Source organism: Cucumis sativus, chromosome 4 (assembly GCF_000004075.3).
Source record: "Cucumis sativus cultivar 9930 chromosome 4, Cucumber_9930_V3, whole genome shotgun sequence".
NCBI lineage: Eukaryota > Viridiplantae > Streptophyta > Magnoliopsida > Cucurbitales > Cucurbitaceae > Cucumis > Cucumis sativus.
Genome location: NC_026658.2, coordinates 23,309,833 through 23,449,991, shown reverse-complemented (window position 1 = coordinate 23,449,991; position 140,159 = coordinate 23,309,833). Strand labels below are relative to the sequence as shown.

Genomic DNA, 140,159 nt, shown 5'->3' with positions numbered 1-140,159 from the left:
CAAAGTTCAATTTCTAGGAAAAAAATAATTAAAAATTAAATTCACAAGCTTTTAAAACTAAAATATATATAACTTTTAAAACATCGTTATTAAAGTAAAAATTAAATTCAAATCCTTTATATCAAAAGTATATAAATACCAAACATTGATATATGTATATTAAAACAAATATGGTTTAACTTAGTTCATATATGTCATCGACTAAAATGTTTTGCTGAATTCATTCATCTATCGCATACTAAAATATGACATCACACATCATTTTATTTATGTTATTTCAACCAAGGGAGAGAGATTGAATTTGAACTCAAACAGATTATTCCTTCTAATATTATTATTTAATGAATGAATGGTGGCAACTAATTAAAGTGTGACAACGAAATCTCTTTCATATTTTATTTATCATGAAAAGAATATTTTAAATATTAAGTCAAAAAATTTGAAACTCAGACCCATTTTTTTTCTTCTGAAAATTAGTCAAGAGAGAGAGTGAAAGAGAAGTTTTTGATGAGTTGGCAAAGCATCTTCTTACGTCAGATTCGAATATTCTTTCAAGTGAGAGCAATTTTTGGGACTTCCAAGTCAAACATGTCGTACAAAGCCACGTGTTTTATTTCTCTCAACCCTAAACGTTATGTCATTTGATTTGACTATTTTACCCCCTCTTTTTTTCCAAACTTTTCATACAAAATTACATTATTGTCCATCAAATTTTGATAAGTGCGCTTTCATGTATATATGCTTTTATAAGCACTTTTTCTTATTTACTTCCCAACTACATTTTCTTTCTCTTTTCATATATATATATATATAATTTATAATGTTAAAATATTACCATTTCTATTCATTTATAGTAAACGTTTGGTTACCTCCTAAACTTCTTAAATAAAATAAATTTGTCATCTATTCATGTCAACTCAAGCATAAGTTATCGATAATTCATATGTATTTGCGTATTTTTAAAGTTACATTGAAGATAAATCGTACCTTACTACTTGTATTTGAAAAAATCATGATTGAGATGGGAGATTTTATCTCTCACCTTACAATGATTGTATTATTAAACTAAAAAAATGTTAGTTAAATGTAAAGTAAGTATAATTCAAATTGTACGGGTCTTGATTTTTAAACATCGTTATCAACTCAATTCTTCGGACGTGACTACCAATATGTTAGTTTATGTCCGTCATCATCGTCAATTGTCACACCAAAATTTTTGGAGTTCAATCATAAGAAATTTGAGATCACTAATATTTAATAAGAAAATAATAAAGAATGAAAGTTTGTATGGTTGTTATTGGCCAAAAAAAAAAAATTTATGAGTTAAGGATTTAAATAAAAGCATGTGGGGGCAAATATTAAAAGAGAAAGTGATTTGGATTCAATGAACATGGTCTACATAATCAAATTCAACTAGCCCTTCCTCAACTTCTCTTGTGACACCTATGTTCCCATTTTTGTTTTTTTCATAGAAAAAGATATACATACTTTTTAAGAAAATACAGTGGTGGAGGAGGAGGAGAATAGAAGAAGATCACTTGCATACTCTTTCAAAATAGGAACCAAACCAAAACCAAAATTTGATCATATGAATTTTTAATTGTTAATGTTAGATGTTAATACTTTTACTATTAATTTCGAAATCAGATATACAATTCTTCCATTACTCTCTCTATATATATGCTAATGCAACTTTAGAAAATGCAATTAAAAAGCATAGTAGGAAAAGTAAATGCTTTGTTGTTACTTTTATTTCAAATCCAATCTAATCCATGCCTAAATTTAGTCAAAATTCACGAAAGGGGAAAGTTTATTTTTCGAAAGTAGGCGTAATTAGTGGCTGAATCATCATATACCATCCATAATTGTTTTCTTTATTCAAGTTGACTTCAAACACAATTATTGGCCTAATTAAGCATGCATACTATATATTTAAATATATGGATGAATAACATTTTAATACTTCATGCCTTATTAATTATAATACACAAAGTCTTCTACTCGACGTCCCAAGGTTCAAATTAATGAACAATTAATCATGCTACTAAAATTGAAATTGACAACCTCCCACGCGAAAACCTTAAATTGGCTATACAATATTGTAATAAATTATCTAATAGCATTTTAAAAAAAATAGATTAAATTGCACTATTGAAACCTTTTTCACCTATAAATATTCAGACGGTGGGTGTCATTTTCAAATTAGAAATAGAAAAAAAGATTGGAAGTCTCTTAATTTCGAAGTCTTGAAAGGGAAAAGAAAAGGATTCCAAATTCGTTTTTTGTTAGTTATTGTGTATAAATTTAGAATAACATAATGGGATTCTTATAGTTTTAAAAGAGGAAAGAAAATAAGTTTCCTTTTGATGGGTGTGATTAGGAATAAATGAAATATGCTTAAATTTTGGGAACTCCATTATATATAGCATATTCTCAAGCATATCCAATACCCTAAAGACTTTAGGTCTTGAAAACTGAAAATTGAGTATACCAAAACATTACTATTATTACTATTTGTAAAAATGTTATAAAGAACAATGATGAAAAAAAGTAAATGAATTTAGCTGATTTTAGAAAATAAGAAAAAAAAAAAAAAAACAACTTTTCTCTTTTTTTTTTTTTTCTTTTCTTTTACTTCAATGACGAAAGAAATATTAACATATACTTTTTCTTTGACTTTTATAATTAGTTTATTTAAGTAAATAATAATTTTTGTTACGGTTTTTTCTTAATAAAATTTGCCATTAAAAATCTAACCTTAGACTTTGAGGTAATTGATTTAAACTGATATTCATTTACATGACTTTTTTCGTATTATATTCCTCACTAAAGTGTAAATAAACCATTAAAATTCTCTATAGTTCTCTCCATCTTTATTACCTAACTCAAAGTCTATATATAATGATTGTGGAAGGCCAACTCGACAGCATCCTTTGAATAAACAAATTTGAAATCCACAAACTTTATTATATATTTAAAGAAAAGCACATTGAGATCCACAAATTTAAGAATTGAAAGGAGATTCTAAAGAAATCACATTATCCTTGGAATCTAATTCTCGAATTAGCGAGGGGACCCAAACATCAATAATCGTCTTTTAAGTTTTATTTCACTTTAATTCATATCAAGCATTAAATGTCCATATCCAACTTTTAATTTTATACACATACATTAACATATATTAATATAAAAATATCCATATCTACATAAATTTCGTATAAATCAAATAATTTATCAAAACTCTTTTTACCTTAAACTACTTTGGATCCAATATATCAATTAACAAATTGAATATTGCATACATTCTTCATTCTTACTTTGTATAAATCTTAAACATTACCATCAAATCCAAGAGTCGGTAGAGGAAGGCATGGGAGGCACAAGTGGCAATATTACGAGCCACCTTATTATACGAGCAACGAACGAAATATAAATCCATCGTTAACCAAATGAATCATCAAAGTTTAAAATTATTTTGTCAAAGCCTCACCATCAACTTTGAAGAAAATGAAAAACAATAAAAGAATGTAAAATCTTCCACAAAATCAAATGTGCCTTTTGATTTTGTTATAGACACAGTCAATATTTTGATGTTTTGTTATATTTATGAAAGTTAATCTAAACTAAATTGTATTAATATTTCATTTACAAAATTTTAAAATATGTTCATAGACTATCTTTTAGGACATTTTCAAATATAACACATAATCTAAAATATATATTTATTTATCAAATATAGCAAAATTTCATATTATATCGAAAACAAATACCGATAGACACTAATAGACTTCTATTAGTGTTTATCGGTGTATTGATAAACTGAGATAAGTTTATTAACGTCTATTAATGATAAAATTTGAAATTTTGCTACATTTTAAAATCTTTTTAACAATTTTGTCATTTACGATAGAAGCAATGAAATATAATTATCATTAATATTAGATTATCTATATATATAATTTATAAAACGATTCTTGACAGTTATGGAAAAAAAAAACTTAAAATTTAAATGTTATATATATAATTACAAATTTAGAAGAACAACAATAATAAATTTAAAGAGTCAAACAAACATCCCCAATTTTAATACAATTTTTTAGAAAGTAATTTTGTAATAGTGATATTCTTTTTCTTGAATAGAAAAGTTGAGAACTAATTTAAAAAGGCAGATTAAAAAGTGGAAAAAAAAAATAATGAAAAATGAGTCATAGAAATGCTTTTGGGGAAAGTCGTTGATAGGGACTTGTTGGGCGATGCTTCTTTCTTCGTTATTTTTTCAATTCATATTGGCATTTTATCATTGTCGAGAGCATTCAGTGTGAGCCTCATAGCTCTCTATATAAACCTCTCCAATCACTGCTTTTGGATCTAAGAATCTCTCCCAGTTACCCATTTTCTTCCTCTTTCATTCCCTCCCTCATACTCTTCCCATCTTTCTTATTTGTCTCTCTTCTTCAGGTACGCCTTTCTCCTTCTATCTCTTTTCCCCATTACCCATTTGGGTATTTGTTACTTTTCAAAATTTGGGTCTGTTTCCAGGTTCAAACTTGTGGTTTCTTTCCATTTACTCGTTTCTCGTACTGGGTTTTGGGTTTTGTTTCAGAATTCGTGTTTGTTTATGCTCCTTTTTTTTTTTTTTTTTTTTTTTTTTTGTCGATCGTCCTTCAAATGGATCAATTCTTCTGGGTTTTTTTGTCCCTTCCCTTCCCTTCCCCTGTTTTTTGGATTTATTTTGGGGTGGGGTATGTGATTTGTTTGTTTTGTGGGTGCCTAATGGGTTGTCTGTTTTGTTATTGTTTTTGTTTAGGGTGGTGATTTCAGAGGGAAATTTGGTGTGAAATATGGCTAACCGGAATCTGGAAAAGATGGCATCAATTGATGCGCAGCTTCGGCTTTTAGTACCAGCCAGAGTGAGTGAGGATGATAAATTGGTGGAGTACGATGCATTGTTACTGGATCGGTTCCTTGACATTCTCCAGGATTTGCATGGAGAGGATCTGAAGGAAACTGTAAGTTATAACTGGGAATTTGACTTTGATTTAGAAGGAAGGACGGACGATATTTTTTGTTTGTTTTACTCTCTTTGTGGATATAATAACCGTTTGGTGTGAATAAAAAAGTAGGAGAAAAGAAATGGATCCTTTTATTAATAGATATAGAGCAAGTGATGGTCATGACTTAAAACTTGATGTCATTCGATAGTTGTAAGATTGATAGGACACCCTAGAATTGAAGTTTAATGAGTCCCATTGTCATAATTTTGGTTTGCTTTCTTTATTGGGTGTGTAAATAGCCATATAGTATTGATACATTTACCAATTAGAACTTCTTTTTTCCTGTTTGATATTGCTGAAGTATGAATCAAGTACATCATCAGAAAGGAAAGATAACTCATGCTTCCAACTGCTTACTATTTGCATTCATATTGTTTGAATTTGGTCGTCTCAGTACTTCCATGGGATCAATAGCTAGTGACTGTTTGACTTTTTTTTTTTTGCATGATAGGTGCAAGAGTGTTATGAACTTTCTGCTGAATATGAAGGAAAGTTCAATCCAAAGAAACTCGAAGAGCTTGGAAATGTGCTGACTAGTTTAGATCCAGGGGACTCTATTGTCATTGCCAAATCTTTCTCGCATATGCTTAACTTGGCTAACTTGGCTGAGGAGGTTCAGATTGCTTATCGTCGAAGGATCAAACTGAAGAAGGGAGATTTTGCTGATGAAAACTCAGCAACCACCGAATCTGACATTGAGGAAACTCTGAAGAAGCTTGTGGGGGAACTGAAAAAGTCCCCTCAAGAAGTTTTTGATGCATTGAAGAACCAGACGGTTGATTTGGTTTTAACTGCTCATCCTACTCAATCAGTTCGTAGATCTTTGCTTCAAAAGCATGCAAGGTTGACTTATGAGCTACTGTGGATTATTTTTATGCTTATCTTTATATTTAATTTTCTAATGTCCTAACTGATCCGTTCTCTAACTATGCAGAATAAGGGATTGTTTAGTCCAGTTGTATGCCAAAGATATCACTCCTGATGACAAGCAAGAGCTTGATGAGGCACTTCAGAGAGAGGTAAAGTTTGCTCCCCTATTATCTGTCATATTCTGTTTTGCTTTTGTTTCCTAACTCAAATTATATTCAGAAAGAAATTCAACTGGCTGTGAGTTTGCAGACGGTTTTGTTTGCCTTTGAGATGGATGGCCACGCTCCATTTATTGTTTATTATCATGTGTTTTTTATTTTCCAATTCTTTCCATTTGTGAATATTAAGGTTAAGCCATACTTTATAAATGTATGTATCTGGAAAAATAACTGAAAGATGTATGCTGTTTGATATAATTAGTTGCAATGCGACATGTAGTACACTCAATTGAACTGGATGCAGACTTATATTATAGACATTATATTGCAGTCATGTGATTTTGACAACAATGGTTGCTTCCATTTATTTTTGTAGATTCAAGCTGCATTTCGTACTGATGAAATCCGTAGAACTCCTCCTACCCCACAAGATGAAATGAGGGCAGGAATGAGCTACTTCCATGAGACAATTTGGAAGGGTGTTCCTAAATTTCTGCGTCGTGTTGACACTGCTTTGAAAAACATAGGGATTGATGAACGTGTTCCTTATAATGCACCACTAATTCAGTTTTCATCTTGGATGGGTGGTGATCGTGATGGTATAAAATCCTCTTTTTTTTATGTCATAATGTAATTGCAAAACAATGAATTTAATTAGATTATGGAAGTGGAGTAATATATCCTCTCCACACGGACGCTACTTCAGGAAATTCTAACTGTCTTTAAAACTTTCAACTGTTGCTTTGATTGGTCTACAGGTAATCCTAGGGTGACACCTGAGGTTACAAGGGATGTCTGTCTTCTTGCTAGAATGATGGCTGCTAATCTTTACTACTCACAGATTGAGGATCTCATGTTTGAGGTATTTTTAGACCTTCAGCAAAATGCAAATTTTGGGGAACCGTTCTCATTTGATTTTTAGGCAATGTTTTTGCTATTTATCAACTAATTGAGGAACCATATTCGTTGTATTTGTCTGCAGTTGTCTATGTGGCGTTGCAGTAATGAGCTTCGTGAGCGTGCAGACGTGCTTCATAATTCATCGAGGAGGGATGCAAAACACTATATAGGTAATCAATCATGTCTTATGTTTTAAAGTAGAAAAACAGTTTTCAGATGCATTTGGTTTGCTGCGAAATTTATTTTATAGAGGAATTTTAAGTTTCATAATAATGAATTGAAATTTTTACTTCTGTTTGGATAGAGTTTTGGAAGCAAGTTCCTGCCAGTGAACCCTACCGAGTGATTCTTGGTGATGTAAGGGACAAGCTTTATCAGACGCGTGAACGTTCCCGCCATTTGTTAGCTAATGGATATTCTGACATCCCAGAGGATGCGACTTTTACAAATGTTGAGCAGGTTATCTCTCTGATTTTCAAAATGCTTTATTTATTTATTTGTGACATTAACGATCATTGCATTGGGAATATTTGATATGCTTACGGATGAACTGTTAAGTTAGATTACCGAGAAGTTCAACAATTGCCTTTGATAAAAATGGAGTCTGCTTACAAAACTATTTAGATAATAAATTTGGTTTTGAGACTAGTCAATCTACAAAGTCGTGAACATCTGACCCACAAACTCAATTTTGACAGCAATACTTCTTTGGACGACATATTTCATTTTTGCCAACAAGATAGGCCTCTGAATGAACTTGGCAACTTTATTACTTTAAAAATAGCTTCCTTTTGTTATTTTTTTAAAAGCCTCTGAGTGAAGAAAGTAAAGTGGGCAGCAATAAAGGAAAAAGATATTTTTGTTGTAAAAGTCTGTCTTGCTTTGCTAATGGAATTAATTTTAAAGAGAACTAGAAAGTTCATGTTACGATTAAGTTATTTTGCTAAATTATATTCCCTTTATTAGCTTTCAGTTAGACAAACTGTTTTGTTTATAATTAATTTCCCAACTTTTTGCAGTTCTTGGAGCCTCTTGAACTATGCTACAGATCCCTCTGTGCATGTGGTGACCGTGCAATTGCTGATGGCACCCTTCTTGATTTTTTGAGGCAAGTGTCCACTTTTGGCTTGTCACTTGTAAGACTTGACATCAGGCAAGAATCTGATCGTCACACCGACGTCTTGGATGCCATTACCCAGCATTTGGATATTGGTTCCTACAAAGAATGGTCTGAGGAACAGCGACAAGAATGGCTTTTATCTGAACTCAGTGGCAAACGTCCTCTTTTTGGTCCTGATCTTCCTACAACAGAAGAAATATCTGATGTTTTGAACACATTCCATGTCATAGCTGAACTTCCTTCTGATAACTTTGGTGCATATATCATTTCCATGGCCACTGCTCCATCTGATGTTTTGGCCGTTGAGCTCTTGCAGCGTGAGTGCCACGTTAGTCAACCATTAAGAGTTGTTCCCTTGTTTGAAAAGCTTGCAGATTTGGAGGCTGCACCCGCAGCCCTTGCTCGCCTCTTCTCGATAGATTGGTACAGAAATCGGATTAATGGAAAGCAAGAAGTCATGATTGGCTACTCTGATTCTGGCAAAGATGCTGGGCGGTTCTCTGCAGCATGGCAGTTGTACAAGGCTCAAGAGGAGCTTATAAAGGTTGCAAAACAATATGGTGTAAAACTAACTATGTTTCATGGTCGTGGTGGCACTGTTGGAAGAGGAGGTGGACCCACTCATCTTGCTATTTTGTCCCAACCACCCGAGACAGTTCACGGTTCACTCCGTGTAACAGTACAAGGGGAAGTTATTGAGCAGTCCTTTGGAGAGGAGCACTTGTGTTTTAGAACACTCCAACGTTTCACTGCTGCAACGCTTGAGCATGGTATGCACCCTCCAGTTTCACCAAAACCAGAATGGCGTGCACTGATGGATGAAATGGCTGTTGTTGCTACCGAAGAATACCGTTCCATTGTCTTCAAAGAACCACGATTTGTCGAATACTTCCGCCTGGTAGGATTTCTTTTGCCAACTCTCATAGTTACATTCTTGAAATCTGCACTGGCTGTGAGCTGTTTTAAACTCAATATTTTGTACATGTAATTTTAGGCAACACCAGAACTGGAATACGGTAGGATGAATATTGGAAGCCGTCCATCAAAGCGGAAGCCAAGTGGTGGTATCGAGTCACTCCGTGCAATCCCATGGATTTTTGCATGGACACAGACGAGATTCCATCTACCAGTTTGGTTAGGCTTTGGAGCAGCATTCAAGCATATTATTCAGAAGAATGTTAAGAACCTTCAAATGCTGCAGGAGATGTACAACGAATGGCCCTTCTTTAGGGTCACCATTGATTTGGTTGAAATGGTGTTCGCTAAAGGAGACCCTGGAATTGCTGCTTTGTACGACAAGCTCTTAGTCTCAGAAGACCTTTGGTCGTTCGGAGAGCGCTTGAGAGCCAACTATGAAGAAACAAAGAGCCTTTTGCTGAAGGTAAAATTTGGCCATTTCCCATTCAATCAAATACCATATAATGCTTCATTCAACCATAGTTTGAAACAATTTTTTGTCCTTGTACATTGTAGATTGCTGGACACAGTGATCTTCTTGAAGGGGATCCTTACTTGAAGCAAAGACTTCGTCTCCGTGATTCATACATCACAACTCTGAACGTGTGCCAAGCCTACACATTGAAACGAATTCGTGATCCAAACTACCACGTGAAAGTTCGACCACACATTTCAAAGGAAATAATGGAAGCAAGCAAACCAGCAGATGAACTCATTCATCTAAACCCACAAAGTGAATACGCACCTGGGCTAGAGGACACCCTGATCTTGACCATGAAGGGTATTGCTGCTGGAATGCAGAACACTGGTTAAACAGGAGAGAGCATTATATTATATAAGCAAAGCCTCCTTTTGTTGTTTGTTTTTGTTTGTTTGTCCCAGCATATATAAAATTGCGATTGCCAAGAAAGAAAAAGGCTCATAATTTATGCCATCAGAAGTGGATGTTGTTTAAGTAAATCCATCCTTTGGTGAGAAGAGATGTTGAGTGACTGACTTTACTGCTTTGCTGCATGATCAAAATCACTGTGCCCCAAATAGTAGAGTGGCCAGTGGATTATGTAGTTACCTTACGAGGCATTTGATTTTAAATAATTTGCATTAATGCTGAAACAGTCCTTTCTGTTATTATATCTTCTTCTTCTTCCTTTTTCTATTTTTTTCCAGAAACAACTCTTTTGTCTCTTAAAGGCTTTAAATGGTTGAAAGAAAAATTTTGAAGTTATAGTTGAGAAATGATTGCCTTGATTAGTCTAATAACATTTTGGACATATGGAATACCTAAAGATTTACTAAAATTTAGTTAATATGAAATACCCAAGGATTTACTAAAATTTAGTTAACATATGAAATATCCAGAGGTTACTAAAATTTAGTTAACAGTGTATAGCTCAACAACTAACTTCTCATATGGTTCAATCAACTAAGATCATTCGATCATTTTAGAGGTTCTGTTAAATTTTTTAATAAAAATAAAAAGATGTTAAATTATAAATTTGGCCTACATACTTTGTCCTTACTCCATACTTAATAAAACAAGGGAATCTGTGAAAATAGAAAATTTAAAAATATATTACTTTATGATTACCGTCTAATTATCTTCATATTTATCAAATAAGGTCCATTTTCTTGTAGTTAAAAGACCACTTAAAACCATAGAGATTAAATTCTAGTTTGTAATTACGAGACTTTAACCAATTTTTTTTATAACGTTTCCATTAAAATCAATCCATCAATAAAATATGATTAGGAAGACACAAATTTTGCAATTGAACATAAAATAAAATTGTTTTGGAGAGGGAAAGGGAAAGGGAAAGGGAAAAAAATGTTGTTAGAGAAGACTTCGATGGGAAGCAAAAGCACTCGACTTTTGAAACACCACAAGAACCGGTCTCTCTGATTTGCCTAAACACACACACACACCCATCGGAGAATAAGAAATGGCTCTAGCGATGCGGCAGAGACGCCCCTTCGCTTCCGACTCTCTGCCATCCACCACGGCTTCTTCTTCTTCCTACTCTAAATCCGATAAGCCTGGCCGATCAGCCACTGAAGGCGAAGACAAAGGACTTGGATGGTTCTTCCCACTCTTTGCTCTGGGGTTACTCAGGTACATGAGTGCCACATCCAACATCATTCACGATTGCGACGAAGTTTTCAATTACTGGGAGCCTCTCCATTTCCTTCTCTACAAATCTGGCTTCCAAACTTGGGAATACAGGTTCTTGCTCCAAATTCTCCCACATTCATGCTTGGCTTACATCCGAAATGTTAATATCTTTTTGTATGGTGGTTCATTTATGGGATGTTCTTGAGCTTGAAATCCCGTTTATTGTAGTTTTTGTCCTGCATCCCCCTGTTCTTGTGTTTACAGATATGGGGTTTGTTTGTTACTCCACTCGCTCTTAGTTTAAGCAAGTTATATACTATGTTGTTGGTTCCCGCTGCCTTGAGCTGGATAACGTACCATATAACACTACATTTTTCTCAATGGTTGCACCTAATTTAATATCCTACGGTTTCCTAGACACCCAAATGTTGGTAGGGTGAATTGGTTGTTGGATGAGATTAGTTGAGTGGCGTCTAAGCTGTCTTGACACTCATGAATATTAGAAAAAATAAAAAGCAATGATATGCTAATCAAGGTATAAGGCAAATATGACATGATTTGGTGGAGTAAGTGTGGTTCTAATTGTCTTGTAATGTAAAACCCTGACTAAATGTGTGAATTAGGTTACAATCCTTTTATGGGTATTCTATTTGCAAGACTTGAACACAGACATAATGCATATCATTTCCTATATAATCAAGTAGATCATTCATCAAATGAAGAATATATTGTTATCATTCTTGGCTTTCATTTGAAGACGGGTTTTACTTGGATTGAGCTTCTGTTTGGAGTTAGACATTAGACTTTAATGTACATAGAGAAAGAGTAGTCAGATTTACCATTTAAATGACGTTGATTACTTTCAACAGAATCTTGTTTAATTTTTATGTCCACTGAAACTGCACTCTCTTGCAGTTCCCAGTTTGCGCTCCGGTCATATTTGTACATTGTTCTCCATGAATTAGTGGGCAGACCAGCGGCGTGGCTGTTTTCTGAGGATAAAGTAAAAGGCTATTCTTTCTCAGTTGATATTGCTATTTTCTCACTAGCCAAAATGTAGATCCAGATATGTCTATGGTTTTAACCTCTCTTTATATTGCAGGTGAGAGTATTCTTTGCTGTGAGACTTTTCCTTGGTTTTCTATCTGTTGTTACAGAAACAGTTCTTGTTGTAGCCCTCTCTAGGAAGTTTGGGAAGCGCCTTGCCACTTATACTCTTGCGATGTTGTGCTTGACTAGCGGTTGTTTCTTTGCTAGCACCAGTGAGTGGCCTTTTTTCCCCCTGTATCCTACTTAAATGGTTAATTCTGTAACATTTACATGGAAGTCCATTGTTATATCTTTTTTTTAACTCGTTAAGTATTTTTTTTTTAACTCGTTAAGTATTTTTTATTTAATCTGGAATTATCTCAGTATTTGTCATTGTGTTGCCTCATTTTCCAGGTTTCTTGCCTAGCTCATTCTCCATGTATGCAGTATCTTTGTCATCTGGGTTATTTCTACTTGAGAAACCTGCTCCAGCGGTTGCTGTTGCTGCCTCTGGTGTAATTCTTGGCTGGCCATTTTCAGTCTTGGTTTTCCTTCCAGTCACACTTTACTCTTTACGAAGAAAATTTAAAGAGGCATTTCTTGCAGGGGCACTAGCATCTATAGCTCTCCTTGTATGTCTTCTGACTCTTCTCAAGTAATTTTATTGTGTTATTGACGATCTTTTGTTTAATGGAATCTTTTATTAAGAGCACGAGGGTAAGGTATTCTCTTTTTATGAAAGATTACTGAATGGAATTTTAACTCCAATGAGGAATTACCAAAGGATTGAACGAATAAAACTTCTTGATTTGATACTAGCTTTTTTCTAGTAAACTTATCTTCTAAATTTTCTTAAACTAAGACTCTGGCTAAAGATGGCAAAAATCCTTAAAAAATGTGGGGAATCCTCATTAAAGATAAAGATGAGGCTGGATACTGGGGAATTTTCATTCATTTTCAGGGATATAGAACAGAAATGCATTCCTCCTGGTCTCAATCCTACTTCTGTTTCAATTGGCAACATGGAGGATGGTGAGATGCCGGCTGATGTGGTTGACAAAATTTTGACCATAGTTGAAAAAACCTTTTACATTGTATTTTGAGGAAGGATTAAAACCCTTGCTTAGCTTAGCCTGATCTGGCCATCTCAAATTCTCGAGCCAAGTCAGTCCAAGCTAGCGTTGTAAAAGAAAACCTTGACCATTCTTGGACCCCAGATGAAATGTTTTCCCTCCATTCCTGAGTATGAATTTTTAGCTTGATGGTGTTCCCAAAGAAACACCGGAAGAAAATCTCCTTGCAAGAAGATAGGCTATAGAGCATTACGATACTGCTATTGGATCTCATTGATTTCTGGAGGATTTCTTTCATACCACTCGATCTTGATACAATTTTCTTCCTTTTAAAGAAAATAAAAATATTTGGCTTAAAAACTACTTTCCAATTATAATTTTCAATTTCTTTACTCCGAACTTTTCCATTAAGAATTCACTTTTACTATTGAAAATAAGTTTCTACTGTGAAAATAGAAATGAAATAAAAAGAAAACCCTCTTTTCTCCACCGCTTTTTAGTTCATATATAACGTGTCTTAACCTTGCTATGGTTTGGCTTGTAGGCCTTCTCGCTGCTTGTTGACTACTATTATTATAAAAGGTGGACATCATCTGTGTTAAATTTGCTGATATATAACGTCTTGGGAGGTGGTGAAAGCCATTTGTATGGAACCGAAGGACCACTTTTCTATCTCAGAAATGGATTTAACAACTTCAACGTTTGTTTCGTTCTTGCCTTACTTTTTGTGGGAATTTTACCAATTTCAAGAAAAAAGTATGTGCCAGACTTGCTTGTGGTGATCTCACCAATTTATATTTGGCTGGCATTCATGTCGTTGCAGCCTCACAAGGAGGAAAGGTTTGATACTTTAACAACACTGTCGTATATCTTCCCTGAAATCATAATTTTAAGAGAATTATTGTTAGTTCGTTATCTTACAATTTATAATGTATTGTGTCTGGGAACTCAAAATATAATTCTTTGTTGCTTGGAAGTTCTAGGTTGTTGAAGTTCTGTAAGGATTTGCCCTTTCGAATTTATATTTGTGATGATAAGATAAATGGTGCTAGCTGTTATGCTCGTGAATCTATAGAATTTGAAGGCTATCTAGCATTCCTTATCATCATTCTCTGTTGAAACATCCTCTGATATATGAAATTGCCGGTGGCAGTTTTTTCACCTGATATTATATATTTATTTTGATGCTGCAGATTCCTTTATCCAGTATATCCTCTTATTTGTGTTGCTGCTTCAGCAGTCATCGAGTGTTTTCCAGATTTTTTCAGAGACAGATACAATCCATATGATAATTCTGTACTTGTTATGGTGAGTATCGACCATCCCCCGTTTTCTGAATTTATTTCAATGATATTCTCCTCTATTTAGCTAGTTAATTTGCTTTGCAGATAGCCAAAGTTCTTAGACCCCTTGTTCTTGGCCTTATTCTTTGTGCATCCCATGCTCGTACATTTTCATTGATTAATGGCTACGCTGCTCCTCTGGAGGTTTACAAGGTCTTGGCTCACCATGAGGATATAGTAACAGGTTAGATGCATCGTTTTTTTTTTTTCAGCTTCTCTTTTGCTTGCAAACATATGCAAATATAGGAATTATTACTATAATCTCACATCACAGCTCAAGATTTATTGTCAATGGATAAAGATTTCTAATCATCTGTTCCTTTCTACACGAAATTTACTCTCCATAATATAACTTCTTTCAGATTCCACAATTTGTGTTGGAAGCGAGTGGCATCGTTTTCCATCATCATTTTTTGTTCCTGATTACATAAAAGAAGTAAGATGGATCGACGATGGGTTCCGAGGTCTTCTTCCTTTCCCATTTAATTCTACCTTGGGAGGAACTGCGGCCGCTCCACCATACTTCAACGACAAGAACAAAGCATCAGATGAGCAATATGTACTACCTCCAGTTCCTGAAAAATTTTCATTCTTATCATCCATGTTATTTTACTGATTCCCTTTTGTTTCCCTGATGATAAATAATATAATGAACTTTATAGCTCCGAGATCTCGATGCGTGCACTTACCTTGTCGAGCTTCAACTCCAAAGACCATATGCATCTCGTGGAAGTGACACGTCCAAGTGGGAGGTAAATCTTCGTTTTTCTCCTTCCAAGCTACTTTGAATGTAGGATTTTACCGAAATGTTTTTACTTGCAGGCAGTTGCAGCATGGCCTTACCTAGACAGAGAGATCTCACCGCCATTTTATCGATCATTTTTCATTCCGTACTTCTGGCAGAATAAGAATGTTTTTGGAACGTACAAGCTGCTTACGAGAATAACGAAGTAATTCACATCTTAGGAGCTTGGCCTTGCTCATTCTGTTACCACTTTGGAGACCAAATTAGCTTATAACTGAGTTTCCTGAGAATTTTTCCATCCTCATCTTTATCCCCAAAAATTAATTCTTCGGAATCGGGGAGGTAATTTGTTGAGCAGTAGAAATTTGAAATCCTTTTTCTGGGTTCGGCAACGTAGGTAGATATCGAACCTCTAACTTTTAATATAGATATATAATGTCTAGACTAGTTGAGTTATATACATAGATGAGTTAAAATCTTAGATCGTTTTGTTATGAGACTAATTTTCTTGGATAACTATAATGTGGCATAATCTTAAATCGTTTCATAACCATATCTATTATGGCATACTTTGTTTTTAGCCTTTAAAGTAGGCAAAAAATTACATTTTTTGTTTTAAAAAGTTGATAAGAACTTGTTATGTAAATTGATTTTCAATTTAGTTCACCACTTTTAGGGATCGTTAATCTCAATTGTATTAAATCAACGAGCAAATATCTGTAATGAAAAATAATGAGATAACAAAATAGCTATTTTACTATTGATTTTGTCAAAAGCTGATGAATATTGAGATTTTTTTTTTCTTTGTTACTATGTCTGTGTATCTCAACGTTCTTATGTTTTTCTTTTACTTAATATGGGAGAGAAGATATGGACACATTTTTAGTTGAAATTGAAATATGATAAGAATCTAAGTCCGTTTCGATGAACTTTTTTTTTTAGAATAAATAAAAGTCAACTATCCGAATCAAGTATAAGTTGTGGGTAAAATTTCAAAATTTTCTGTTTAATTAATGTGTAATTATATGTTGATATGAACATGAGTTTTAAAGGTGGACGAAGCAAACTATGTTGTAGATGTCAAGTGGATCAAAAAGTTTATATTAATGATCGCAAAGAAAACAAATTAGGGATTCTAAACCTTTTGAAATTTTCAAAGAGTAAAAAGAACGCTTTAATTTTCAAATCAATGTCAACAGCTAACTTTGATAGAAGTTTATAAAATTCTATTGTCTATATTGATAAAATTTAAAATTTACAATATTTTATAAATAAAACATTTTTAATAGTCATGTTATTTAATGAAATATAAATAAAATTAGAGAAAAGTTTAGAAACTAATGTGAAAATTTAGGATGTAAGCTTTTAATAATTTGAATACTTAAGAAAATCCATTTTACTTTCTCATAGCAAACAAATACCCACAAAGCTAATAGTAACTAAAAAACAAAATTTGTTAACTTAGAGAGAGAGACTTTTATTTGGTCTACAAATCTAAGAACTTAGAGAAGTTGTAGAGAGAGGAGAGCAGAAGAGAATATTTATTAGGATTAGCTGCATGGCGGAGCCTCGTCTTCAGACGTGACATCTTAATCATTAACAAGATCATTCTAAACACGACCATTATTAACAAACAAATTTGAATCTAGAAAAGCCCTTCTTGCAGGGATTGGCCATCTTCTAAACCTTAAACTTTCTGGGGAGTTTTGTTTTTCGCCACACGTATTCTTTACATTATCATGCAGAATGGTGTAGTTAGAGCTACTAATATTCCTTGAATAGCATTGTACATCATCGTGATATCTGTAGTCTTGCTGTGTACTTCCCAACCCACTTGTCACCAAATGACCTTTCACAACTATTAACCCCTGCCCATTTTGAACATTCTTTAAAGAGCTGATAACTTTTCCAAGTCCATCTGTCTTCTTCTCATTGAATCCCAATGTCAGGTTTGCTATAGATTGGTAACTTCCATTTTCTTCATCTTTGGTGTTTGAGTACATGTAAAGAGGAAAAGTTTTGAGAGATTTGACTGAATAAACATGAGAAGATTCCTTCTTGGCATAAACACTAGTATTGAATTGAATCTCCTGGTTCACAGTTTGACTGCTACCATTATTACCCATCGTCATTGAATTACTATAACTAAGATCTTGATTTGATAGAGTAGTGATGATTCCAAAAGAGGATTTCACCCATCCAGTTGATGATACAGATCTAGTTACCTTTGTCAAGAATGTTCCATCTGGACCTGTAAAGTTCAAATCCTGAGACATGGAAGGGGACGAGACGATATGATTCAAAAGCTTTGCTTCGGTTTTTACAGAGTTATCATCCAACCAAAGATGGAGATTTGCATTGATGAACCAAACATTTAAGGCATGGGTGACCCTAAACCCAAAGTTATGAACCTTTCCATCTAACAAATTGCCTAAAAATGGTGTGAGTTCTATGTCATAAGAGGGTAGATTGAAGGACCCAATTCCAGAAATTGGCCTCCAAAGAAGAGGATTCACACCACCTGTATAGATAACAGTAAAAGGCCAAACAGCACCAACAATCTCACCATCGAGATCAACTAAGACCTCCCTAAAAGGCCCATTTCCAGGTGTATCAGTAAGATTATTTGCAATAATATAATCATTTGGAAGGTTTGAATACCAAAACTCATCATTCTCATGAAAAGACACATAAACTTCCAACACAGCCCTGTAAACATTTTGGGGTATTTCAAATTCTTTGAACTCAACATCAGTTGAATTCTGAACTTCAAACCACAACCCATCATTCAATGGCAAATTCCGAGAAATGGGTAAAATTAAATCAGCCCTAGAATCAGAATCATAAGCAGACCCTAACTTTTGAGAATACACTCCATTACCACCAAAACCTTCCTCTTCAGGATAAAAGTGAATACGAATCTTAACATTGTATATCCCAGTATAGGTCTTATCAACAAGATTTCCCAAATAAACAGCCAGAGTTTGATTCTTCGAAAGCAACGAACTATACCTCGTAATATCCTTCTGAACCGTCCAAACAATCCCCGTAGCTCTAGGCTCCGCCGTGCAACTCCGAAGAATCTCAACGCCGCCAAGCCAAACGCCAAAGATACGATCGAATTGCCTCCCTCGACAAGTCGCCTTCCATTCAAGCACAATCTTGGAAAATTTAGTAAAGGAGCAATGAGAAGGAGGAGTATAATCCGCTAGAACGGGAGGCTTTCCATAAGTGAAGGCAAAATCGTGGTGAAGAAGGAGGAGAGAGCATGGTTTAGACTTGGGCGTAACAATGGGCTTGGATACTTCGAAGAAGACCGTAGGTGGAGTAGAGTGGTCGGCGGTTGTGGTGACGTCGGGCTCGGAGAAGAGATCCGATCGGCGGAGCCTGGTTTTGTGAAGATTGGCATTGGAGTGAAAGGGAAGGAGAAGAAGAAGAAGAAGAAGAAGAGAAATAAGAAGTAGAAATGAAGAAGCCATTAATGGGGGATCAGTGTGGGGATTGTGAGTGTTGTGGTTTGGGTAATGTTTATAAGGATGGTGAATTTGGAAGAAACACAGTGTATCCAACCAATGACTAAACTAATAGACTCCTTGACCTAACAACAATATGGCTAATTGCTATGAGTTGGTATTCATTTCACTTCCTATTTCATCCATTTATTCTCCCTAAGTAATTGAAACATTTATTGGGAAACCACAAAAACTTTAGCTCTTAAAACTTAAAACAGATCTAAATTTGTGTATAATAAACTAATTAACTCTTAGTTTCAACTAACTTCTTTTCTTTATCTCTCACCTTCTATATATACACACATTTTTTTACTTTATTTTGATAACTGTTTCAATTCTTTCTTTATGTCATTTTATTAACGAAACCTGTAGTCTTAGCTTAGCTTCATTCCTCACCATAAAAACCACATTTTCTTCTTTTGTTTATTATGCTATATTTAAAATTATTTTCACCATTTTTCCATTTATAATGTTATTTTATTGAAAAAAAACAAAAACAAAAACAAAAGTTTCTAAATACATTCTACCCTCTTTTATTGTTTGATTTTATTTTGTATAAAAAAGTATCTATGGCAATCAAAACTCGAGCCTTAACAGTTCTTTGAACTCGTATTCAATTATGATTGATAATTTTTTCTAAAAAAAGGTTTGTTAAGTTATATTACAACTTGAAAATTAATACAACTCTTAACCCGTTTATTATTATTATTGCATTTCGTAAACTTGTAAAATAATATATATCATAGTTTCACTTCTAAGGAATATTTTGCTGAGTTGCATAGTATAATAAATTTAAATTTCAAGATATCAAATTTTGTAATCTCATCAACCTCACCCCACATATTCATTTGCCTCGGTAAGTTTCAATTTATATATTCATTTATTAAAATAATGGAAAATTTTCATAATCATAAATATAACAAAATATCAAAATATTTACAACTAAAGCTTATAAAACCGATAATGTTCAAGATTGTGTCCAACATTAGATATTGGTATGGATTTAAATGATCAATTAATCGCGTGTTAACTAAAACATTTTTGGTATTTTTTTATCCTAAAATAATTGTAGTAAAAAATGATTGAGGTTTATCTCATTTAATCAAATAAATTACCCTTCCAAAACAAATTGCTACAATAAACTTTATAATAGACCTGACTTTTTGGTTTCTTTTCTTTTTTCCCCTCTTATTTGAGGAGAATAATAAACCTGATTTTTTTAAACATTTTTATTTTCATTAAAAATATTTTTGAACACTTGAGAAATCATTCCCAACAAATTTTTAGATCGGATCGGCTATAGATTAAATGAACAAATCAAAATTACGCTAGAGAAAGAGATACAGATCTTCAGCAGACCAAATGATATAATGCTTTATTTTTCACTATCAAGAAATGAGAAAATCATACAGTTTCAAAGTTGATCAAAGGGTTCGGTTTATAACACAAATCTGACCAGAATCTCCGTTTAATAAGAAAACTTCCAATGGAACATAAGGGGAATCCATGGACGATCCAAGCCTGAAGGAAGGTTGTAGTAGTTTGCTACCCTTTGTACATCGAATGGTTCGGAGACGACGCCCCGTTCTCATCTGCCATATCTGCCGCAGATCACAGAAATCATTTAACAAAATTCCACAGAGAAATGGTAACTAATATATACATGCAACTTTTGAACTTTTGCACTTTTGCTCTGTTGCTTGCATTCAATGCAGAATTATAAATAAAAAGATTATATTTTTTCTTCCTCAAGAGATCTTCCTAGGAAAGTTTCATATTTACTCTAGCGTGGTGGATCAACTCCTTGCATTGGTTGTTTTCATTTGCTATTAGCTAAGAGTAACCAAGTTAACAATATCCCTTAACTAAGAAGGTGATAAGAATGTTATTTGGATAGAAATAGGGATATTGGTAGGTATTAGAAGTGTGTTAGTAATTTATTACGAAATTTGTTCGGAAAGTTTGGTAATAAATATAGGAGTGAGAAAGGAGGTAGGTATTGTTTTGGTGATTGATTCAGGACTAAGAGAGATCTCAAAAGAGGGAGGGTCCACGTACATCAAACACTGGGTTTATCTTATAGTTTGGTTATCCTTTTATCTTTTGATATATCTGAGTTCCTATTAGATGGTTGTGTTTTATCTACTAATGGTGCAAAATCATATTGACATGGGGAAGACCAAGCAATAGTTGGTAGTCAATAGTGTTCAAAAGATAAGATGAAGAAACTTTGAACAAATGTAAATAGAACTCGATTAGTGAGTGGTAAAGAGTACCTCAACTATCCCCTTTCTTGGTGCATGAATAGCCAAACACAAGCAGTAATCATTTTTTGCGGGTTCATAATCCATGGAATTAGAACTTGATGATGCAGTATCTCTATTGACTAGCATCTCCATGAACAAACAGTTGGCATCACGATATCCCTGTAATTTATTTAGAAGAGTTTGTTTAGAAGAAAGAGGGGGCCAAGTGATGGAAGTGAGTTTACTTTAAATCATTGAAGTTCAAAAGATGACCTTCCATAGTCGCACCACCACAAGTGCCTGGGTGTCTAGAAGCAGTATTCGACCCAATGAATCTGTAATCGCTGCCAGTGTACCGCTTGGTGACAAAGTCAGTTTCTCACCCTTTCTCGGATGGTCCTTTAAGCACGTCAAAGGAGAGGCTGCAGCAATCATGATGCCAAGAAGTTCCTAAAAATTTTGTAAAAATAGTACAATAGCTGATGCATAGTTGTTAGAACACTAACAGTGACGTGAACTCAAGATCCAGATATATTTATATCATATGAAAATTGCATCTTTATCGTACAACTCAAGAAATTGAAAAGTGTCCATCAAATTTCTCTACTTAAGCCCCCACGATAATAATCTCAGGTCTTACAAAGATAAATAAAATAAAAGAAAAAAAAGAAAAAGAAAGCCCTAATGAGCAGAAGTTTGCACTTGAACTAAAGATGAATAGAATGCGTAGTAAGAAAACTTTAAAACAACAATAAATGATGAGGTTAGTATTTAACTTTTTAGATGCTTAAAGCTGGCTATCTTTTCACAATGACCAATAGAAAACTTTGATATCTTTGCATGTCAAGCTTGCTTGACAAAAGAATTAGACAGGAAATCCAGCTAAACAAAACATAGAATCTTAGGAACACAATACTTGATTAAATATTGCAATTTGCAACCAACTATTCGCACCTCGAGCAAAAGCTTGACCCTTCGCATCTGGCTTTTTAGATGTTTTTGGTTCACTTCGCCAAATCATTTTTGAAAATGAAGCTATTGTTGAAAATGTTGCAGGGACAACTTTTGATAAAATGGCTCCCACTAAAGACCGGCTCTTGTCTTCAGAAAGTCTTTTCACATGATGCCACCATACAAAGTAAACAAAATGTCACAATAATTGACAAGATTCAAATATAATACTTTTTATCTCAGGGATTAAAGTTACATTTCACACAAGAACTTGAGAATCAAAAATAGCAAAAGACCAGACAACCTGACCTGAATGCTGAAATAACAGCATCCTCTCCAACAGTGACTGCACAAAAATAACGTTCACTTGACTGCCCAACAATAAAAGCAGCTGAATTCAAATACCAGAATAATTTCAGAGAGCTTCCACGGCATAAGCACTGCTCCTAGAACAATCTCCAAGTTTTTCCAACGAAATAAAGAAATTATCTCTTTACCTGGAGTTCCATCAATGGAGGAGGCATAACACCAGTGATTGCTGCATCTGCACAAGCACCGTATTTGCTGACATTCCATACTTGGTAAGCTAACTTTTCAACTGAATTTTCAGAATCATTCATATCCCGTTGGTGTGATTTTGGATCCCAAAACTGTGAACTTGATTCTTGAAACCATTTTTGTAGTGTATTCTGTGACCAAAGCATGTAGGCCATGTTAAAGTAGTCCAAAATAAATCATCCATAAAGGCAGAGGCAATATAAGTTGAAGCACAGAGGTAATAACAAAGAACGAATATGGATGTAGAGACTAACATCAGAGTTCTCAAAAAAGAAAAATAATGAATTATGAACATGGACGACTATAGCTCACTCAACAGCACAATCCATAAATCCCAAGAAAAAGCAGCACAATAATCTAAATCTTCACTGTTTTCCAAGATAAAATTCATATTTTCAAGATTAGCAATTAAAAAGTGGTAGCAAGAACCTGAATATCAGATCCTTCAATTCGAGCAATTACACCTGGCATAGCTATCGAAACCTCCTCCAAAGAAGATCCATGGGATAAATCTCTCTTCGAACCATGAACCCTAATCTTTAGAATTCTTCCAGGATGGATCATCTAAAAGGCCACAAATTGGCAATAAATTCCATCAGAATTTAGAAAAAAAAAATGGAGTCATATATTGTGTCATAAAAAATCAAGTTTCCAGTAACGAGAATACAAAATTTTGCAAGTTTGTAATGTTTGTATCTAGACTAACATAGTTGCATTGCTTATATTAACAACGAAGACTGTATTTAAATGAATAAAATTCCAAGTCAATAACCAAATATTTTGCATTCCATATTTGCAGGAGGAGGATTGACAATTGGATATGTTTTACTCCCAGGCATTTGCAGTAGAAAATCATCTTGCGCTCACATTTACCTAAACTAAGGTTTTAACTTGAAGCGTACTTAGTTGAGATGTTATCTCTCCTTTTACTTTTTTTCCCCATAGATACATGAATCCAAATATATTCCTCAAATAATATTAGGCAATTGCAAATTTTGTGAAGTCTTAAAGATATAAACCCTGGTAAACTACCAATAAAACCAAATGAAGGCCAAGAATCATATTAGCATCGGGATTTTAAACTACCGATAGGGTGTCAAATAATTAGAGCATCTACCATTCCATTATCATCTTTCCAGGTAAAAGATCATAACAAAACCTACAAGTACTTCCATAATTATACATCTTTCTTTTAATGAGAAACTTCCATTGAGAGAGAAATGGAAGAATGTGCGGCAAAAACCCACAAAAAGGAGCCACCAACAAGAAAGGTTCGATAATTATACATCTTAAGCGAATACGCTTCTTAAAACAGTTGTGAACTAAATTATAGTACTTTCTTAATCAAACAATTCCTTCCTTTCCTAGAAATCAGATTTTGATTTTTTTCATGGATTTAAGAACAGTGATCCCGTGAAAGTTTATTAGATTTTAATTCCCCCTTTCAGCTTTTCTGATGATGAAAACAACATATCAAAACAATGAAAAGGGACAAAAGAGATTAACAAGATACCTGTTTGAGAATCAAATCTCCACGTAGGGAGTAAATCAGAAAATACCCACAAGAAGTCCCGACCAAAATCACCTTAATTTCATCTAACACCAACCATTCTAAAGCGGAAATGTACTCCGCTTCGATCGGAGACAAATCAGAGGGCCTGATCTTCAGTGGATATCCATCGGAACCGGACCAACCAAGAACAAGAATGATAGATCGATTGGCGAGCGCGAGAGAGTGGGAATCAAGAGCACAGAGTAGATTGGGGCTGTCGACGAGCCAGCCTTCCTTTCCAGCGCCAAAATCGGCAAGGTCCTCGCAAGCTATGCAGCCTAACTCGGTCGTGAAGGTTCGTCTCGCCATTGCCGGAAAAAAGGAACTTGAATCCCTATGGCTTAATGGAGATGAAATTGAAAGAAACCCATGAAGAATTGAGTGGAAAGAGATCGAATTTGACAAACTTTTGGACGAAGAAACGTGCCTGAGAAACACGCGTCTTATTCGTAGTCCCAAATCTAAACTCCGAAGCACTACACAATGTGTAATCCTTTTAATTTAACTTCTAATTTCTTTTTCCAAATAAATATATATTTATAATTCTCTGATTAACTATAATCAACATTATTTCAAAATCTTCATTTGTTACGTTTAACATTTACTCTACCTACAATCTAATATTATTTTGTTATGTAAATGTTATAATTTCTATTATTTATGTATTTATTAACTTCTTTCTCAAACTACACTAAATTAAAATTTAACACAAACTAAATGAAAAATGATTATTTTCTATTAACTTAGAAGTCATTGTGGTATAGGCCGAGGCCGAGGCTCCTTCCCTAAATATGGTATCATACATAGACACACATTAATGTTATCTTCTTCATTGAGTCCCTTGATTGAATGTTCCAATGGCTACTTCCCCATTCCCTCCCCCTAAAACCCTAAACCCTTCTTCTCCATTTCTCAACTCCACCTCCCTCACACCATTCTCCAATCCCCTTCTTCAAACCCTAACCCTTAAACCCCATCACACCCATTATTATAAACCTCTTTCCATCATTTCCGGTATCTCATATCCTTACCAAATTTCCCTTTTCTCACGCCCGGACATTCGTACCCATGCCGGCCGGAGCAAGAAAAAACCTGGAGGCCCCTCTCCCGGCCGGATTGAAGGCAACGCCGATTTCCGACGGAAACTCAGGGATAATGCCCGCCGTAAAACCCAGAAGCTCGCCGAGTCCCATTTCTACCGTCGCAAGAAGTCGAACAGAAATTACGCGGATAACTTCAGTGAGGATGAGCTTCAACAGATTGGCCTTGGCTACGATCGTATGGTTCGATTCATGGAGAAAGATGACCCGAATCTACGCCATCCCTACGATTGGTACAAGTACGGCGAGTTCGGCCCCTACTCGTGGCGTGGAGTCGTCGTCGGCGAGCCGATTCGTGGGCGGTTCACGGATGAACGAGTTACGATTATCAGTGAGGTTAAGGATCATGAGGAGTGGGAGAAGATTGAGCAATCAGAAATGGCTGCTGATTTCAGCACGGGATTGCAGAGGATGGACAAGAGCAAAGGATTTCGTTACTTTTGGGTGTTCGTGAGACACCCACGGTGGAGAATCTCAGAGCTGCCTTGGCAGCAATGGACTTTGATTGCAGAGGTTGTACTTGAATCTGGTAAAGAAAGGTTGGATAAATGGAGCTTGATGGGTAGGCTTGGAAACAAGTCAAGAAAGAACATAACTCAATGTGCAGCTTGGATGAGACCCGATATCATATATGTGAAAAAACCTGTTTATCAGTGCAGATTTGAGCCACAGGATGAGTTTTTCCAAGCAATGATGCCATTTCTTGATCCCAAAACAGAACAAGATTTTCTCTTTGAGTTGCAGGATGACGAAGGAAATGTTGAATGGGTGACTTATTTTGGTGGGTTGTGTAAGATTGTGAGGATAAATCCAAAGGCATTTATAGATGATGTAGTGAATGCTTACGAAAAGTTGAGCGATGAGAAGAAATCCAAATGTTTGGAGTTTCTTCTGAGTAACCACCCTGTTCCATTGCTGCATCCATATACAAAAGAGTGGAAGGCTAAGTTGGAGGAGGAGGAGTTGGGATGTGATGCCCCAGACGAGATGGAAAATCGACGTAGGGACGACAATGTGATCACAGAGTGGATTGAGACTGACAATGAAGAAGAGTACGAGGAGCAACCCAAGGAGGATATCGTAATGGAGGACATGGATGAGGACGAGGACGAGGACGAAGAGGATGATGATGAACAAGAGGAGGGAAATCAGGAAGAAGAAGAAGATGAGGGTTACTGGGATGAGAGGTTTAGGAAGGCAATAAGTAGTCCAGAAGAGCTTGAGAAGCTGTTTAAACGCAGTGGAGAAATGGCTGATGAGTTGTATGAGAAGGAGAATGTGGGGAGAAGAAGGGCAACAGCCATGAAAGACGGGGATGAGGTGGAAATGAGAGGGAAGAAACCAAAAGTGAAAGCAGAAGAATGGGAGTATATTGGGTATGGGCCATGGAGGAAGAAGATAAAGAAGAGTCAAATTCCTCCAGAGTTGTTCTTGAGATCTACAGTAAGGCCTTTCACTTATAGGAATCTTGTGAAGGAAATTGTATTGACAAGGCATGCTATTTTGGATGGTGAAATTGGGGTATGATCTTATCATTACTTTATAGTATTATTTTCAAATTGGAATACATAAATTAAAACCATTCTCACTGTTATGGGAAAAAATGGTGAATTGGTTGTGAAGGGGATTTTTGTTACATATAAAAAAAAAAAAATAGTAGTACATTGCACTTTTAGTAATACATGGCACTTTTTTAACTTAAGTTTGATTATTTGGGATCTAAAGGAAAAAAAAAAGTCTTAGACAATTTACTGTATTGAAAGACAAGAATTTGAAAACTATTGGTAAGTCAATTTTTACATGTAACAAGACAAGATGAATGTATAAATGATTTTTAAAGAAAATCTTAACTAAGTGTAAAATTTTGTTCTAAGAAAAATTTAGAAGTTTGATTGATAAACGATATCAATGTTAACTTGTTCAGTATAATAATTACAATAATATTGTAAGAACAAACTATTAAACCTTTTAACGTATAATAATTATAATAATATTGTAAAAACGAGCTATTAAACCTTTAACTTCTAAATTGAAAGGTTATGTCATACTAATATGACATCAATTTACAAAAGTTTAGAGCTTGAGATGCAAATTTGATAATAAAAAATGATATCTCTTACTTCAAACCATAGTAATAGAGAGTGAAATTTTGCTATACATTGGTCAATATTTTTTCAATTTTGTTATTTTATCGATTCTCCTATATAAAAAAATCAAGTAATATATTCCAAAAAAATTCAAAAGGTTAAGATTTTGATTGTCAAATATAAATATAATTTTAAACTTTAGAGACAAAATTCCTAATATTTTAAATTTGACAACGGGCTAAAGATTTCAATACCAAACTTATAATTTAACATGGAATCTAATTGTTGGGTGAAATATCATTTCCTCCTGATACAAGATGGCTTTAAAATAAGGAATATTTCGAGCTTGAGTTAAAATTTTGGTTATTCATATTAAAATTTTGACAGTAAATAATTTGTCAATACTTTTATTTTTAAAAATTTCTTAAAAAAATCAAAATTATGAAAAATAAATTTACAAATTTTAAAAACAATAAAGAATTTTAAAAAAATAGTTATAAAAGATGGGTCTGAATTGAAAATCCTCCAGTTAATGAATCACATTTCAACTACAGCTTCGACATTCGTCAGTTAATTTCAAGTCTCAACTACTAATACTAATGCCTCAAGTAATTAATTACCATTTACAACCCTATTGCTAATCACAACCTTTTTCTTGTTCTAGGCTGGTGAAACAAAATTTCTAATATTTACTCAACAAAAAACTCTTCAGGAACATAAAACTTCAACCCAATAGCCTGCACAATTCCAATAAAACAAATTGAAGATACATGTATATATTCACACAAAAACTAAACTAAATTAACATCATAAGCATAGTTAGTAGTACCTGAGCAAACTTGATATCAGCATCACTATGATCCTTGGCTCTCCCAGCTGCATCTCCCACATAAAAGCATCTATCAACATGAACCAAGGCAGGTCAGGACATAAACAATACGATCTTTACTTTCTTCAAAATGTTCGTTCGAAAGACAGTGTTGATATAATAAGTGGAAGATAAAAGGGGGAGAGAGAAATAACTGGTCTATATCAATGGGGATGCCGCCATTGAAGTGGCTCTCCATTATATGCCACATCCCAGGTTTCGGTTTCCTAAACATGTCTTCTTCAGATTTACCTGATTTGCTTCCTATTCCACAGGCGACAAACACCTGCATCCACATTCCACACAACATCATAAACTCACAATTCGACATGGTTGTATTGCCATGTGAAGAATGAATGCAGTTGTAATGTGTGGTGACTCTGGTTTGGTTTTTACCTGAACTGGGACCTTGACTTGACTAATAAAATTATTGAGACGCCCAAGTTTGGAGTCCACGGCAACCTGTCTCTTGTTCTTCCATCTCTCAATGTTGGATTCGTTCGTAAATATTACCTGCTCGTAGAAATATTTATCAGGAATATTTTCATAAGGACGGAAAGAGAATTAGTCAAGTATGATTCGGGTAGGAAGAGTGACAAACCAGCTTGTAGCCATCATCGTACAAGCTCTGAAGTTTTTGTGGTATTGAAGGATACATCAGAGACCACGCCTCTGCACCTACTCTGAAATTAAACCAACCCATGTCTAAACAAAGAAGAACAAAACTGCTTTATATCATTAAAATTCAATTTTTTTAAAGAAAAAAAAAACTAAATTGTTCCCCAGAAGAAGAGAAGGGGATTCAAAGACACATATATACATGATACATCCATTATTAGAAACCCTTCCTTCCTTACTTATTTCTTAGTGCACTGCCAGCATTGAATACAGAGTTTCTCTGGACTGGACGACTCATTGTAATTAGAACAGAGACAGTCGGACAGATTAGTATGAGAAATTGGATGAGTGGAAAGAGATTAGGAAGAGAAACTAAAGGTGTGAAGAAAGGCATTCAAGATATATAAAGAGAAGCTAAAGAAAGTGTATAAAAAGCGAAATGTGTGTGTATTGAGAAATAGGGATAGAAGAAAGGTGTGAAGAGAAGTTAATATGTATATATAAAAAGAAAATGCATGAAGAAAAGTCTGCATGGAGAGTGAATTTAGTGAGAGCACGTGCAGATAAAGAGTAATTACGGAAAGAAAGTTTTTATAGAAAAAAATCCATAAAATACCTATTACAAAACCTTTTTAGCTATCTTAGAATGAAACACGGAAACAACCAAAATCCAAATTTCCACATTGGGTATGGCCATACCTTTTAACGGATGTGTTTGCTAGACAGCCATCAAAATCAAATGCAGCTATTTTACTTGAATGATGTAGCCCATCATCCTGCAAATGAACAAATAAAGAAAAATACATCAACATAATAAAGGGCAAATCAGTATCAAATTGTACGAGTTATAATCTGAAATGTGTACACCTAATACTTGAATTGTGCGATTAAGAGTTTTAGTTGGACAAATATTTGTGACAATAATTCATTATATACGTGTTAAAGCACTAAAAATTAACATTGTCCAAAGCAAGTTTTGAACTCAGAGACCTAGAATTTTAGCACAAGAAATTAACATTCTACTCATTTATGTTTTACCTGTTCAAGAAAGATGAGCGTCTGGAATGCCTTCCATTTAGGTAAAAGTGTAGCATCCTGAATCATTCAACGAATATGTATGAATTGTGAATAAGGTTATATAAGAGCAAAATATATCTCTGATGCCACAGCTAAAAAGAAAACACAGGGGTGGGTTAGTCTAGAATATGTCCCAGACGCAGTGGATTATATATTTCTATAATTTTTATTGGCCCAAACTAGAAATGCTCAAGTGAGTTCATGTAACCAACAATCAAAATCCATTTCAGTCAAGGAAAAAGGGCAGAAGCCCCAAGCAATGAGAATGAAAAAGGGTAACATTGACTGGGTCTTACCTTATACTTGGTCTTTATGTTGGAAGCTGTAAGGACAATGTCTAACTTTGGCTGCAAACTAGAGGTAGACAACTGCAGACAACAAAACATAGTAAGAAGGCACTGTATTCTTAACTTTACTCTTTTACTATGAAACATGTAGTACAACAGAAGCATAGATTCATTAAAGAAGAAAAAGTCCAGAATTGGGAAGATGAGATGTGACATATAGCATGTATATATATAAATATATATATATAATTGTATAAATCAACAAAAAAAAAAAAAAGAAGCAACAGCTTAAGGGTGGGGGTAGAGAGAACCCCCTAAATCAAACAAGATGAGACCTCCAGTTGTTCAAAAGCATGAGAAGGCTATAATTACAAAAGAATTTAGTGTTATTTATACATCACCAAGATGTCATATTATGCACCAAAGCCGAAAAGGAATCAAAAGAACTATACCCTTCTTCAAAAATCCTATCGTTCCGGTTGTTCCAAAGATGCAACAAAAGCACACAAGTTGAGGAGACGTGATAGATAGCATAGAATAAATATCTAGAGACATTGAACAAGAAAGCAAGTCTCACAGCTAGCATAAGCAAGGAAATCATGTAGGATAAAAATATATCAAAGTTAACAAATTCAGAAAACCAATTAAAGATCGAGACTACATGGCAACAAATCATCGCACAGAATGAGGCTTCATTCAACACATTCTATTCCACTTTCCAACTCAATAACTTAACCAAACTATTTCTTTAGTTTTAGATTTCGAGAAGAGATAGTATGACTTAACTTCAAATGGATATGAATTTCCAGCAAGTAGCTAGAATTAGAATTCTATAGCAGCATTTCGCATTGTACATTAGGTCAATAACAAAAGACATTGCATGTCAAATAAAAAAGGAATCCATTTCATTACAACAGTTTCACTGATGACATGAACATACTATATCAACAATAGAATCGAACAATATAACTTGAGCAAAGGGCATCATTCTCTGAATGCATACCTTGACGTTCTTTTGATCTCTTTCTTCAACTCCATCTTCTTCCACCCCATCTTTTTTGTGGACCTATTTATTGGAGATGCATTTAGTAGCCAAAATGAAAAGAATATATTAAAGACAAAATTGCAACAACAATTCTATAGTGGCATTTCACATTGCCCGCTACATGAAGGACAAAAAAAAATTGAATCAAATGAAAAAAGGAGTCCCTTTCAGCACAACAATGTCATCAATGACATGAACATACTATATCAACAATAGAATTGAACAATACAACTTGAAAATGCTGAGAACGCTCTGCAAAAGGTGTTGGTCTCCAGATGCATACCTTGACTTTCTTTTGATCTCCTTCTTCAACTCCATCTTCTTCATCCTCGTCCCTTTTGTGGACCTATTTATTAGAGATACATTAAATAGCTAGCCAGAATGCGAAGAATAAACATACCAAAGACAAAATTTAACCAAAGAACCAGACCAAATTTCTGACTGACCGCATAGTCAAGCAAACAATATGACAAAGAAACGTGAGCAAAACAGTCACCTTAGACTCATGGCTTCTGCAAACCATTTTCCTTAGAGCTTCCTGATCACTATCCTGAAAAGAAAAACAAACAAAACAAACCAGATGAAATGAATGAAAACACATAAGCATTTTATCAAACCCTGGGAAACCCATTAGAAAACAACCATCCTTTTCACCGGATTAAACATAAATTATACTTCCCTACGCAAAATTACTAGAAAAAGTCAACGTTTCCCCATTTTAAAGAAAAACAAACAAAACCAACAAGATAAAAGGAATAGACTCTTAGCATCAAACACGTAGTGAGCCAGTAAAAAAGAAAAAAAAAACCATCGCTTTCATTTGACTGACCATAAATTAGACTTCCCCTTTACGCTGAAATACTAGAAGCAATCAGTGTTTCCCCCATTTCAAAGAAAAGAAAACAGACACTACTGAAGTTCTGTATTCAAACGTGCCTTCAAGAGGGCGAACCCATTAATGTCCTCGGCGGAAGAAACAGGGCGTGGACCAAAAGAAGCGCAATCAGAATGAAACCAGCGGGTCATATCGAAACCCCGCCCATCTCTGGTGACGAAACCCAACCTCAGTGTGCTGGCAGGGATGGTTTTGGAGCAGTTCTTGCACGTAGAGCGATTGGACTTGGCGTACTCGGCGACGATTTTGAGAGAAGAAGAAGACATTGGTGAGTGGTGAAGGAAAAAAGGGGTGAAATGAGAAGAGAAGTGAATGAATGGGGAGGTGGGAAATTTAGGGAGGGAAGAAAGGAGGAGGTTAGAGCAGGTCATATGACTCATACGGAACTTGGAAGTTCCAATCAGCTTAAGGAGGGGAAAAGGAGGAAATTGGAAGAATTTTTTTTTTTGAATTAGTTGTCTATAAAATTATCAGAAATATCATCAAAATAGAAAAATGGTTAAAATTAAGATTACAATAATCAACCTCCATATTTTAAACGGTAAAAACATAAAATTTCACCAAACTTTACAAAGTTTAAAAAGAAAATATTCTTAAAAAAAAATAACTAGACAAATAAAAGAAAATATAAATCTATCAAACTGCTAAATAGTCAAATACATATTTTTACTTTTATTTGACAATCAATTACAACAACTAAGATGAGTTATCTTCATGAATCTAAAATTCTACGTTAATAGTTAAATAAATTTTAATGATAGTTTTAATTTCAAATTTTGAATTTTGATTTTGGAAAAAGGTTGGTGTAAAATTTGGATGAATGAAAGTATTCGTTAATAAAGTGTTTTTGAAAGTATACAATCGTTCAGTTGAGGGCTATTTTTGAAGATATTATCGTTTTTCATCTAAATGGTAAGGTTAGTTTTTAATCCAAAAGGTTGGTGAGAGTTGGGAGAGGAAGTTGTCAATGGATCCTTACTCCGAGGAAAGACTAACCCAAGAGGTCCTCCATCTTCATGCTCTCTGGCACCGAGGCCCGCCGCCGAGGAACCCTATACCCACTCACAACCATTCATCCACCCCCCTCGCCAATCCCATTCCCTCCAACAAGAGACCCATAGGTCCAGATAAGCCAAAGAACAAGAACAAGAACAAGAAAAAAACCACGCCCCGACCCACCACAACCACAAGACTCCGCCCCAACTGGCCCTGTCCCCAGCCGCTTCAAAATCAGCCCTCCACCTCATCTTGGTGGCCGCCAATTCAGCCCGTTCCCACTCCCGCAGCTCAGCCTGTATCGTCTGAAGACCGACAAAATCTTGCAGCATTGCAATTGCAAGACGAGGGTTCCGATGCCTGCCGGGAATTTTTTGCTAGAAATGCCGATTCAGAGAGTGACGAAGAAGAAGAGGAGGAGGAGGAAGATGATTGGGAAATGATGGAAAGTAAAGAGTATAAATTCTTTTTGAAGATGTTCGTGGAGAATGAAGAACTTAGGGTTTATTACGAGAAGAATTGTGAAAGCGGGTTGTTTTGTTGCTTGGTTTGTGGTGGAATGGGGAAAAAGAAATCTGGGAAAAGGTTTAAGAACTGTCTTGGGCTTGTTCAACATTCGATTTCGATATCGGGGACGAAGAAGAAGCGAGCCCATAGAGCTTTTGGTCTGGTTGTAAGCAGGGTTTTTGGTTGGGATGTTGATCGACTTCCAACGATTGTGTTGAAGGGCGAGCCACTTAGTCGATCATTAGCCAATTCAGGAGACTTGAAGGTACTTTACTGGCCTGCCCATGTGTTCGAAGTTGAATTCTTTTATAATGGGATTGTTTTCTATCATAACATTATTGTTGGTTCAGCCAGAGGAAATTCATGTTGATAATAAGTATGAAGTGGTTTCGGTGAATGTCAATGAGGATGAACAGAAATTGGAGGAAGTAAAGACAGCTGAAGATCCTACTTCTAATTCCAAAGATTTGATTTCTGGAGAGGTTAGTTTTCGTGCAATAACTGGATTAACTTCTATTTGATCTCTGTGGTTTCTTGTTTAAAAGCATCCATTTTGATTGCTTTTCACTATAGAATGATGATACCCGTAAGGATAATGATGTCAAGCTGCAAGTAGAAAACGCAGATAATGTTGAAAATTAAACATGCTTTAAATTAATAAGTTATATGTGAATTGATTTATGAGAGTTAGAAAAAAGTTAAAAAGATATGAGTTAAAATGTTTAGAGTTAATTTAGTAAGAGTTTCACATTATATAAGTGTAGGTTTTAAATTGTTGTGTTTAATTTGTGGTATGAGTTATGCCGGTGATAATCCTATAAATAGGATTGAAATGTTGTAATCTATATCATCTAAGTGTGAATAGAATATATGTAAAAAAGTTAGTCTTCCAATAAAGTGTATTTTTCCTCCTAAATATTCTATTCGGTAATTATCTATTTGGGGTGTTCATCGTACGCTTCCAATAGATAATTCAGTTTCAGGCATGGGAGAAAGCAATGGAGAAATTGATAATTTGCCAGTAAGATGATCTTATTGCATTTGCTCCTTTCAAATTTGCAAGGTCTTGAAGTTTTGTTAATGGAGAAAACAATCTATGCAGTTTTGAACTAAGCTATATTCGGTTCAGCCATTCAGGTGTTCTTTATGAGCACGCAGTTACTTGTCTTATGTTAATTAGAAAAAAAAACTAATGGTTCCTTGGCAGCAGTAACCGAATGCCTTGTTCAAAATATGTAGTTTCTGCTGATGAGCATTTAAGTCGAAATGTTGCAGGTAACGATTTTGAGAGCATGTAAAGAATTTAATGGAGCTTTCTTTGGATCTATGAACGATGATGATGCTAGTGAAAAGGAGTTAATGGATGGAGCTGAGGAGAGCGAAGAGTTCAAATTCTTTCTGAAGTTGTTCACCGAGAATGAAAACTTGAGAAGATATTATGAGAACCACTATGGCGATGGAGAATTTACCTGTTTAGCTTGCAAATTAGCAGGAAGGAAAATGAAGAGTTTTAAGACATGTAGCCGCCTTCTCCAGCATTCTACTCATCTAGGGAAGAACAATACACAGAATCAGGGTCAGAAGCCTCAGAAAACTGAAGTGTTGAAAACGGGAATGCTGGCTCATAGGGCATATACTTTAGTTGTATGCAAGGTTCTTGGGTGCGACATTGAAATGCTTCCTGCAATCGTGTTAGAAGGCGAAGCTCTTGGTCGTTCCTTAACGAAGTCAGACGTGTCAAAGGTCTGCTAGTTCATCAAATCAATCTCTTACTATGCTTTTAACTTCATGCTCATTTTCTCTATTAACAACGCTGCTGCCTTTGGCAAAGTTGCAGGACAAATCTGTTGGCAAAATGCAGTCTAGTAATACGGATGATATCGTTGAAGATGACTCCGTCTTGGAGGGTGTTAAATAAACTGATTCTATGAAGGTTGATCGCAATGGTGAAGTTACTTTGAAGGATGGTGCTCTGGATTTTGTAATGTGAGGTGTTAATGAGAGTTAAGAACATAGATATGATTTGATTAGGTAACAGCGTTAATAGTAAAATCTGCCTTCAGCAAAGTTTGATGAAGGTCGTTTTGTGACATTTTGGCTGTTTATGAGATTATGAGATGTAGGCCTATTCAAAAGAAAATCATTTTACCAATTTTGTCCCTTTTCCTTTATTATGTATTTTTGTCTTTTGCTTCTGTTTGATATATAATGTTATTCTTTACTTTTATATATATATAGAAAAAGTTAGGTTAAATATGTTACCTTTCACAACAACTAATTAAACAATAAAACTACTCTGAAAAATATTTATAAAATATAGATGCTAACGTATTTGACACACCAATTTGAGATGAGTTGAGTTGTTATAATTTATAAACTCATTGTTTGATCCATTAACTTTACATATTGATGGAGTTGAATTCATATAAATATATTTCTTATTCGTATTGAGTCAAAGGAACGTTACCTATTTATATAGAGAATAAAATAAACACTAGACACTATGTACAATTACAATAATTGACATATGATAAAATATAAATATATATATCATAACATGTATATTATACCAACTCACTTTTTACTCCGTTCTCTCTAATGTTTCCAATAGATTCACCTACCAACTACCATTTTCACATCTCCTTGATGATTGACTTTGCATAACCAACTTTGATGACCAATTTCGGGTTCCAATAACAAACTTTGATGAAAATCGACTTTGATGATCACCTTTGTGATGAATTTCAAGTTATGACAACAGACTCTTACGACGATTTCCAAGATCAGTTTTGTGCAACCAACTTCTGTCTTTGACAACAATTTACAACTACAAACTTTGGCGAAAATCACATTGGATAATTAACTTCGACAACCATCTTCAACTTTGGACTCCAACAACTACCTCTCTATGATAAACTTCAAGAAAAATCACATTTGATTAGAAAAATAAGTTGGTTGGTAAAAGTGCTTTTAAGTACAAAATTGAAATTATTAGTTTATAATGTTAATAGTTGTGTCTTTCATAGTAATTTGATATTGAGAAGTTGTATGTGGATCAACAAGTGGATGGACAAGTCATTCTTATAGATTTATTTGCCACAAGCATTCCAAAAACTCATTGCTTCTTAACAGTATCACTAACAAGCAATGAAGACATATTGTTTGTACTTACTTGGTCGAACTAACCAATTTAACTATTTTAAATAACAATATTTTTTGTATGCATGAAATTGATTTTTATATTGATCGTGTGTGTATATATATAACTCACATATTAAATGAGTGTTAAAGAATTTGGAAAACTATGTACGCAATAGATTAGAGAACAAAAAAACAAAGCAAAATTAACAACAAAAAAAACTCATAATTATCCTTTTCTTTTAATATTTTCTAGTTAGAATTAGTAAAAATGAAGATATATTTGATGATTCTTCATATTCGGAGAAATTGAATGTGAAATTGGTGAAGAAATATGATAACATTTCATCCACAGCTAAGATGACGGGGAGATTCAAATAAAAGAAATCATGGAAAAATAGAACGCAACAATTAGAAGAAAAGTAAAAATAAAAATAGAAATAAAAGTTTTGATTTCTCATTTGTTTTATATTTTATTTATCTATGTTAGTGCACAAAAGATAATAGGTTAGTTGTTGTTCGTTACCAAACAAAAAAAACTTATAAAAGTAAAAGAATAATCCAATTAAGCAAAGATAGGAAAAATTATTGAATAAAAATTTTTATAAAAAAAAGTAGGTATAAGAAACATATTAATTAAAATTAAAAAAAAAATGCAACTAAGTTCTTAATAGATAACTGATAGACACTTTCATCAACTTTTATCAATTATTATGGATAGAATATTCAATTTTGTTTTATTTGAAAACGTCAATAAATATTTTAAGTCGTCAATTAATAGTAAAATATTTATGTATTAATTAAATAAGATTGTGTATTTTTAGAACATATATGTAAGTAGAGATTAAAAGTGCTCAAATAACTCGAATTGTCCAACCCAAATAGTAAGAATTAGGATTGGTTGAATTATTTTATGTGTTTTTGAATTAAGTCATCTTATATCACGTCTAATCTTAATGGTTGGAAATGATTTGTGGACGATTTGAGAGATTAGGATGAGATAATCCACATTTTATTCAAGCTCAAACTTCATGTATGAATAATTATAACAATTAATATCAAATACAAAATTTAAGTGATAAAAGTTGTTAAAATTTTAAATTTTAGAAGGTAGATATAATACTTTGGTCTAATTTAGCTTCAAATTACTATATTAAAGTTATAATCTCCTATTTCTCCGTCCATAATTATTGTACTAAAAAACTAACTTCGATATATAAGAACCAAATACCAAATAATAGTTTAACCAAACTTATTAATTAAACTTACTTATTAAAGTTTAGAAAGAAAATATTTTTTTAAAAAACCAATAACTATTTAGAAAAAAAGAAAAAACAATAACCAGAGAAATAAAAGAAAATATAGATAATAATCAACTATATCTATATTTTTTGTTGACAATTAATTACAACAATAACAACTAAGATGGTTATGTAATAAATTTTAAACTATAGTTTTTAACTTAAAATTTTGATTGAAAGTATTGGTTAAACTTTTTTTTTTTAAAGCTTAAAGAGTAGTCTTGAAATTTTAGCATCGTTAAAACTTTATTATTCTTTATTTTAGAAAGAAGAAAGAAGAAAGACGAAAGGTTGGTGAGAGTCGGGAGGAGGAAGTTGTCAATGGATCCTTACTCCGAGGAAAGACTAACCCAAGAGGTCCTCCATCTTCATGCTCTCTGGCACCGAGGCCCGCCGCCGAGGAACCCTATACCCACTCACAACCATTCATCCACCCCCCTCGCCAATCCCATTCCCTCCAACAAGAGACCCATAGGTCCAGATAAGCCAAAGAACAAGAACAAGAACAAGAAAAAACCACGCCCCGACCCACCACAACCACAAGACTCCGCCCCCAACTGGCCCTGTCCCCAGCCGCTTCAAAATCAGCCCTCCACCTCATCTTGGTGGCCGCCAATTCAGCCCGTTCCCACTCCCGCAGCTCAGCCTGTATCGTCTGAAGACCGACAAAATCTTGCAGCATTGCAATTGCAAGACGAGGGTTCCGATGCCTGCCGGGAATTTTTTGCTAGAAATGCCGATTCAGAGAGTGACGAAGAAGAAGAGGAGGAGGATGAAGATGATTGGGAAATGATGGAAAGTAAAGAGTATAAATTCTTTTTGAAGATGTTCGTGGAGAATGAAGAACTTAGGGTTTATTACGAGAAGAATTGTGAAAGCGGGTTGTTTTGTTGCTTGGTTTGTGGTGGAATGGGGAAAAAGAAATCTGGGAAAAGGTTTGAGAACTGTCTTGGGCTTGTTCAACATTCGCTTTCGATATCCAGGACGAAGAAGAAGCGAGCTCATAGAGCTTTTGGTCTGGTTGTAAGCAGGGTTTTTGGTTGGGATGTTGATCGACTTCCAACGATTGTGTTGAAGGGCGAGCCACTTAGTCGATCATTAGCCAATTCAGGAGACTTGAAGGTACTTTACTGGCCTTCCCGTGTGTTCGAAGTTGAATTCTTTTATAATGGCATTGCTTTATATTATGACATAATTGTAGGTTCAGCTAGAGGAAATTCATGTTGATAATGAGTATGAAGTGGTTTCGGTGAATGTCAATGAGGATGAACAGAAATTGGAGGAAGTAAAGACAGCTGAAGATCCAACTTCTAATTCCAAAGATTGGGTTTCTGGAGAGGTTGGTTTTCATGCAATTACGGGATTAACTTTTATTTGATCTCTGTGGTTTCTTGTGTAAAGTATCCATTTTGATTGCTTTTCACTATAGAATGATGATGCCTGGGAGGATAATGATGTCATGCTGCAAGTAGGAAATGCAGATAATTCAATTTCAGGCATGGGAGAAAGCGACGAAGAAATGGATAATTTTCCTGTAAGATGATCTTATTGCATTTGCTCTTTTCAAATTTGCAAGGTCTTGAAGTTTTGTTAATGAAGAAAACAATCTATGCAGTTTTGAACTAAGCTATATTCGGTTCAGCCATTCAGGTGTTCTTTATGAGCACGCAGTTACTTGTCTTATGTTAATTAGAAAAAGAAACTAATGGTTCCTTGGTAGCACTAACCGAATGCCTTGTTCAAAATATGTAGTTTCTGCTGATGAGCATTTAAGTCGAAATGTTGCAGGTAACAGTTTTGAGAGCATGTAAAGAATTTAATGCAGCTTTCTTTGGATCTATGAACGATGATGATGTTAGTGAAAAGGAGTTAATGGATGGAGCTGAGGAGAGCGAAGAGTTCAAATTCTTTCTGAAGTTGTTCACCGAGAATGAAAACTTGAGAAGATATTATGAGAACCACTATGGCGATGGAGAATTTACCTGTTTAGCTTGCCAAGTAGCAGGAAGGAAATCAAAGTGTTTTAAGACCTGTAGACGCCTTCTCCAGCATTCTACTCATCTAGGGAAGAACAATACACAGAATCAGGGTCAGAAGCCTCAGAAAACTAAAATGTTGAAAACGGGAATGCTGGCTCATAGGGCATATACTTTAGTTGTATGCAAGGTTCTTGGGTGCGACATTGAAATGCTTCCTGCAGTCGTGTTAAAGGGCGAAGCTCTTGGTTGTTCCTTAACGAAGTCAGAAGTGTCAAAGGTCTGCTAGTTCATCAAATCAATCTCTCACTATGCTTTTAACTTCATGTTCATTTTTTCTATTAACAACACTGCTGCCTTGGCAAAGTTGCAGGACAAATCTGTTGGCAAAATGCAGTCTAGTATTATGGATGATAATGTTGAAGATGACTCGACAAAGGTTAACGAATTGGAGGGTATCAAATAAACTGATTCTATGAAGGTTGATCGCAATGGTGAAGCTACTTTGAAGGATGGTGGCTCTGGATTTTGTAAAGTGAGGTGTTATTGACAGTTAAGAACATAGATGTGATTTGATTAGGTAACAGCCTTAATAGTAAAATCTGCCTTCAGCAAAGTTTGATGAAGGTCGTTTTGTGACATTTTGGCTGTTTATGAGATTATGAGATGTAGGCCTATTCAACAGAAAATCATTTTACCAAATTTGTTCTTTTTCCTTTATTCTGTATTTTTGTCTTTTGCTTCTGTTTGATATATGATGTATCCTTTAGATTTATAAAATACAGATGTGAAGGGGGTTTGACACACCCATTTGAGATGAGTTTAGTTGTTATAATATATCAACTCATTGTTTAGCTCATCAAATTTACATATTGGTGGAGTTGGGTTGGTATATTGTACCAACTCACTCTAACTCCCATCTCCCTAATGGTTCCAATAGGTTCACCTATCGACTACCATTGGCAACTACCATTTTCACACATCTAACTTCGATGATTGATTTTTGGCTTCAATAACTGTCTCTGATGATAGACTTCAGTGGCCACCTCCAACGACCGACTTTGCATAACAAACGTTGATGACCAAGTTTTGGTTCCAATAACATACTTCGATGAAAAATCAACTTTGATGACCACCTTTGTGCGATGAATTTCAAGCTTCGACAACAAACTCTTGTGACCATTTCCAAGATTAGCTTTCTGCAACTAACTTCTCTGACAACCATCTACAACTACAAACTTTGGCGAAAATCACATTGGATATTCAACTTCGACAATCATCTTCAACTTTGGATTCCAACAACTACCTCTCTATGATAAAATTCAAGGAAAATCACCTTTGATAATAAACTATAATGACAAGTGCTTTTACATCTTAGAAAAATAAGTTGGTTGGTAAAAGTGCTTTTAAGTACAAAATTGAAATTACTTGTTTATAATGCTAATAGTCGTTTTTATAGTAATTTGATATTGTAAAGTTGTGATGGTTAGATCATTTTAATAGATTTATTTGTCCAAGCATTTAAAAAACTCATTGGTTTTTATGTTGTTGATGGTATGTGTGTGTACATATATATACATATAACTCACATATGAAATGAGTGTTAAGTATTTGGAAACTATATACGTCATTAAATAGGATGAAAAAACAAAGCAAAATTAACAAATAACAAAAAAAAAATAATAATCATAAGATTTATTGTTTTTAAATATTTTTTTAGTAAGAATTAGTGAAAATGAACGTATATTATTTGATGATTCTTTAAATTTGGAGAAATTGAATGTAGAAATATGATAGCATTTCATCCATGGCTAAGATGGCAGGGGAGATTCAAATAAAAAAATCATGATAGAGGAAAAATACAACTCAACCATGAGAAGAAAAATAAAAATAAAACAATAAAATTTATGGAAAAAATGAGAAATAAATAAGTTTTGATTTCTCATTTGTTTTATATTTTATTTATCCATGTTGGTGCAAAAAACATAGTAGGTTAATTGTTGTTCATTACCAAAATGAAAAAAAAATGCAATCCATATTTAATTCAAGCAAGGATAGGAAAAATTATTGAATAATTTTTTTTAAAAGAAACATATTATTTAAAATAAAAAAATTACACCTAATCCCTTAGACATATGAACTCTCCAAATATCTTATCTCAACTAAGCCCTTAATAGATAATTGATAGATACTTTTGTCTGTTTTATCAATTATGATCGATAGAATATTCAATTTTATTTTATTTGAAAATGTCAATAAGTATTTTAAGTCGTCAACGAATAGTAAAATATTTATGTATTAACTTAATAAAATTATGTATTAAGTGAAGATTAGGGTACCAAATTGTAATAGTTGGGTTGAATTTTTTTATGTGTTTTCGAGTTGAGTCATCTTAACACGAAAATGATTTGTGGATCTAGGCTAGCATAACCATGTCACCATGCACATGTCACACACGTCATCCAAGTGGTTTGTAATGGCACATCAATTTGTTTTCGACATCCTAATTACAACACTTAGGAAGTCAATCTCCGTCATTCCATTTTTCCTCTGGTTTGCACTAACAGATTTCTCGTTGTATACCACGGCCAATTGAGCGACCAAATTCTCCGGCGAATATGTTGTCCGTCAACCCGTCAGTTCCGACCACCACAATATCTCCGGCCATTACAGTAACATTCCGCCACATCGCATCCATCGGTTCATTCAAACCCGGTTCTTTCCCAAGCTTATACGGACAGTTAAACTCTTGAGCTTCTTCTCCGATGGGCTTTGAAGGGTTGTCTTTGGGAATGTAGAAAGAATCCATCTCTAATTTCAGTGCCGGGGTGGGCGGAAGATCGCTCAAATAGAAGGTGTTGAGTTTACATATATACATACATATAGAAGGATTCCAAAACCATTTGGTTAATGTGATTTTTTAAAAAAGGTATTCATTTTATCTAAAATATATTCCTTCTTAGTAAAGGAATACTACAGCCGACTCATTTAATATTTAAGTGCACAATTTGATTGTTTTTTCTTTTTCTTTTTCTCTTTCCTTAACAAAGACATTTTATTATGTATTTAGGGATGGTGATATGCAAAATAGTTAATAGCCAAATTCAAATTGAATGCATCATCTTTGATGTGGTTTTGTTTTAAATTGAAATGATTTCTTACGCGGTTTAGTTGGATTTAAGACATTAAATCGATTCTAAAGTCAAATCAAATAGTAAGAGAGTAAACAATCGTATAGAAAACAAAATAATCGTGTAAGAGGTCGTAGACACATATATTTATGGTATGAGATTATTTAAAACTCAGTTCGATTTGATTCCGGTTTCAGCCTCAAACTGAGATAACCAACCAAAATCGAGTGAACGTTTCTAAATTAATTTTCTACAGTTTAATTCAAACCTGCTTTTTATTTAAATGAGGGAAATCAAAATCGAATTAGGAGTTCATTATTTTATACGTTTTAATCACTTTCTATATCTACTTAAAATTTAAAAATTAGAACTTTCCTAATCCGAATCCAAATACTTCTTAATCTTTTCCACTATATAAATGTATATATATAAATCAATCAATCTTGATTTTTTCCCAATTTTACAATCCCCTGTTTAATTTGTTCATCCCTTTTTCATAATGATAATCAAAAGAAAATTTGTCCCAACAATTTTCAGAACCCAAGAATCTCTTCATCAAACGCCATCAATGGTGGCGGCTGCGGCTCCCATTCTCAATGTTGAGATGGGCTCCTCTTATATTCCCAAAGACAACCCTTCAAAACCCTTAGGAGAAGACGCCCACTTCGTAATCTCCGACAAAAATACCGCCGGCGTGGCCGATGGCGTCGGTGGCTGGGCTTTAAAGGGCATCGACGCCGGCGAGTACGCCAGAGACCACATGAGAAACTGCGTTGCCTCCGTAGTCGGCGCCGAGGGCATCGTGTATCCAAAACGCGTAATGACGGAGGCTCATTCCCGGACCACCGCCGCCGGATCGTCAACGGCGTGTCTAATCTCCTTCGACGGGTGGTTTTTACGGGCGGCGAATCTAGGCGACAGTGGGTTCATGATTTTCAGAGGAGAGAAGTTGGTTTACCGGTCGCCGGTGCAGCGGCGAGGGTTTAACTGTCCGTACCAGATGGGGACGAGGGAGCAGTTCGATAAGCCGACAGTGGCGTGGAGTGGAAAGATTAGGATGGAGGCCGGAGATATAATCGTCGTGGGAACGGACGGGTTATTGGACAACGTGTTTGAAAGAGAGATTGTGGAGTTGTTGGCGGCGGAGGTGGCGGAGACGGCGGTGGATTTGGCGACAATGGTGGCGGAGCTGGCGTGGTATAATTCATTGGATTCAGTTAAAGATGGGCCGTTTGCGGTGGAGGCTCGGAAAGCTGGGCGGAGCCACTGTGGAGGGAAAATTGATGATATTACTGTGGTTGTTGCAAAAGTTACTGCCTCTTCTTTTTCACATGGGTGAAGATCTTTTTATCTTTTTGTATTGGTTGATTTTTGGATTTGAAGAAATGCAATAATGAGATGAGTTGTACAAATAAAAAAAGAAAATATCAATTTAAACTCCACAATTGATTATATCAAATTAGTTTTTCAACTTTTATAAATGTATCCTAACTTTTAACTTTCATAGTTGTACTAATTTAAAATCTCCAATTATAAAATTTTAAAGAAGAAGCAAACAAATAAATCCACCATCATTATGATTTAATTTGATACATTTATTAGTTTGGATTTTAAACTAAGATAACCTTAAAGTTCACATTTAAATTGATGTTGTAGGAGGCACATAATCAATATTATCCTACATCATAACAGTCTCGTGATCCCATATGATGCACATAATCAATCTAGTACTCCAAAAGGATACACCCATCAGTCTAGTGCTCCCGAAGGGTGCACCTATCAGTGTATTGCTCCCAAAGAGTGCACATATTAGTCTAGTGCTCCTAAAGGATGCATCTATGCTTCTAAAGGATGCGTAATCTTGTAGAACACCTGCAAGACACACAACCCTATAGATAAAGCTAACAATTTCCATCCGTCCATTTTAACATTTTAAATAGTCAGTTCAATTTACAATTCAATCTACCATCATATCATTCTTTCGGTTCAACACATACTACATAATCAAACATTAGCATAACGGTTCCTCAAACGGTTGTACTTATACATTAACGTCACCCACCTTAGTTTAGTCAATTAATTCTAGAGTACACTATCTATACATTAACATAAACAACCCTTCATTTAATCAGTTCAATGCTAACAGTTCAGTCATCAGTGGTGGTCGACGGCTGTACTTTGCGAACGGAGATAGGCGCGAACAAAGGATGTCGTGGCGGCACTCCACTATGCGTGGCTGTCGGATGCGAGGGAAACAAACGGTGTGCGACGACGACACTTCATGACAAAATGCTTCGGCTTGGGCGTCGACGATGTGACGTGCTCAAACGATTGATGGAGGAGATTGAACGGAGAAGAAAAATAAGAAAAAAGGGGTGGCAGCAGTTGTAACTCGTGAAGAAGGAAGAAGATGAAGAAATATTGGGGAAGGAGATGCACGTAGATCAAGAAGGGTTTTAAAATAATTAATAATAATCGTTACATTTTACTTAACATTACTTTTCCACTTCTCCATTTCCAATTCCTTTTCCTTTTAAATTCATTTCTTTCCCACCAAAATAAATTCTCCTTAACAGCAAACTATAATAACATAACACCCAAAAATCCTTAAAATTTAATAAAATCATCAAATAAGCTAAGAGAAATACCTCAAAATTTGGGACATTATAGATGATAACCTAACACTTAATGCGATCCTTTGTAAACCAGAAACCTCCGATCCATTTGTTGTCGATTGTATCGAAACATTTTCACTATTACAAATTTGGTCTTTCTTGACGCATACAAATTTTGATTTTTTGATGGTCATGCGCTAGAAGAAATCCGTGTTTTCTCGACACACAAAATTGAGTCGAAAATAGGATGTTGGCAGAAGCCTTTTCCTTCAACACACAAACCATAACGTTGGAGGAGGGGACGTATGTTGACACACCCATGTGGACGTCGGGAATGCCGCAGGTACTCCTGACGTGCTAAAATAAACGTTGGAAAAACAAAAAGAAAACCTGATGTGTACAGTGTTGCGTCAGGGATTCCTAGAGATAAGCCGACGTCAACCGTCTTGCGTTGGGGAAGGTCGAAGGATTAAATAATATCGTTCGCCTTATTCCAACGCAATGTCAGAGACGTTGGGAACAATATGACCATTTCCGATGCCATTAGTCACTACGTCGGCAATGGTCATACTTTTCTCGACGTTTTTGGTCTGTGTCGGGAGGTCCTTTGTCTTAAAACCCACTGCATTATGTGATGTACATAATCGAAAGAGAAAGGGAGGGAGATCGAGAAGTTCTTGCCGTCGGTTTTCTTCGCTCATCGTCGTCTTCCACTGCTCGCCTTTGTATTCCGATAAGTATTAGTTTGATATTAGTACTTTATTTTATTTAGATTTGAATTAGAATTATGTTTTAGGAATAAGATTTTGAATTAGTTTTTGAATTAGATTTTGGTATTCAATTTGAATTTTAATTGATTTTTAGATTTATAAATTTATATATATTGAAGGGGATTGAATTGAAATTTTGGAAGAGGGAGGGGTTAAATCAATTGAAATTGTGGGGGTTGAATTGAAAACATAATGGGGTTTTCACAAGTTAAAGAGGGGTGAGGTGAAAAAAAAGATTAAAGAAGGGGCTTGAATTGAAAATAATTAAAGGGAGGAGAGAGGGGAGTGAGAATTGAAAGTTAAAGAAGGGGGATTGAATTGGAATTGTTAGGGAAGGTGTTTTGAATGAAGTAATTCTAAATAGAAAGTTGAAATAGAAAATTGGAATTCTTTTGAATAGAAAGTTTAACAGAAAATTGAATTGGAATTGTTAGCACTTCTTCGATTACATCTTCACACTTTACGACGTTTAAATAAGCTAATGTAATTCTCATTGAGCAGCAAAGGCTCGAGCTTCAAGAAGCTATGTGCATGATTGAAGAGCAGAGAAGGATGCTCGAGCTATAGGCCCAACAAATGAAAAAAAATGATGAAGATGATTGAAGAAATGACTTGGGCACAGAGAGGACCGTGAGTCGAGAACTTGCGCTACATATTTTTGAACTTTAATGTTGTTTACTTCGCAATACTATTGATATTAGCATTATATATATTTACTTTTTTTTCGTCGTAGGTTTGGACTTGTTGAATTATGGCGTCAACCGAAGAAATTATCTTAATCTTTTTCATGTAATTTTATTTTAACAAATTTGAATGTACGACAATAATGAAACATTTATTTAATTATAATAAAATTTTCATTTGCCATTATATTCAATTATTAACTTTGGTTGTTCAGTTTTAATTGAATTAAATCATATGGAATTGAATAGAAACTGAAACGAGAAAAAAAACTCAAATTATTTTCGACGCACTGTTGCATCGGGAAATAAGTCTTTCTCTGACGCCATTTTGTATGCGTCGGGGAAAGCTCGCACGGCGTTAAGTAATTGTGCGTCGGCATAAAAAACGTTGGGGAAAGGGCATTTCGACGTGTTGCACTTGGTGCGTCGAGAAGAGTTCTCCCGACACAGATGTTCTGATGTGCATCCCGACGTTGAGGAAAACATTGTGAGACCATCTCCCGATGTCTTTTAACCTTCCCCGACGCACTCTGACGTCGAGGGAACTATGACTTGTTGTAGTGATGGCAAAGGACCCATCAAGAAAAATATTTTTCTTGATACAATGTTTATCTTGATGGTCATGTACGTCAAGAAAAGTCCCCCTTATTTGGCTAAAGAAATACAAAAAAAAGTAAAAAAATGTGAATTCTTGATTTCCTTGATGGACAAAGTTCTCTTAGTTTTATTGATGGTCCGCAAACTTTAAGAAAACTATTTTTCGATGGACAATAAACATCAAGGATATAATATTAGTTTACTGGCAATGCCCATCAAGTTAGTTAGGTTTTCTTGATTTGCAATAACCATCATAAAAAAAATTAATATATTTGTTTTAGAATTCTTGATGAGTTTATAATTTTCTTAATGAGTCTAGGGTTTCTTCATGGATAAAGACAAAAAAAAAAAAAAAAAAAAATCATGGGCAATGTCCATCAAGAAAAATGATATCTCGCTGAGTATTATCCATCATTTTTTTTTTTATAATTTTGGGTTTAGAATAAGATCATGGACCTGACTAATCAAGAAAAATGATATCTTGATGGGGCATTGCTCATCAAGAAAAAACTATTTTTCACAAAGCATGACATTCAAACACTCGTTAACGGACTCAAAAAACACGATATTCATCAATAATATTTCTAAATCGTTACTATTTTTTTTCAATTATTACTTTCTATTTATCAATAACACAATATTACTTTTTAAAAAGTTAACTGTTGCAATTATAATTAGATTAAAATAAGTGACTTTATCAAAATTAAATGAGTTAGAATTGAAAGTTTATGGTTTAGGGTTTTTAAAATTTGTAGAAGTTGTAAAAGCTAGCCAACGTGAGCTTAACTCAATTGCCACTTGTATGTAGTTGTGGACAAGAAGTCCCGGATTATATCTCTTTCCTTTATGGTCAATACTAATTTTTATAAGACCAAATTTGTAGCAATGCCTATTCGACAAATCTCATTTAGAATCACTCCACATTTACTCATTTGATATATACATTCAAGGTTGAATATTTAGTTTTGTAATAGATTTTTAGACAAGCATTCAATATTTGATGGGATGGATTGTTTTTATCAGTGGCTTGCTCTACCTTTGTTTTGTTTGGAGGCTCCCTGTTGGTCAAGCAATCCTCTTGGATTTTTTTAGATGAATTTCAATGTGGTTTTTATAACGGTGAGTGGGTATTTGAGCTATGTTCGTGTTATATAGTTAATGTTATATGAGTATTTGTCATGGAAGCAACATATATATCGCGTCCACAAAATCCAACGAAATATACTTTATAGAAATAAATCGAACTTGAACAATGTTTACACAAGGGAGAAATATAATGTCTATGAGAGAATCATTACAAAAGAAAAGTTCACAAAAGCATTGTGAAAAAGAGGCATAGTTATAGACTATTTGTGGTTATTTGATCAATAATCACGTTTCTGTTTCAAATTGATTATTTTAAAAAAAGACACGTTTATTCATGAAACAATCCACAAATTCGTACCATTTAATCCAAATGTCTATGATAGTAATGGTGAGATGATCATCATGTTTACTGTGGAGAATCGTTTGTTTATGATGGGTTCGATCTGCAAAGCTTATTGAGATTGAAGATAAGTTGAATGAAATTCTAGGTCATTACATATCTATGAAGCTGCTTTGGGTTTCCTTTGAATCAATGTTATATCTACGTTTTTACTCAATTTTAATTATGGTTTTCTGACATTTTGGTTTTTCTTTTATTATTTTTTTAAAATATCCACACAAAAAATTAGTCTACAAAACTTTACCAATCTTTTAAAAAATATATCAAACATGTTTAGACCATTTCATCTAACGTATCAAATCTAAATATAATTTTAAAGGCTACTTGATACTTTAAATTTGACTATTTTTGTTTGTATACTACAAATTTAAATTTGACTATATCTACGATTTTTTTCGATCTTTTATATTTGTCACCTGATCTAAATAATCAAACTACTTTCATTTTTTTAAAAAAAATATTTTGCATTTGGTAATTTGAAACAAATAACGTTTGAATATTTTTAAAAAAAATTGAAAAAATGTGGCAGTAAGGTAAGGAGAAAGATGGTGAAAAAGAAGATAATATTTAGAAAAATAGTTAACTTAATAAGTTTTTTTTTTTTCTTTTGGTTAGGTGACCAAATATTTTGATTATATTTATAAAAAATAATCTCTTTTAAATTAGTTATTGAAAATTTTAATTTGTATTTAGTCTTCTCACACGTGTATTATATGTTATACCCAAGGAAAAAGATGGATGAATGATTATGCATATGATAGAAGAAAGAGAGGTACTCAAACAATTGAGCAATAATGATGCAAAGCCAAGCCAAGCCATGAGACAGAAATAGTTAAAAGCAAAGGGATAAAGATATGACACTTTTTTTCTGTTTAATAATTCTCATAGTCATAGCATCATCAAATTTTCAAATTTTGACTTTTATGCTTCATCCCCTCTTCATTCATACTTACTCCCATCCAAATATAATTCATTTTTTTCTGAAGAAAGAGTGTAACGTGTTCAAATACAATATTAAATCTACGATTGTAAAGCATAAGTTAAATTAGTTAAATTAATTCGTACAACTATACTTGAACAAGTTTATACTAAAGACAGATTTTATAATTAATAGCAGTTTTTTTTTGGCATAAAATATAAAGTATTAAGTATATAACAATTTCCTAAACAATTTGTAAATATAACAAATTTTGTATTCTTTTTAAAAATATTTCAAAATTGTCCTTGTTTTAAAAGAAATCTCCACAATTTTCTCCTTCTCCATATTCTCCACGATTTTCTCCATTTTTTATATCTTCGTTTTCTCCATTCTTCATATTCATCGTCTTTTTCTCCGTTCTCCATCTTCACCGTCGTTTCCCATTCTCCATCTTCACCATTGTTTCTCCATTATCCATCTTCTCTATGATTTTCTCCTACTTTAAGATCATTTCTTCTCTTCGCGATTTTCTTCCATCTCAGTTTGATATTTTTTTTAAAGATGTGATTCTTCCCTAAAATTTTACTTCATCCAATTTTTACAATTTGATTTAATTTTATCACTCTAGGTTGATTTTGTTCAATTCAATTGATTTTACTAGTATTTTTATATTAAAAAATGTGTTTAATTTCACTTGTATTGGACTTCATCAGTTTGAGGATTCGTAGAAATTGAGCATATTAAGAACTTTTCTATCACTTCTACATTTTTAGATTAAAAGAAATTGATTTTTTTTTCTAAAAATATCGATGAATATAAATTATCACTAATAGACTATTAATTGGATTAGTTAATATGAGCATAGTGATGTTAGTCTATCACTGATAGACGGCCTGTATCCTAGTGTATTACTAATATCCTAAGTTATCACTTATAGTAAGTTATAACTGATAGCAGTCTATCAATGATAGACTCGTATCCTAGTCCATCACTAATAATAGTCTATCAATGATAGACTCGGTATCATAGTCCATCAGTGATATTAGTTTATCAATGATAGAAAATCCTAGTCCTTCAGTGATATTAGTCTATCAATGATAGACTCGTATTCTAGGTCATCATTGATATTAAACCCTATCCTAAACTATCACTAATATCCTAAGTTATCATTGATAGTAGTATATCAATGATAGATTTGTATCCTAGTCCATCACTGATAGTAGTCTATCAATAATAGACTCGTATCCTAGGCCATCACTAATATAATGCAATGAATGTAACACTAGGATGATAAACTATATATATATATATATATATATATATATATATAGCAATGATTCAAAAAATAATCGATGCAAGCGTCAAGCATAAGGACCACGAAAACAAAAAAAATGATTAATGAGAAGAAAAATAATCAAAACGTAGTAATTGTCGTCCCGTTGGTCACAAAATGGTGTAACATTAGTTGTTGATAAGAATCATTCTGCTTGAAGATAGAGAACATTTTTTTTTTTGTTAGCAGTAGTTACTTTATTGTAAAGTAGTAATATGAAGTAATGTCATAATGGAGTTTAATTTATAGTTATTGATAGTTTCTATCGCTTATAAACTTTACTATGAAGTTTATCATTGATAGCTTCTATCAATGATAGACTTCAACATGTATATTAACAAAACTTTTTCTCAATAAAATGCACCAATTAATATTAATTTGCAATTATTTAACATGTATAATACTAATTTCTTAATGGGAACACAAAAGCATATAACTTGCAATGATTATTCAACCTATGATATGATAAAAATAAACTAAATATGAAGAGGTAATGTCACTGTGAAGTCTTTTTCATCATTATGATCTATCATTAATAAACTTCAACATCTATTGAAGATCAGTCAATTTGCGATATTCAACGTGTGGTCCAACACTTTTCTATATCAATTGAACAAAATCAAATAAAATATGAAGTCTATATTTGATCTTTTCTATCATGAAATATCCGCAAAACTAATAATACAATATTCATTTACTCAATGAGAGAGTTGCAAATCAAAACTAGAGACAAATCAATCGGTTTCTTGCAATATTCTAGTCTTTTGCATTCTCCAACATTTTATTTGATCGGTAATTAAGTTGTCTCTTCGGCATAACATTTTTAACATAATTTGCTATTTCCATCATTTTCATCTTCTTTTTTTTTTTGAACAGCCTAAAATGATAATGTTGAATTAAAGTTTATAAATATATATTAAAATGAAAACAATCTAACCATCTTCCAAGTCTATTAGTGACAGAAACATATTACTAATAGACCCTAAACAATAACACACAAAATATGTTTTCACATTAAACTAAAGTGTTTACTAAACATATTTCAAGTCTATCAATGATAGAATGTATCATTGATAGATTAAGAAACAACACTTAAACTAAAACATCCACCAATACACTTTACCGCAAATAAACAGATTAACATCCCAAAAAAACTAGTTCAATATCCCAACACAAACAAGTACAACATCCTCATGAAACATATCACTGATAGACTTTAAACAACATCATACAAAAAATGCAGTTTAACTTAGATCTTCTACTAACTTAACATATCACTGAACTTCTACTAACCAAATATATCAATCATTCGATTTTAAACAAATAGAAAAAGAAGAAAATCTATTTCAAATATATTAATATTACGACCAAACAGAAAACAAAAATATCGGAAGAACGTGAACTGAAGGGGAAATCCTGAAGCGAAGCCGAAAACTTGAAGCGAAGAAAATGGAAGATGATGAAGTGGAGAATGTGAAGCGAAGCCAAATACCGAAAGCACCATAATCGCAAAAGAAAATCGGAATACGAAGAAAAGAGAAGAAAGTGGAAGATGGAAGGAATACATAAAGTGCATTTAGGGTCATTTTTGTTTTCTACTTTGGAATTAAATTAAAATTTGTCATACTTGCAATTTTTTTTAAAGATTTGTTATATCATTAATTAATTTATAGTTATTTGTTATATTCCCAGTCAGCCCTACTAAAAATTTACCGTTTGTTTGTTTGCACTATAAATATAGATATGGTCGAAGGTGCATACTATTAAAGCAAGTTATCATATCTACGCTACAAAAGTTTGTCAATTGACAGACAAGATCAAGATGTTAGGGGACCGCAGCAAATAATTTGTAGAATCCAAAACAATCAATGCAATGAAAATATCAATATTTTTATATATGAAAATGAGATTAATTCGGTAGATAATCGACATGACATTTGAGATGAGAGGTTCCATATTTATCCCAAATTGTTGTAATAAATTTAGTTCTTACACTTTCAAATTTATAGCAATTTTGTATTTGAACTTTAAACCATCCATTCAAAAATCTGAAATTTGAATTCAAAATTTGTCTGTGAATTTGAAAATGGAATAGTATATTACCATGTATGTTTATAATTTCTATAAACAAGATTTAAAAACAAAGAAAATAACAATGTATAGCTTTTGAAAATGGGTTATTTCAAGGGTTGCCCTTTAAAAATTAAACTGTTTTTAAAAATAAGTATATCAAACACGTTCCTATCCTATCGTTGCTTTTGAAAACATAAAATACACATGAATTGTATACCAAAGCATTCGGATTCAACCTCCAGATTTCATATCTCTTGATTGGGTTCAAATCCTTTCCATTATTTCAACACAATTATTTGAAAAAAATGGATGTTTTCAAAATTAATTTGACATCATTGGAATGCATCTCTTCCACACTATTTTCTTTTTTAATTTTCTGTCTCTGAGTAGTGCAAATTAAAGAAGGAAAAAGAAAAATGTCAGTGAACCCACTCCATTTAAATTATTATTTATTATTATATATACACATGTTTATAAATTTGTTTTTTATATTTTTTTAATAAAATTTTGAACTTGTAGGAGGGTAGAACGTTCTAACCTTTGTTCTAAGCTTACAATATCAAAACTTTAAAATAACAAAATTCATCTTTTATATATATATATATATAAACACAATTAGTTTATTATTGATTTATGCTCCCATCTTTTATTACCTATTACCATTTTTTTCAATTTTTTTAAACTACCACTTTTTCCAAATCACCCGAGTTAATATTAATAGCTATTGCTTCAACAATGAAATTAATTAATCTTACTACACGTACGTTAAGTATATGAACTTTGAGGCAGCAACCCCAACTCGTCGACCTAACTACAATCATCATTAGGGTTTACTGTTCAGATTTTGAAAAAACACTGCAACTGATTCCCATCCACAAAAGTATTTTTCATTTTTATATATATATACATAAATGGTTGAAACTTAGAACACGTAGGGATTTCAAAAAAATAGTTAGTTTATGATTGAAAGTTTCTCAATAAAGACAAAGCCCCTAAATTATTATAATAATGAATTCCAATAATTAATATCAAACAAATCTGCATAACAAAATTTATCTATAAATTCAATCCATATCTCTTCCTTCCTTTCATCATCTCTATCTTAACTCTCTCCATTGTTTAATTTCTTCTGATCACAATGTTCAATTCGGCTGATCTCTCTCATCTCTTCAATGGCCGCCGCCGATCCACCATTTCCCTCCTCAATCTCCTCTCTATTTCCCTCTTAATCTTCTCCTTCTTCCAAATCGGTCTCGTTAAACCCATCAGTGCTCACAATCCTCTCTATAACAACATTTTCTTACCTTCTCAACTCCAGAACAATGAGAGATCAGACGATAACCTCCAACTGCGTACTTGTACCAAAGTCAATCCCTCCCTCTACTACCGTCCGGTGATCGGAATCCTTTCTCATCCTGGCGATGGCGCCTCCGGTAGGTACTCTAATGCCACCACCGCGTCCTACATTCCGGCATCGTACGTGAAGTTCGTCGAATCCGCGGGCGCTAGAGTTATTCCTCTTATCTATAACGACCCACCTGAGGTTCTGGAAGAGGTAATAAACTAATGATTCTGTGCTGACGAATTATCAATTACACTGTCATCTCACCCCAATGAAATCAAACCATTGACCACCTTTGAAAAGGAAATTTACGTATATATAAGAGATCGTCCGCCGTTGAAAATCTTGACTACTTTTGTTGGGACATCTTGACTACTTTTGTTGGGACATAAACCATACACGTACCATACGAATGAAACAATAACATCATCTCATCATTGATACGAGACTTTCAAAGAATTGACCATAACACGTGGATTGAAACAAATTAATTCAAACATAATTAAGTGGAAGCTAGAGATATTGGAGATATTACCTTTAGTATTCTAACTTTAAAAAAAAAATAGAAATCAATACACTGTTGAAGAAATTTAAAACTTGATTCATTATGAATTGAATGTGATCTTTTAAGAACGAAATTTCTTTTGGTTGGCAGAAAATGGGTTTGGTGAATGGAGTGATCTTCACAGGAGGGAGGGTTAGAGATGGGTTATATTATTCAGTGGCTGAGAAAATCTTCCAGGTAAATGCTTCATATATTTATTTATGATTTTTTTTTGTTTATTTTTGTAAGTTATATTTTAAATAGTTTTGATTCATATCATATTTTTCATTTTGAATGGGAATGAAAAATTTATTTATTATTGGATGCAGCAAATATTGAGTAGGAATGAGGCTGGGGATTATGTCCCTTTGTATGGCATTTCCTTAGGTTTTCAGATCATTAGCGCAATGGTTAGCCAGGTAATGTACTGTTTTTACCTTCTTTTTTTTATTAAAAAAAAAAAAACTTACTCGGTTCAAACTCAATGAAAATCAATATTAATTAAAAAGATAACAACAATAATATAGTAAAAATATGCTTATAAGGTAAGAATTGAGATAATTTATTTTCTATTATATAATATAATTTTGTTTTCTTTATAGAGAAATGACATTATTGAGACATTCAATGCCACACGTTTTCCATCTGCCTTGAAGTTTAACGACTTTGCAAATATTAGAGGAACTGTCATCCAAAGGTACGTTTATCATTGTACTTTTTAATAACATATATGTAGTCTCATCTCCATACATATACAAATATATATTTCAAGTAAGTTGAAGCTTCCTTAAATTTTAGATTCACAAATACAATATTTCATGACTAACATATGGAGTTTCTATTTGTTATTTCTTACAATTTCGATTAATGAATAACAATGTGGAATTTGATCTATATGTTATTTCTTTGGTCGAGTTCCACTCTCCTTACGAATAAGGACCACTAAAGATTGCATTACATGGGAAAACCATAAAGTGAGTTTCAAACCCTTTTTTCTTTGCTTTTGAGCTTCCTCTTTAGTTCTCTAATTTTCATATTAAAATTAGAACGATTCCATACATGGGTAACTCTTTCATTTTTTTTGCTTCTTACTTTAAAATTTTAGCCTATTTTCTTTACATGTACTCTTACAGTGGGGTAACGTTTTGGTTATTAATTGTATTGTTGTTAATTTTGTTGAATATAGTATGGCATTTCACCTGAAACATTTGAACAAGATGAAAGATTATCCGACTTTTTTCAAATCTTGACAACCAGTGTTGACAAGAACAATAAGGTAATTTAATATACACATCATCCTCTCATTACTCTCCATATATATTTGTGTCAATAATATTAAAATTCCATGGTGTTCATTTAAACTGTTTAGAGGTGTGTTTGGTTGTGTGATTTAAGAAACAAAGATTCAAGTAGAATTGATTTTGGGACAATCAAAACTTATGTTTGATACAAAACTCTATTAAAACTAATTTTCATATATTTGGAACAAATGACAAATTGATTTTTTTTTATGGTTGTATCATTGTAATTAGGTCTATGTTTCTACTGCAAATGCTCGAAACTATCCGATAACTATCTTCCAATGGAATCCTGAGGTAATTGTCTTTTAAATAATACTAATTTTTCTCTATTGATACAACAACTCTAAAGCTTCAGGTATAAATTCCAACTAATATAATGTTGCAGAAAAACTCATATGAATGGGGTATTTCTACAATCCCACACACAGAATATGCCATTGAATTGACACACCACGTAGCCCATCACTTGGTCAGGTTAGATTTATTTTAGTATGTTTGAAAATAGTTCGTTCATTTAAATCATATTTACGTCGACATCGTTATATTTAAAAGGATAATAAAAATAAGAAAAAAAGGGTTATATTTTGTGTGTTGGTTTAATGCATGTAGTGAGGCAAGGAGATCAATAAACCAACCCCCAGCAGAAAAGGTTCTTGAGAAACTTATCTACAACTACAGCCCAATTTATAATGGCAAGGCTGGGTAATACCATTCTTTTTATACTTTTTTAAACCTTTCCCTTTTCTTTTCTTAAAATTTGGTTGTTTTTCTTAATGTGTGTGTGTGAATTATTGTGAATGCAGGAAGGGATATGATCAAGTTTATCTTTTCGAGTAGATGCATGGGTTACTGCCTGCATCCTCTCTTTGTTACCATTTAGAATTTCCATCGATGTCTTCTTCAGGAGTAGTAATGTTGGAATAACTTTATTATATAAATTTGAAATAAAAAGAGAAATGGGAAATTCCAAACTAGTACTTTTTCTTTCATCTATCAGAAACAGTATACTTCTAACTTCTATGTCACCTACGTTCTAATTTTACCATATGTTTCGATCTTCTTTTTTTTTATTAGGAGTGTTGAGGGGTGTGTCTCGCTTCCAGGTTGGGTTGAGTTGATGGGTAAAAAAAAATCGCACACGAGTTGCTTCACCAATAGCTCGTTATTCACGTCAACTCTATGAATTTATCTTTCTATAACATTTACCAACTCAATCCTTTTAATTAAATGTCCCTTGAATAATTATAATCCACATTTTTTCTAAGAATTACAACTGGTTTCGATCTTCATTTCATCCTCTCAATGAGAAGTGCGAATTTGAACCCAGGACCTCGTGTTCATAAATATATACATGTGTCAGTTGAGCTAAGTTCGTGTTCTATAACTAGCTTCTACAAATTTTAAAAACTCTAAATTACAAACTTTCAATTCAACTCATCAATGTGGAACAAAATGATTAATTTAATTTTGATAAAGCCACTTATTTTAATCTAATTATAATTACAACAGTTAGCTTTTAAAAAAATGATATTGTATTATTGATGTATAGACAATAATAATTGGAAAAAAAATAGTAAAGCTTTTAAGAACATTATTGATGAATATCTTGTTTTTTGAGTCCGTTAACGAGGGTCCGAATTTCACTCTTCGTGAAAAATAGTTTTTTCCTGATGAGCAATGTCCATCAAGATATCATTTCCTTTATAGGTCTTGTCCATGATCTTATGCTAAATCCATAATTATAAAAAAAATTCTTGATGGGCAATGTTCATCAAAATATCATTTTTCTTGATAGATCTTGTTCATGATTTTTTTCTTTTTTTTCTTTGTCCATCAATAGACCTGACCCATCAAGAAAATTCTAAACACATCAAGAAATCCAAAACAAATATATTAATTTTTTTCGATGATGACCATTGCAAATCAAGAAAACTCATTCCTTGATGGGTCTCGCTCATCAAGAAAACGTATCTAACTTGATAGGCATTGTCACTCAACTAATATATTATCTTTGATGTTTATTGTTCATCGAGAAATAGTTTTCTTGACGTTTGTGGACCATCAACAAAAGTAAGGGAACTTTGCCCATCGAGAAAATAAAAATTCACATTTTCTTATGTTTTTTTTCGTATTTCTTCAACAAAATAAGGGGACTTTTCTTAGCGTACATGACCGTCAAAATAAATATTGTATCAAGAAAATTTTTTCTTAATGGTCTTTTGCCATGACCATCAAGAAATCAAAATTTGTGTGCGTCAAGAAAGACCAAATTTGTAGGTAGTGTTTCTTCTTATTTCTTTCCTAATTTTCTCTGTTTTTTTATTTTTATTTTTATTGATGACCTTTGATCTTAGAATATGCTGATATGAGAGAAGATGATGAGAGGAAGAAGGAGAAGGAACACGCACGATTTTAAAGTAGTTCAGCAAGTGCCTACGTCCAATGTGTTTGGGAGCAAGATGTTATTTCAATTCTCTAATGAATTTCAAAGGATATAGGTATTTATAGGCTTCTCTAAGACTTTAGTTAAAACTCTAGTTAATGAAGAAGCTAAAACTAACAAATTTAGCTATATTTCTTTTACAACAAAAGATAAATTGTTTTAGTAAAGTGTTTTCCACAAATCTCCACCTTAAAAGATGTAGTGTGAAAATTTTGTTTATATCTTGACTCCCAAAGCTTTGATGCAGTCACTCTTCGAATTCCATGAACCCGATTGTTTGAAGACATTTGAGGAACTTCGTTCGAGTGACTACCTTCGTCAATATATCAGTTGTGTTTTCACTGGTATGAACTTTGAGCACTTCCACTTCCTGTTTTTCGATTTGTTCTCTGATGAAGTGGAATTTAATATCTATGTGCTTAGTTCTACTGTGATATTGTTGGTTCTTAGACAAATGAATGGTGCTTTGGTTATCACAGTAGATTTTTACTGATTTTTGTGATAAGCCAAAGTCCTTCAGTAGTCCCTTTAGCCAAATAGCTTCCTTAATAACTTCTGAAAGAGCTATATATTCAGCTTCAGTAGATGATAAGACCACCACAGGTTGTAGTGAAGCTTTCCAGCTTAGTAGGTTGCCTTCAATTAGGAAACAATATCTTGTTTGTGATCTCTTATCCAAATCCCTAGCATAGTTAGAATCTACAAAACCACATAGAGTTCAAACAGTTCTTTATAACATATTTTATAGATTAATCAAGCATTCATAGATCCCTTTAGGTACCTAGGAACCCATTTGGCTGCTTCCCATGCCTTTTGCCTGGGTTAGCTATGTACCTCCTAATTAAACTAGAAGAATAAGATAGATCAGGCCTAGTAGAAATCATTAGGTACATTATACTCACTATTACTTGTGAGTAGGGAATGTTCCCCATGTACTTAACATGGTTGTCATCTTCTAGGTTTGGACAGTTAGCAACTAATAGTTTGAAGTGTTGTGCAATAGGAATTACAACTTGCTTAGCGTCTAACATATTAAATCTTTTAAGTACCTTATAGCAGTAGTTACTTTGGTCTATTGTCATAATCCTCTTTGTTCTTTCTCTTGTAATGTCAATGCCTAGAATTCTCTTAGATTCTTCAAGTTCCTTTATATCAAATTCTTCCTTCAAGGTCTCTTTACCTTTTTAATGTCAATTTTAGATTTACTTGCAAGTAGCATATCATCTACATACAAGAGTAAGTAAACCTTAGAAGAGTAAGAATTTGAATTTATAAATGCACAATTGTCATAAGAACTCTTGTTAAAACCAAGTTTAGAGATGAAATCATCAAACCTTTTGTACCAACACCTTGGTGATTATTTTAAACCATAGATGAACATTTTAAGATAACATATCTGATCTTCTTTACCTTTTTCAGTGTATCCTTGTGGTTGGTTCATGTATATGTCTTCATTCAAATCACCATGTAGGAATAATGTTTTAACATCAAGTTGTTCAAGTTCTAAATCTCTTCTTGAACTACTAATGAAAAAACCATTCTTATGGAGGTTTGTTTAACAACCAGTGAGAATACTTTATTGTATTCAATTCCCTCCCTTTGTGTAAAGCCTTTGGCTACAAGCCTAGCTTTATATCTAGGATGTTGAAGATCGGGAACTCCTTCTTTAAGTTTATAAATCCATTTGCAAGATATGGTCGTACAATTTTTAGGTAGCATCACCAAAGTCCATGTATGATAGTGAGAGATTCCATTTCATCATTCATGGCATTTATCCAATGTCTAGCATTAGGGCAGCTCACTGCCTCATCAAATGTTTTTGGTTCATTATCATTTAGATGATTCATATCATTTATGACAAAATTTACAAAATTTGCTTCACTATATCTAGAAGGAGGAACAATAGTAGTCCTTCTTTGTCTATCTCTAGCCAAAGAATAGGTTGATAAACCTTCTTCTTCTTGAGTAACTTCTAGAGTAAGTGGCAAAGTGATCATTGATTCTGTTTTTTCTTCCTCAATGATACTAGGAAGTTTATTTGATTCATTGTTTGGTGGTTGCTCCACCTCAATCTCATTTGACTTATAACTTGAATCAAGTGTTTCAATACGTTTATCAAGCATAAACATAGTATTTTCCTTAAAAACCACATCTCTACTAGTTATACACCTTTTTTCTATAGGATGTCACATTTTAAACCCCTTAACTCCCTCTATACCTTAACTCCCTCTATAAAACCTAGGAACATACATTTTATAGCTCTTAGGTTTTAATTTTCTCTGACTTTGATGGGAAAATCCTATACAACCAAATATTCTAAGGTTTTGTAAATTAGAAGGATGTTTATACCATTTTTGTTCAGATGTATGAAAGTTTATGGAGTGATGAGGGCACCTATTAAGGGTGTAAACAGTATAGGAAACACATTCTACCCAAAAATTTTCTAGAATTAAACCACTAGACATTTGACATCTAACCCTATCCATTATGGTTCTATTTAACCATTCAGCAACATCATTTTGTTGAGGGGTATATCTAACAGTCCTATGGCTCATTATTCCATGTTCTTTACAAAAGTTATTAAATTCCTCACTATAAAATTCTAAACCATTATCAGTTCTTAAACATTTAACTTGTTTAGAAGTTCGTTTTTCTACCATGGTTTTCCATTCTTTAAATTTTCCTAGAGTTTGGTATTTAGACTTTAAGAAATAAACTCAACTTTTTTTAGAGTAATCATCAGTAAATGTTAGAAAATACACTACAAGAAAAATGATCTACGATGACAGTTATTTTCTGTTGCGAAAAAATTCGTGACAGTTATTTACCGTCATAATATCGCATGTCGTGAAAAATCCATCTATGACAGTTCCAAAAAACTGTCACAATATGTGTTTTCATGACAAAAAATAAATGTAATTAATTAGTATTTTATGACAACAAATAACTGTCATTTTTTATGACAACAAATAATTGTCACCATTTACACATTTACGACAGTTACAAAAATGTCACGAATTCTTATATTATGACATGTTTTACTATCAAGAATATGTCAATCGTGACATTTTTTTGTAAAATATAATTGTCATTGATTCGATATTGACGACAGTTATGAAAATGTCACGAATTAATATAGTACGACATTTTTTTCATGTCATGGATAGACCAATAGTGACAGTTTTTATAAAATTTTAATTGTCATTGTTTCGGTATTGACGACAGAAAAAAAAATGTTACAAATTTGTATATTATGATATTTTTTCCCTATTGTGTATTCCTCAATTCCTGTTTTTCTTGCCGCTGAACTATTACACTAACAACTTCAATAACAATAACAATAATATATCACACCCATATGAAAACAATAAGTCAACACTTTAATATATATATATACATAATGATACACTTTGTAGTATTCGTACACCCATTGACTAATAACCATTTGTTTAGTTCAAATGTACTTTTCATAGGAAAAAAATATATACATTGACATTGGAAGCAAGAAACCTAAAATCAATACATTGGAAGCAAGAATTTGCTACCAACCATACAAAAGATGTTATGTCAACGAATTGCTCCATATTGGCTTCAATGCTCCAAATGGATTCTTCCAAACCTAGTAAGAAAACAAAATCTTATTTAGAGTATGATTAAAGAACATTACCTATGAGGAGGTTCTACTTGAAGCTATTTAAAGGCAATTAAGGAACATTATCATTGATGTAAGATTGAAAAAAAACAATATTGAGATTATAGAAGAATAACTAGAGTGTCCAAACTTCTGTGATAAAATTTTCAGCCCCCCTCCCAACCCTTCGTTCCAGCCCCCTCTCAACACAATAAAAAAGCAGTGAAAATGGCATATACAGAACATATGTCTTCAGTCAATACCATAACATAATGTACCAAATACACAAACACAATCCAAATACATTATACCAAAAATATAAACAGTACCATAAAAAATCTGGTATTAGTCTTCACCCCCTCCCCCTCCCCTCAACCCTTCATTCCAGCCTCCTCCCAATACAAACAAAAAGCAGTGACAATGGAGCACATAATAGTTACCTACAACTTGATATAAAAGAGACAAATTTGGTCTAAACATTACCATAAAAAACCTGACATTAGCTTCAGCCTCCCCCCCCCCCCCCCCCCCCCCCCCCCCCCAAACCTTTTGTTGGTCGACTATAGCTTTGATCTTAGCTTTTCATAAGGTAAAATCTCTCTTACCATCAAACTTTTCAATATCATACCTTGCTACTGCCATCATTGAGTTTCTTGAATCAAGAATGTGATTCTTGAAGCTTTCTTGAATCTTTCTCATACCCTGATACCAATTTGTAGGGGCAGCCATGTGTATGGACACAAAGAAGACAACTCTTTGCATGTAACGCAGTGGGCTCTTTCTCCACTGTCTTTTCCTTTTTCCTTCCCCTTTCTTTTCCTTTTGTGTGTAAATTTGTATTACATAAGATTAAGAAAAGCTCTCCAAGTTTTCTTCTTCTTTCTTTCTTTTTTTCTGGTTTTTCGAGTTTTTACTAATGGCCTTTGATCTTAGAAGATGGTGATATGAGAGCAGATGATGAGAGGAAGAAGGAGAAGATGAGCACATGATTTTAAAGTGATTTAGCAAGTGGCTACGTCCACTATGCTTAGGAGCAAGATGTTATTTCAGTTCTCTAATGAATTTCAAAAGGATATATGTATTTATAGTCTTTCCAAAGACTTTAGTTAAAACTCTAGTTAACAAATAAGCTAAAACTAACAAATTTAGCTATATTTCTTTTACAACCATAAACTGTTTTAGTAAAATGTTTTCCACATAATCAACATTTTTAATAAATTATAAATATAACAAAATGTATTGTTAATAGACTCTTGTGATCAATTAGTTTTATCATTTACTAATAGATTTTGACAAATTTTGCTATATTTGCATTTTTTATAAAAAAAAATAATGCTACATATATATATATATATGATAGTTTGCAAAACTCTTAATTGTCTTTTCTTTAATTGCTTTATTTTGTTTTTATTAAATAAGTAGATTTTGGTATGTTGTAAAGTTGTTTTTATTAAGTAATAACTTCAATTTAATTAGTAAGGGTAATGATTGAAGAAAGAGAGGAACGTAAGAAGGATAGAGAGCAATAATGGAAGGCAATGAAGAGAAACAGTAAAAGGAGAAATAAAAGTAAGGTACGGATTCTGTCACATTTTAATTTGTTACATTGTTCTTATAGCCTTACAAACTTTCAATTTTTCTAAACTAAAATTTTATTATTCTTCATCCCCTCATAATTGATACTTACTCCATGTTTACCAATCTAAGTATAACTTCATTTAGTCAATAGTGGTACTTTACCAATAGTAATTATATGATGTGTGTTTCAAGTTTAGAGACAATATATAAATTAGGATCCAAATTTTAGGATAAGCGAGTGTAATGTGTTGAAATATAATATTATATATGTTTCTAGATCCTAAATTTTAATTTGAGATCCATCATGATTTTAAAGCAAACATAAAGTTAAATTCGTAGAACTATATTTAGTTTTCAATTAACACAATGATTTTGCTAACATATGACTTTAGTTTAGTACGATGAAGTTTATACTAAAAGAAATTATTTTGTTTGTTTGTTTGCAACATAAATATAAAAATGGTCTGAAGGTACGTTAGTATTAAAGCACGTTTTTTATCATACAGTAAGGAAACAAAAAAATGGTCCACGACGAACAAATAATCCAAGACAATCAAAGCAATGAAAATATCTGTGTTTCTGAGGATGAAAATGAGCTTAGTTGTTCGGTAATAATTGATATGACATATGGAGTGAGAGATTTTATCTTCATCTCCACAATTCTTGTATTAAAAACCTCGCGAAATAAACAAAATATTATTGTTTGATTCATGATTCGAAAATTGTTTTAGAAAACAAAAACAAATGAGTTTTTTTTTTTTCAATGTATTTTGAAATAAATGAGACGATCAATTATATCTTTTAGCTATGTGGAAAGTAGCTAACTAAAAGAATAACTAAGGAAGAGCAAAATAACAGCTTTGTTAACCCAGTTTGGTAAATATCATCTACATCCGGAGGATCGGATAGCTTCTTAACTCATATAAGAAATATTATTAAAGTTTAGAAAGTGAGCAACTTATCACTAAAACAACTCTTTTAAGTTATAATAAAAACTTGAATAAAATCCGACTTCCTCTTAATATGTGTTTGAATCTTTTTGAAAATAAATTCAAACTCTATGTGAGTTCATTGACAACAGTTCATCAACTATTTCAGTCTTATTTCATATTTTTTATCAACTGATACACATTTACATCACCTATCCATTGTTAAAATCCTTTCCATTTCAAGACCAACAGTATTAGCTATTGGTTGAAGAACCTTAATCTCATGAACTTTGAGCAGGCAGCAACCCGAACTCGACCTTGGTGCTCCCAAAGCAGCACCCATCCTAATAACCCTCCTGACTTAGAATATTCATAATTAGGATTTTGTGTTTAATTAGCTTTCAAAACAACACTGCATGCAACGGAGTTCTATCCACAAAGCATTTTGTTTCTGATATATAGAAAGTTTCTCTCAAAAAAGACATAGGCCCAAGAAAAATGATGATAAATAAATCTAATAATATCAAACAAATCTACAAAAACGAAAAGAAAAACTGTCTATAAATTCAACCAATATCTTTCTTTATTTCATCATCTTCTTCTTCTTGATCTATTTTAATTCTCTTCATTGTTTCTTTTCACAATGTTCAATTCAGCTCTCTCCCATCTCCTCTGTATTTCCCTCTTAATCTTCTCCTTCTTCCAGATCGGTCTCGTTAAAGCCATCACTCACAATCCTCTCTCTAACAACATTTTCTTACCTTCTGAACTCCAGAACAATGAGAGATCAGATAACCTCCAATTGCGTACTTGTACCAAAGTCAATCCCTTGCTCCACTACCGACCGGTGATCGGAATCCTTTCTCATCCTGGTGATGGCGCCTCCGGTAGGCACACTAATGCCAGCAATGCGTCCTACATTCCGGCCTCGTACGTCAAGTTCATCGAATCCGCCGGTGCTAGAGTTATTCCTCTTATCTATAACGACCCACCTGAGGTTCTCGAAGAGGTAATAAAGTAATGATTTTGTGCTGACACGAATTATATCCACTACACTGTCATCTCACCCAAATGAAATCAAACCATTGACCATTGTAAGGAAATTTATCTATAAGAGATCCCTCGTTGAACTAAAATCCATCAAAATCTTGACTAATTTTGTTGGGACACAAACCATACGTACCATATATATATGAATAAGACAATTCATCGTCATTGATAGGATACGAGACCTTTCAAGTAACCTTCAAAGAATTGACAACAACGTGCAGATCGAAAAAAATTAAACTAATTTAACGATGATTATTAGCTAATCCAAGCATAATTAAGTGGAAGAGAGGTTGGAGATATTACCTTAATTATTCCAACTTTTTTTTAAAAGAAATCAATACTGTTGAAGAAATTTAAAACTTGATTAATTATGAATTAATAATATGATCTTTTAAGAACAAAATTTCTTTTGGTTGGCAGAAAATGGGTTTGGTGAATGGAGTGATCTTCACAGGAGGGAGAGTTAGAGATGGGTTATATTATTCAGTGGCTGAGAAAATTTTCAAGGTAAATCCTTCATATAATATATATATTTTATTGTTTATAGAATCTGAAATTTTCCTTTAAATGATAATTTTATTTAATTTTGGGTGCAGCAAATATTGAGTAGGAATGAGGATGGGGATCATGTCCCTTTGTATGGCATTTCCTTAGGTTTTCAGATCATTAGCGCAATGGTTAGCCAGGTAATGTACTGCTTTTAATTATGACTTGGTAGTTTTGAGTTCAAAATCGAAAGTGTGCCTACCCATCTTAATGCAAATTGAGCTGTACCTATTCGTTTTAGGACAAGATTTCTCTATGATCTATGAACTGTATACTTAGTCAAAATTTGTGAAATATGCTTAGTATTTTTCATATATATAATGTATTTTTGTTTTCTTTATAGAGATATGGCATTATAGTACCATTTAATGCCTCACGCTTTCCATCTGCTTTGAAATTTAACGACTTCGCAAATATTAGAGGAACTGTCTTCGAAAGGTACATTTACCATTGAATTTTTTAATAACATATATATAGTCTCATCATCTCGATATTGATATTGTACATATTTAAAGTTATAAGTTGAGCAATGCTTACCCACTTAATATTTGATATTGATATTATTTGATATTGTACATATTTAAATTTTAGATTCACAATTAAATACAATATTTCCTACAGTACTGATTAATGAATAACAATGTGGAGTTTGATCTATATGTTATTTCTTTGGTAGAGTTCCACTCTCCTTACGAATAAGGGCCACTGAAGATTGCATTACATGGGAAGACCATGGAGTGAGTTTCAAACCCTTTTTTCTTTGCTTTTGTGAGCTTTCTTTTTTGTCTTCCAATTTTCATATTTGTATGATCCTATTTGGTAACTATTTCGTTTGTATTTTTTTGCTTCAAAATTTTAGTCTATTTTTTTTTTTCATATACTCTTACAATGATTTGCATATTTATTAAGTACAATGGTTGAATTCTCGGTCAAATTCTAAAAATAAAAACAACTTTCCAAAACATAAATTTTTTTGTTTTCAAAATTTAGCTCCCACCAAAATTGTTTGGAAGTGGGAATGTGTTTGTAAACTTAAATTTTAATTCAAAAACAAAATAGTTACCAACGAGATCTGTACTTTTACATTTTATTTTATTTTTAGTCATCGTTTTAATTATATTGTATCATGACTTCTATAACATTTTGGTAATTATTAATTATTTTGTTGAATATAGTATGGCATTTCACCTGAAACATTTGAACAAGATGAAAGGTTATCGGACTTTTTTCAGATCTTGACAACTAGTGTTGACAAAGACAATAAGGTAATTTAACATACATCATTTCATAAATTTCATGCCACTTGAATCATACTTATTTAAACTGTTTTAGAGTGTTTTTTTTGTAGTGATTCTAAAAACAAAGATTTAGGTACAATTAATTGATTTTAGAAACAATCAAACTTATGTTTAGTACAAATTAACTCTATTAAAACTAATCTTCATATAGTTGGAACACACTCAAACTGATTTATTTGTGGTCGTATCATTGTAATTAGGTCTATGTTTCTACTGCAAATGCTCGAAACTATCCAATAACTATCTTCCAATGGAATCCTGAGGTAATTTGTCTTTTAAATAATACTAATTTTTCTCCATTGATACAACAACTCTAACAAATATGTTTATTAATATTTACACTTAACAAAATATATGAATATAATGTTGCAGAAAAACTCATATGAATGGGGTATTTCTTCAATCCCACACACAGAATATGCCATTGAATTGACACACCATATAGCTCATCACTTGGTCAGGTTAGATTTATTTTGATATATATATTTGAAAATAGGCCATATATATATATATATATATCACTGATATTAATAATAATAAAGATAAGAAAAGAAAAGAAGGGTTATATATATAATTAGTGTACTCAGGTGTATGTTGGTTGAACTAATAATGCAGTGAGGCAAGGAGATCGACAAACCAACCACCAAAAGAAAAGGTTCTTGAGAAACTAATCTACAATTACACCCCTATTTACAATGGCAAGGCTGGGTAAATACCATTTCTTTATTAACCTTCCCTCGGCCTTTTCTTTCCTTAAAATTATTTTGTTGCTTTTGTTAATTTAAGTTAATATGTGTATGTGAATTATTGTGACTGCAGGAAGGGATATGATCAAGTTTATCTTTTTCAGTAGATGTGCAATGCCTTGCCTTACTGCATCCTCTCTTTCTTACCATTTGGAATTTCCATCTATGTCTTCTTCATGAGGAGTAATGTTGTAATAATTAACTTCACTATCTAAATTATAAATAAAATGAGAAACGCGAAATTCCAAAACTGTTTTCTTTATTCTAACTTCTACCTCACTCACCTACCTTCTAATCTTATCATATGTTTCTATCGTTTTTTGTCTTGAGAGATATCTCGCCTCCGAATTAGGTTGGGTTGGGTGAATAAATTTTTTTTACATAAATATGTTATATCTCATTATTTCACGTCAACCCTCACAATTTCTCTTTTATAACACTTACCAACTCAATCCTCTTAACCAAATATAATCTCTCCTACATAATTATAATCTACCTTCTAAAATAACTTTTGCTAATGAAAAGATGGTGATATATAAGTTATGAGTAATGTAAAAAGTTAGATGGTCCCTTTTAATATATCAAAGATATAAAAGATAAAGATATTGTTAATGTTTAGTATATGTATTTGAAAATATATTTATTTTATGTTGTGAAGGCAAAGAAAAAGATAAAAGAGGGATGGAGGAAGGGGAATGATTGTAGAAAGAAAGGAACAATAACGACAGAGCAATAACGCAACCCAATGAAGATAAATAAAAACAATGTACGGATCATGTCACATTTTTTGTTTGCATACTCTTTTATTTTTATGGATTAATTACTAAAATTTTGTTTAGTAATTAAAATTTAAAAACTTAGAAGGGGAGATTTTCAATATGTTACGGTTTAGAATACCAAACGATTTTAACGAAATTCTATAAGAATTATTAACATTATTATTTGTTGTATTCGTTTATGAGGTATTTATTTTTTCGAGCTATACCATTATTCTACTCTTCTACTCTTAAAATTTTGAATTTTAAGAAAAAATATTTATTAACATTATTATTTGTGTTTTTTAAATTATACAAAAAATACATTCTTGAAATTTGATATTTTTTTAAAAAGAAATTTTAATTTTGTTTAGAGCATCCTAATAGATTTTAATGAAAATTAAAAAAAAATATTAACATTTTCTTGTCTTTGTTAATTTATTTTACCAATTATTTAAATATAGAAAAAAATAACTTAAAAATCATATGAAAACTTTAAGAAAAAGATTTAAAAAAATTATATGAAAAATATATTTAAGAAAAAAAAGAAGAAAAATGAATGGGGATAAAAATGTATACTAATGATTGAAGAAAAAAAAAAGAGAAACAATGAAATTTATATGAAAAGAAAGAAAAGCAAAACTCTCCCAAGAAGAGGTTGACAAGAAGGAATTGGACTCCCGAGGAGAGAGAAAAAAGTAACAACATTTTGGTAAATAGTTTTGAAACCACAGTATTTTGATAAATAGTTTTAGAAATAATAATATTTTAGTAATTAATCCCTCTTTTATATCCTTCAAAACTTCCAAAATTTCAAAATTATTATAAATATTACCTAACAAACCATATGTCCTGATACTTATAAGCTTAGGGTCCTTTTGGTAACGTTCATGTTCCCTGTTTCTTATTCTATGTTTCTGGTTTTCTGTTCCTTCTTTTTTTAGATCAAAAAAATTAAAATTATCGAACCTAGATTGGAAAGTTTTCTTGTAATCTTATGAAGAACAAGATGAAGATTGGGATCTGAAGAACACAGCTGGCGAGAGGAAGACAAAAACTCACGACGAAGAGGACTGAAACCCACGACAAAGAGGAAGACAAAAATTCACGGCAAAAACCCACAAATTCAGCGAAAACACAATTCATGCAAAGAGAAAAATGAAAACTCATATCCAACGAAGAGAAAGGTGTTGTGTAGAGGAAGACGATAAGAGGAAGAAAAAGGAAACCACGTGATGGGTGGTTATTTGGGAAAGAAGATGAAAATAAGAGGGAGAAAAAGAAAATCACCAGAGAAAAATGGAAAATGAAAATGAAATAAAAAAAGAATTGATAAAAAGGAAAATGAAACCAACAAAAATAATTGAGATAAAAGAAAAGGAAATCAATAAAAAGGATTTGAGTAAAAGGAAAAAGAAACCAATAGAAAAAATTGAGAAAAAATAAAAAATAAACAATAGAAATAATTGAGAAACAGGAACGGAAGAAACTACTTTTTTTTTGTTTTTAATAATTCATTATAAAATGAGAAACGTTTCTACTTTTTTTGAATTCAAGAAACAAAAAAAAGTTACCAAACACCCCCGTTTCTTAAAACATGAAAACAGAAACAGAAAACGGGAAACGAGAACATTACCAAACCGACTCTCAGTATCCATCATGAGTCATTCCATTAATCATCAACACTCATGTCGTGTATTTATAAAATACTCAATATTAGTGGTTATATTGTAACCCATCCCATGTTTACCAAACTACCTATAAATAGTGGCAGTTGATGGAGTTGTAAGAAACACATAAGAAATCAAAATTTCAAAAAATTGAAGCAAGCATACAAATTTGAGATTCTTCTTATTTTCTTATTTTAATTTTATATTTTCTCCATTTTCATATTTAGATTGTACTAGTTATTACAACAAAAAAAATTAAAATTTTATTCTTCCATCCCTCGTGATTGATACTTACTCCATATTTACCAATCTAAATATACTTCATTTAGTCAATAACAGTACTTAGACCAATTTTTAAAATATTAATTGCAACTAAAATTTTCCTAAACAATATACAAATTAAATCCAAAGTTTAAGACAATAAACGTAATAAACATATATATATATATATATATATATATATATATGTTGGAATTTTTTGTCCTAAAACTCGTAGTTTGTAAATCATATTCTGTTCAATAAAGTTGTTATTGAGAAATTAAATATTATAATCTTAAATCCAATAAATCAAGTTCCAAGGCTATTTTTTGAATAAACTTGAACTTTATGTGTAAACATAAACGTGGATCAAGTTCGAGTATATAGCCTAAATAGTCTATAGTATATGAAATAAAGGTTGGGCGCCTTATTTAGAGAAACTATGGATGCGGCCCACTTTGTAGTACAAACGAGGTGATCCTAATCGTTCATGTAGAGACATGAAAGTGGGGGCATCCTATGTAAAATGTTTACATAAGACTGAACCATGAATTAGTCATTTTTACGTTATAACACCGTTTACTGTTTAAAACTGACTATCTCAATTATTGATGACCTAGGTAACTTAGTCTTAATCCTGAGTTAACTATGAACTCCTGTTCATACGAGATTATCCTTAGATCTGCATAGGTGAGGGCAGCTCATCAGCGTTGGCCCAATAAGCCTCCCATTTCAGGGGTAAGATCGGGTGGATAGCTGGGAACATAGGGTACAAGATGGAATTCACTCCTACCCGCTTTAGGGTTAGTAGATAGGTTGCTCTCTTAAGCACTGAATCCAAGTCTTGAACAAGGGGCCCCACCCTCTCATTGGCCCGAGAGGGATTAAGTTTATAGGTTGAACCTTAAACCAATTGTTCAATAGTGGATTAGTGGGACTTAAGGAGCAAGATGTAATCTTGGGGGTAAAACGGTATTTTGACCCAGCCAAGGTTACGAGCAACCTGTGAAGGATTAACTTACTGATTATGGTTTTATCAAATGGACACAAATATATCTATAGTGAGGGGAGTGCAACTACGGGACTTTAGTGGAATGACCCGTTAGTTAACGAATGTTGATTAACTCGGTTTAAAAGAGTTTAGCTAGTTAATCTTGAATCGTTGGAGCCCATGATCTATAGGTCCATTAGGTTCCTCTGCTAGCTCATATGGATTAAACTTAGAACAGTGTGATGAAATAAGTCGAATTGTTCGAATTGGGAGAAGAAAGGGAAACCGACAAATATAGTGATATAGTCGTCGGTCTTCTAATTAGAAATAGAGCTTTATGTTTTACATACTATAAGTATGAATGCGGATTCATACTAAGAAGCTCGGAATTGGTCAAAAATAGTAAAAAGTCAAAATGTTGACTTTTGACTTTGAAAAGTCAAACTTTGACCGGCCTTATATTCAAATGTGATTTGAATTTTGGAAAAATGAATGCGGATTCATGCTCGGGAGGTTGGAATTAGTCAAGACGGACAAAATGGTAAAAAGTCAAAATATTGACTTTTGACTTAGAAAAGTCAAAGTTTGACTTTTGACTAGAAAAATCTAATGACCATTTTACCCTTGGACTAAGTTAGTGGGAAAATCCAACATTTTGTTGGATAATCCCACTAACTCTTAGTGGGATATGTGGCTATATGAGATATAGACACCTAGCCCACTAAGTTCCACTAATTGTTAGTGGAATATTAGGTGTTGAGATTTGGCAATTGAATTGCATGCATTTTTGCATGTAATTAGGCTATAAATAGAGATGTTTTCAAATGTTGAAGGACTTTTGCCTCTTTTATCATTTTCATAATCTCAACAAAAGAAAAAAGAAAGCTTCCAATCTCATTTTATCTCCATTACTTTCTACACCAAAATTGGGTCCCACAACCCGGTTCTTTGTCTAGAGGATAGCAGTTGAGTACTAGTGGTGGTCTCGGGTAGAATTGGTAAGAAGACATCAAACCTTTTGAAAGCTTCAAAGGTAATACTTCTTAAAACCCTAATTTGATTAGTTTATGGTTTAGAGGTTAATTGTGGCAATATAGGGTAGAAATTCGATTCTTTTTCCGCTGTGCATGAATTAGTTTCTATCAATATATATATATATATATATATATATGTTTTCTCTTAAATTTTAATATGATTTTAAAGCAAGGTGTCGTATAACTATATTTACTTAATTTCATTTTAGTTTGGATAATACAATAATTTTGCTAATATATGACTTTAGTTTAGTAGGCTCGAGTTTATACTAAAATTGTTCATTTTATTATTTGTTTGCTACATAAATATAAGAATGGTTTACAGTAGTTAGTATTAAAGCATGTTTTTAGTTTGCAAAAAAACTAAAGCACGTCTTCTAATTGTGAGGCTACAAAAATAATTAGGCATGGTAGACAAGACGGTAAAGGACCACAACAAATACTCCATCGAATCCAAGACAATCAATACAATGAAAATAACATCATTTTTAGACTTGAAAAATTAACCTAGCTTGATAGTAATTGATACAACATTGAGATGAGAGGTTCAATTTCCATCCATCTTATAAAACGTAACCATTTAGTATTCAAACTTCAATAAACAAAATATACTCGTTTAGTTCATGTTAAAAAAAATTGATGATATTTTATTATATTTATAAATATTTAAAAAATTTGTTATTTAAAGTTAGTTATTTTGGTATTTTGTTTTTCTTATATATTTTCTCAAGTTTCGAACGGATAGCATCGGTCCCAATGGAAAGTGAGATTCTACCATTTCATTTTTAACTTTAATTTTATTTTGAAATTCCTAACATGATAATTGGTTAATTGAATAAAAAAAGAAAGAATAAACAAAATATCTACTAAAAAGTTAAAAAATGTTGTCACCTTTTCTTTTTCTATATAAAAGTTTGTGGTAAGATCAAAATATTCAGCTAAAATGAATTTATATTTAAAATGAGTTAAAACTTCAAAAATTGTATATGAGTAGTAGAGAATTATAATTTACTTGAAACATCATTTTTGTGTATATATATATATAACTATCTAAATAGTTCGTACAAATATAGATTAGCGGTGGATCTAGAAAATTTGTATTGATAAAAAAATTTATAGTTAAATCAAAATAATTTATAAGTCACAAGTTTTAAAAATTAATAATTTATAAGATAATCATTCCTCCACGGGTCTAAATAAGATTTAGAAATAGAGTAATTAGTAAGCTACCTATAAATATTAAAAATTAATTAACTTTAAAGATAAAGTTCAATAATATAGATTTTTTTTTACTTTATAGGATGTTATCAAAATTATAAAAGATAAAAGAAAAAGTTAAAAACTTAACTTTTATAAAAATAATAATTTAGTTTTTTGAATTTTGATTAATTCTTTAACTTTTATAAAAATAATAATTTAGTTTTTTGAATTTTGATGGGTAACCAAATAAGCTTTTTAATTTTATATCTTGTAACGATTTCGTTTATAAAGTTTGATGTGTAACAATTTAATTATCAAATTTTGAACCCTTAGACAAAATGTTACAAATTTGATAATTTAGAGAGTGAAGTTTGTATTTTAATAAATAAAAACGTGCACGAAAATGAACAAAATTACATTTTTAAAAACAAAAAATCCATTAAATATTACGAACCAATGAGAGAGAGAGAACGTTTTTCGCTTTCACTGATCAGAGTCATCATCTTCAACACTTCACCAATATAATAAGCTTTCATGAATTCATCAATGGCATTCTTCATCCTCTCCTTCTCTCTGTCCTTTACTCCCACTTCCTCGCTCTCACACTTTACTTGAACAACTCCCTTCATAATGTTCAAAAAAGTGGTTGGCTTCAAGCCCACCATTTCTGAACACCCCAACCGCCGCTTCCACTTCTCTTCTCCTTCCCCTTTTTCTCCGTCTTCTGTTTCCCTCTTCAAATACACATGGCTTTTCTTCCTATTCATAATATCACTCGAATTTAGCCTCGTTCGCGCAGTTCATCCCTACCCCAACATCCTCCTCCCGTCTCAATCTGTCCTTGACTCGTCGCCTTCTTGTACAGCAATGGATCCGAGGTTGAATTACCGGCCGGTGATCGGAATCCTTAGCCACCCTGGCGATGGTGCTTCCGGCAGATTAAGCAACGCGACGAATGCGTCTTATATAGCTGCTTCGTATGTCAAGTTTGTCGAATCGGCTGGAGCAAGAGTTATTCCGCTTATATATACCGAGCCGCTTGAGGTTATTTTCGAGGTATTGAAAAAGGGTTAAGAACTTTGTAACTTTTGTTTTTTCGATTTTTTATAGGGGATGGATGATCGAGCTTAATTAAAGTACTTATGGAATTGTTGCAGAAGCTTAGTTTGGTGAATGGAGTGCTCTTCACAGGAGGATGGGCTAAAGAGGGTCTATACTATTCCGTTGCTCAGAAGATTTTTGAGGTTTTCCCGTCCTCAAAGATAATTATACTGTTAATAGCGTTTTTCCATTAAAAGCTCTTGCATATCACAACATAATCAGTATCTCGGATGAACATAAGTTTCCTTTTTAAGATAGCAGGATAATAGTAGGAGTATTGATTCAAGCCTTCTATCTAAAAGTATAATTACTTATATCTTAATTGCTCTGAGTTTTATGACTAATAATCAGCCCATGGAAACTAGGCATGAATCAACTATATGCCCTGTTCGCTATCCGAGTGAGTGCGCTTATGTTAGACTTTTAATTTTGATTAGGCTAAATTATGCAAAATACCCTTGTTCCAAAGGTACACCTATACTTTTGAAAGTCAATATTACTGTTGAACTTCCATTAACTTTATAAACTAAGATGGAGTAAAATCATTTAGAATCTTAGACATAAAATGGGGTTTGGAACGGGATGGTGGCAACCTGAAAATGCGTGACCATCCAAATTTTCGATGTAAGTCACGATAACACAATTTTAGATCACAATTTCCATTCATAGTTCTAAAAGATTTATATATCAAAGGTAGTTTTAATGTTTATGGTGGAAGGTCAAGAGTAATATTGCAACCTTAGGAAGTATATGGATCTTTTTTGAAACAAAGGAAAAAGTTTGTGGTACTTCTTATAATTTAACCTTTTAATTATTGAAGCCCTTTTTTCCTAATGATAATTAATTATGCAAAGTCCAAAGTAAAAAATTCAAGCTCTGGTGCAGACATCTTTAATCTGGGAATCTAGTGTTTCGGAAGTGATTTACTCCTAGGACAACTATACTACTAATGATGCACTGCTTTGAGCCGAAGTTGAAAATTGTTTTGATAACTTATTGTTCTGTTTTTGTAGAAAATTTTGGAGAGGAATGATGCTGGAGATCGTTTCCCTTTATATGGCGTTTGCTTGGGTTTTGAAATCTTAAGCATGATCATCAGCAAGGTTATCCATTCATCTCTTCAAATTTTGTGGTAGTGATCACTGACGGGGCAAAAACTATCCTCATGTATTTAAGCAATTACAATATTTCTTTGACCATTTGTTATATGCATCCACTGCTTTATTGGTAAAAATTGATTATTTTTAAATTCTACCATATTTAGTACAGTAGTTCCTATGTCATGCACAGTTTCGATTAGCTCGACTTCCTGCAAGAGGAGTGTTTCATGGATGCAACTCTAATTAAAAAAGAAAATACAAATGATCTCGAGAACTAAATGATGGATGGGACATAGGGACAGAATAGTGTTTCCCCTCTTTGCATTTCCTGTCAATGACTGAAGGATTCTGCAATCCTTCTTTTGGATCCCTTAGTTGTTTGGTGGAGAATAAAATCATTTTCAACCAAAATTGCTTTTAGTTACCATTAAAATTGAGTAAATATTTTGCACCTAAAGTTCGTATCTTGTTAATTTACAGAATAGGAACATTCTTGAACCATTTAATGCATCGTATATGGCATCCACACTTCAATTTGTGGACAATGTAAATATTCAAGGAACAGTCTTCCAAAGGTATGTATCACCATTCGTGGTTGTTTCTTCCAATTAGAGAAATTTTCAAATCTTTTGAGTCTGACAAGATACAAGGTACATTCCCTCACCAATTGTACAGTTGTAAGGCAGCTACCATCTGGAAACTAGATAGCATTTGAACTGTTCAGTTTGTTGGTCATGTATTATTTTCTTCAAGGTTTGCTTGCCTGCTTAGAGTTGCACATCTTTCATACTTACATCGCCAAATGTATCTCAAAGTTGGAGTCGGTGAGTCGTAGTTTAAATCTATAATGTAGACAAGGCATGGTAGCGATGCTCACCTACTCAGCCAATGTTACTTTACCAGTATGCAATATTCTTTGCAGGTTGTGTTATTGTTATGAAATATTTTATCCTTGGGAAGGAGGGTTCTGTAACACGCACTTGGGAGTTCAGAAATTAACAGATTGTTTATACCTTCTCTAAAATGTTTTCCATAACCATTTAGAATACTGATTATTGCTAAATGTTAAGGTTTTATCCTAAATATTCATTTATCATGCCTGCATATTTGCCAACAGCATCCAATGTTTTGTAAATGTATTTATGGGTTTATTAAATGTTTGTCTCAACTGCCAACTTTTCTGAGACCCATCAATTTAAATCAGGTTTTTGTTAGACAGTAAATATTTTTCTTTTAGGAAGTTGTATAATCAGTACTACTATTTATTATAAGGCTGTTTAGTTGCTTATCCTGAGGCTTACAATTTCTGATATTATCTGTAGATTTCCACATTATTTACTGGTTGCTTATCCTGAGGCTTACAATTTGTGATCTTATCTGTAGATTTCCACATTATTTACTGGAGAAATTGAGTACAGATTGTATTGTTTTCCAAAACCATTATGTAAGTTCTTTTTGGTTTGATTGATGGTAGATGAATAGTTTCTCTGCATAAATTTATGCATGCCATGGAACTTTAACATTATTTATCTTTTAGATTATTACATTGTGGGAGGGGTTTGGGCCTACACTTCCTGCGAGTAGTACAAATGTCTCATTCTCTAAGCTATTTTCATGTTGGGTCTTTCTTTTTACACATCACTCAATTGTTCATGATTTTAAATTTGAAAAGAACTATTTATTTTCTTCAATTTATAGATGTACTGGGAAATGTGTATTCATGTTTTAGGGGATTTCTGGTTTAATTTTCCATTTGAATCAACATGAATTGTCAATATCTAAATCAATTTGCTTCTGCATGGAATTTGGCTTCTTTTGACGCTAGTTGAGATTTCAGATTTTCGAATTGGTTAATCTTGCAAGGGTTTAGGTTAATCCTATTGCTATTGTTAATAATTTTGCGTATCGTGAATGTTTAGATTCAAATTTAAATAACACGGTCCCTTAGAAGAATTAATAATTTGAATCCAGCTTAATTCTTCATCCGAAAAATGTTTTCTTTGTCTTGTTCATCTCAACTTTCTAAGATTTCACTCTGATATCCAAGGCAAGTTTTATGTTTCTGTAAGCATACATGCTCAACTGCAATTTGTATTCACGAACCATATTGCAATGTAGGGTTTAAGGACTTCAGATTTGGCCTTTGTTACTCAGATTGTAGATCAGTGTACCAATATTGGTCTTGTTTTCCTTACAGTTTGGTATCTCGCCAGAGACATTTGCACAAAATGAAGAATTGACCAAATTTTTTCAGATATTGACAACTAGTAGTGACAAAGACAATAAGGTATTGACGTTCTGTAAAGTTTCTCTCAATTGCTCCTCTACCTCTACATTTTAGTTGAACCTACAGCTATGTTTATGGTTATTACAGGTCTATGTCTCCTCTGTACAAGCTTGGCATTATCCTGTGACTGCATTTCAATGGCATCCAGAGGTTATTATTCACTTTATTCCTTTCATCTAGTATTGGAACTTTCTGTAGCTTATTTTGTATATTATATACTTGATTGTATTGTAATCAAATTCAACACTGAGGGCTCTGGAACCATGGAAGAAAACTCTTTAAAGATATTATAAGTAGTTGCGCAAGTGATTAATCATGAGGTGTGTGGCAAGGTGGACTAGACAGGGATCATTGCTAAACATCCAGTTGCCACATGAATGGAATACTCTCCCCCTCAACAAAAGAAGTAATTTAGCCTTTTCATCGATACATTAAATTAAAAAATCTCCACCTTGTGCACAGGTGATAACAAAAACTTGTAGGATCCCCTGCCTTTCCATAGCGAAATCTACATGCATTGGCGTTTGATAACCTTGTCATTTGATCTTTGTTGATGTATAAATCAATCAAGCGCCTGAAATTACATACTTGCATTGCAGAAAAACGCATTTGAGTGGGGCTACTCCGTGATTCCGCACACAGAGCATGCGGTTGAAGTGACACAACATGTTGCCAACTACTTAGTCAGGTTAGAGCATATATCTAAATTTTGTTTGCTGTAACCATTTTTGTTTTTGGAAATTAAATCTATAAACCCTATCTTTTCTCTACGAAATAGTTTAAAAAACAATGTCAAAATTTGATAACAAAAAAGTGTAGCTTTCAAAATTTTGTTTTGTTTTTAAAATTTAACTAAGAATTCAACCATTGTATTTAAAAATGATACAAAATTATTGTAAGATATGGAGAGAAAATAGGCCTAATTTTAAAAAACAAAACCGTTACCAAATTGGACCTAAATATTTTATGTTCCATTTTTGTGGAGTATTTGGTCCCTGACCTTTAGGCTGTATTTTGTCTTCATCTTCGAGATTAATTTTTGTTTCTCCTATCGATTGAAACTTTTGTCTTTTTGCCATTTTGCATGAGCATGTAATTAGAATCATAGTGTAGATTGTTACGTGTGGAGATTTTTAGTTCAACAATTGTGGTATAGGAAGTCAGACCATCAATCTCTGTAATTATAATCGGTGTTTTATCTACTAATTTAATCGGGATTGCGGGTTATTGCTTCTTGAGCTTGCTTTTAAGTGCTTCAATGTTTGTGTCTATAGTGAGGCCAGGAAATCATTGAACAAACCACCTGCACAAAAGGTCATTGAAAATCTCATCTACAACTATAGCCCAACTTTTGGCGGCAAGGCTGGGTAACTCCAAATTATTCATAAGATCTTACCTTAATGTTATTATTTCCTTTAATCACTTGATTACTAACTTTCTCTTTTTTTCGTCTTAATGTGCAAAATGTAGGAAGGGATTTGATGAAGTTTACATATTCGCATAGAAAATCTTTGGTTACATGATCCAATACACAACTGCCATCTCGTGGAATTGAATTGTTGTACTATTACACTAATAAGTCATTATTTTCGATGGAGAGAAAATTAGAAAATTGACCATATGTAACTTCTAGAATGTATCCCACCATCTTAGTTTCTACTCTTTGAATAATTGTTGAGACTGGCTCAAATAGCATTAATAATACAAATGTGCTAGTCGTCTTTTATTTAAGCTTCTTTTATGTCAATTTGAAAATAGTTTAATAGTTAGCTTATTTTCTAAAATTAAAAGGAAAATTAAAGCAATTAATAAAAATAAATAAATAAATTGTGTTGGTTTTTTAGTTTTGTTGGTATCGAGGTACTTTAAATTTTGAATTTGGTTTTTATTTGGTATACTTGTTTCAAACTGTTACATTTTGTCGGTGTGATTTGAGTTTAATCTTTAGATAACCATAGGATTCAAAGTTTTATTTTTGCTAGTCTTTAGTATTTGATTTTCTACTAGTTACTTTTTATTGGTAAAACATTTTTAATAAGCTATCTTATAATCTTTTTTTTAAATTAACAGAAAAGAAAGACCATTAGTTAATTACGAATGAAATCGTAACTTATAGTAATTTAAGGACCAAATTGACATTAGACGTTTTGAAATCTAAAGAAAAGTAGATACTACTGTCGAAGGAGATTGGTTAATGAGTTGAATTGAACGAGAAAACTATAGTTTTTTTAGTCAATAAATATATGAATTAGAATTAGAAGTTTGATTTTGTGATCCAAGAGAACTTATCTAACTTTCTAAGGAAAAGAAAATTGAAATTGGGAGAAAAAGAGTTGAGGAATTTGTTTTATTCTTTCATATAAATGTATTGGAAATGGCGGGAAAGAGTGAGCAGCCGAGGAGGGAAAATCGTTGATATTCCTCGCTCTATCTCGCGCTTCATCTTCCCCCTTTGTTCTCCGTCGTCTTCCGATCTCAACACAAATGGCTGAAATCGAAACCCTAGGTATTCTCCAAGACATTGAATCCCTCGTCGCCGATAAGCTTCAAGTGGTAACCACCTCCTTCCATTTCTGTTTTCCTCATTCGTCACTATTTTGTATCATGTTTCAATCTAGAGCCCCTCTATTACTCTAATTTTGTGAATTACTTTCTTAGAAATGTTTAGTTAAAGTCGATTGAGGTACTTATCGGGAATGGGTTAGTGGCGCTTTAGCCCTAGTTTTGCTGCCGAGTTGTTTATAGTTTTGAACGACTTATGTTTCTCTGGAAAATTAGTTTATGTCTCTCGTGTAGTGTTTTTAAGAAAACTGTAATTTGTTCTCTCATTGTCAGATGTTGCCCTTTGTTATTGTTTGTAGGTGGAGGCTTATCACCGAAAATGTTGTTAGTTATCTTAGCTGAATTTTCTGTATTGTATGTTTTTGGGTACTGACGATCGTACTTGGGGAAAAGGAAGATTTTTTTGGGTTTTATTTATTTATTTATTTTATGGTTTCAATCAGTCTGCATGAGTGGCTGCCTCGTTCGTCCTTCTCACAACCATCTATAACGTAAATATTTAAAGATGCCAAGTTATTCAGGGTCAAATGATCTATTCAGGTTTTGCTTCCAAGGAATGACTAGGCCAAAGCTAACTAAGGAGTTTTGCATCAGTTTTATTTGATCATTGTTCATTTCCCTTGTTTTTATGTACTTTTCTTTGGCTTCCATTTTCAAAAATTGTAATTTAGAATCAGTAATAGATTTAAATTTTAGCAATCCAACACCTGCTAATTTTGTTCAACATTTTTCAGGTTTCCTACAAGTGGCTGAGTCGAAGTTATTTGATATCTTCAGATACTGCCAAGAGGTTAGGAACATGGCAAGTTGACATAGAAAAATTGCTCATGACTAGTTGGTCGCCGTTCAATGTTTTTAATGTAAAGTTGTTATGTAGGTTGCTTCAAGAATTTGTTGAAAAACATGAAAGTGGATTACAAGTGGTCTATGCCTTATCCGGATGGTTGAAGAAGGATCCTCCAAGTTACCATATTAGGCTGGTTTCTGGCTCAAAACTTCCTGGTTAGCTTCTAATTTGATTCTTGTTTTTCCACATGCCATGATGTTTCTCTGTTTTATTGATAAAAGAATTTGGATAATACTCGGTGTAGTGTTTATCATACCATTCTTGAGAACTCATATCTCCATCTTGTTATTCAATGAATAATAACTGTACTCAAGAGACTTAGCGGCTTCTATTTTTTCTTTTAACTTTTGACCAGAAGCAAAGCAAGATTTTGATGGCACCTGCTCTATTCAAGTTTATAGTGTTCAAGCTTCCATTCCAAAGGATCCAGCTGCACTTTGGAATGCTGAATTTGTTCAGGCAGAAGAGCTCTTCAAGCAGCCCTTCACTGCTGACAACTGTTTGCGAGATAACAGGTTTTGTGCATTTGGCCAGTTAAATTTTGCACTTGGATGGTTTATTATCATTTTGTTTTGTGTTTTTATTGTAAGCATTTCTTCGTGATGGGTATGAGTTTGCAAGGGCAGAATTTATTTTTCTCAGTAGAGATTGAATGATCTGGATCCTTATAGAGTAGAGACTACACAGCAGCTCACATAAACCTCCTGACGAAATCCATAGTATTGAACTTAGTACAAGATGTAGCAATACACTTTCTCATGACGTAATACTAATGTTTTTTTCTTTCTCTCTTTGCAGCTATGATTTGTGCTACTATTCAATTAATACTAGTTCATTTGCCAGATTCTTGTTTGGCTTTTTATTTTCTCCAGTGCAATAGCATTGGGAACTCATTTGCTTCTTTTCCTGTGGTTCTATTTTAGGTTCTGTGGGATTTCCAATTCCTACGTCAAGCGCAATGTTGATGAGATACCTGCAAGCGTTGCAGCTTCTCAGCCAAAAAGTGCAGTAGATTTAGAATCGAGCAAAAAGATGACAAGTTATCAAAATACTACTGTTCTACAACCTCAAAAAAGTGAAATGCCAAAAGTTAGTCCTAATGTTGGCCTACAAAGTTCCACTGTTGTCAAAGAAGTCAAAAGTGAAGGCAACCGTACAGACCATCAAGCCTCCAAGCCTATTGCAGTAAAAGAAAAAGTTGCTTCCTTACCTACTAATAAGAAGAAAGGTCAAGGTGATAAAACCTGTTCCAGTACTGGAAGCTCATTAGCAAATTTATGGGGACGTGTCCCTACCAAGTCTAAGCTTGGTGACGATCATGCAGATGCAAATCGTGCTACTGCAGCAAATCCTACTGGTTGGTTATGCCTCCTGGTTGATTTCATTCAAATTTCTTGAGGACTGATTATGAAATATGTTAATTTAGAATGACATTCTTAATGCATTGACAGAAAAGATTGGAACTGGAAGTAAGCTCTGTATACAGTACTGACCTTTCCTTTCTAACCTTGGGTTTCTGTTGCAGTATCTAGTGCAGAGGCACAAATTTGCGCTCATGAAGCACTCCAGATTGAAAACAGTGATGACGATGAGCAAGATGTAAATATCAAAAGAAGTTCGAATGAAAGCGGAAGAAAAAGGAGGGTTGTTTTTGATTTCTCAGATGATGAAGAATTTGAAGATGCAGTCAGTTTGGCATCACCTGAAAACCCAAAGGATCAATCATGTCTAGATCTGAAGCAACACACAGAACTGCCTAAAGGGAAAGCTCATTTGAACAATGACGAACAACTAAATGGAAAGCTGAAAATCAAGGAGGAAAAGACAAGTGAACTAGAGCAATCTTTAGTAGAAGAAAAACAACATAATTGCTCCACTGAGAAAAATGAAGTTTGTGCCCATGAAAATGACTCTATTAAGGTAGAAAATCCGGTCGATGCTACTCCGGCTTCACCCAAGAGGAGAAAAGTATTGAGGACAAGAATTGATGATCGTGGGAGAGAAGGTATACCTTCACAACCTGTTTCACATTAAGCTGTCTTCTTTACATTTCTTGGTTTGATGAAATCTATTTGGCTAAAATATCATTTTGCGTCTCCTCTATTTCTAAATGTCCAAATTTGACCCTTGAACTTTCTGTCCACCTCAAAATTAGTCCCCAAAGTTTATCTATGTTTAAATTTTGCTAAGAATATTTAGTCCCCTAAGCCTTTTACCTAAAAATTTGCCAAACATTATTCGTACGACACCTTTTCTACTGAAAATTATTATTTCGTGAGTCGAAACTTCAAATATTTTAAAGATATGTTGGGTGTACCTAAATATTATTTTAACCTAATTGATTCTACTGGCTATTTTCGAACTTGCTTCGTTCACCTGGAAAATGGAGATATAATTTTTTAGTTATACATGGCCAGCTAACGGTTTGATGTTTGTTTGTTTGTTTTTTCTATTTTTTTGGAAGGGTAGATAGTTTCCATTTTTACATGCTGAAATGTTGCATTTGAAGAAGCAATAGAAAGTATTATTTGCATGTTGGGAATAAGAAATGTTTTTTTTATGCATTTAGGTTTTGGTTTTTACCTACTATTTGCGCGTGCAATTAGAAATTTTAGCCAACAGAACTTGATAACTTTAAAAGAGGTTTCTTTTGGTTCATCCATGATACTGTAGTAAAATTAATCCATCTCTTTAATATGTTTGCGTTGTGAGTTAACCAATTCCATTTTTAATTTTACTAGTAAATGAGGTGGTTTGGGAGGGTGAAGAGCAGAAACAAAAGAAGGATGATGTCTCTTCAGCAAAGATATCTGATCAAAAAGCAGTAGAGACTACTACGAACAGGTTACTTCTAATATTATATCTTTCGATATAAGTTATCAACTGCTTTTCTTCCATTCATTATACTATCCACCATATCCCGTTTTGCGGATTTGATATACACAGCCTTCATACTTATAAAACAGAACCGATGTGCAAATTGAGAAGCCTTGTATTTCCTAGGCCTTGTAACTGCCACCAACCATATCATGATTAAAACTCTTAGTTAAATAACAAACACACACACAAAAACGTGATTACTGTGATCTGTTCTAGTCCCTAAAGTATTCTGTATTAGCTTTTCTTAACTCATCATTCAATAAGATTTAAGTTTTTGTGTATGGAAATCCAGGCCTCCTGCGGCTAAGAAGTCACCGGCATTGGGCAATGGTGGTGCAAATCCAGCAGTGAAAGCAGGTGCCAAAAAACCTGGAAATGCAGCTGGCCCCAAACAGGGAAACATTCTTTCTTTTTTCAAGAGGGTTTGAAGAACCGATGGAGCAAACTTTGTAAATAAAAAGCTTTGTAATCTTTATAATATCCTACTTTTGACTTTTTGACGCCTTTTTTTCTTCTTTCTTTCTTTAATTCTTTTTTATATGTTGTTGAAACGGTTGGAATGGGAAGAACAGGTTGATAAATGCAAAGCTAGGAATTGATGTTGGTCTCTCACGAGGAAATTGTCTGCAATAGTAAGCCAACCTTAAAGTCAATTTGGTCAGCTTGAATTTCATACTTCGTTCTGATCGTGATTTGAATCATACATTTGAATTGACTATCTACATGATGAGGATACTTTTTTTATATAATCCAACAATTGGGAGATCAAATCATTGAGTTTTAGAATGGTGTTTTAATCCTTGCATTAACATACTTTCATTCTTTTGTTTAAAATTATGCAAGTAAAATGGTGTTTTAATCAATGCCAGTTTCTTTAATAACTGTGGCACATCTATTGAAAAACCTATAAAAAATAAATCCAAAGTCAATTTTGTCCATTTATATATGACAATAGATTATGAAATTTAACCAATATACATGTGAAACGAGGAATAACATAATATGGAGAACCTAATTGATATTAGGATGATGAACTCTCTTTGGGTTTAACCAAATTGCATATATGTGTAGGAATTAAATGTTTACGATAATAAATATCTGTAACTCAATAGGACAAGACCGAGACAACTCCAAATAGACATTTCATTCCTTTCATTGGATCAAAACGAACTTACAGCAAGTTAGCGCAAGTCCCCAATTGATCAATATGGGAAATCTTTCAAAGTACAGACTGAAAAGAAACATTAGAAAAGGAAGTAATATTGTAATATACATGATTTACAATCAATTTCCAACACAAAAGATACACAGCCTCTTCCTCATCTCTCTCATATTTTACTTCAAACCAAGTTTGTTGGCTCGCTCAAAACATACTTAGGCAATTCGTATTTCGCACCTGCAATTGATTTGTGAGAAAGGATAAAAAAAAAAAAAAAACATTAGGAAATTTAAATCACAATTGATAATATATGCAAAAAGAGTGTTGGATCGAACCATCTAATGCCACACTCAATACTCACAACTTCGTTTTTCCTTGGACAATGGAACTATCTTATATCTTATCTTATCTATATTCATGACTTTCATTCTAACTGAATAAATAAATTATAGTAATATTTCGCGTTTTCCAATCAGAATAAGATATTAACAATATTACAATTTTCCCAATGCCACAGAAACCAAGCATTAGATCCTAGATCCAAGAATGAAGTATGCAAGGTAGAGTGAAGATATTCTAAAGAGTGGTGGGGTGCTTTTTGGATTAATAAAAGTAGTGGGGTTGATTATAAATACCTCTTTCATCATAACAAATGGTTAAATCAGCACTTTGTACAATGATCCCTGCACTATCCACAATTGCTTGTGCTAGCGTCAAATCAGCTTCTGCAGCAGCTCGAAGTGCATCCCAGATCTCTAATGCCCACAAAATAAGATTCTTTTTAATGGTTTCAGCTCTTATATGAACACTACAGAGCACAATCATCTGGTGAACATGAATATGAACAACAAACAAAAACTCATGCCATAGTCTAATGTCTAACTTCACTAACGACCAATTGATGAGGTGTAGCTTCATTTGCAAAATGCATGAAACAAAATTTGAAACTGAATTTAAAGCCTTGGATGCTAATGATAATTTCTCCTACTTGCTTCAATACATATTACCATTTTCTTTCATAGGAAATAGAAACCATCTCATTTATTGATGAAATAGATCATAAAAGAACATTCTATCTGAGACATAGTACAAAAGAGCAGCTCCTTTGTGAATGAGGGTAGATAAGCTGAGGAAAAAGACGACTTTACATTACACGTTACCATTTTTTTTATATTCGTGAATGTTCAGACCAACTTACGCATGTAGACTGATCTAACGATTCATAGGATAACCCATTTAACCCTAAACATTTGAGGGTCAAGAAAATCCATAGAAAATTAATTCCTAGGTAGATTGCTACCTAGATTGAACCATGACTTCTTAGTCATTTATTGAGATTATGTCTCCTTTTCTACCACTAGTCCAGCCAATGAAAGTTTACATTACACATTATCATTAAAGCAGCTTTCATCAATTCCATGGCTACAATTACGTAATATAAGTTGTTTATTAGCACACTCATTCCTGTTTTTCTCACTTTTATTCAACTATTGGTCACATTCATGCATAGTTGTACCCTCGAATCGGGCACACATTGAAGCAGAGCATTTTTATACAGATCAATGGCATTGAGGATGTACATTCTGCTGAACTATATGGTAATTTAACTAGAGGTCTAAGACTTAATGTGCCTTGTCTATCTGCAGTTCAAAACTAGAAGATATGTAGTGAACCTTTAAATTAAAGAACTGACCAACTAATACTCCTAAGTAGAAAGCATTTTCTGATAGACTCAATCAGCCTGGCTAACAACTGCTCAAACAAATGAGGGTGGTGGAAAATGCTCGACAGCATAGTCTTAAATAGAGATCACTCTTAAATTCTTGATGATCCATAATACAAAATTCTCTTCCTTTCTAGTAAAATTTCTGTTTCTTTGAGAGGCCACGATGCTAAATATAGAGGATTACTTTTCATGAGTCGTGACCAACTAGACTGGGAAATCTTTGCACATAATGATCCTGAAGATAATCAGTAGCACGAAACCAGTGTAACAATCTTTCTGAATCATAAATTTTCATGAGCATTGAAGAACTTCTTTTAGTCATTCTAGTCTCAGTTACCTTTTACATAAAATGTGATATAAAGTTCAAGATCAGGTCAACAATAAATTACAAAGACTAGAAATATTATGCAAGATAAAAAAATTGGCATTACAGTGTTACCTTTTCTGCCACCATAATGAGGTGCAGTATCCCAAAATTCATCACGCATCCGCACAAGATCTGTCTTTGTTATTGGCTGGGGATTCTTCCAAGGTTTAGGCTTCCGGATTTTTTTCACAGACCCTGAATCAAAAAAGAATCTTCAAGTGACTAAGAGGATCCTATAAGTTCCTTATAGCTTTTGAGATTAACACCTAAAGAACGATGATTGAAGAAATAAAGTTGAAGAGGCTGAATTTCATTAGAAAAATAAATGGATAATCAATGCAAGAACCAATCACATCGACTTTACAACATAAGAAGCTGGCGACGAATGTTAACATCAAATTCCCCAAATCCATGAGAATTACTATGAGCATTTCAATCCTTTCATTGAATAATAGTATCATATCAGCTTTAAAAACTCAACTCCACGAGGGAGATCAGCAGAACCAACACTTTTTTAAAATTCCATTGAGAAAAACAAAGAACTACAAGGGCATACAAGAAAAATAAGCGTAACAAAAAGGAGCCCATGAACAAACAACAGAAAAGTGCCCAGCCAACCAGCTCAAAGAGGTTTAGCAATCACTGCAGGGGTGTATGAGATACAAAGAACTAACCGCCCTAAATTGGCATCCCAATAAAATGATGAAAAAAATACCAAAGACCACAGAGTTTCCAATTAAAAACTTCAGCAATCAAATAAATTGCTACAACTAAATGAAAAAACCAATGAATCTCAGCTCTTCAAGACCATTAATTACAAGCTAAAGAAGCTCAAAACCAAATGTCTTATAACGAAAAGGCAATAAAAACACAAATTACACTCAAGAAAAGACCAATCATTCACTACAAGCTCAAAAGGCAATCAGTGAATCACACAGACTAAAATGCCAACAATCTATTCGCTTAACAATAAAGCTAATTCAGATTAACAAATTCCCATCTTGCATTCCACAAACACTTTTCCCAAACACGATTAACCACTCCATCAAAGTGGGGTCACTGCAAATTCATCATAGAACTGAAAACGAATAGAAGCCCAGAATTAAACATGAGAAAAAAGGTGACAATCCTTCATTTGGCAGAAGAAGAATCTCGGAAAACAATCAGAATATGGGAAAAGTAAGTTGAAGAATAAACTCACCGTCGCCTTTGGCCTGCGACGATCCGGCACAACCCATTAAAGAGTACAAAATTTGGAGAGAAAAAGAAGAAAAGGGGTGAGAAGAGAAGGAAGAGGAAAGGCAGATTTGGAAGGAAAAAGTGAACAGAGGGAAGAAGGTTCGCTGAGAGTCCAAAAAGTCAAAAGCCGAAGCTTTGAGTCCCTCTGGTTTTCATTACTTAATAATAATTAGGATAATTCTTATGGAAATAAAACAATATATATTTACAAAAATATACCTAAAAAGTTTTAAATTTATTAAGGAGAGTTTCAATTTTGAATTTTACTTTTGGTTTTCTTCTTTAATCTAATTATGCCATTATATTTATCATTTTAGATTAAACTTTATGTTTATTTCTAACAAATTTGGAAGTTAGTTTTTTTAGGTAGGCATCCATCAAAATCTATTAAGCATCTAATATTGATAGAAACTAATATATCATATAAGAGTTCATCAATATCTATAAGTTATAGAAACTAATCAAATCAATCTTTTTGTTATATATATATAATATGTGTTGTTATTTTCAAAAATAGTTTAACATTTTCTCTCCTATGGAAATTTTGTTTTGTAAAAGATATTTACAAGCATGTTGCTTTTTAATGACGTTTATAAATTCAATGAAGTGTCTTACACATCCTTAGAGTATACTTAAATATATAAACTTTGAACACTATCTACCATCTTTATAATTGTTTGGATCTCATAGGTTACAAAATTGATTACACACAATATTAAGACTTTTATAATCATTTTGATCTTTCTTTCAACCACGTTTTTTTTTAAATCAAACCTATTTTTTTAAAACTAAAAGGAAAGTTCTTTTAAAAAGTGGAATTATTTGATGTCTTTTTATTCCAATTGGAACTCAATTTTATTGTTTGTATTTTACTATATGCAAAATTTATCAAACATATTCTTTTAGAAAAATTATATGTCTAATCCAAGTGATAATAAATGGATGTTCTAAGTTTATGTTAGTTAATTTATTTTAAGATTCAAAATTATTAAAATTGACTTCATTAGCAACTGGCTAGATTCCCAACTTAAAAAGAGAGACTTTTTTACAAAGAACTCAACAAAGTATTATATTATTTTATATGAATAAGATTCTCCTAATAATATATAATAAATCAAACAATTTTATAAGTTTTTCTTATTAAAAAAAGAAAGTGGCATCTAGGCCATCCTACTTTTCAAATTTGAATGTAAAAAGTATTATTGAAACTCCATGTGGTAATTGGTAAAGTTGTCTAATTATTATTTTTTAATAAAGTGAAAATGATATTGGAAAAGTGCCTTATCAATCTTGAACAAAATTGATTGAACATGTCAATCAAAATGAATTTTTTAAAAGGTCCAATTTTCTGTATAGTATCACAATAATTGTCAAATGAGAAACTTAAATTTTGATCCATTTTATAGGACAGGTTTTTTTTTTCTTTTTTAAATTGGGGTATGATTTTATAATTCAATGTTTTTAGAAAGGAAAGAAAAGGAAAGAAAGATCTGAACAGAAAATTATAAATTCAAACATAGAAAAAATATTGGTGGCTATAAGATCTATGATATGAACTTCATAGCTCTACGAAAATTTGAACCTTCATTTACACTAATTACTTTGATAATGCTTAAAGAGATTTAATTATACTATAAGTTTTAATGCTTTAGTTATATTGCAATAGTTCTCTGAGATTATCACTTCTAACACCCGATAGATCCTACAAAGAAATTAACAAAGATGGGGCAGTTAAGAATTTGTGGGTACATCAAAATGACAATTAATTCTCAAGAGTATCAACAACCCAATGTAAATCAATCTAGGCCTACATTCAAAGGATACAAGAAAAATAACATACGGCTAAAACAAAAAGAAGCCATAAAGATCAATCTTCAAGTTTCTTCTCAATCCATTCTTCAAGAATGTCCATCTATCTCCTTGGGGAAGCTAGAAGTTATCAAACCTTGCAGAAAACTGAGGTCATTTGTATACTTTGGCTGTGTATAGTCAAATGAATTCATCAAGACTCAAGTTCATCAGAAATGGAAGGATGAAGAATCATATCTGTATTTATTCCTGATATTGTACTGGTCAAACTTTGGCTCGTTATAATCCGTCCTCATCTCTGCAAGTTTTGGTTCAGCCCCGAGTGTGCCTGTTAAGATATCTAATCCTTTCTCTTTCTGTCGATGTCTTGATCTATCCTTCTGGCCCTTGGACCGGCTGAGGGAAGAAGAAACCATGCCTGTCCCGTAAAACTCAGCGTACTCTTGTCCTGAATGGCTGTGCTTGTTTAGGAGAGATGGATTCTTGATACTTGATTTCATTTTTGGTGGCTTCAATTCATCGTGTTTGATTGAGGCATGCTTGGTTTCAGAGAGAGGAGTGACAGTTTTCTGTTTCAAGGACACATTGGTCTTGATCTCATCTTCTGGCATCTTGAGAGCATCTTTCAAAGGAGTTAGACCTTTCTCCTTGTTATCCTCTGATCTAAAGTAAGGCCGAAGAAAGGATTTGAGGTTTCCGGGCAGCAATTCGATTGCTTGCTTGTAAAGTTCGGCAACGACCTGTCCAAAAGACTCCCACCATGTTTCTTCTTTTATGGTACTTACAAGCTTAGTCTGTTTCCCCTTGCTCAGTTCTTTAGTTTCAGTCTCCAAATGTTCACTCTGCACCTATGCACAGTTTATTACATTTCAAATCATTTGGCTAAATAATTTTTTTTAACTCCCATAGAAAAGTACAACTCTCGAATTACCCAACAAAACACAAAATTTCAAAAGGTTGTGTTGAGAGGCATCAAGCGCTCCCCAAAATTCTTTCAAAGATTAAGCAGAAGGAATTGAAGAGCTTAGTGAGATTGTTGCTAATTATCATTATAATGATTAGAATTACAACTTTGTTCAGTGTTCCAGTTCAAGTTGGAAAAGGGAGATATGTGCTCTTACCATAAAAGTGAAGAATGACAGCCTGAATCCATGCTGAAGCATATACGTAAAGTATCCTATTAGAAGAGCACCAATGAACATGGCAACATCTGCAAAATGTTTAATAGTGAGAAAGGAGTAACCCATTAGCATTTGAATCTGATATTGACCGGTTTAAGGAAATGACATACGCCGTGGCAGCATAATTGATTATATTTTTTAATATCCAACACTATATTGTTTAAATTGCTCTATTTTATATGGGTGTTGATAAGACTGTTCCCAGTTTTCTTCAAGTTTATTCATCAGGACCAACGACCGAGCTAATACATAACATGACCAAACTATTTGCTCATAATTAAGTCCAAACCTGAGGTAGAAACTGAACCATATTGGTAATCACAATCCTCCTTGTTAAGAGATATTTGGCGAAGTGCAGCATTTCCTCTATCAACAACCAACAACGAACAGGTACGCCTGACATATATGACATCAAAATCATTTGAAAACTTGGCTTCCTCACCAGGCCCATCGCTATAGCCTGGAACATTTGTCTTGCCTCCTGCTATTGTTGTCACACCTACAGATAACTTTTCACTCAGAGAGAATGTCTGTATGTCCAAATGCAGAATCTACTACTTGTTTCCACACTCAAGTTCAACTCTGACCCAAGTTTTTAATAATGAGGGGAAAATGATAGCTTAACTTTGAAATCACAATACTTTCCGAGTCTCAAGAAAGCAGAGAGTAAGAAACTTAGATTTAAACAAATTTTCATTCAAAGAAAAAATCCTACATTACTATTTGGTGTGGGGCAGAAAAGACTAATGTTATGTACCGGCATCAACAATCTTTCTGATGGCAAGATTCAGGGTATCAGCAACATACACATTTCCTTTATCATCTATAGTTATGCCTTTTGGCTGATTGAACCGAGCATCACTTGGTTTCCCATCGACATGCCCTTTGTACCCCTGGAAAGACCCAGCAACCAATCTCGCTCTACTATCTGAAAAGGCAATAGTTTCTAGACGATTACAAACCCCAGATGAGTAAACAACACAATTCTCAATATGCTACTTAAAAATGCTTCCATCAAATATGAGCTTTAGTAGTTACCAAGAATAAAAAAACAAGCTAAACGAAGTTACAGCAGTTAAGAAACATCAATAGAGGTACATGTTTCATTAATGGAGGAGAGAAATGAGCGTACATCGAGACAATGGCGGAGAAACCTTGACAACATTGCTATTAACCGAATCAACAGCAAAGAGTTCACCATCCTCGGAGACACGAATCTTGTAAGGAACCATTCCAATTTCATTTCCCTCTACAATAGTTTCAACTAAGTAGCCACTCTCAAACTGAATAGCATTCCCATCTGTAAGAAGCAACCTCTCATACATTAAATTTGGCCAGATTACAGATAAAACATATCAACATTACAGATCAAATGGATACTGCAAAGTCACCTGGTTGAGGAGTTTTGGAAGAACCAGTCCATTTAAGAAGAGAAGACAAATGCCTTGCCAATGGTCCTGAGTAATCAGAATACAGAATAGTTTTCAAAAGATCAACGGCATGAAAAAAATCACAAAAGGCTTGAATGTGAGAACATAAATTTCTAAGAACGCCTACAAGAAACAATAAATAGAGAACCCCAGATGACCCTCGACAGAAATGTCAGGAGGAAACTTGAAGAAACAACATCCAATGAAATTCTAGCTCGCCCCCACTTAAAATAAATTGCAAATTTGGGGCCAAGGCACATTTCACTAATACCAGGTGATAAAAAAAACCAATATAAGAAGAACCCACTTACCAGAAGCAGCAGAATCAACTTGAAAACTAACAATTGGGACTATGAAAGCAAGGAAGAGAAGGGGATTTCTCATGATAACCGAACAACCCATCACTGAGATGATGGAGAGGGAGAGATTTGGAGAAGTGAAAGGATGAATCAAGAGAGTTGCAGCTTCTTTGTTTGGGAATTCATTTCCCTCGCTCCATTTCCAGTAAACTTGGGTTGGAATATGAAAGGGGGTTCAGAGGCTATGATCCGAAGTGGGAAATGGGTTTTGTTTGATTTTGCTTTGGAAGGTGTGTGTGTTAAGTTGAGAGAGGCTATCTTGTTCTTGTGCTCGCTCTCCAATCCCACTTTCCTCGCTTGGTTTTGTAATGGTGTTTGGAGTTCGGGTCTGGATTTTTGTGAAGAAACTCAAAACAAACATTCTGTGTGTAATGAGGGAATATTTGTGTGTAATTTTCTAAAAGTTGTTTTTATAAAAATATAAACTGTTCTTTAGATTAAACTTCAAAAGTAAAACTTCCCTTTTCTGTTGATTAAAGTTCCTTGGGAAATTTTTCTTTCCTCTAAATGCTTACTTTTTGTTTTCCTTTAATACAGAAAAGAAATTCCAAGGGATTTTATTTGATAACCACTTTTGCATAAGTATGAACAAATCGAAAAGAAATTTACACAAAACACTCCCAAACTTGGTCTAAGATTGTTTATGTCAAAAGTAGGATTACTTCAAGAATTAATTAGGGTGAATTGGGGGAAAATCCCATAACCTCCCATAGTCGAGATAAGGAATATGGAAAGGTGAAGCGACTGTATCTTTAGGAAGAAGAAAATGATTCTAGAAATTAAAGGAACTACAACGAATTGTTTTTCATTTGATGGTCTTCTTTGGTCGAGCTATTATCAATTTTAGATGATTCATTGCAACAAATTGGGAGATGATTCCAAAATTTAAAAGCAACTCAACAAATCATTTGACCGATCCCTTTAGTGAGCTATTATCAATTTTAGACGACTTCTATTGAAGCCAAAACATGCAATTTTGCTTGGTTTTTACTTCCTAAATCATCGTGTTCAAAGTGTTGAGTAGGAACTTTTTAGACCAATTACAAATTGTTACATCATTATTAAATTAATTTTGAAAAGTATAAATAATTGAATTTGTGACTAATTAAAAAATTGACATGTGTTTCAAATTGAAATTGAGAACATAACTGTAGAATCAAATTAATTATTTTGGTTTAATAAAATATTATTTACTCTAAATTCAATTGTGTTGCAGTAAAGCTGTGTTGTAGAAAAATCAGACGCAACAGTCTATCTCTGTTACCTTCTTATCAATCAAACAACTATAGCATATGATCACAAGCTCCATAAGAGCTCAGTATGGAGGATCGTCACAAACTTCGTTTATGTACTCCAAGCCATATACCAAGAGAATCAATTACCTACGAATGCCTGTTGGGTATCAACCTCCAAAGTTCTAACAATTCGACAGAAAAGGCAATCCAAAGCAGCACATTGTTCACTTTGTTGAAACATGTGAGAACGCAAGATCAAGAGAAGACCAACTAGTTAGACAGTTCGTTCAAAACTTGAAGGAAAATGCTTTCGAGTGATATACTGATTTGGAGCCAAAAGTCATAGACAGCTGGAAATAACTGGAAAAAAGAGTTCATCAATCGCTTCTACAACACCAGACGCACTGTAAGCATGATGGGGCTTACTAACACAAGACAATGAAAGGGAGAGTCGGTCATTGACTACATAAATCGATGGAGAGCTCTAAGCTTGGATTGCAAAGACAAGCTCACAGAACTGTCTGCAGTGGAGATGTGCACCCAAGGCATGCACTGGAAACTTCTCTATATTTTGTCGGAATAAAACCTCGTACATTTGAAGATTTAGCAACTCGCGCCCACGACATGGAGTTGAGCATTGCTAATAGAGGAACTAAAGATTTCTTAGTCTCTGAAGTGAAAAAGGGGAATAATGAAATCAACGACACTAGAAAGATCATAAATAGTGTCATTAACAAGTCTACGGTTGTTCATAAGTCTCCATTGAAATACTTCTCCAAAAGAAAAGAAACAAAAATTGAAAGAAAACATGATGGCAAAGAGAAACATGAGCCAACTCTTAAAGAAAGACAGGAAAAATTGTATCCATTTCCCGACTTTGATGTTGAAACATGTTAGAGCAACTGCTAGACAAACAACTTATTCAGCTCAGAATGTAAATGACCGGAACAAGCAGAAAAAATAGATGATCCTAACTATTGCAAGTATCGTCGGGTCATTAGTCATCCTATTAGAAAATATTTCATGTTGAAGGAGTTGATTCTAAAGGTGGCTCGTGAAAAGAAGATCGAGCTGAATATGGATGAAGTAGCTCAGACGAATCATGTTGCAGTTGAGATGACTTCAACTGTTCTGCCATCATCAACGTTACCTTATGATCAACGGAAAATCTTGATTTAGTTTGGGACTTTCGAACCTATACTTGTTCGATTCCAACAAAAGATTGTGATAACGAACTCTCAAAACAAAGAAAAGCATGTTGAAGATGATTTCGAAGGATGGTTAGTCGTGTTTTGTAAAAGAAAAAAGAGGCAACCAAATTTCATTCAAACGAAGTCGCACTTTCATCAGAAGCATGAAAAAGTAAGCAGCTCTCATAAAAAGGGAGAAAAGAAACAAGAAGATGTGGAAGCCTAAGTCTATCAAAGGAAAATACGAAGACTTCTTCCAACCTCAACAATCGATAACTTTGACTGCATTTCTTCCAAGAAGCTTCCTTGATGATCATCTAAAGAAAGTATTTGAAGTCACTGCATTTCATGCTATCAGCATAGAGAAGTCAGCAACAATTATGCATGTTCTGAAGAAATTGACAATTCAAATGAAATTAAGCAAATGACTTATGTCTTTGATTGTATAAAGCCTTTTCAACTACTTGATCTTCAGTATTTCAAAGATTGAGTATGACCATGAAAGAAAAGAAAATCAATGTCCAACATCTACTTCCACTCGAACTTCCGCTTTCAAAAGGCTAAGTATCTTCACATCAAAGAGAGATCAACTTTCAACATATGCTTTTGATCTTCTAAATATGTCAAGCAATCAACACGAAAGAGAGATGAAAACTTTGAAGGCAACACCATTTCATAAAAAAAAAACAAGAACAATGAGATTCACAGTCGTGTCCCATCACGCATAAAGAGAAAATTGTTTGTTGACATAAATACATAAGATTTATTGATAGTAAACAATCAAGAGTTATTATATTCATCAATTTTACAAATAAAGAAGGTGAACAAATCCTTATGATAATACGAGTTGTTAAATATGCAAATCTTCTTATCGCAAAAGCCTAAACTGCATGGTGCTCCTAGCCCACAAGAGCTTAAAAGGTGAATGACAAATAAATAAAAAAAGTTGAACTACATTATGACTTGATCCATACATTATAAAGGGTACGCAGGTAGCTTGAGAAAAACCTTAAGTCCAGTCCAATAATAAAAACAAAATGACAAATTGCATTCAATATAGAAAAAATGAGAAGTCGAACAATCAAAGAATGAAAATTTTATTATAAATTTCTAGATCGAAAATAACAAATAGCATAAATAGATAAATAAGAGGAGGTAGTGAATCATGAAGTCCATTTAAGGTTCTTCAGCTCTTCTAGTGTGTGCTTTTTCTAAAGATTCACAAAGCGCTGATAGCATTTTAGCATCAACATCTCCAACGATTGGGGCACATTCAAGTTTGTCAATTTTCTCACAAGTCTTTGAAATCTCATGCTGCTTCTGCTTCAGCTCCATGTTGTTCTTGAAAATTATGCCAAAAAGTTTGGAGCACTCTGTCCACACCACCATTAGTTTTGCCTCTAGTTTAACCTCCTTGGCAGATAGTCGTGTAAGTTGATGTTTGACGGTACTAGTCTTTGCCAATATACGATTCTCGCATCAAGTCGCAGAGTCTTCATAAAACCTTTTGTCTCTGTTAACTGAGCATCCTTAGTTGATTGGAGTAAAAATGAGGAATGTATTCGATTATGGCTCTCGACACCTTGAAAGTAACCATCCACAAGCTTCCTCAAAATGATAAGGTTATTGCTGTCAGTAGTTGCAATTGCATCAAAGATCTTAAGCATTTGATTCAAGACTACTTACTCCTTCAAAAGGGGTATGGATGATCTTTTATCGTAGGTTTTTTCACAAGGTTATGACAATCTGTCGTCGGAGGTTAGAAATTAAGTTGTCGACACAAAAATGAGAAATCTCATAAACTGCAATAGGCTTCGATCCCTCCACTTGTTTAGGGAACCCATTGATCACAAGAGAACGAGGTGACTCAATAGGTGCACCTATAGATGTCTTAGAGTTCTCACTATAAGTAAGAACAACGTTATAACCTTCTAGATTCACCATCAGCTTTAAGATTCCTACGATGTGTAGGTCATGGTCACCTAAAGAGAACTACAAAATAATGTTAACAAGAAATAATGGTGGGAGTAAAAAAGTGGAAATAAAATAAATAAGTAATAAAAAAAGGAGACGAAAAGAAACTAGGGGGAGGGGACGTCAAAAAATTGTGTGGCATCACGGTCTTTAATAGGAGGCTCTTCATCATCAATTGACTGTTTGTTGAGCCTCTTGGGTCTCTTCCAATGACGATCATCATTACTGCTTTGATTGTCTTTAGTACGTTCAGAAGGGCGCTTGGCAGTTATCAATAAGCGGTTGTCCTTACCAACGTTGTCAGTACCACCTCTAATAGGAAGTTTAAATTGTGTAGAAGGGGTCGAATTATCCACCAAGCACTTTGTACCTTACTCGATTTTCTCCTCGAGTCGTTCCTCAGTTTCATTTGAGCATATCTTTTGACTTCCACTACCAAAATTATTCTCAATTTTTTGTGTGGTTTTGGATTTGATGTGAAAGGGAGTGAAACAATTTATCAAATGTTGCACTCCTTGAAGGTAATCACCGTGTTTTACAAACCACCAGACCTTATAATGAGACGCAATATGGGCATCCGAGTTAAGGATAGACACATGAAGATATACTTGGGAAAGTGTGTTCTTGCGAACACAAATCATCCAATAATATCGTACTTGGCCAAATCAGCTTCGAAAACTTTTTTGCCTAAGTCATATGACACGTCTTGATAAAACCTAAATTTGTCGGCTAAAGCGACAAGGACTATAAGGTTCAATAACCGTGGATGATCCACATTGCGAAGATAGAAAACAAGAGCGAATTAAAGAATGAAGTATTCCAATTAATCTACTTTTCATCATCCGTTAAGAGTTCATCTTTATTCTTTGCTTGAAGTCACGTGTGCCATGACACATACTTTTTCTTGTGAATATGTGTTCGAGCCTCAAGATTAGTATAATATTTGGCCCTACCTTCACTAGAAAACTCAATCATGCATGGACCCCTAAGACTTCTAGGGGCTTTATAATGAGTGTTGAAGTAAAGAGCAAGTCACCCATGAACATAGTGAAGAGGAAAACATACATTGGAATAACCAAGTGATAAAGTAGAATCACGAATCTGGCATAGGCCGCTATAAATATTGGCTAAAATAGGGATAGCAAGGCTAAAGGTGTAGCCTTCCGCCATGAGGCTAGCAACCTTAAAGACCTCCAGACAAAGGGAAAGTTGCTTGTCAGGGAACACTAACACACATACAAGAGAGAAATGCCGCTAGATAGGTCTTGTCCTTATGTTCATCTGCAACGCTTAAGTCAAGGAACACATTGAGTTCAGCTTCAAACCAATCAAGACTTTCGATGGAAATTCCATATGGATTATGAGTTGAGGGAGGGTGAGAAGTTTTTTTTTTTGCTTTCGAGCTGGCGCCTTTGGATACTTTGCCTCGAATCGCGTAATGAAGAGATCCATTCACTCACAAGGATTTGAGAGTGATCCACGTGTTAAGAGACAATGTGATATTAGGTTGCAAAAAATGCTCGCAACTTTTTGGAAATGCATCATGTGATCCTAATAAGTCTTGATGGAAATCAATGCTTTCTTCATAAAATCTACTTTTAATAGGGAGTCCTCCTAGCATCCATAAGTCTCGTAAAAAGATGGACATCTCACCAGCTGAGGTGTGAAGGGTGTTTGTTGAAGGACACCATGCCTCACAGAAAACCCGAACAAGGTCACTAGTACAATCATATGTGTACAGGGAGGCCATCACAGTACTGAATATGAAAGTCTCTTGAGTATCGTCATATTTCTAGCAATGGCAAGCTCTAACCATTCCCAATAATGAGAAGGATAGTAAAATTCTCCATGGAATTTGAGCACATTGTCCCAACGAATTTTTTAATCGCTTATAATTCGACGACCCAATGTCAATTATGGATTCTCATTTGGAGGCTTGTTAAGGATTGAGGATTTGAGAAACCAAGATGTCAAAGATGAATTTAGGTTTACAGACCGTTCCTTAGATCATTTAGGCAAATAAATAAAATTATCCTTGAGTATTTGGGAGTTCGTAATATTCTCGAATGTTCCTTCTCTCACAGGAAGAATGACCCCACTCTCTAAAGATTGATTTTCGTCCCTTATGATAATTAAACACATTTTGGTCAAATCAGAATACTCAGTGAAGTGCACCATGGTGAAAGGCAGAATTCCTACATAAAAAAAGATTTTTTTTTTATAAGTAAAAAATAATAAGAAGAAAATAAATAAATAAAAGAAAGAAAAAAAAATTGAAAACAAAACATAAAAGAAAAAAAACAAAACAAAAAAGAAAAAAGAAAATTGAAAAGAAAAAAAAACAAAAAAAGAAGAAGAAAGAAAAAAAACAAAAAAAAAAGTTGAATCGCTGACAGCGAAGCAGAACCGAGAAGCCCGATCGCTTCTACTAGGGAGGTGAATCTAATGGCAAAAGCCCGATTGTCCTCTAGAAGAAGTTGAATCGTTGACGACAAAGCAGAACTAAACTCGATCGCTTTAGGAAGGTGGATATGACGATAAAAGTTTGATCGTCTCCTAGAAGAAGTCGGATCGTTGACAACGGAGCAGAACCGAGAAGTCCGATCACTCCTACTAGGGAGGTGGATATGGTGGCAAAAGTCCAATCGTCTCCTACAAGAAGTTAGCTCGATGACGGTGAAGCAAAACTGAGAAGCCTGATCGCTCCTACTAAAAAGGTGGAACTAGCGATAAAAGCTCGATCATCGCTTAGAAGTAGTCGAATCGCTAATGACAAAGTAGAACCGAGAAGTATGATCACTCCTACTAGGGAGGTAGACCTTGCGACAAAAGTCTGATCATCCCTTAGAAGAAGTCATGTCGATGATGATGAAGCAAAACCGAGAAATCTGATCGCTCCTACTAGAAAGGTGGATTGACGGCAAAGACTCGATCGTCCCCTAGAAGAAGTTGGATCGATGACAGCAAAGCAGATTGAGATGTCTGATCATTCCTACCAGGGAGGTGGATCTGACGACAAATGTTCGATAGTCCTAGAGTAGAAGTTTTATCGCTGACAACAAAGTCATCCATGCAAACTATTAAAAAAAAAAAAAACACTCTCTAGCTTTTGGAAAAAAAAAAGGACAAAAGAAGTAAGGGAGAGAAATGAATAATATAAATTTTTCTTTCTTTTGCTAGATGATGAATAAATGATTAAAATGTGATATATTTATAAGGGCAACACATCAAATTTTTAAAAGATCCAGAATGATATTTAATCATCTTTTATAACAAATTTAATTCCTAAAAATATTAGGAATGATTTTTAATCTTTTTTTAATAATAAAGAAAAGATAATTCAATTATCTTATCTTATTTTAATTATATTCAATATTTAAAATATAAAAGATAATACATTTATCTTATTTTATTTTAAATTATTTCATTTTCGGATAAATTTTGAATTTATATTTTAATTAAAATATTTAAATATTTCAACATAAAAAAAATCATATTCTCAATTTTAAAATTAAAATTTGGATTCAAAATCCAAGTCAAATTAACTTGCAGATATGGTTTCTTTTTTATCTCAAATTTAAATTGGAGTCATAAATTCAACTTTATCTCAAGATTGATGACCGATTTTTTTTTATCTCCAATTAAAAAATTGGTCATTCAAAATTTTTATGCATATAAATTAAGATATGTAAACCTCATTCTTATTTCAAATAAAGATATGTAAACCTCGTTCTTATTTCAAATTAAAATTTTGATTCCAAATTTTACTTTATTTAAAAATAATTTTTTTTATCCCCAGATCAAATTAAATTGCAGATAAAACCTTAAACTTTTTTAAAAAATTAATTAAGGTTTGGCCATATTCCAACCCTTATTTCAAATTTGAATCAAATTCATGTACTAAATTAGTTTGATTAATTTAATATGTTAAATTGAGTAAAAAAAACTCATATTTTGACTTCAAATTTATCTTTTTAAAGATTCATTCACCTATGTACGTGTTAAATCTTGAACATTAAAGTTTTTAGACCAGTTACAAATGGCTGCATCATTACTAAATTAAGATAAAAATATAAATAATTGAATTTGAGACTAATTAAAAAATTGACATAGCTCCCAAATGAAAATTAAAAATATAAATTGCCCAATTATGATAATGACACATGTTTTCATCATAACAGTTGGATTAAGTTGATTATTTTGGTTCAAATATTATTTGTTTGGACTAAGTTTAATTGTGCCAAGAAAAATAAGTTTAATTGGAAGTCTCCTCGTTTGTAAGAGTTAGAAAAAAATTTACTCCATAAAGTCCTATGGAAATTAGAATATAATATCTACTCAAGTGACACAAATTAGAATTAATTTTTTTTTTAAATCTGGTACGAACACTAAGATTTGGTCGTTTGTTCTTTGCAAATTTCCTTTTATCTCAAGGAGCTAACATCGAGTGGAATTGGGAGTTATGGGTTTTTTTCTTCTTTGGAATTTGTATGGAAAATTAATTTGAAGAATACTAACATCTTAATACGTAGAGTTGAATGAAAAGTACTCCTAACAGTTTAATGGAAAACATGTATAGGTGAATAGAAATATTTATAAAATATAACAGATCTTCATATCTATATTTTTTCTTTTTACTGTTTTTTTTGTATTTATAATAACTTTCATATGATTTTCTACTTAAATATCCATTAAAATTCATCAAGTATTATTTTATTTTTAGTACGTACTTTTTTTTATTTATTTTGCATTTGAGATGAAATATAAAATCCACCAATCTAAAAAAGAAATCTATGATCACAAAATAATAATAATAATATATAAATATAGAATTATTATATAAAAAAGAAGAAGAAACGAAATCTCCACGTCCCCACCTCGAAGTCAAACAAATCGCAACCACGTCGGAATTCGGTATACGTGTCACTTGTTTATTGGTTTAATGTCGTGGACAGAATAACACGCGAGCTTCTATTTCTCTATAAATTAATAAGAAAATTTCTCCTCGGTTTCAACTTCCTTCGTAGTCAAAACGTTTCCGTACAATTTCAATCAACTAGCCGTCTCTGCAGATATTATTTCGGTATGTTTCTACGGCAGTTCATCTTCATCTTTAATGGGTTTTTTTACTTAAAAGTTCAAGAATCAATCCTGTTATGTTACAATGTCGACATTCATGAATCATGGCCGACTGATCGTTGTTCATCGCGTTTTATGAGAATGCATGTACTTCCATTATGAATGTTGGTTTTAAGTTTTCTTATTGCTCTTTTTTTTTTTTTGTTGAATTTGAACTTGATGATTTAGGAAGAAGAGATGTTATTGTTCTCATAAAGCGTGTTATGAACGATTGATTAAACCATAAGAATCCTCCTATTTTCATCGACTAATATGTATATTATCCTTGTGGTTTAAGTTATCTGTAGATTTTCCTTGTGGTTTAAGGCTCATCATTGCTCATTTTAATCAACGATTTTTAAAATGGACGATTTTAGAAGAAGAGATGTTGTTTAGCTTATTGGACAATTTCTGACTATTTGAGAATGTAGCTATGAGATAATGAGAATTCAGTTTAGCCTCTTTTCTTGTATGGACCTGTATAATGTAGATTGTATTTTATCTAAAATTGTTGTGTTGTTTCAACAGCTTGAATAAAGGAAAATGGGGGGTGGATTTCGAGTTCTTCACTTAGCCAGACCGTTTCTTTCATTCCTCCCAGAAGTTCAGAACGCTGACCGAAAAGTGCCATTTAGAGAGAAAGTCATTTACACTGTGATTTCTCTTTTCGTCTTTTTGGTTTGCAGCCAACTCCCTCTGTATGGCATACACTCCACTACGGGTGCAGATCCATTTTACTGGATGCGTGTGATTCTTGCTTCAAATCGTGGCACTGTCATGGAGCTTGGAATAACCCCCATTGTCACATCTGGGATGGTGATGCAGCTCTTAGTTGGATCTAAAATCATTGAAATTGACAACAATGTGAGAGAGGACCGTGCACTCTTGTAAGTGATTCTCTAGCCTGACTTTAGTTTTCAGTTATCATGTTCTTTTCTTCACCTTCCATTCCATTTTGTTTTTAGTTTCTTTCTAAAGTGCGTAGTGATAATAAGTTTTGTTTTTGATGTTCCCGCAAGATAGTAATGTTAATTTTATTGTTCATTGATTTCATTCATTCATCTTTTGCTTAATAGAAATGGGGCACAAAAATTGCTTGGTATACTCATAGCAATTGGGGAGGCAGTGGCTTATGTTCTCTCTGGCATGTATGGTAGTGTTGGTCAACTTGGAGCGGGAAATGCCATTCTTATTATTATTCAGCTTTGCTTTGCTGGTATCATCGTCATTTGTTTAGATGAGCTTCTTCAGAAAGGATATGGCCTTGGCTCTGGAATTTCCCTCTTTATTGCTACCAATATCTGGTGAGATTCGTAACTTTCTTTTCCTCCCTTTCTTGTGAATTGGCTTTGGATGTTTTTGCTCGCAATTTATATGATTCTTACTACCCTGCATGTCACAATGTTTTTAAGAGTCAAATCCTTGAATTCTCTTTAACTTGTAGTGAGAACATTATTTGGAAAGCATTTAGTCCCACTACAATCAACAGTGGACGAGGAATTGAATTTGAAGGAGCCGTAATCGCTCTATTTCATCTGTTAATAATTCGATCAGACAAAATCCAAGCACTTCGTGAAGCATTTTACCGACAAAATCTTCCCAACGTGACAAATCTGCTTGCAACAGTTTTTATCTTTTTAATTGTGATCTACTTCCAAGGATTCCGTGTGGTTTTGCCTGTGAGGTCAAAGAATGCTCGAGGTCAACAAGGTTCATACCCAATCAAGCTGTTCTACACTTCCAACATGCCAATCATTCTACAATCTGCACTTGTCTCAAATGTTTATTTCATCTCTCAGGTAGATCAACCTTTTTGCATTAAATGCAGGACGCCTAATAAGTAGTGATGTTTTAGCATCTAACTGATCGTTTTGTAAATCTATACAGTTGCTGTATAGGAAGTTCAGTGGAAACTTCATCGTGAATCTTTTGGGTATATGGAAAGAATCTGAGTATTCAGCTGGTCAATCTGTTCCTGTGGGTGGTCTTGCCTATTATATCACTGCACCTTCAAGGTCATTCTAATTCCTTGTGAAATCGGTGTTCTTTTCTTGTTTCTTTTTTCTTAACAATCAAGTTCACATTTGATAGTTGTTTTTATCTTTTTTGCAGCTTCGCTGATATGGCAGCCAATCCTTTTCATGCCATGTTCTATCTGGTTTTTATGTTGTCGGCTTGTGCTCTTTTCTCGAAAACTTGGATTGAAGTATCCGGATCTTCTGCTCGAGACGTTGCTAAGCAGCTTAAGGTACTCAGTTTTTTGAAATGTCAGTGTCAGATGTTATCCTGAAACTTTAGATGATCATTTGTCCAAAGTCGTTCATAAGTTCAATATCCTTACTTATCAAAGGTTCTTATGTTCTATAATTAAATTGAACCATAAACTGATCAAAAAAGCATTTTAGCTTCTTTTAGGAATTTAGATGATTGTGGTTTTGATTGCCGGTAAGCGCATCTAATCATACAAAATCTATTAAAATGTAAAAATTTGATGACAAAAGTCCCACGGAATATACTTGAGGCTTTCACTTCAATGGAGTTTTTCCAAGCTGAGAGAGAAAGAGAGAGAGAGAGAGAGAGACAGAAGTTAAGAGAGTTAGAACGGGATACTGTTGATTGCTGTTTTACATCATTGAGAATATAGCTTAGTGACTGAAGATCACCTTGGAGAACCACACTCCAAAAGCTAGTTGTTGGAGTGGGAGAGTCGCACTACTCAAGGTCATTCCATTCTAACCAATGTGGGACAAAGGCATTCCATACTACCTTTGGTTCCTAACAATCTTGCATTAAAAGACAAATCTTTAACCGAGATTGTCTAGTACTAGTACAACTGCAGAAGTAACAAGATTTGGAGATTAGCTATTTTTCTGTTTCCAATGTTGTTTATTTTTACTGTATATGTTATGATTCCAGGAACAACAAATGGTGATGCCTGGACATCGGGAATCAAACCTACAGAAAGAGCTGAACCGCTACATACCAACTGCGGCTGCATTTGGAGGCATATGCATTGGTGCCCTCACCGTGTTGGCTGATTTTATGGGCGCAATTGGTTCAGGGACAGGAATCCTTCTTGCAGTCACCATCATTTACCAATACTTTGAAACTTTTGAGAAGGAAAAATCCAACGAGCTTGGCTTTTTCGGCTTCTAGCCATTTTCTTGCACTTCGTAAGGGTTTGTCATAAACATTTTCCAACAGTTTGATGACGAACGAAGGAGATTTTACTGACCAAAGCTCGAAAGTCGAAACTCTTCATCGGAGCTCCATGTTCGATCTTTCATTCACGGAAACCAAGGTGCATTTTCCTTTGTATCAATTTCAGCTCCATGGTGGATAATAGTAGGATAGCCAAGTTAGCTTTGCTTGTAGATGAATTTAGTGAATTTTGTTCAGCTTTGTTCTAAATTTTACACTTAAAAAGATATGACTTAGCTTAATTGAAAAATGTTTGTTCAAATACTTAAAAATGTATTCCAAACTGCATTAGCATTAGCATCAACTCTAGTTTACTATTTTCACATGTGAATATGTTTCTCAAAGTATGTTTTCTCTATTTTACTTTTTGGATATTGTTATGGGGCAGTGGTGGAAAACTTTTGTTTAAAGATTGTATTCAGAGTAATGGAGGAAGATGGAGACTCTTATAATGGGGTGTGGCCATACATAAACATGCTCCATTTTTCCTTTATATGTCTGCTATTTTGTTTGAGTTTTCTTGTGATTCTTGGTCTAGCAACTAAAAAACAAGAGAGAAAAAAATAAAATTAAAAAGAGTTTGCTTTTAGAAAATTTGTCAAGTCTAAAAAAGAGGAGAATAAAGGAGCAGCAGCATAAAGTGAAGAGAGATCTAAAAAGAAATCATTCTCTGGGCCTTATTGATTTGATGAATTTAATTCTATTTATTCTAAATTTAAATTGCCAATTTGGTCTATTAAAATGTTAGAATTTATTGGTAGAGTTGTAAGAGATAATCTTCTTCATTCTTTAAATAGTTTCTCCATCACTCAAAAAGTTTTTTGAAACACAACTTGTGACCATTACACTCTCACATCGTTCCAAATGAATTTTAAGTAATGAGATCTTTATTATGTTATAGATAGATACTATTTATGATTTTATATCAAAATATTGAGAATATTTACAATGGTTTTATCAAATTTCAGTGCTCAAATGTTTTGAGAAGTAAATTTTATAATTTAAAACTTTTAAAGGGACCAATTTTGAAATTTAGTATATTTTTCAATACTATATAGGACTAAGTTTTTCTTCTTCTTTCTTTTAAATATATTTGTACTTTTCTTATACTTTTTCTTCATACTCAAACCTTTTATGCTCTTTAAAACTAAATTTGAAAGAAACAAAAAATTAAACTTACTAAATATCCAAAATGTCACATTCTAACTAATAAATTCAACTAGCCAAATATCCATATATCCAAATCCAAGTAGACATTAAATTTGATATTTTGTATTGAGAAACAAAAAAACTCTAAATTTTTATTTGTCACATATGTGAAGGGTACCACATTTTGGCAACTTTCTATGACTATCAATTTTATATTTATATTTTACCTTAGAAAAATAAAAGAGATTTATCTTTATATTTTTAAATTTATCATTGGTTTTGTCTATCTAATTTTATTTATTAATCTCTGGAGATGAATCCAGGACGAATGTGATGAACAATAAATTAAATAACAAAACAAAACAAAATGCATAATTTAATAAAGAAATATAAGTTAAAAACAAAAATGGAAAGGGGATCCAACGTTATCATTAACCCTCAGCCTTAAACAAAGTATTTAACTAAATTAAATGAGATTAAGTTAAGACTTTGTATCAATTAACAATTTTAAGAAATTATAATTAAGTTATGGTGATTATAGAGCCCCAAAATTTAAAAGCTACCACTACGAGCCCACGACAAAATCCACTTGCATTAAACTAATATCAAATCATTATTGTAAGAAATTATATATGTGTATGTATGTATAAAAAACGAATATGTTACAATTAAAACTCACATGTCTTAATTAATATGTTTAATAGTTACATCTACTACTATTTAGAACAGTATTGATTGGACTTTTCTAAATAGAAAATTAACTTATGAAGTATGGTATTGAATATTGAAATATTTCATATATATAAAATTTATCCATACTTTACCTATTTGATCTTGAACCTGCGTTTAAATCTCTACCACAATGTATAACTATAGCTCAAAAAAGGAAAAGAGAACAAAAAAAAAAAAAAACTAGAGAACCCACATTAATTTAACTATATAAATACAAATATTAATGACGGTGTCCCTAAAAATTTATCTGTTTACAAAATAAAGGGAAAACAATTCATTATATATATATATATACACACACACGTACATATATGTATATGCATGTTGTGTGATCATAGTTGGGGTATTGTTCGAATGGATATGGTCAATAGGAATGATTTATACATTATATTCCAATCGTTTTTAATCGTTGCAACATTTGTAGACTCTTAAACATTTTTATGACACTAATTTACCTTTCTTACAATCAATCTTATTTGAGTCACTCACAACAATTACAAATATAATCAATCGACATAAAATATTTGTAAATATAGTATAACTAAAAAAGATCGTAGATATGACAAAAATTAAATTAAATGCGGTAAATCATATCTATCAACAACATATTCTATCGTCAAAAGATGACTTTTGCTTTGTTGGTAGTTTGTTCTAAATGTTATACTAGCGTTATTGGATGCCATTATAATGATAATGTCAACCCTTTTCATTTTCTTTTTGTGTAAATCAAAAGTAACTAAAGAAAAAGGTTGTAATTATACAAAAATTAAGATGGAAGTGCATAGATTCTATGTACTTTTAGACATACATAGTTTTGGTTGGCTTTTTTAGCCCAAAAGAAGAGCCTCCTCCCACAAAATAATAGCGATGATGGCCATAATTATATATAAAGTGAAATGTGATCATATTTAAATTATACAACACTTTTTATTAATTTACTTGTGGTAGGGTACATCAAATATTAAATAAATAACTAAATTGTAAACTTAGTTAACATTGTATATGAATTATATTTATTGTTTATTGTGACTATAAATCTAGCATTGTGTTAATGGAGATCATGATACGTGTTTTAGATCAAGTGACCCATATATATTTTATCGTACATATACTTTATGTTTTCTAGAGACATTTGGTGGGATACTTCTATGTTTTAAAATTTATTTTAAATAGTTGTTAAATATTTTGATTTTTAATTAAAAATTTAAATCGTATATGTAATTATATTGGATGTTTTGAAAACTATTTTTTTAAAAAATCTATAATTACACTCCTAGAAATTTAAAAGATCGTTACTTGTATCTTATATGGTTTCACTCTTAATAAGACAATATGAGACATTAGAATATGCATTGTAAAATAGGTTAGAATCAACGTACTAATCATGATAGAGTTGGATGCATTAGTCGTAATTAACTTGTTGTGTAGAAGTAATACGTCATTTACTAATATCTTTATGTTTTGTCATGTCCACAAAGTTGATCATCACCTAACAAATTTGACCTTGTGTTATGACAATTATTTGGTATGAGAATTGATATGTTTTTTTTTTCAAAATCATCCTCTGGTTGGTAACAACAAAATTGGTAAGGAGTGATTAGTTTTTGTTGTTGCGGTTAGAAAAAAATATGAATGAGAGATAAATAGATGAATTGAATGTAAAGTTGAAAGAAAGGAAAAGGTGTAAAAGAGGAAGTGTGAGTGAAATAATTTGAAAAGTTGGGGGGAAAAAGGATTTGGGGGGTAGGAGTGTTGTCAGAGATAAGCACGTGTTTGACGTATCCACACACACAAACACCATTTTTACGTCCTAATGTTTACACTCAAACCCCCTGGGGCCACCCTCTCCTCTCATCATTAACTTCCTAAATTACCCCTTTCCTCTACTCTCCTCTCTCTTTTTATATTCCATTTTTCATTTTTATTATTAATTATTTCAACTTTGCTAATTAGTAATTAGTAATTAGGGAGACCTTCTATATTCCTCTCTTCCATGACTGCCACTTGTCATCATTATGAATCTTTAACTTGTATAATCCTTTTACATGGGTCCACCACAACACATTTAATTACCTACTTTAAATTGTATTCTTTTTATCTTTTTCTTTTTTATTGTCAAAATTGGTTAGAACACTTACTAGACCATTTTTCTGACTTTTACGTCGTTTGTTGGGTAAAAAAGAGGAATTATTTTACTTTTTAAGCAAAAGTTTACCTCAGTAAAAAAAGGGGTAAAGGGGGCATTTTCGTCCGTTGAAATCCCGAAAGTTGTCGCTTCTTTACCGCTTGTAAATTCCGTCAGTGCCCTATGTCGGACTCGCCCCAACACTGTCCTTTTCCGTCTTTTCACTTAAAAACCCATGCCCTTTTTCGTCTTTTCCAACATCTCACCATCTTCCCGTCCCTGTATTTCTCTGTCCCTTCCCTTCCCTTCCCCTCCCTCTCTCCTCGAACTCTGAATTTCCTCCTTCTCCCTTCTCTCTCCCCCTCCATTCCCTTTTCTCTCTCTCTCTCTCTCTCTCTTTAATTTTGTTTCTTCGAAGCCGCGGGAGAACCAAAGACCGCCATTATACAACGATCTCGAGTTTTCAGGAAGCGTGTTTTTTGAGCTCCGAACATAGCACAGAACCAGAAGCACTTTTTAGTTAGTGCAGTCAACAATCGTCTTCTCCATTGGATTCAGCCTCATTGCCATTTGCTCCCATCTTTTCTTTCCTTCATGAGATCAATGGTGGGTTTTCTTTCCTTCCATTCCTTACTTGCTCATTTCAATGGAGGAAACACCATTCTCGGATGTACTCTGCATTTGAATGCAGAGATGGTGTCATGTAATGTCTTAATCCCTTTTTTCATAATGTGAACTTCGGCCTTCAAGCATATCCTTACCCTTTTTCTGTCCTGTTCTTGTCTGTTTGTATACAAACTCTCTCGGTGTTTTTTTCTTTTTTGTTTTTGTTGAAGTTTTCTCGTCTTTCTAACTGCAGAGTTAACGGGTCGTTGAGGTCTCCGACTCTTTTAGGGCTTTTCTTTCACGGCGTCTTCTAGTCCCATTTTCTTGAGATTTACGTTGCAATGACTGGTTGACTGATTGGACTCTCCGCGTTTTCTTCGGCGATTCATTGAGGTACGGTGATCAAAACTTTTAATTGTTTTTTATTACCTTTTTTCGTTTTGGTTTTCCCGTTGTTTGCACAAGCGTGGTAGTTTCGAAAGGACTTCACGAGATGGTTTGCATTTGAGGTAATGTTCTTTTTTAGGAAATGGGATTTAAGAGAAGATACCATTGATCTCATCTCACTGTATTGTTCCCTGTTCTTTGATCTTGCCCTTTATCTCTAATATGGAACACCTTTTTCAGTTTTCCCGTTTGATATTTTTTTGGTGGGGTAGCTATATACGTGCATCGAAATGTAGGCCTTCTAAAAGGAACTTGGAGATTCTTTTGAGTAGGCTTTGAAGTTATTAAAGTATCAGTTATTGACTAAAGGCTCCTCCATTAATAGCAATGCTGAATAATAGAGGGTTTGAAATGCTTTATGTCATTCCCTTTTCTTTAATGTTCATGATTAGATAGCGACTATGGCTTCTGTGGTTTCTTCCATTTGGTTTTATATACGTGCCTAGTGGTGACTTGATCTTTAATTGGATCTTTGTTTAATATATCAATAAATATTCTGATGTGCAGTTGAATAATTATGAAAAAGAGCTTGCTTTTGATCTTCATAGCTGTTGTAGGCTGGCTTTTTTGTTAGATCTTCTGACCCATGTGGGCTTTTGTTGTTTAATTCTCTGGCGGCTATTTTGAAACCTTTCCTGGAATTTTCTTCTTTACGATGTACCCAGATTGTGTTTGGTTTCACTTTTGAGTGTTTGGATTAGTTCATTTGAAGATACTTGGAGGTGTTTTACTGTCCATTACTCCTATTTGTTGTTTTATTACCCCAAGTTCTGAGATCTCTAACTATGGACTGCCTGATGTAGCAGAAGCAGAATGTTAATGATGGGATGATAGGAACTTTTATAAGCTAATTAATATCTCAATAAAGCTTCTTGCACATGTAGTTGTAGTTATTTTATAAAGTTTACGACTTTATCTGATTGTTGTTAACGTAAATATTGGGTGGTTTGGTGGGTGGGAGAATATAAAAGTACATTTTTGTACTCTTGGCTGCCGGCTTTTCTAATATCCCAACGGCATTGAGTATCACATGTGATGATATTATTTAAGAGACGTGGTTCATCTTCAAATTTAAATTTTAAAGAAAAACCTTACAGCACATCTTCAAGCATTTGTCTCAGATTTAAATTCACTAGCTTGGCATTTTAGAACCAGAGGATTGAAGGTCTTGAAGGTGATATGTTGTGGAAACCTGCAATCCAAACGCACATGTAATGGTTAATAAGTTCAAGAATTCTCTGCTAATGTCGTTATCATTCTTATATTTCAGACGGTGATCGGGACATCTTCTTTCATCCCTGCCATTTTCCTGCCTTGAGATGGATTCTGTGAAATCCTCTGCTCTCACTCCAAGTAAGAGTAAATTGGCACGCACAATTACCAAAGTTCTTCATATTCGAGCTCTAACTGGGATAGCACCTGTCCATGGAACTCAGAAAGTTAAGCCACAAGACAAGATCAGTGATGATTGCACAGCAAGTAAGAGTACAGGTAGTCAATCTGAGTCTTTCGACAGTGTGGAAGAAGAGTTCCAGAATAGAGTCCAATTGCAAGCATTGCTATCAAAATTGTTTGCTAGCATCTCATCAGTCAAAGCTGCATATGCCCAGTTACAGTTTGCTCAATCCCCTTATGATGCTGAAGGTATTCAAGATGCCGATCACTATGTTATCTCAGAATTGAAAGTTTTGTCTGAATTGAAACAGTGTTACCTTAAAAAACAGTTTGATCCTTCACCAGAAACCACAATGCTCTTGGCTGAAATTCAGGAGCAAAAGAGTCTCGTGGGAACATATGACATGATGGGGAAAAGATTGGAATCGCAGGCAAGACTGAAGGGCTCTGAAATTACGTTTCTGAGAGAAAAGATCGAGGAAATTAAAAAACAGAATAGGTTGCTGGAGAAAAGGTTAGATCAAAGTGGGCCAATTCCTGTAACTGGTGATCTTCATTTATCAGAAGTAAATGCAAGTCATTTTATTAAAGTTCTCGGGCATACAATTAAGTCTGTTCGAAGCTTTGTACGGATGATGGTGAATGAAATGAAATCTGCTGGTTGGAATGTTGATGCAGCTGCGACAGAAATTGAACCTGATACTTGTTATTGGCATAATGATCATAGATGCTTTGCGTTCGAGACATTTGTTTTCAGGGAAATGTTTGATTCCTTCCATCAACCCAATTTCTCTCTCCCAAATGAATCCTTGCCCGAAAAAAGGAAACAAAAACAGTTTTTCTTTACAAGATTTATGGAGCTTAAGCCTAGGAAAACAAAAGATTTTCTTTTACAAAATCCAAGATCAACTTTTGCCAAGTTTTGTCGAGTTAAGTACTTGCGGCTCATTCACCCCAAGATGGAATCATCAATATTTGGTAACTTGGACCAGAGAAGCTTAATCAGCTCAGGTCAATTCCCAGATACAACCTTCTTTAGCACATTTGCAGAAATGGCAAGGTGGGTTTGGCTATTACATTCATTAGCTTATTCCATTGAACCGGAGGCTTCCATCTTTCAAGTACGTAAAGGGAGCCGATTCTCAGAGGTCTACATGGAAAGTGTCATTGATGAAATGTACCTTTCACCAAATTCTGACCCAGTTGTGGCATTCACTGTTATTCCTGGCTTCATGATTGGTAAAACTGCTATCCAATGCCGGGTCTATCTTTCACAATGATCACTTCTTTATTATGGGAACAACAGTATACTTATCTTTTTACCAAGACCACAGACACCAACCAATAAATTCATGATAATTGCCTCTTCACCAACTCAAGGATCAAGCTGTCAAGCAAATTATTATCTATATGTCTTGATTTAAACAAAGATCATCATGGCGGACAAGTTGCTGCATATATTGTGAAGGAGTGGCAAACATCCTCCTAGACGTAGGCAGGCAATCAAACGAGTAAGTGCTATTTTCGAGCCATTTTGGAAGAGAAACCGCGTGGACTGAAGTGAAAAGAACAAAATTTTTAGTTTATTTCAATTGTCTTATTTATCTTGACTGAAAACCATCCCATCAAATTTTGTTAATATTATTATATAGGTCAGTGACAGAGGGATGGTCTAGCTGTTGTGCAACAGAATCAGACAATGCATGTACATGTAAATAGCAATAACTATTATTAAAATTATATAAATTTAGATGGGGGGGAGAGATATTAGACACTTCCTTTTTTTGACTTCTCTCTTATCTACCCATATGTGCCATTTAATCTCTCATTTGAATCCTTGGATACTCTGCTAAACTCTGCAACATATTGCCAAAATTCTGAATGGTTCTCCTTGTTTTGATATCACAAGTAGGATGCTTTTTCCTAGTTCCAAGAAGCTACAATAGTTGTTTGTTTTCAAATATTTTCTTCAATGAATGTAGGAAACTGTGTTAATGTTTGTGGCTAGTGTGTAGCTTTATTGGACTGCAAAAAATCTTTTTTAGCATTATAAGATTCCTTTACTAAGGACCCACATATGATCCTTCTGCTACTAATTTTTAATAGGGTCGGTGATGTTGGGCCATGTGACTGCAAAGCCTTTGCACATTCTTTTGTTTTCTATACAAAATGGAAGAAGGAAGTAGGCATTGTTTGTGATGGGTACGCACCGCCTGGCTCTTTCTTCTCCTTACACTAATTGCTCAAATGCTTTGTTGATTTAGGGTTAGCTTCTTGAAAAGAAGAAATATCTTATATAGGACATTTCTTTCACTGTTTAAACTTTTAATCATATATGTACTAACTTAGATTATAAAAATCAATACTAGACCAATGCATGTTGAATGTCGATGATGTATATATATTAAATTGATTTGTTACAAATTAGTTGTTGCACTTTTTTGGTTGAACTAACATGAATGTAACACCACATGTTATAAGATCATATGCGACCGAAGTTGAAACCATGAGACTAAATAAATTAATAAATCTAGAGAGTAAAAATAAAAAAAATGATATCTAGAGAGACTACGTTGAAACAACTCAAGGACTTTGTAATTTCTCTAATTATCAATTAGTTTTAAGATAAAAGAAAATGGTCAAATGAATATTTGGTTCGATCCTACCATCTTGAGGATGTCATTTTCTATGATGTCCAAAAATGTATGTCGCGACGTGATCGCTACGCGGAGCGGCCGGCCTCCCCGTTTATTTTATTTTAATAAATAATTTTGGAGTCGCCACCAATCATATTAAGGTGTGATTGGTCACCAAAAAAAAAAGAATGGTCTACGTAAATTCAGAGATTTAAGTTCGGGAGTCAGTTGTGTGTAGAGAAGGTGTTAGCACCCTACAACACCCACAAAATGGTTACCCAATTTTATCTTTTAAATTAAATATAGGGGTTCACATAACAAAGTTTTTATTTAGGTTTTGTTTAAATGTCCTATGTTTATCAATTCATATCGAAGAAAGTAAAACCTAAGCATGAATTGATAATTATGGGTGACACATGAGCCATTAGAAAAATGAAGTTTGCCATTAGAAAAATGAAGTTTACCTTTGTTTTAAAATATTTTTATTCACCTTATGAATATTAAGATACCAAAACTTGATATTTTAATCTCTATCATAGGTGTTTAATGAAAAATTTCATATATCTAGAATTAATAAATTTATAGAAAATACTACTCAGTCTCATTTAAAATATGAAATGCGTTAATTAAAAAAATAATCTATTAATTAAATTTCAAACGGAAAAATTTCATGTACTTATAGATTTTAAATTATAAAATTCATAAAAAAAAACAATACTTTTTTTCCAATTTACATTATTATATTTAAATAAAAAAAGAATAATAACAATGACAAAACATTATGAAATTTGAAAAATACTTAGGTGTAATATGCTGAGATAAAATAAATACATTAATAATATATGCAAAATGTAAAAGATATTAATGTAGGATGCAAGATAATTAATTAATACAACACATGCAACATAATTAATTAATTCAAAATGATGCAAAATAATTGATTAATACATAATTAGGGCCAAATGGATATCAAATAATAATTAACAGTTGAATGCCAAAGTAGGTTTGGCCCAATATGCAAATAAATAATATTGCAAATAAATAATCACACCAAAATGAATATCAAATAATTATAGCCACATATGCATACTGATTAATTAATACATCACGCAAATAATTAGAATGAGTGAGTGAAAATGTTAATTAATAAGCCAAATGAAAAATGGTTGTTGCCAAAAATTAATTATATCATGCATAATTATTAACATGGATAATATATGGACAGCAGTAATTATTAACGGAGTATGCCATATGGATACATGGATAAAGTAATTAACAAAGACTGTAAAATGGATGCCAATGAAGAATGAGTATTACCAAATACAAGATGTTAATTGATTAATTATGCATAATTATTAAGGCATGTTATATGGATATAAGTAATTAACTGTAAAATGGGTGCCAATAAAGAATGAGTATTACCAAATACGGAAGGCTAATTGATTAATTATGCATAATTATTAAGGCATGTCATATGGATATAAGTAATTAACTGTAAAATGGGTGTCAATGAAGAATGAGTATCCAAATACAAATATATAATGCTAATTAATTAAAAAGAAATTAACACAGAATGGATGCCCAATAATAAAAGGAAATCACCACAGAATGGATGTCCAATAATAAAAGAAAATTAACCCAATAATAAAAGAAAATTAACACAGAATTGATGCCCAATAATAAAAGAAAATTAACACAGAATGGATGCCCAATAATAAAAGAAAATTAACACAGAATGGATGCCCAATAATAAAAGAAAATAACACATAACAGAATGCTCAGTATTTAAAAATAAAAAATAAAAAATTTAATATAGAATGGAAGGTAGAATGCTCAGTATTAAAAAAATACAAATAATAAACTTAACATGTCAAATGACGGTAAAATGATGAACACGATAGTTCATAATTAAAAGCAGTATCATCAAACAAGAAAAAAAAATATCATCAAACAAGAATAAAAAGAGGAAAAAAAAAACTTACCAGCACGTCTGCCCTTAAATACCAAAGGTTATTCCTTTTGATCTTCTTTCACTCTTCACCTCTTTCTAAATCCTCCAATCATCAACAAAAATCCCCCTTTTCTTTTTTCCTCTTTCCTTTTTATAGGGCAAGCTCCATTGTTTTTTTTAGATCACGATATGGAGTGCAGACTACAGAGAAATAGGAAGAAAGTGGAAAAGTGGGAGAAAGTGATAAAGTGGGAGAAAGTGATAAAGTGGGAGAAAGTGGGAGAGTGATGCGAAGAAAAAAGGATGGTTGAGAAAAAATAGGAAGGAAATCAAACATTTTATTTTTATTTTTATTATTTATTTTTAAATGTATTTATTATTATTATTATTGTTTTTTTTAAAATATAAATTCAGATTCAAATTCAAATTCAAATTCAAATTTAATTTCTTTTTCTTTTCTTTTTTCTTTTATAATAAATAAATATAGGACAAAATACGGTATCTACAATGTATATCGACACCAGTGTGCTTTTATAGACTATGACATTTGTTGACGTCGAAATTTTAATCCTCGACTAGAATTAGGGATATTGAATCAAATTCAAATCAAATTCGACTATGTCTCATGACCTCAAGCCCCTCGGATGATAATGAAGTAGCTATCAAGAAAAGTAATGATTTGTTATATTTATAAACTACTAGAAAAGTAATGATTTGTTATATTTATAAACTAGTTGATTCATTCGACTAAAGGACAGCAAAAGACTTTGGCTTAAGAAATAACCCAAAATAAAATTTTGGAAATTAACACTCATCTCATTCTAAGAAATTGGAAACATTTATGAAATGTGAATGATAGTCTATAACGTTGCAACGTTTGAAATAAAACCACAAAGTTAAAAAATGTTACTTAAAGCTTGACCTTATATATATATAATCATCTTTTTCTTTTGTAAATCAAATATTTGAAAATATAATGTATCATAACAATATCTGACTTAAAAAACCAACAATAATATATAGTATGGAAAATTGGTATGTACAAAGTAAAATCGAGTTTATATATAGTTTGACATTACACATATATATAATATGAAAACTAGAAAGATCATAGGTTGTAATAAACCGAAGTATAATAATTTAGCATCATCCTCATTTCATACAACATATCTTATGCTTTATTTAAATTTAAAACACAACACACACATTAAACAAACTTTATTTCAACGATGCTTTTATTTTGAACCAAACATGGTTGCAGATGGGGAGTAGGTTTTAGTGTTCTAATTCTTAACACTCTCGGGGCAGTGGGGGTGGTGGCAGTGGTGGTGGCCGTGGTCGTGGTGGTGGCCACCGCCATGACTGTCCAAGTTTTTCACGTCAGCATCAAGGCCATGATGTCCTCCACCGTGGTGTCCACCGTGTCCTCCACCATGGTGTCCACCGTGTCCTCCGCCATGTTTATCTAGACCTTGGTCATTTGACTCTTTGGTGTTAGCATCAAGGCCATGTCCTCCACCATAGTGTCCCCCGCCGTAGTGACCTCCTCCACCATAGTGACCTCCACCGTAGTGACCTCCGCCATAGTGACCTCCTCCGCCATAGTGACCCCCACCATAGTGACCTCCTCCGCCGTAGTGACCTCCGCCGTAGTGTCCTCCTCCGCCGTAGCGTCCTCCGGGATAATCTAAGCCATCGGACTTAACTTTGTCTTCCTCTACCATAATTATTATTTTTTTAAAAAATCAATATAATGTTGGCCGATAATTTTTTAAAGTAGTAAAACTGATGAAAACATTTTTAAATATACCAAAATGTCATTATCTATCAACGATAGATCACAAAAGACTTCTATCACTGAGCAATAGATTGCGATAGACAAAATAACATTATGCTATCTATAAATACATTTTTCAATTCATGTGAGTCGAATATTCACATGAAATTAAATGCAATGACATACTCAACTATTTTATAACGGTGATAAATTAAACACTTTTTTTTTTCTTTTCATAAATTTGTACATTAGTATCCTGCAAAAGTTACAACCATTCACCCAAAAAATGAATACACAAAAACATATTTATTCTTTTTAATACACTATCAACAAATTTATGAGCGAGTTTGGTATAAGCAAACTAACCGAGTAGACGAGCGGAGACCTGTGAGGAGATGAAAAGAAGAGCGAGGAGGAGACCGAAACCGATAAGGGTTTTAGGGTAAGTCATTTTTGGGTTAACAAAGCTAAGTTGGAAATGCCAAGTGTTTTTGCTAAGTTACTTCGCTATTTTTTGGTGCTTAAACATTGCATTATCACTATCAATTTATAGAGAGTTGGAGTTTTGGGTTAGGTATTGGTATTGAGTGATGAATGAATTAATGTAAATTTAGTCAAAAAGAAAGTATTTTGGTTGAGAAAAACCTACAAGTAATCTTTGTTTAACACAATAAATAATTGACCATGTCTTCAATATATGATCCAAAATCTAACACCTCTTATTTATTTTATATCAAAACTAATCCAAACGACAACCTCGTCTCGTCCTCGTCCTCGACCCTTAATTATTTGAGATAATCTAACATAGATCGTTTGATGTAAATTATTATTATGAACAAAACATCTACGTATTATATTGTAGAAAATTAGATATTTACTGTTTTTGTTTATCCATAGAATATATAATAAGATGTTTACGTAAAAAAATAAAAAAAATGTATATGTCTAGCTAGTTGGTAACTCTAACACTTTATGTAATTATGATCTATTGATTAATTAATTACAATTTATAAGTAATTATATAATAATAATTAGTTCATCAATAACATTTAATCAAATAATTCACTACAGTAGACATTTCCCTAAAAACTATAATAATAATAATTTATCAATTATGTATTGATTAGGCATTTTGTTGTCGATTTTTAATGGTCATTGATTGTATTGTTGATTAATTATTTTGTAATAATCCTTCCATGTATTGTATAATTTGTATTAGATACTTTAGTATAATATAATTATCGGTTTATTTTAGTATTAATTGCTTTGTAATAGATTGATTCGGGACAATTATTTAAATTGTACATAACATTATTGGTAGTACGTCATACTTAATGTAAATTGAATTATAGATATTTATTTTAACTTTAATATTAGAGTTTTGAGTTTTACAACTAATAAATTGTATTCAAATTTATTAGATAGACCACTTTTAATTTTTACATTATTCAATTATGAAAAGTATAAAGTTTATAGGTAGTGAGATCCATAATTTTCATGACAAGGAACCCAAATTTTTGTATAAAGTTAAGTTTAGCCAAACTTCACAATTTGTGACCATATATACACATGCATGTTAATAAATAAAAACAATATACATACATGTAAAATGTCATGATATCATGATATGAAGGATAGCCGGACCTCTTCAATATTGATCCATCCGTGTAAGTGTCAACACTCACATAGTATGCAATCATTTTTCTTCGAGTTAAAATTGAACAATAATTTTAGTAATCTCTTTCCTAAATTTTGAATATCGTTCTTAAATTTTAGTAATCTCAACATAAAAGTTAACATCCATCTATCTTCGACTAAGAGGTCTCTACATAGTTCTCAACTCGAAAGACTTTTGATTAATTATTTCATTTTATTGATATAGATTTTTTCTACGATTGAAATAATATTGAAAAAAGTATTATTAACTCAACAAAAAAATAAAATCATACTTAGAAAGAAAATATGTTTATAGAAAGCTGATCATGCAAAACAATTATCCATAATACTTTATCTATATATATATATAACTATTACAAACAAATTAAACATAGAAGGTTCTTTTGCATAATATTTAAAGAGTAAAATCCTATTGGTTCATTGAGTTTGATTTTCAATCACCTTTGGAATTTGGGAGATGTGCATTGTTTGACTCAATCCTTAAAGGATATAAATCATTTTTGGGGAAACAAATTGATTAATACCATTAGTTAGAATGTCCCATTGTTTAGCAAAATTTGACAAAATGAATGGACTCTTTCTAGCCAATACTAAAAGAAAAAGTGACATGTGTCTAATGTAGGAAGGAGAAAGAATATTAAAGTTATCTAATTTTAGGAGAGAGCTAGTGATAAATGTGCGAATCTATAATTTGTCGTGAACTTGTCATTTAGTTTGTACAATCTCGAAGGACAATTTTGGAAGTTTAGAATACTCACAAAGCAACCACATGCATGTTGAAGTAATTGTGCTTGTCACACACGTTCTTATGCTTAATATATATAGAAATTTTGAAAGTATTAGAATGATGTGAATTAGATTATCACATTGTTTTTTTTTTCTTTTCAAAGTTTAATTTATTTTTATATGATTTGTTCGTGTAATGTTTGTGACCTTTTTATACCTTCTAAGGGGACCGATTGGACTTGAAATGATAGCTGTCAACGTGTTCTTCTAGGCTTATGAGTTGATTAAAATATATACACTCTTATGGCAAGATAGGTCAAATATGACGTCTCCTACATGTTAAATAACTCTTGAAAATTAGTCTATTTTAATAGGGATCTCTATTTACATGTTGGACACAGTATTGGTGTAATTTTCACAAAAGTTCTAATGAACTACAAATTTAGACAAATATTGAATCCAATGACAAAACTACCCACATTTAATATTAATATTAGAGAGAAAAATAAAATAAAATACGGAAAGTGGAGAGATCCTATTTCGAATAGATATACTCTAATATGATAAGTATTTTATTCCACATTTATTATTTATATTAAAACTTACGTATTTAGTTTATTAATTATTTAATATATTTAATTTTATTTAATTTTAAAATTTTCATTTATTAGATATCCCAGGTAAATATATGATATATAATTAACTCATTTGTGGTAGGATTTTAATTAAAATTTTCCTCCAATTATTTTTTTTCGGTGATTTTAGTCCGAATTTTTTCCAATATAGTCTCTCTCCGTCCGATCTTTCTCTCTCCATTCTTTCTTATTTCGTTCATCTCTTTCAAGTTTTTCGGTGAGTGTATATGTTTTAAATAACATCGTATATATTTTAAATAATGATATAATTATATTGCATCAATTTTCCGTGAGTGTAAATGTATGTTTTAAATAATACTTGCTTATATTTTAAATATTACAACGTATATCTACAAGTATGATAGACATAATATATGATATATTAGACGATATATAATATATATCATTCAGTCTCTTAGTGATCTATTTGAAGTTCTCTCTATTTCATCATTTCTCTCCAACTTGCTTTTTTCCCCTTTTAGTTTCCTTCTTTTTCGTTATATTTTCTTCTTTTCATGTTCTATCTTCATTTAGTCTCTTCCTTTTCCTTGATACCCATATTTTGATATAAATTTGTACTTCACATAATGTAAAATTTGTTACAAATTAAAGTACAATGTAAAATATGCACATACATTATTATCTAATATTATGTTAAATATACAGGAGTACATATAAAAAAAATACAAAACGTACGTAGTATATATAAAAAATAATGCAAAATAGAAGAAAATTACATGACATATACACTTCATTCACTGTAAATTTTCTTTATCAGAAAATATTCACCGACATACTATATTCCACAATTTCATACACAATCAATAATATTAAACAAATATGCACTCATCGAAATTTTTTGAAAGAGATGAACGGAATAAGAAAGAACGGACGAAGAAAGATCGAAAAATGAGAGGGAAATCAGATGAAATGAAGAATTTTCTAACAAAATCATCATTAGAAAAATAATTAAGATTTTTTTTATTATAATACCACCATAATAGAATTAATAACAAATCATATTTAGATATGATATCTAATAAATGTAAATATTAAAATTATATGAAAGTAATTACGTTAATTAATTAATAGAGTTTTAGAGTAAATAATAAATGTGTAATAAAATATTTGTGATAATAAATTATATATAATATTAAAAAATATGTAATATTTAAATTTATCGTGAAAAAAAAGTCTGTCATGAAATCTTATTAATGAAAACAAATAACATTTTAAGACATTTGTGTAAAATCATTATATGTTTTCTCTCGTTATTTCTAAATTAAAATTACTTCCAAAAACACAAAACACTTCATTAAAATACTATTAAATTTCATTTCAACACATCATTTCACAACAATGACAATCAATAAGACAACTATAAACCAACATTATATCATGTATACATATTCATGAGTGTGTGTATAACAATAAGAGTGTATTGTTATTTAACAAACAAAAAAAAAAAAACATGCACAATGAACCCAAACCCAAAAAGAAAAGAAAGAAATGTTTGTAACCAATAGGAGAAAAACCATTCAAAACTTATAATATAGTCTCTCAAACTTCACGAATCAACGATGGCCAATTCCGGGGCTCGGAGCAGATACCAAGACGCGATCACCATCACTGAAAGGAGCAGGGTTGCCTCGCTCACTAGGGGCAGACGGAGGCGTTGGGCCTTTTGGAAGAGCGCCAAGAAGCATATAATTAACATCAACGCCGATTGGAACCATCTTCATTTCCTTGTTGGATAACTTTCTTATTCCTAAGCTCATGTGTGCTTGGGATAGCACCAAGGCCACCACCAACAATGCCACCATTATCAACTTTTTGCTGCCCATCATAGTTTTTCTAAATGCTTTAGGAAAGAGATAGGTTTTGTAATGTGTGTGTTTTCTTCTTCTCCTTGTACTTAATGATGAATGTTATGAGAAGTTGGTGTGTAGGTTTTAGGTTATTTATAGTGAAATTTGTAAAGAGAGAGAGACGTGAGGGTCAAGTAGGAGGTGCTGCCTTGTATGGCCACTTTAAAAGAAGAAGGCCACTTAGTTTTGTCTGTGGAAGAGATTAGTTTTACATTATCACACACAAAGAAAAAAAATACTTATCTTATTGAATTTTAGTCGAAATATAGTTTTATTAATCTAAATATCTCGTTTACTAATTAACGTCATGAGTGTTCTTAGTTACATTAAAATGATATTGAGATCACCTCACAATTTTTATAAGATAACACACCTGAGTTAACTAATTTACTTCTTTCAATGGTTGTAGATTCTAAGGTGAATTCGAACAACTCAATTATATATCATAACTTACACAAATGATTTGGTAAAAAAAGATAGAATAGTTTATAAATTTATTAATAAAAATGTAGAACTCATCTATAGAAGAGATAGAGAATAAAGTTAAGTATATTTAAAGTAGTTAATAAGAGGAGGTTGATTTTCATCGTTTTATTTCATTTAAACAAATCATACACCCAAACTTGTTTTCCTTTCTTTCATTTCAAAATGTAAAGAGAATTAAATCCTACAATATATCTTCTTAATTGATTTTTTTTATTAGTATAAAAATTAAAGACATGAGAGACCGAATATTCAACTCATTGATATTACCACTAAACTAGATTCCATTTACCTATCTTATTAATTGATTTGATTTATAGATAAGTAATATGCTTTTCTTTTCCTATTGGAATTTGTTGTGTGTGTGTGTTTTTTTATTTCACTTTGGTTGGTTTTCATTACATCTCCAAGCACTTTGGGGCTATGGCTGCTTTTTAGAAAATGGCTGCCTAGCTACCCCACATGCTTATATATTTCATATATAAATAAAATATATGTAAGGCCCCATGCATATATACCACTTTATCTCATACACAATTCTTTTGGCTTTCATTTTCTATCAAACTATCATAGTTTTTTTTTTTAGGTTAAGCGAATCATGTTCAAATTTTAGTTTTTAGTTCAATAAATTATTTAAATTGTAAATGCATCTTGCACATATATGTTGTATTATAACTTTCGGTCGAGAGATATGATACCGTAATTACACTACAATAATTTTTTCAATTCATTATTGTAAGAGACTATCGTGGAAAGTTCATCGCCTGCACGAACGTCATCCTAAAAGAAGATGTCCAACTTTATAACCACTAGTAAAATGGCCAAAATGAAACATGTCCTTTCTCACATGACTTAACTTGAGCAAATAAAGAGTTGTTCTAATGTGTATAGCTCCAAAACTCTATAAATGATAATTTAGTCAATCTATCTAATACATATAAACATACAAATTATTGAATAATTACCCTAATTATCAATTGGTGTCAAACTTGTACTTGACATACATGTTTTAGAAACTAAAATAGACAAATAACTCTTATTATTATTATACGTCTCATAAAATCTATTGAAAGTAAAATAGAATAAACATTTGAAAATAAAAAAACCAAATTTCTAATCAACTAAATTAGAAATACCAACAAAATATGACGTTTTGTTTAATAATATAGAATTTCATCTAAAAATCAATTGAATATATATGTTTTATTATTGATATTGTTTTTTCAACCATATAAAATCAAACCTTTTATTTTAGAGTCAATAATACAAGCTAAGTCTTATGTCAATTAAATTATGTTCATATTTAAAATGTTATTAACGTATGAAAGCTATTTTAGATCTGTTAATCTCATTTAATCATTGTGTTTGAGTAAATGATTTCCCAAATTTATAAAAATTAACATTAATTCTTTAAAGTTCTATTTTCAAATTTGGGGGGAAGACTTTGCCATAATAAATGAATCTATATGTTCAAAGAGATACATGCACACACATATATATATTAGGATGTCTCCAAGAACGTTCCTTAGTGTACTTTATTTTCTTTATTTCTTTAGATCATAAGTGTGATTTGTTTATACTTGTGGTAGAATAAGATATTCGAATCTTTGAGTTTTTAACCAAAGATATATATTTCATGTTAGTTGAATAATCATCTTGGTATATTGAAAATTTATTTCTATTTTTTTGCCTTTTGATTTCTTTTAAATAAAATTTAGGACAAGTTATTAGTTTTAGAATATAGATTCTTTTTATGAATTTTAAAAATGTGTATTCTTAGAAATTAAACAAAAATTTACCGTTTAAACCTATTTTTATATACTCAAGAACTAAGGTTAATGAGTATTGGTCGGTTGGAGTCGATTTTTAAAAAAAACTATCGTCGAATCGACTATGGTTGCTTTAGTAAATGTTTAAACCAATTTTGATCATGAATAAGTACAAACAGACTATTGGTCGATTAATCAATTTGTTTTAGATTGGTTTATGTCTTTTGAAGTTTTAAAAAATGTTTATCGGTTTGGATTTTTCACAAACCAATACCAACTGAACTCCTCCTTATCTCCGACTGACCACCTTCGATTCGGTCGATGTTTTGGTTGATCAATTTGGTTTTTAGTTTGTAATTCACCCTCATCAAGAACTAGAACGTTACAGTTTGAAAACTTAAGAGATCATAAATAGATATATTTTTATAAACTTCGAATTAAAACAATACATTTTTTAAAATTGAAGGATGAAACAGACATACTCTTCACATTTTGAAGGCTAAAAAAAGGGTAATTAATTGTATTCCTCCTAATTTTGCATTGAAATTATTTAAATTTAACTTTTGACCCATATGGAACTAATTCTTTACTTATAAATAGATTGAAGTAGCTAGGAAAAAAACATATGGTATTTCATTAATTAAATTAATGATATATAGGATAGAAAAATCTTCAACTCATGAGATTAATTAATAGTTGACACGTAATAAAATTCATTTGGCATCCAAAAAGTGAGGAAATATAATAATATTAATATTAAATTAATGTGATGAGCTACTTAATTAATTATTACAACTTTATGATTAACCTTAACATAATCTACTAGAAATTAGGTCAAATTGTGTGAAATCTCAACTCCAAAAAAGTTGCAATGTGTTAGGCAATTTTTTTTTTGTGTTATTCCACATAGATTATTAGACTTTTCATGTGTTAGTGTTAGTTGCCAAGTGGGAAAGAAAAAAAGAGAGAAACAATCATTTCTTAAACTAACTTTTGGGATAAATAGTTACAAAAAATGCACGAAATACTGTTTCCATGTCATCGTTTTAATACGTATATACTCTTTGCAAATACGACAAAATTCTCAAACGTGTCATTATTACGTAGTGTATAAGATTCTTCTCATTAACACTTAAAAGATTCAAACAAAAATGAGCTCCAAACCTAATTTCTCATAATCAATTTTTTTTCTTTTTAATCTTGTATCGACGTTAATATTTTTATTAGAAGAATTTCTAGTTTTTCTTACTCGCTCTATGTTCTTGTACTTGTATCTCACTCTCGTTTTTCATATTTAAAATTTTTTAGATTTGAAATAGAGGGAAGACATTGAGTAATTGATGAACGATGTGCAATGAGAGGGAAGAAAGAATATTTATTGATGCAAGCAAAATTAGGTTACATAATTAATCCTTGGCTTATTTTCAAATGTAAGTCAGTGAGTGCGCATTTACATCTAATATAAATATCATTATAATTCAAAGTACGACGATCGTAGATTAAGCTAAAGTTAGAGTTGGTCATTTTCATAAGCTTTTAATTTCTACATGTAGAGCGGAAAAATAAAGTAAAAAAAAAAAAAAAAGAACTCCTATATTTAGCATCATATATATTGATTTTATGTAAAGTGTGTGTGAGGAATTACCAAATTGTGGCACTTAGGAAAAGAATGTGATATGAAAATTGAAAGGAATTCAATGAACCCTAATTGTCACTTTCTATATAAAGAATTAACTTCAAAAAGCCAAATTATTTGAAATGTCATCCATTCATATTGCCTCTCACTGTTCCCCATTTTGGAGTAGGCCATCACCAACCCGCCCGCCCGCCGCCCGCCCGCCCGCCCTAAGTTTAATTCAATTATTCTTATTTATATCATATTTCCATCATCATCCCAAACCATTCTCTTTTGTATAAGTTTCACATTATTTCAATTTCTTCTAATCATTATTAACCTATGCAATCTCCATCTTTGATTATCCCGTCATTCAATTATGTTGTTTAAAAGAGAATTATTTCAAAATCTAAACCATTCTCTTTTTCCTCTCATTCTTCATTTTAATATTTTAATATGTATGGTTGGAATAAATTACCCTAAAACTTCCGCAAATAAACTCTATGCACCATAGTCAAACTTTTGGTCTTTAATTGTCAATTCTGACTTAGATCCTAGCGATTTCTCTAATTGATTTTCGTCATCCTCAACAAATCCTTTCAACGACACAATTGATGTCGATTCCTCAATCGCATTAGAACATCAATAGTTCATCTAGCAATACAATCTCTATATATTCTCTATCATAATGGACACCTCTAATCATGTCCTTGTTACCGAGTCTCTCACTGACGAATAATTAACTTACATGGAGTCATTCGATGATTCTTGCTTTGTCAATTTGGAACACGATTTTGATTTATTGATGGCACATTCCCTTAATCAACCATCGAGTGAACTTCTCCCTACGTGGAAATGCACACAATAGTATTGTCATCGCTTGTATCTTGAATTCAACTATATTAGTAAATTTATTTTTCTGATATCATTCATATATATATAATTTTAAATGGTTCTCTCGTTCTAAATGAAAGAAGTAATTGGTTTTAATGCATTGTTCATATTTCAAATCATCTTTGAACTTCTTTAGATCCAAACAAATGGTAACCAAATAAATGGGTAGTAATTTTTTTGGTTAAAAATACCATTTTAGTCTCACAATACATTCCAACGCATGTTACTTAGTTCATGTATTTTCAAATTACAATTTTAGTCTATACATTTTCAACAAATCTTTATTGATTTCTAGAAACATTAATTTTGTTAGTTATCAACATTTCGTATTTTGATCTTCATTTATTTATGAGAAATTACATCATATGACAAAAAAATTAAGAAAAAAGTCATTCATAGCACATATTTTTTACATATTGCAAACATAACAAGTAATTAAATCGCACGACTATCAGAGGACTATCAAATAGCTATCAAATGGCTATCAAAGGGCTATCAAGTTTCAAATTTGCTACTTTTGCAATTTAGAAAATATAGTGATCACATTGATCCTATTACCATTAATATTTTTTTGCTATTTTTAAAAACGCTCCTTGTTATTATTATCATATATATATGTTGGGATGACTCTAATCAATTTCAAATATATCTAAGTATTTGGTGATTGAGTTGCTAAGTTTAACAATTTGAATGGATTAAGGCTAAAATATTAAATTGGAGGTAAAAATGAAAAAAAGAGAATGTTACAAATACAACAATTGTCCGTAGACTACTAATTGATATAACACCATTTTGAAAATCCATTTTGTTATTTTTGCTAAATTGTATATATTTTTAAATATACTATCTATTTATTTTCCAACTCTAGTCTTTAATTGTAAAATATTAAATTAAATTGAGATTTTTTTTTTTTGTGAAAAATAGTAGATTTTATCCAATATTTATAACTTATGACAAATTAAGTGAATCGATCATTATATAACAAAATTTTGGATTTAAAACCATGATAGACATTAACAGGTGGATGTTTATAATATAAAAATGACATATATTGGATATATATATATATATATATATATATATAATTTTGTTATTTTGTTATTTACCATGTTGATTTTTGACGTAAGGTTATCCTACTTTAGCGAAGATGAAATATCCCAAATTTAGACCTTTCTACTTTCCTCTTCATAGCTGTGTAACGTCGACCACCTGAACTAAGAACCTAATGACCGGAGAAGAGGTTACTGGTCCGGCGGGCCCTAAGATTCTCCGTCTCCTCTATTTCGCCGGCGCCGGATGTAATTTCTTCCATTTTTCTCTTTTTATTTTCTCTCTTCCATTCTATTCATTAACCATTCCATTCGTTTATGTTGTTCAGTCATTGTCAGCTTCGCCATAAACAAGTGGCGGGAGATCGAGCGCAATTCTCTGTTGCAACAACAGCAGAAGCAGCGTTTGAATCATCAATTATCCGAATCTCCTAATGATGCTGTGCAGAAAGTCGTCGAATGATCTCAGGTTAGTTTGTTATATTCTACTATTTCTCAAGTTAGATCGCTATTGCGATGTTAGGATAATGATTTTGGATTCATAATTGATCATTCTGTGATTATAATTATGGTGTGAGATCTATTGCAACTCTGCTCATTTTCTGTAGCAATAATGGAAGGGGCAAACCCTTATGAGGATGTTGCTTTATCAACTATCACCTATAAGAAGAGAAAAGTGTAGTGATTACACTAGTTGAGTGCTAACATATTGAAAGTGCCATTGATGACTATGAGGGGGAAATCAAAGGAGCCTCTTTGAGATTAGAATTGTAAAGAAAAAGTGAGTGGGCCGTAACCAAAATAGAATGGATAATATTTAGATCTTTGACTTCTGTCTTATGCATTGTGATTTAGGTGTGCTACACGTGTTGTCTTTTGTGATACAAACTTACAGTAGACAACAAGGAGACACCGGTTTATTGAGGAAGAGAGTAAGCTCTTAGACGTACACACTGAGGCTGAATATTTCGTATATTAGGTTAAAGTGGTTATAAGATAGTTGTAAATAAAGACTAAAGACATTAATAATAAACCAAATACAAATCGTTAAAACAGAAAATAACAAGGGCTTAATTGATAATTTAGTCTATCTAAGATCTTTACAGTATACCATGCATATTGGCACCTTGAATTGTGGGATTCTGGCCCTTGTACAGAATGGTTTGTATAAGGGCAGGGCAGCATGATTGGCATGTTCTTTTGTGCAGAGCAAAATGGGCTAGAACTCGTAGTGTGTTTCTCTCCATTCTGTTCTTGATTTCTGCCTGTGCCATACTGAGGATGAGCCGAAGAGGATATTATTTGAAAGAAGAAAAAGAATAGTTGAAGTAATTAACATGAGAATACAATGGAAGTTATTGACTTTCTGGCTGGTAAATAAGGGATTTTGCTTTTGTGTAAGAGATGAGGCAAGTGTTAGACTTCTAGTTCATTCATTTGATGTATACCCCCTGCAATTAAAATACCGCATTGTCTCATAACAAAAGAATGTGTAGTTGACTTTTTTGAGTGGCTATCCTGCCCATTTTTTCTAATAAGTTCCTTCAATTTTAAGATAATGCTTTCCTTTTCCACAAGCCAAGATTTCTAATAAGTGAGGCCTTAAGCATTTTCGTAGACTTTGTTGTGATAGCAACTAAAGTTTGTATAATGAAAGACTAGCCTATCCAAATCACTGTTCTAGAATATTTTATACTTCACCAAAACATCCTTCTAGGCACATCTGCATTAATATGTCCTTTTCAATCCGAAAGGTGTCATAATAATTATTCTTGTAATGAAAGCTTTAATGCTTTTGCACTTGACATGGATGTTTTCTGGTGATGGTCATTATATGGTCGTTTGGTTTATATTTTATTATGATTCATTTTTTAGTGAAGGAATTGTTGTTATACTCTCTGTAAATTTCATCATTAATATAATTTCATTTCTTTAACATAAATGAAAATGAAGGTATTTCAGAACCTACAAAGGACAATTAACGTGATCTTCTCCTGGTTTATGTTTTTAAATTTGTAGACTTAATCCTTAATCCTTAATCCAAGTCCCTTGTTTACATGTCAGGGGTGGCCGCTCAAGGATCTTAAGATGCTTTCAGCTCAACAGTTAAGTCCCTCATTTACCACCAGATTTCTTGTTATAGTTAAGAGTACATGTAGGATTATCTATGTTTTTTTTTAAACAGAAACAAACTTCTTTATTAATAATAAGAACTCAAAGTACAAGAGAATTATACAATGAGAGGATTATCTATGTCTTTTAGCTATTATGCTGCTGGGTAGATTTTAGCCAATAATACCCAGAAAATGTTGCCTCTGTCAATAGTAGTATTTCTTCCTTTCATTCCTTATCCAGCCATCTCTGTCTCTGATCTCTTTTATATGTACAAGTTCATCATGCTCTGAAGGAAACACCATTTTCAACTTGTCCTGCCAAAGCGTAACTAGAATAACTTTCTACTTTTTTTACTTGTTGGCCAATTTTGAAGTTCACTTTTAATTGTCTATGTTTGAGCAGTAAATTTAAAACGATTTTCAAATTTCAAACTTTCTTTTAATACCAAAAAGAACTTGTTTGAATAGTAAATTATCTAACATGGTTTTAGAATAGATAGCTCACTTAGAAGATGAATTTCATATGCTCTTAGAAAGTAGTAAAAGAAAAAACATGATAGTTTAGTTCTGAATAGTAACTAAGTCATTGTTTTGTATAATTTCTTGAAAGTTATTCTACAAAAGAATGTTCTTCTGTGTTAAACTTCGACTGTTCCTCATGCCTGTTGATAGTGTTTGATTTAGAGTGATTAATATAATAAGTTCAGGTTTTGGAAATTGATGTCTGTATTATATTTGTGTTTTTCCTTTTGGGGCAGATGTCTTTAATGATGAAGTTGGAAGATTTGTTGCTCTCAATGAACCATAATGAAGAAATCAATATCCTATTGAAACTAAACTATGCAAGGACATGCACTAGTCTTAAAATAACAATAAATGTCAAGGAGTATTTTGTGGGATTTTGTCATAGTTAATGATGTGGTATTAGGGTTCATTGGAAGGCTATTTAAAGCCTTTCATTAGGTTGGTTTGGGGCAAACTGCAATAATTAATTTTAAACCTTTTTCCTTCAAGTTTAGCCAAAGAGTGTTTAGATTTTTGCCATTTATGGGTTGAGTTGTGTGCCAAAACTATATCATGTGGAGTTTGATCTTTAGAGCATTCCTTGATAACCATTTCAACTTTTTTTTCTTCTTAAATTATGTTATTAAAAACAAAGTTCATGTATGTTGGTAAATGGTTTTGTTTTCTGCTTTTGGAAAACAAAATGTGTTTTTTTTATTCAATTTTCCTTAGTAATTTTAAAAGCAAGTTTCTTGTTTTAAAAATTAAAAAAAAAAGTGAATTAAGTACCCAAGTATACCCGTTTTTACAAAAACAAAAAATAGAAAACAAATGGGTTACCAACCAAGCTTACATTAGTTAATCGGGATTTTTGTATTAAACCATCTCTCTTGACCATTTGATTTTAAGACTTAAGATTGGTTAACCTAAATTGAAACATCATATGTGATTTAGTGTGCTTACAAAGCTCTACTCATAATCAAAGTATAATCCCAAAGTCTCCAACAAAAAATTTCCATAAGTCTTAAAAAAGGTAAGGAAGAAAATATATATGTTGTCAAGTATATTCAATCTCCATGAACTTGAGTCTTGAAAATTTATTTTCTCAACTCTTTAATAGTAAGATTTACTTGCTTAATTTTTCATTTCTCATAAAAAAAATCTAGAACTAATTCGTTATAAAGAGGATTAATCTATTTTCTAATACAATTGATGAATCATAGAGACATTTGGCGACAATTATATCTCGATCCAAACTTCTTGCTATCGTTATATGAAATCAGCCCAAACAAAAGTAAACGAATAAGTCTATTTATGCCCACGACAATCACGAAATAAAAGAGTTATTTTCAAATATAGCAAAATGAACTAAAATATTTACGATGTTAATTTTTTACTATATTTATAATCATTTTTAAAAATTCTGTTATTTAAAATAATTTTAGAAAATAAAAATGAACTAAAAAGTTTTTTGTTACTCAAGATTCTAAACTTGAGTATTTGAGCCTCAATCTCTGAAATTCAAGAATGGTTAATTTTTCAACTCTTTCATTTTTAAAAGATCTATAAGAACTTTAATGTCTTGAGATCTGATCTTGAGAGAATGAATCTTCAAAACTTTCAAACAATCAAGACTTTGGTGGGCTTAAACCCAATTTCCGAATGAAATTGGGCTTGGCCCAATGTAACTCAAATTTCCATACAGATTTTAAATGGGCCGTAAACAAGAATAGCAAACCATTTTAGTTCGAGAAAATAGCAAGAAAATAATTTTAAATGGTTATAACAACAAAACATAAAAACTAGAAAAATAAATAAATGAAACAATCTAAAATAAAATTCTTCATCTAAACCTCAAATACAATGTAATTGAAATAACGCACTATAATTTGTCAAATATTAATGTAATTCAAAATAAAAATGTCATATACAAAAATTCCTGGTACAACTAAACAATTTTTTAAATAAAAATCACACTATTATCACGGTTTTTATGGAAACTTGACATTTAAAATTAAATTTTTAGTATTCTATTGGTTTTAAATTAAATTTTAAAACCAACTTTTAAATAATATTTATGAAAAATATACCTCGTTGAATAATTCTTTCATAAAAGGATTTTATTCTCTTGATGCATTTATGATCAATATCATTAGTTTAAGAAAATTTCTATCATCCACGTACATATCGTAATAATTGATTGATTTTTCTTAAATAATGTCAATTTATTATAAATTATTTATGAAATAATTGTTACATGCATAATTAGAGAGAGGATACAATGTTAATATGAAGTTGTTATTATATCAAATGAAGAATTTTAGAGAAGGATACAATTTTAAATTCAACTTTTGGAGATCTTTCCACTGAACTTTTAAAATCAAATGATAAAATAAATATTTATTATTATATATAATCTAAAAACAATGAAAGATAAATATGAAAAATTGTGTATTTGTTTGGTATAATAAAATGTTACTAAAAATTGACAAAACTTTTAAGACATGTACAATGAACAAATTATATTATCATTATATGAAAAATTATGTACTCGTATGATATAATAAAGTGTTGCTAAAAATTAACCAAAACTTATAAAACGTATAATGAAGAAATTATATCATCAATCATTTTACAGATAGCAAAAAAGAGTATGAATTAAATAGCTATTATCATATATATATTAATAAAAATAAATTGTTAATCATTTGATTTGAAGTCTACAAATTCGAAAATCTGGTATAAATTGAAGGCATAAATCTAGGAGATGTTGGTTAAATGAGATAATAAATATTTATTTAACATTTTTATAAAACTGAATGATATGCAAATACATTGTATTTGTGATTCTAGATTATATTGCATTATTTTACTCTGCACAAATACACTGTATTTGAGAAAATGGAGTTTTAGTCTATGAAGAGGTAAAATCGATTGAAAAGTTGTAAAAAAATATCTTCTTTGAGCAGTTTTGCTAAAAATCAAGATATTTTTTGGATTTGCTATTTTTCAAATTGTTATCTACTATTTTGTCATTCTCACGGTTATCTAATTTTAAATTGGGTTATGTTTGAGCCATTTTAATTACTCGATTCGATCCCTTTACAATTTTCATGATGAAGTTGATTTTCGATGTAATGACGTGACATAATTCAATTGATCGAAATCTCTCATTTAACATGGAGTTTGCTTAACTTTACCTCGTTTTGGAAAGTTGAATGGGATTTTATAGAACTTTTTAGCTTGTTAGATTTTTTAAATTTTGTAATAACATACTTTATTTGATATGATTATAGGTAAGGAGTTGTTTTAAAATGACATTTGGAGACAATTTTTGGGTTATGTATTTTTTTTTTAATCACAACGATAAACTAAGATTCAAAATAATATTAATACAATCAAACAATATATAATAAATAACAAAATCGTAAGTGTATACAAAATTATAGTGTATATTGTATCGAAACTTATAAGTGTATACAAAATTCTAGTGTATATTGTATCGAAACTTATAAAAAAGGTTACACAATGGTCTACTTTCTTCCGTTGGCGTATGAACATCGTCCAAAATTCGTTAAAACTCTTGATGGACTCCTCATGCACGTCGATAGTTGTTCTCTCAACCAATTTTTCTGGCGTCGTGTTGTTCATCACCTTCATGCTCCAATGCATTTTCAAACATTTTTCAACGAATTCAGTTCATTCTCAATATTTTTCTTGCAATATCATTGTTAATTGATTTTGAGATTGAACGACGTACTAATACTTTTTACCTAGATTAACCGAAAAGGCAGCCCAATGAACAATAAATATAATAAAAGTTAATTTGGGATAAAATCAATTTAGAATCATAAAGTAAGGGAAAAGAAAAAAGAGTAAGAGATCTCTCACATCCCATACTGTGTGTATATATATATACAATATTGATTGCTTTTTGTCTCATACATTGCATAATTAGAATAAAAAGTGCAATTGGAATGAAATCAATTAGAATAAATTAAAGCCAATTGGAATAAAGTCGATCATATTTAATTTCATTAGAATCTCATTCTTTAATATTATTTAAATCGAGTTGGAACTAAAAAAAATGATTGATCACATATATTTCCTAAAAAGATAGAGAAAAAACTATGGAACAAATACTTATAGTTTGATCGATATCATTTACACATATTAAGTTATTATTAAATAATATCTTAACATCTAACGAAAGTTTAGTCAAACGACACTCATATATATAAAGAGCCAAGATTTTTGGATCAAATCTTTTTCTTTTTATATAAAAAAACGATATCTTAATTGAAACGTAACTAATAATGATAATAATAAATCAAATACATACATATATATAATTTTAAACTTTTTTTAAGAGTCTATCTAATGGAAGGTAATTTTGAGATGGTGTAAAACTAAAATTGTAAAAATAAGAAATAAAAGGAAGATAAAGAATTTGCAAAATAAGGAATGAGAATAAAGGGTGTGCGTCAGATTTAAATATTTTTTATAAAAGAGAAACTATATACGAGAATTGTTATGAATAAAAAGTTTTGTAAATAGAGAGTGTGCCAACGCATTTTTATCGTGGGTAACATCAGAAAACGAAAGAATTCTCACTTGATTACCCCGTGTCTTTATCTCATCAAATAATAATAAAAAAAAGACATTTGAAATTTCAATCGGTTTCGTAAGCTTCAAATAATTAAATTTAACCAAAATATTCAAAAGATTAAGTGTTGAAATACTTTCAAGTCCAAAACATACGATTATTACTCCAAGACTTTACACCTTATTACAACTATGCAAGACATATCCAATCCAAACGATCTCAAACTACTCATCCCAAACCTCCTGACATGGTGATAAGACTCCAAGAATAACTACTACGATTACGAGTTGAAACACGTGTGAAACAAGATAAATTATCTTTAACTAGTATCATGGGAGGGTACTATGATGCCACTACACACTGGATGCACTTTTCCATATTTTTTCACACATTTTTATTTATATATTTTTTAAAATTTAAAATTTCTATTGAGAAGGTTTTTCGTATTAGTGGGTGAATTATGTATTGTTTAAGATTGATGTTATAAATTTCCCTATTTTATCTGTCATTTTGTAAAGTTTAGAACAAAATGAATAAAAAAAAATTCAATCTTAATATTCTAACATAAAGTAAACAATACATAGTTGACATATTAATACAATAAGTGTTCTAATACTTATTTATCTTAATATAGCCTAGTTCGAGTAACATTTGATTTTGGATTTCTTTTTAAAACTAGAAATTAAGTATACACCAAAAACAAATACATGTAAATTAAAATTTATCTAAAAATTAGTAATTTATGTAATTATTTTTTCAAGTAAGACAGTTTTAAAAATAGAAAAGTTCAGGAATCAATAAAATATTTAAATCTTTTTTTGAATGGGGTTTAGAATATGTTTTTTTTTATTGTAACTTTTTTTTAAAAAAAATATTTTAGAGAAAATTACCCGACGCGTTTGGGAGTGGAGTGATTCAATAGTTTAGTATTAGGATAATTCAAATATTATAATAGTCATGATATTATGATAGTTTGAGTTTGGGGCGTAATCTATTATAGTCTGTTTTGATAGTTTGTGTTTGAGCCCAAGACTATTATAATCTGTTTTGATAGTTTATGATAGTTGTATTACGATAGTTTGTGTATAATTTGTGTTTATTATAAATAGGTCTATGTGTTTTTTACCATTTTATTTTCTAAAATATACACAAATTTCATAAATTTAATTTATTATTAAATAATTTTGATTAGGATATATTTAGATTCATATACATTGTACATTGAATTTAAACTTCCATCTTGAGTTTCCACTAATATATATTTGTCATAAAATGCAAATCTTTTTAAAAAACAATTTTCAAATAAAAATTGCTATTATTAAATAGTTACTTTCCACAAATTAAATGATACATCAAATAAAAAAAGTTTTTTAATTACGATGTCCATGTCATAAATTATGCATATCTTTTTTGTTTGTATATTTTTCATGAAAAACAAAATTTTGCTTCAAATTAATTTCTTTAACCTTCTTAATTACAAGTTCATTTCACTGATTTACTTTTGGCATACACATGTAATTGAAAGCATATAATTACAAACATATATTATTAAAATTATTTGTACTAAAACAAATTGATTAAAAAAAGTTATCGAACATATGAGTAAACAACGGAAAAAATATGAAAAAATCTACAATAGA

At 32.4% G+C, this 140,159-nt stretch overlaps 19 protein-coding genes across 28 annotated transcripts; 13 read left to right on the top strand and 6 right to left on the bottom strand.

Moving 5' to 3' along the window:
- The first annotated feature begins 4,296 nt into the window (after positions 1–4,296).
- LOC101208329 (phosphoenolpyruvate carboxylase, housekeeping isozyme-like) lies at positions 4,297–10,192 on the top strand. Of its 2 annotated transcripts, XM_031883640.1 has the most exons (11): positions 4,297–4,458; positions 4,808–5,009; positions 5,506–5,897; positions 5,989–6,073; positions 6,459–6,681; positions 6,841–6,944; positions 7,065–7,152; positions 7,287–7,441; positions 8,002–9,000; positions 9,097–9,483; positions 9,576–10,192. In XM_031883640.1, the coding sequence occupies exons 2-11, from the start codon at positions 4,842–4,844 to the stop codon at positions 9,870–9,872; spliced, it is 2,898 nt and encodes a 965-aa protein (XP_031739500.1). In that variant the 5' UTR covers positions 4,297–4,458; positions 4,808–4,841; the 3' UTR covers positions 9,873–10,192. The 2 variants fall into 2 exon arrangements, with proteins under 2 accessions (XP_031739500.1, NP_001267517.1); NM_001280588.1 differs by lacking the exon at positions 4,297–4,458 and having other exon boundaries at positions 4,842–5,009; positions 9,576–9,872.
- A 674-nt stretch (positions 10,193–10,866) lies between these two features.
- LOC101208085 (dol-P-Man:Man(6)GlcNAc(2)-PP-Dol alpha-1,2-mannosyltransferase) lies at positions 10,867–15,914 on the top strand. The gene is made up of 10 exons (XM_004145979.3): positions 10,867–11,280; positions 12,085–12,172; positions 12,272–12,431; positions 12,613–12,830; positions 13,816–14,111; positions 14,465–14,579; positions 14,660–14,798; positions 14,977–15,173; positions 15,277–15,366; positions 15,437–15,914. The coding sequence occupies exons 1-10, from the start codon at positions 11,000–11,002 to the stop codon at positions 15,566–15,568; spliced, it is 1,716 nt and encodes a 571-aa protein (XP_004146027.1). The 5' UTR covers positions 10,867–10,999; the 3' UTR covers positions 15,569–15,914.
- A 959-nt stretch (positions 15,915–16,873) lies between these two features.
- Positions 16,874–18,954, bottom strand: LOC101203657 (peptide-N4-(N-acetyl-beta-glucosaminyl)asparagine amidase A). The gene has a single exon (XM_004146044.3). The coding sequence runs from the start codon at positions 18,836–18,838 to the stop codon at positions 16,970–16,972; it is 1,869 nt and encodes a 622-aa protein (XP_004146092.2). The 5' UTR covers positions 18,839–18,954; the 3' UTR covers positions 16,874–16,969.
- A 1,266-nt stretch (positions 18,955–20,220) lies between these two features.
- LOC101207844 (rab3 GTPase-activating protein non-catalytic subunit) lies at positions 20,221–24,677 on the bottom strand. The gene is made up of 8 exons (XM_004145978.3): positions 24,140–24,677; positions 23,056–23,190; positions 22,566–22,757; positions 22,378–22,439; positions 22,072–22,229; positions 21,391–21,539; positions 21,148–21,297; positions 20,221–20,472 (listed from the first exon to the last, which is right to left on the bottom strand). Exons 1-8 carry the CDS (start codon positions 24,485–24,487, stop codon positions 20,296–20,298), a joined length of 1,371 nt encoding a protein of 456 aa, XP_004146026.1. The 5' UTR covers positions 24,488–24,677; the 3' UTR covers positions 20,221–20,295.
- A 274-nt stretch (positions 24,678–24,951) lies between these two features.
- On the top strand, positions 24,952–26,980 carry LOC101207599. The gene has a single exon (XM_004145977.3). The coding sequence runs from the start codon at positions 25,036–25,038 to the stop codon at positions 26,803–26,805; it is 1,770 nt and encodes a 589-aa protein (XP_004146025.1). The 5' UTR covers positions 24,952–25,035; the 3' UTR covers positions 26,806–26,980.
- An 879-nt stretch (positions 26,981–27,859) lies between these two features.
- LOC101207352 (polynucleotide 3'-phosphatase ZDP) lies at positions 27,860–32,578 on the bottom strand. Of its 2 annotated transcripts, none has more exons than XM_004145976.3 (12): positions 32,197–32,578; positions 31,757–31,810; positions 31,544–31,606; positions 31,219–31,281; positions 30,225–30,296; positions 29,890–29,946; positions 29,551–29,627; positions 28,835–28,916; positions 28,630–28,746; positions 28,389–28,519; positions 28,195–28,264; positions 27,860–28,102 (listed from the first exon to the last, which is right to left on the bottom strand). In XM_004145976.3, the coding sequence occupies exons 1-12, from the start codon at positions 32,533–32,535 to the stop codon at positions 28,055–28,057; spliced, it is 1,173 nt and encodes a 390-aa protein (XP_004146024.2). In that variant the 5' UTR covers positions 32,536–32,578; the 3' UTR covers positions 27,860–28,054. The 2 variants fall into 2 exon arrangements, with proteins under 2 accessions (XP_004146024.2, XP_031739608.1); XM_031883748.1 differs by lacking the exon at positions 32,197–32,578 and adding an exon at positions 32,090–32,113 and having other exon boundaries at positions 27,931–28,102.
- A 471-nt stretch (positions 32,579–33,049) lies between these two features.
- LOC101208512 lies at positions 33,050–35,829 on the top strand. Of its 3 annotated transcripts, none has more exons than XM_031884134.1 (4): positions 33,050–33,923; positions 34,003–34,140; positions 34,934–35,401; positions 35,490–35,829. In XM_031884134.1, the coding sequence occupies exons 1-4, from the start codon at positions 33,123–33,125 to the stop codon at positions 35,574–35,576; spliced, it is 1,494 nt and encodes a 497-aa protein (XP_031739994.1). In that variant the 5' UTR covers positions 33,050–33,122; the 3' UTR covers positions 35,577–35,829. The 3 variants fall into 3 exon arrangements, with proteins under 3 accessions (XP_031739994.1, XP_011654042.2, XP_031739995.1); XM_011655740.2 differs by having other exon boundaries at positions 33,052–33,923; positions 34,009–34,140; XM_031884135.1 differs by having other exon boundaries at positions 33,053–33,923; positions 35,496–35,829.
- A 2,523-nt stretch (positions 35,830–38,352) lies between these two features.
- Positions 38,353–40,930, top strand: LOC101207110. Of its 2 annotated transcripts, none has more exons than XM_031884133.1 (5): positions 38,353–39,219; positions 39,299–39,436; positions 39,527–39,631; positions 39,886–40,353; positions 40,447–40,930. In XM_031884133.1, the coding sequence occupies exons 1-5, from the start codon at positions 38,419–38,421 to the stop codon at positions 40,537–40,539; spliced, it is 1,605 nt and encodes a 534-aa protein (XP_031739993.1). In that variant the 5' UTR covers positions 38,353–38,418; the 3' UTR covers positions 40,540–40,930. The 2 variants fall into 2 exon arrangements, with proteins under 2 accessions (XP_031739993.1, XP_031739992.1); XM_031884132.1 differs by having other exon boundaries at positions 40,441–40,930.
- A 2,842-nt stretch (positions 40,931–43,772) lies between these two features.
- On the top strand, positions 43,773–44,543 carry LOC101203409 (probable protein phosphatase 2C 55). The gene has a single exon (XM_004146043.1). The coding sequence runs from the start codon at positions 43,773–43,775 to the stop codon at positions 44,541–44,543; it is 771 nt and encodes a 256-aa protein (XP_004146091.1).
- A 10,210-nt stretch (positions 44,544–54,753) lies between these two features.
- Positions 54,754–57,841, top strand: LOC101203165 (gamma-glutamyl hydrolase 2). Its single transcript, XM_031883942.1, has 10 exons — positions 54,754–55,235; positions 55,678–55,764; positions 55,896–55,985; positions 56,169–56,262; positions 56,479–56,540; positions 56,753–56,842; positions 57,099–57,161; positions 57,253–57,341; positions 57,477–57,569; positions 57,671–57,841. The coding sequence occupies exons 1-10, from the start codon at positions 54,819–54,821 to the stop codon at positions 57,702–57,704; spliced, it is 1,119 nt and encodes a 372-aa protein (XP_031739802.1). The 5' UTR covers positions 54,754–54,818; the 3' UTR covers positions 57,705–57,841.
- Positions 57,842–66,036: 8,195 nt separating this feature from the next.
- On the top strand, positions 66,037–69,350 carry LOC101219276 (gamma-glutamyl hydrolase 2). Its single transcript, XM_011655737.2, has 10 exons — positions 66,037–66,457; positions 66,919–67,005; positions 67,095–67,184; positions 67,388–67,482; positions 67,721–67,781; positions 68,220–68,309; positions 68,543–68,605; positions 68,715–68,803; positions 68,958–69,050; positions 69,162–69,350. The coding sequence occupies exons 1-10, from the start codon at positions 66,092–66,094 to the stop codon at positions 69,193–69,195; spliced, it is 1,068 nt and encodes a 355-aa protein (XP_011654039.1). The 5' UTR covers positions 66,037–66,091; the 3' UTR covers positions 69,196–69,350.
- A 6,118-nt stretch (positions 69,351–75,468) lies between these two features.
- On the top strand, positions 75,469–81,215 carry LOC101206873 (gamma-glutamyl hydrolase 2). Its single transcript, XM_004145974.3, has 10 exons — positions 75,469–76,052; positions 76,154–76,240; positions 77,111–77,200; positions 77,678–77,772; positions 78,581–78,641; positions 79,395–79,484; positions 79,572–79,634; positions 80,084–80,172; positions 80,759–80,851; positions 80,955–81,215. The coding sequence occupies exons 1-10, from the start codon at positions 75,627–75,629 to the stop codon at positions 80,986–80,988; spliced, it is 1,128 nt and encodes a 375-aa protein (XP_004146022.1). The 5' UTR covers positions 75,469–75,626; the 3' UTR covers positions 80,989–81,215.
- A 537-nt stretch (positions 81,216–81,752) lies between these two features.
- On the top strand, positions 81,753–86,434 carry LOC101202933. The gene is made up of 8 exons (XM_004146041.3): positions 81,753–82,037; positions 82,781–82,836; positions 82,924–83,048; positions 83,249–83,408; positions 83,817–84,250; positions 84,419–84,898; positions 85,635–85,737; positions 86,066–86,434. The coding sequence occupies exons 1-8, from the start codon at positions 81,969–81,971 to the stop codon at positions 86,199–86,201; spliced, it is 1,563 nt and encodes a 520-aa protein (XP_004146089.1). The 5' UTR covers positions 81,753–81,968; the 3' UTR covers positions 86,202–86,434.
- Positions 86,435–86,812: 378 nt separating this feature from the next.
- LOC101206626 (ubiquitin domain-containing protein 1) lies at positions 86,813–90,425 on the bottom strand. The gene is made up of 4 exons (XM_004145973.3): positions 90,227–90,425; positions 89,098–89,220; positions 87,568–87,687; positions 86,813–87,169 (listed from the first exon to the last, which is right to left on the bottom strand). Exons 1-4 carry the CDS (start codon positions 90,261–90,263, stop codon positions 87,114–87,116), a joined length of 336 nt encoding a protein of 111 aa, XP_004146021.1. The 5' UTR covers positions 90,264–90,425; the 3' UTR covers positions 86,813–87,113.
- Positions 90,426–91,898: 1,473 nt separating this feature from the next.
- On the bottom strand, positions 91,899–95,430 carry LOC101206392. 2 transcript variants are annotated; one of them, XM_011655735.2, is made up of 7 exons: positions 94,996–95,430; positions 94,646–94,711; positions 94,387–94,554; positions 94,012–94,182; positions 93,544–93,753; positions 93,195–93,283; positions 91,899–92,915 (listed from the first exon to the last, which is right to left on the bottom strand). In XM_011655735.2, exons 1-7 carry the CDS (start codon positions 95,084–95,086, stop codon positions 92,283–92,285), a joined length of 1,428 nt encoding a protein of 475 aa, XP_011654037.1. In that variant the 5' UTR covers positions 95,087–95,430; the 3' UTR covers positions 91,899–92,282. The 2 variants fall into 2 exon arrangements, with proteins under 2 accessions (XP_011654037.1, XP_004146020.1); XM_004145972.3 differs by having other exon boundaries at positions 91,899–92,921; positions 94,996–95,429.
- Positions 95,431–104,450: 9,020 nt separating this feature from the next.
- LOC101206157 (protein transport protein Sec61 subunit alpha) lies at positions 104,451–108,148 on the top strand. Its single transcript, XM_004145971.3, has 7 exons — positions 104,451–104,525; positions 105,089–105,447; positions 105,637–105,864; positions 106,005–106,359; positions 106,448–106,575; positions 106,673–106,808; positions 107,477–108,148. Exons 2-7 carry the CDS (start codon positions 105,104–105,106, stop codon positions 107,714–107,716), a joined length of 1,431 nt encoding a protein of 476 aa, XP_004146019.1. The 5' UTR covers positions 104,451–104,525; positions 105,089–105,103; the 3' UTR covers positions 107,717–108,148.
- A 3,931-nt stretch (positions 108,149–112,079) lies between these two features.
- Positions 112,080–116,041, top strand: LOC101223201 (protein GRAVITROPIC IN THE LIGHT 1). Of its 3 annotated transcripts, none has more exons than XM_031884413.1 (3): positions 112,080–112,373; positions 112,627–112,766; positions 114,091–116,041. In XM_031884413.1, exon 3 carries the CDS (start codon positions 114,140–114,142, stop codon positions 115,493–115,495), a length of 1,356 nt encoding a protein of 451 aa, XP_031740273.1. In that variant the 5' UTR covers positions 112,080–112,373; positions 112,627–112,766; positions 114,091–114,139; the 3' UTR covers positions 115,496–116,041. The 3 variants fall into 3 exon arrangements, with proteins under 3 accessions (XP_031740273.1, XP_031740274.1, XP_031740275.1); XM_031884414.1 differs by having other exon boundaries at positions 112,080–112,470; XM_031884415.1 differs by lacking the exons at positions 112,080–112,373; positions 112,627–112,766 and adding an exon at positions 112,773–113,994.
- A 3,799-nt stretch (positions 116,042–119,840) lies between these two features.
- Positions 119,841–121,118, bottom strand: LOC105435292 (cold and drought-regulated protein CORA). The gene is made up of 2 exons (XM_011655733.2): positions 120,946–121,118; positions 119,841–120,519 (listed from the first exon to the last, which is right to left on the bottom strand). Exons 1-2 carry the CDS (start codon positions 121,028–121,030, stop codon positions 120,086–120,088), a joined length of 519 nt encoding a protein of 172 aa, XP_011654035.2. The 5' UTR covers positions 121,031–121,118; the 3' UTR covers positions 119,841–120,085.
- A 10,243-nt stretch (positions 121,119–131,361) lies between these two features.
- On the top strand, positions 131,362–134,524 carry LOC105435291. 2 transcript variants are annotated; one of them, XM_031883694.1, is made up of 4 exons: positions 131,362–131,544; positions 131,625–131,764; positions 133,360–133,400; positions 134,168–134,524. In XM_031883694.1, exons 1-2 carry the CDS (start codon positions 131,472–131,474, stop codon positions 131,756–131,758), a joined length of 207 nt encoding a protein of 68 aa, XP_031739554.1. In that variant the 5' UTR covers positions 131,362–131,471; the 3' UTR covers positions 131,759–131,764; positions 133,360–133,400; positions 134,168–134,524. The 2 variants fall into 2 exon arrangements, with proteins under 2 accessions (XP_031739554.1, XP_011654034.1); XM_011655732.2 differs by lacking the exon at positions 134,168–134,524 and having other exon boundaries at positions 133,360–133,720.
- The last annotated feature ends 5,635 nt before the right edge of the window (positions 134,525–140,159 follow it).

Bases quoted from the DNA above. Each gene is read 5' to 3' on its own strand.
- LOC101202933 (XM_004146041.3), top strand. From the start codon at position 81,969: ATGGCTGAAATCGAAACCCTAGGTATTCTCCAAGACATTGAATCCCTC. The intron at 82,038-82,780 runs GTAACCACCTCC...AACATTTTTCAG, and splicing joins TCGCCGATAAGCTTCAAGTG to GTTTCCTACAAGTGGCTGAG. The intron at 82,837-82,923 runs GTTAGGAACATG...GTTGTTATGTAG, and splicing joins TCTTCAGATACTGCCAAGAG to GTTGCTTCAAGAATTTGTTG.
- LOC101207599 (XM_004145977.3), top strand. From the start codon at position 25,036: ATGGCTACTTCCCCATTCCCTCCCCCTAAAACCCTAAACCCTTCTTCT.
- LOC101207110 (XM_031884132.1), top strand. From the start codon at position 38,419: ATGGATCCTTACTCCGAGGAAAGACTAACCCAAGAGGTCCTCCATCTT. The intron at 39,220-39,298 runs GTACTTTACTGG...ACATAATTGTAG, and splicing joins CCAATTCAGGAGACTTGAAG to GTTCAGCTAGAGGAAATTCA. The intron at 40,354-40,440 runs GTCTGCTAGTTC...GCCTTGGCAAAG, and splicing joins CGAAGTCAGAAGTGTCAAAG to TTGCAGGACAAATCTGTTGG.
- LOC101203165 (XM_031883942.1), top strand. From the start codon at position 54,819: ATGTTCAATTCGGCTGATCTCTCTCATCTCTTCAATGGCCGCCGCCGA. The intron at 57,162-57,252 runs GTAATTGTCTTT...ATAATGTTGCAG, and splicing joins TCTTCCAATGGAATCCTGAG to AAAAACTCATATGAATGGGG. The intron at 57,342-57,476 runs GTTAGATTTATT...TAATGCATGTAG, and splicing joins GTAGCCCATCACTTGGTCAG to TGAGGCAAGGAGATCAATAA.
- LOC101206626 (XM_004145973.3), bottom strand. From the start codon at position 90,263: ATGGGTTGTGCCGGATCGTCGCAGGCCAAAGGCGACG. The intron at 87,688-89,097 runs GTAACACTGTAA...TGTGGGCATTAG, and splicing joins TCATTATGGTGGCAGAAAAG to AGATCTGGGATGCACTTCGA. The intron at 87,170-87,567 runs GTATTTATAATC...AATCAATTGCAG, and splicing joins CATTTGTTATGATGAAAGAG to GTGCGAAATACGAATTGCCT.
- LOC101208329 (XM_031883640.1), top strand. From the start codon at position 4,842: ATGGCTAACCGGAATCTGGAAAAGATGGCATCAATTGATGCGCAGCTT. The intron at 7,153-7,286 runs GTAATCAATCAT...CTGTTTGGATAG, and splicing joins GGATGCAAAACACTATATAG to AGTTTTGGAAGCAAGTTCCT. The intron at 9,001-9,096 runs GTAGGATTTCTT...ATGTAATTTTAG, and splicing joins TTGTCGAATACTTCCGCCTG to GCAACACCAGAACTGGAATA.
- LOC101203657 (XM_004146044.3), bottom strand. From the start codon at position 18,838: ATGGCTTCTTCATTTCTACTTCTTATTTCTCTTCTTCTTCTTCTTCTT.
- LOC105435291 (XM_031883694.1), top strand. From the start codon at position 131,472: ATGACCGGAGAAGAGGTTACTGGTCCGGCGGGCCCTAAGATTCTCCGT. The intron at 131,545-131,624 runs GTAATTTCTTCC...TATGTTGTTCAG, and splicing joins CTATTTCGCCGGCGCCGGAT to TCATTGTCAGCTTCGCCATA.
- LOC101203409 (XM_004146043.1), top strand. From the start codon at position 43,773: ATGGTGGCGGCTGCGGCTCCCATTCTCAATGTTGAGATGGGCTCCTCT.
- LOC105435292 (XM_011655733.2), bottom strand. From the start codon at position 121,030: ATGACTTACCCTAAAACCCTTATCGGTTTCGGTCTCCTCCTCGCTCTT. The intron at 120,520-120,945 runs GTTAGTTTGCTT...TAATTATGGTAG, and splicing joins GGTCTCCGCTCGTCTACTCG to AGGAAGACAAAGTTAAGTCC.
- LOC101208085 (XM_004145979.3), top strand. From the start codon at position 11,000: ATGGCTCTAGCGATGCGGCAGAGACGCCCCTTCGCTTCCGACTCTCTG. The intron at 12,173-12,271 runs GTAAAAGGCTAT...TTTATATTGCAG, and splicing joins GGCTGTTTTCTGAGGATAAA to GTGAGAGTATTCTTTGCTGT. The intron at 12,432-12,612 runs GTGAGTGGCCTT...CTCATTTTCCAG, and splicing joins TTGTTTCTTTGCTAGCACCA to GTTTCTTGCCTAGCTCATTC.
- LOC101207844 (XM_004145978.3), bottom strand. From the start codon at position 24,487: ATGGCGAGACGAACCTTCACGACCGAGTTAGGCTGCATAGCTTGCGAG. The intron at 22,758-23,055 runs GTTCTTGCTACC...CTTTGGTCACAG, and splicing joins TTGAAGGATCTGATATTCAG to AATACACTACAAAAATGGTT. The intron at 20,473-21,147 runs GTACTCTTTACC...GATCTGCGGCAG, and splicing joins CAAGAAAGGGGATAGTTGAG to ATATGGCAGATGAGAACGGG.
- LOC101206392 (XM_004145972.3), bottom strand. From the start codon at position 95,086: ATGGGTTGTTCGGTTATCATGAGAAATCCCCTTCTCTTCCTTGCTTTC. The intron at 94,712-94,995 runs GTAAGTGGGTTC...CTGATTACTCAG, and splicing joins AGTTGATTCTGCTGCTTCTG to GACCATTGGCAAGGCATTTG. The intron at 93,754-94,011 runs GTACATAACATT...AGTTATCTGTAG, and splicing joins CAGAAAGATTGTTGATGCCG to GTGTGACAACAATAGCAGGA.
- LOC101219276 (XM_011655737.2), top strand. From the start codon at position 66,092: ATGTTCAATTCAGCTCTCTCCCATCTCCTCTGTATTTCCCTCTTAATC. The intron at 67,006-67,094 runs GTAAATCCTTCA...TTTTGGGTGCAG, and splicing joins TGGCTGAGAAAATTTTCAAG to CAAATATTGAGTAGGAATGA. The intron at 68,310-68,542 runs GTAATTTAACAT...CATTGTAATTAG, and splicing joins GTGTTGACAAAGACAATAAG to GTCTATGTTTCTACTGCAAA.
- LOC101223201 (XM_031884413.1), top strand. From the start codon at position 114,140: ATGGATTCTGTGAAATCCTCTGCTCTCACTCCAAGTAAGAGTAAATTG.
- LOC101207352 (XM_004145976.3), bottom strand. From the start codon at position 32,535: ATGAGTCATATGACCTGCTCTAACCTCCTCCTTTCTTCCCTCCCTAAA. The intron at 31,607-31,756 runs GTGACTGTTTTG...TCTAATAAATAG, and splicing joins GCAGAAGCCATGAGTCTAAG to GTCCACAAAAGGGACGAGGA. The intron at 29,628-29,889 runs GTAAAACATAAA...GTTCATTTGCAG, and splicing joins CGCTCATCTTTCTTGAACAG to GATGATGGGCTACATCATTC.
- LOC101206873 (XM_004145974.3), top strand. From the start codon at position 75,627: ATGTTCAAAAAAGTGGTTGGCTTCAAGCCCACCATTTCTGAACACCCC. The intron at 80,173-80,758 runs GTTAGAGCATAT...TTGTGTCTATAG, and splicing joins GTTGCCAACTACTTAGTCAG to TGAGGCCAGGAAATCATTGA. The intron at 80,852-80,954 runs GTAACTCCAAAT...TGCAAAATGTAG, and splicing joins ACTTTTGGCGGCAAGGCTGG to GAAGGGATTTGATGAAGTTT.
- LOC101208512 (XM_031884134.1), top strand. From the start codon at position 33,123: ATGGATCCTTACTCCGAGGAAAGACTAACCCAAGAGGTCCTCCATCTT. The intron at 33,924-34,002 runs GTACTTTACTGG...ACATTATTGTTG, and splicing joins CCAATTCAGGAGACTTGAAG to GTTCAGCCAGAGGAAATTCA. The intron at 35,402-35,489 runs GTCTGCTAGTTC...CCTTTGGCAAAG, and splicing joins CGAAGTCAGACGTGTCAAAG to TTGCAGGACAAATCTGTTGG.
- LOC101206157 (XM_004145971.3), top strand. From the start codon at position 105,104: ATGGGGGGTGGATTTCGAGTTCTTCACTTAGCCAGACCGTTTCTTTCA. The intron at 105,865-106,004 runs GTGAGATTCGTA...TTTAACTTGTAG, and splicing joins TTTATTGCTACCAATATCTG to TGAGAACATTATTTGGAAAG. The intron at 106,576-106,672 runs GTCATTCTAATT...TCTTTTTTGCAG, and splicing joins TATATCACTGCACCTTCAAG to CTTCGCTGATATGGCAGCCA.